This window comes from Balaenoptera borealis, assembly GCF_965194805.1.
Source record: "Balaenoptera borealis genome assembly, chromosome: 13".
Classification (NCBI taxonomy): domain Eukaryota; kingdom Metazoa; phylum Chordata; class Mammalia; order Artiodactyla; family Balaenopteridae; genus Balaenoptera; species Balaenoptera borealis.
Genome location: NC_138870.1, coordinates 97,373,503 through 97,517,681, shown reverse-complemented (window position 1 = coordinate 97,517,681; position 144,179 = coordinate 97,373,503). Strand labels below are relative to the sequence as shown.

General features: G+C 38.7%; 1 protein-coding gene across 2 annotated transcripts; it reads left to right on the top strand.

The window, feature by feature from the left end:
* Positions 1–73,641: 73,641 nt before the first annotated feature.
* On the top strand, positions 73,642–143,819 carry ENTHD1 (ENTH domain containing 1). 2 transcript variants are annotated; one of them, XM_082352780.1, is made up of 4 exons: positions 73,642–74,237; positions 92,889–93,012; positions 130,159–130,554; positions 142,539–143,819. In XM_082352780.1, the coding sequence occupies exons 1-4, from the start codon at positions 74,106–74,108 to the stop codon at positions 143,141–143,143; spliced, it is 1,257 nt and encodes a 418-aa protein (XP_082208906.1). In that variant the 5' UTR covers positions 73,642–74,105; the 3' UTR covers positions 143,144–143,819. The 2 variants fall into 2 exon arrangements, 1 of the variants encoding a protein (XP_082208906.1); XR_014233785.1 differs by lacking the exons at positions 73,642–74,237; positions 142,539–143,819 and having other exon boundaries at positions 79,525–93,021; positions 130,159–130,236.
* The last annotated feature ends 360 nt before the right edge of the window (positions 143,820–144,179 follow it).

Genomic DNA, 144,179 nt, shown 5'->3' with positions numbered 1-144,179 from the left:
GAGCTCACAGTTGAAGGGTGGGAGGCAGGCACATAAACAGGCAATTATAAGACATCTAAGAGACACAGGGATACAGCCTCGTGTAGGGTAGCGCAGAACTCCAAGGAGGGAGACCTGAGTCCATCTAGGGGAGGGGCTGAGGCCAAGGGGTCTCCTGAAGGTGGTGAGGCTTATGCTGGGACCATAAAGGGTTCTGGACAAAGAAGACAGCACAATCCATGGCAAGACCCAAGAAACAACAGGGTCTGAGCAGAGAACTGGAAGCCGGAAGATGCTGCGGGAAAGCACGGAGGCAGGGAGTTGGCAGCAATGAAGAGGGGGCTCAGGCAGGGACTGGATCTGGGGGAATGGATTCTGGGAGGAGTCAAGGAAAGTAGCTTCAACTATCTCAGTTAGGGATCGGAGTTTTCTGGATTCTGCCAGAATGTATATACACACACACCTGAAAGCAGAATTTGGACCGGCTTTGGAAGCTTTGCTGGGGTGCAGTAAGGAGATCTAGTCGCGCCCTGAGCCCGGCATTGACCAGCTGTGTGAACCTGAGAAAGGGCCGGCCTCTGGATCGGTAAACTGAGGGGGTGGACTTCGCGGGCTCTGAGATTCCTCCCAGCTTTTATCCTCTAAGTTGCCTAGATTCTCTGAGGTTTGCAGAGGGACCACACCTGGGCCTGTTGCATGTACACACTGTGGGGCTCTAAAGGAATGAGGTTACTTCCAAGCAGCACGCGGTATCACAAAGTCACTGTCTTACGGTGTGGAGCCAGTTAGGCATATTGAGTGCAGTTTCGTAGAAATCCCTAAGAAGCATTCACAGGAATGTACTGTATGATGGAGATATCCTACTGTCCCCAGCCTGGGTCATGATCTCATTATCTCAATTCTGAAGACCCCCGATTAAATTCATAGCATGGATCTCTGTTTGATTTAATTTCTGTAAAGCATTACTTAGCTCACATCCTTTCTGCTCCAAAATTCTCAATGATTCCACTTTACTTCTAGAATCAAGCCCCACAATCTTAGAGTGGCATTCAAGGCCACCCCCAATCTAGCCCCTACCTTAGCTGCTACAACCTTCACCTCAGCCGGTGGAACCCCTAGCAATGGCATCCAGGAATGTTCCTACCACTTTGCCCTTTCTCACTGCAGTCTCCCACTAAAGGTCCAAGTCAAATTTAAGTCAATCTCCTCTAGGAACACCGTCTGGTTACCACTGTCCTTTTCTGAATCCTGTGTAGCACTTACTGACCATGTAGTTCATTAGTAACTATTAATTTTACTTTGTGGTTTCTGTCTTACTGCCCCAGCTAATTTGTAAGCCCCGGGGGATAGGAACCTTGCCTCGCTCCTCTTTGTAGTGTCCGGACCTAGCACAGTATCCAGCTCATGGAAAATATTTGCTGCTGCTGCTGAGTTTCCTACATTGTAGCCTCTAGGAGACTATTGGGTAACATCCAAGGGAAGTGTGATTGCTATTACTGTTATCTTAGTGCTGTGCGTTGAAGTTTTTTTCCTTCTTCTTGGAAAATAAGGAACCTCGGAGAGAGTGGTTTGGAGCAACTGTGTTGGAGTGATGAGAATGTGAAACATTTCTCCCACGATTCATAAACAGTATTTTACATGCATCATTTGGGAGCTTAAAGTTTATCTGGGAATGAGCTATTTCACAGATCAAAAGGAGCATATGTGCAATTCACCAGGAGGAATAATCTCTCTGCTAAATTTAAAGGGGAAAACAATTGAACACCCTAGCCTGAAAGTAGAAATGGTTTAACATCACCTGACCAGAGAGGAACATGAGAGACTTAATTTCTGGCCCCAAAATGTTCGTGTTTTCTTGTACGTGTTCCGTTGGACAGCACACGGGAATTTTCACAAAAGAGGAACTGGCATGAAATCAGTAAGGAAAATCACCATTTCCTTACTGATCCAACAGCATTTAAGGAAGCTGAGCTCTGCCAATGTGTACAACTGTGCAGAATTTGTAACTGGGCAGTTAAAACCACCATCTAAGCTGGCAGCTGTGATTTTCCCAGAAGTAGAGCTTCAGGAAGAAAAATAGCTTTTAAACGTCAGTTCCATTTTTGCAAATTGGATCTGTTCATGAAAAATTGTTTTAAGTCCAGGTTTTTTTTCTTTTCTTTCCACATTAGTAAAGGATATGATGATTTCTTTTTACCCGTATGGAAATTCATTCATTTACTCAACAAATATTTATTGAACAACTACCGTGAGGCAAACACTGTTTTAGGGGCTGGGGATGCAGATGTGAACAAAAGAGGCAAAGTCCTTGACCTCATGGAACTTGTCTTAGTTGGGGGGAGACAGATTAATAAATAAGTAAACAGATAAGTAGATATCTTAGTGGTTATCAGGCACAGATAACTGAGATAATGCTAACATCTTACTGTATCTGGAAAATTAATTTCCAGAAAATTAAAAATTAACTTAATTTTAAATTAACTCCTACATGAATATTATCTTACCTCATGTAAGTCACATATATTAAGGGGTCTTTCGAAAAGAATAACTAGTAGGGAATATATATACTGCCCTCTGCATACAACATTGACATTCCCTACTGACCTTCAACAAGACTTATGTCTTTGAGGAGCATTTCTAGGAGAAGGATTTGTGCCAACTTGTATTCGCTCTATTATGGCACAATATGGCACCGAGGCCCTCACAGGGGTCCACACTGGAAACCTCGAATTCCTTCTGGGCTCCTCCTTCTCTTTTCCTCCTATTTCCCAACTCTGGCATCCCTCTCTACTGGGTCTTTAAACCCTGTCTTTTAAATATGCCTAAAATGACTCCCTTCTTTCCTTCACCCTCTCCTTAGTGAGGCTTTACAGTCTCTCTCCACAACCCCAGAATCCTGCTTTTCCTCTCTGACTCCAGACTCAAATGCCTCCAGTCTCCCCTCTTCACTGCTTCCAGAGTGATTTGTGTGAAACACACCCTCCCCACTCTCCCTGGACCTGCAGGACGGAGCTCAGGCTTCTTGGGCTGGTCACTGTGGGCCCAGCCCCAGCCAACCTGGGCAGTTCTGTGTCTCTGCATCCTCCCTAGATCCTGGCCCCAGACATACCAACACCCTGGAAGCTAATAGTTTCTTCTTCTTTGAATACTCTCCTCCTTTTCTCCCCTGCCTCTTTTTTTTTTTTTTTTTTTTGTCTGCGCCAGGTCTTAGTTGTGGCAGGAAGGATCTTCGTTGCGGCATGTGGGATCTAGTTCCCTGACCAGGGATCGAACCGGGGCCGCCTGCATCAGGAGCACGGAGTCTTAACCACTGGACCACCAGGGAAGTCCCTCCTTGCCATTTTTTAATATGGCTCAAAAGTCACCTTCTCTGTGTAGCCTTCCTAGACCCACCAAGCAGTGCTGAATTCTCCCTCCCTTCTGCCCCAAGTTTATCCTGCCACCTTCTCACTTCAAGTACAGCATCTAATGAAAGACTTTGACAATGCTTTGTTTACTTCCATGTCTTCCCTCCGAAGCTATAAGCTCCTCCAAGCAGGGCATGTCTCATTTGTAATCTTAGAGGCTAGCACAGTGCCTGGCACATCGTAGGCCCTCAACAAATATTTGGTGAATGAATGAATGACTTCTGGTCTTGTCTGGTTTGGCTTGTGCTGAATTATGCATTTGAGAATTAGTTGACTATGGCAATATGACAGAATAAAACCAACTGACAAATATGGTAAAGAACTTAACTTTGATCTTATGAACAATAGTTTTAAACATTTGAGCTAATGGACTGTAGATGATAAAGGATTCCAAAACCAAATTTTCCTAGACAATATTTCTGCGTGTACTAAATCTAGAGATGGTTGAGAAGTTCAAATACATGATTACAGCATGTAAAACAGAACGATTAAGTAATCTGGATCATTTACCGCAGAAAAGAAGCTTGAAGACACTTAATAATGGTTTTTAATGAAAGGAAAGATTGTACTCCAAGGATGGTTAAACACCTTCCTTCTGCACATACATAAAAGAAGAAGAAATAGGAAATTAAGTGCTACAAAGATTAAAGTGATGGGAATTCCCTGGCAGTCCAGTGGTTAGGACTCCACGCTTCCACTGCTGGGGGCCCAGATTCGATCCCCGGTCGGGGAACTAAGATCCTGCACGCCGCGTGGTGCAGCCAAAAAAAAAAAAACAAAAAGAAAAGAAAAAAGATTAAAGTTAAAAACAAAAGAGAACTCAAGAGTTTCCTGTTGGGATATGTGAGCCCATTTGAAGTTACTGTTCCAAATAACTCCCATATCTTGGGGGCTTGCTCTGAACCAGGCGTTGTTCTAAACACTTTACTGCTATTATTTCATCTGCTCTTCATAAAAAACCCACGGGGGTTAGTTTTAGTTATATTATTCCCATTTTACACGTGAGGAAATGGAGGCACAGGGTAGATAAGTACCTTACCTGGGTTGTACAGCTGGAAGACAGTAGAGCTGAAATTCCAGCCTGGGGTGTCTGGCTCCTGAGCCTTCGTTCTTACCTACTCTGCTTACTGCCTAAGGCTGAAATCTGTGCCAGCCTTCCATCTGAGGATGGAGGCCTAAAGCCAAGCTCACTAAGCTCATGGGAACAGTTTAAATTTAAACAGGAAAATCCTGGAAAACATTAATTTTCCTTCACTGCCTGGGCAACTGTCTTGTGGGCTGCATTACACAAATGTGTGGTGTGTGTGTGTGTGTGTGTGTGTGTAGAAGTTAGAGTCTCCATTTTTCTTTTCTTTATTCTGGTGAGTTGGCCTACCAGCTCTCGTCTTCTTAATGAGACAGTAAGTTTTTTGTTTTCGGCAGTCAGCGTACATGGTTTAAGCATCCATGCACCAATACGTACGTGGTGCGTGTATTTATCAGACTTGACATAAGTCGAATCAAATTTAGATATTATGGTTTTACTTTCAGAGTGATGGAATTTACTCTTGGGGCTCAAAAACCAGCATCTTCCTCCGTCTTATTTTTTTACAAGGCGACCTTGTTGAACTGGCCTCAGGGACATAAGCGGTGGGGTTACCGGCAACACAGAGCAGGGGCGGCTGGCTGAGCAGCCCTACCGTCTGTGCAGGAGGGAGTTAGCACTCATCTGGTCTGCAGAGGAGAGCGATCAAGCCCTGAGCTGTACTCAGGCTGCAGGAGCCTGGAGGCCAGTTCAGGAGAAGCCGGGCGGCCCGCAGGAGCCCTGTGAAAAGGGTGTGAATGAGTCACTGGACTTTTCAGGTTGACTGAGATGACTTCTGTTGATTTTCTTCGAATTTAGATGTGTTATCAGTGTTCACACATTGGGCATAACGGGAAGATGAGCGAACACTTTCTTGATAGAGACTGACGTTTGGCAGGGTTGTGATAAGATTTGGGGTAAGATGTGACTCTGCAAGAATGCCCCGGTCAGCACGTGTGGCATGTGTCCCCATGTTCACTGAGGCCTCATTGGGGCACGTCAGCGTGTTCTGAGCTGGGAGGAAACCCAGCGTGACAGGTGCGAACGTTTTCTGTCATTGTGCACAGGTCGGTCTGGGTTCATATTTACCATTTTAGGGCATCAGAAGGCACTGCTAATTTGTCCCACTTTAACTTCATGGTCTGGGAAAAGCACTTGCTTTCTAACCTCGGGTCCTCCACAATAACCAGAACAATGGTTGGTGCCTTGGTCAGGTGTTTGAGTTCTAGAAGCTCACTTGAGCTCTCTGGCCTCAGTTTCCTCATCTTTAAAATGGATATAACGATGTAACCTACCCCCCTCGGGTAGGGTTAAATAGACTAACGTGTCAGGTGCAAGAACAGTTCCTGGTACTTAGTTTGCACTAAATTCGTATGTATGTGAATGCGTGCATTGTGGCCATACGACTTCGTATTTGACAGAGGCTGTTCCACAGCTTGCACAAAATAGGCGCTTGGTAAATATTTGTTAAATGTTGAAGGGATTAGAGGAATGGATTTAGTGGAATACCTGTGTGGTAACCTGTTCTGACTGCTCAGTAATCTGTAATTCAGGGACAGACCGACAAAATTGGATGTTAAGATTTAATCTCCCATAGAGAAATAGATCAAAAAAAGCAGAGTGTTCAGCAATCAAACATCTCTGCAGAAAAGAAGAGAGACCGGACAGTTTTGCATGAAGATCACGAAGGAAATCGCCTGAAGAACTGAGTTGGGGAATATCACACTTGAAGAAGAGGTAGCAGGGTCCGTGACTGTAAATCAAATCAACAGAAGTCTCCAATATAGTAGAAAACAAACAAACGAAGAAACAAAAAAAACCCTTAAAAACTACAAAATATATGCTATTTTTTGAGCCTACAAAAATAAATAAATATGAAAAACAGGAGTCAAATCCCTGACCTATATTTACCTTCTACTGATTTTCTAATAATGACAGCTTCAACTTGAATCATTTCATTTAAAAAATAGAAAATGAACACTATAATATTTTAGGAACTGATACAGTATGATAAGAGTGCCTTAATTTTGGGTTGAATCATATGAAATTGCCACTTCTTTTGGTAAAAAATGGTCAGACATTGTCAATTTCATATGGTTCAATCTAATATACTTAAGCTAATTGACACTGAATTAAAACTCTTAATATTATCTTGCTCTTTATTGCCTTTTAACTATGACTATAAAACTAAATTGGCCAATTTCCCCCATCTCAGCCTCTGTTGCCTCTTAGAATTTGTGCACAGTAGGTGCTAAACAAATGCCTTGCTAATTGAGTAGTGTTTTCTGTTATCTTCTCTCAAAAATTAGGCCGAAATTTCGCTACACTACCTAATGCTGAGACTGCCCTTAAAATATAATTAACAAAGTGTTAGCTTTATTTCATGTTTCATGATTTAGATAAATCCTCTCTGTTCCTTGTTGGGACAGCACTGGGAAGCTAATTAATACATTATTGATATGCTGTAGAGGCAAACAAGACTCTGCTTGAACACCCAGCCATGACAAGAATAAATTCAGGTCAGAAATATTTTTGCAAATAAGGAAAAATGTTATTATAAAAATGAGAAATTACTGTTTATATGACACATCTCTGTGCGTTAAGACATATTATACACTTACAAATGAAGCGAATGGTAGAATCAGGCAGCCTTCTCCTGAAGGTACCAATCACTTAGGGCCCGACATGGGCATCCAAAGTGCCCTGCGATGAACTAGAAATGATCACCTTTGGGACCCCAGGATTGAAGAGCATCATTATTACTCATATAAGGTTTCATAACAGTTGGGATTGGTCCCAAACTTAGGAGCGTTTACTGAAATAATTGAGCAGCCAGCATGAAATGGTTTTCAATTCAGAAAGTGAAGAGCTCCTTCTATGGCAGAGGAGACGGGGAAGTTCAAGGAGTGTGAATTACCTGTGAGTTATTGCACCTCCTTGGGCCTCAGTTTCCCCATATTTGTTAACTACCTCCTAGAGGACGGTCATTCTTTATAGCATCTGTTGTTGCATGGGATCGTACCTTCAAATGCCACGCATTTCTTTGGGGGGAAAAGCTAGAGCTCTAAAATGTATTATTTTGGTTTTGGTTGACCCAGAGCTGTGAGAGCAGCCACATTGCACAAGCAGAGTTCTGAGAAAACAGAGTTGCTTTCATTTTTCAAACAGTAGAACCACAATCATCTCTATGTTTGGATCCTTATGCAACTTAAATATATGGGTAAGAGAAAGCTCACGAAATCAGCAATTTTAACCTTTCCCTCAATGCTGTGGATTTTTCTTAGAGATTTTTTTGGAGCATGGAGCGTGCACAGTTCTGCTCGATTTGTGCCGTCTAATGAGATCCCAGTCCTAGGTGATGTGCTCCTACAACAATGTCTTCGTGTTAATTACATTTTAGAATGGTTAGGGCAAGAATCGTTCCAAACATACTTGAGGTAATAACTAGTCATTTATCCAGAAGGTCAACAGTTCAATCAAAGAGAGAAAAAAAATTAGCATATCTTAAGAAAGAGTTCAAGTGGTTTTGTACAAGAACTCTCATTTAAGTCTTCAAGAATACTTAAAATACTGATAAGCTAGGTAATTCTACATTTCCTTTCTTAACTTGTTGAAAGCCCTCGATTTCAAGGTGCAACGTCTGAGAACAAGAAGCGTCTGGCAGGTGAAGGGGAGAAAGTGTGTAGTTAGGGAAATTGGCTGGAGTTTTAGGTTAGGGGTCTGTGCCAGGACTGCATCGCACAGAGTCTGAGAGCGGGGCGGGGGGGTGGGGGGGGGTGGGGGTGGGCAGCTGATGAAAGAACAGAGGCGATGCTAGAGAGTTTGGCATTGGATGAGGGCTCTGGGCCAATCTTTCATTATAGAAACAACACAGCTTTAATCCACAATAACAATAAATCCCTCAAATAATTGTATATCAAATCACTATAAACAAAATTACAATCTGCTCTCATCAATGCAGTTTCCATAACGGGTCTGATATTTCCCCCAAATTCCCATTTTTCTATGATTTCTAAAGAATACAAAAGAGCAGCAAATGGAAGCTATACCCATTGCTGTTTGTTTTAAGTGACTGAAGTTATCTTTCTTTTAGAAAGGCATAGTATTTTAATTTATTTTAAAAATATTTATTGAGCACCTATTATGTACTTGGCAATAGTTATATGGCTAATCATTTTAGAGATGATTCCTAAAAAAGACTTTCTGCCCTGGCAAAGGTAAAGTATTAAAATAGTAAAACAGCTCAAGGATTTTTTTTAAATGTGCTAAAAAGTGGTACTTTTTATTCTTCAAGAGCCCCACCCTTTGCACAAGGAGTTCCTTTCAATATGGATGCAATGCAAGGTGGAATTGTGTGGATCACAGTCTATGGACTATTGATTTCACTGGGTACCATATTCAGTAGATAAGATACAGCTAAGCTGTGGCGTTAAGGATGACTTTTCTAATTTAAACTACAGGAAAACTTTGAGACTGAAAATCAAGTTCGAATAAAAGTTACTCAACTCACTAACTTTTAAATAGGATGGGGTCTTTTATGTTCATTTAAACATATGAAATAATTGCAAATGAAAAGTACGAAGAAGAATAAGAACGCTCCGTGTACCCACCACTCACAGGGTTTTTATGAATCTATTTCATAGACCCTGTTCCATTTCATAGGGTCCAACAATTAGCTGTGCAAGTACATTATCATATCTGAGACCAGCCTCCAGGAATAGAGCCTTTTTGTAGGCCATTTTTGGTCTGTGGAATTCTCTCCTTTATCCTCTGGCCACTTTACTTTGACTTGTTATGTCCATTTGTGGCGGGGAAGAGGGCCTGGCAGATGCTAGGATGGCCCTGCCCTTCAGCAGGTCGCAGGGAGATTGATACCCACATAAATAATTCTAAGGCTGATATGAGTGCTGGGGAGAAAAAGATGAATTCTGTCTGGGTAAGAGCTGGGGATAGAGAGTGGATTTGGGGCTAACCCTTGAAGGTTGGCTGGGATTTCGGAAGGTGACTGTGGGGAATGGGGACACTCAGGTGAGAGTGAAGGCCTAGTTCCAGAATGGTGAGCAGACACAGTCCTTGGACCAGAGTGTATGTTCTCAACGGAATGGGTGTGCTTTGGCTGTAAAAAATGTTGAAGAGTTCTAGCTTATTGATGAAGGGGTCAATGCCCCAAATTCTCATTTCCAACTGGGTTACCAAGTCTTACTGAACTTTTATATATCATCCAGCTGCTTTTTAAACCCTAAAATCATGTAATACAGTAATAATTTACTTTGAGAAAGTGTGTTACCGTTTACAAATGGCTTTTTCAGTACACATTGTTACATTTGATCCATGTAACAGCCCTGTGACACCACAGCCTCATCTCCACAAGCTATTTCCTTTGAAAGTAACCACTAGTTATAGAAACTACTAGCTATGGAAATCAGAAATTTTTTTCCACTGGCAGCTTTATTGTGTTAGAAGCACAAGCCAGCATAAAGTCAGCAATCTGGGAGAAATGAAAGGAGGAGTCCCAAGACAGACAGAGATTGAGAGTCCCGGGAGAATGGTGAGATTGTGGTTTTGGAAATGGAGAGTGAAGCAGAGGAGACAAGTGCGCAGCAGAAATTAGAGGATGGAGTGAGGGGGTGGTGGTCCAGTACTGGGTGGGCCGTGGTCCTTAGCGCAACAATGAGCACACAGCAAGCGCATGGTCAATACCTGTTCACCCACGTATGGGCTTGTGTATATCTTGAGCAGTACCAGCGTGAAACACAATTCAAAGATCTACAATGGCGGCTTTTAGAACATGGATACAGAATGAAATTAATATTTTTTATAATATTTTCTCATTTTACATATCTGTGTTCTCTTTCATTCTACAACATTCCCATCTAATCGTAACTTTGATAAATTTTTTAATGCACATACTGAAATGGTGCACTTTTGCAACTACTTTACAGAAGCTAAAACAACCAGCGCACTGTGATTGTTGTAATCAAGCTGGAATAAATCTTACTGACGTAGGATGTATCAATATATCCTTTTAGCCTGCTGCAAATCAGTTTACTTTTCTACTTAGAGACATGATGTGAAATGAAATTAATCCAGTTGCAGCAAAGCGAGTGCATTCAGTTGAATAAATCCCTTTACGTGGAAAAGAACTTTGTTTTGCAGCTCATTTGAAAGAAAATCCACATGGCAGTATAATGCCTTCTCTGGAACTGAACAAATGCATTTATCCCACTTTTATTTACCGTTAAATTCACGTCAGAGATATTTTATATGACAGTACACTCTGTTGCCCTTAGGTGAAGGTCACAGTGAAAACATATATAGGACAACTAAAATTTTACAACGGAACTTAGCCTAAGGACTGTTGCTCCAACTAGACTATGAACTTGGCAAAGATTGACAACTCCTTGGAGAGAAAAGAGACTAATAAAAACCACCAAAACCATGTATATCCTTTTATATTCTTTCTTCTTTGCTTTCCATGGTCAAAAGGGCAATCTACACACAGTGTATATTTAATAAATACTTCTTGGTGGTGACTATCGTAAGCCGGCAACACTTGGAGAGGGTCCAGAGACAAACAAAGGGATGAAGAGGTTGGGTAGAGACTCTTAGGGTGACACGCTAATGGAACTGAGGTTCTTTAGTCCAGAGAAGAGAAGGCTGGGTTTGGCAGCTGTGAAGGTAGTTGGTGTTATTTATCATTACTGAATGTTAGAAAGCACATCATATGCAGGGTAGGATGAAAGAAAGTTGACTTACATCCGGTAAGGTGATTTAGGGTTAGGAATACGGAAGCAGTTTTGACTTAGATGGATTATAAGGCATCAACACAGGTCCTTAAGAAATCTTACTTTGGCAATTTTACAGTTGAAGAGTAGGTCATCTTTCTGAAATGAGTTAGGTGCCGTGCAGTAGGTAAATGACTCAGAGGACCTCTCAAGTTCTATTCCAGTTCTTATCCTGTGACTTTTAAGCAGCCAGTATCAGGATCTGACTTGCTTCTTGCCCAACTTTCTCTATAGCTGGAAGCCCTTGACCTCTTCCCGCAAGTCAACCATACGGTACACTCAACCCTAAGCCTTTCTTGGTTGGGAGGGATTTAAGAAGCTCACTCTAGCTGAACGCTCAGCTAACTGTCATCAGGTCACCCCCTGCTGCTGGCTTGGCTCTGAAGTGTCCCAGTTCTAGCAAGTGGGATTCTGCCTTGCACCTAAGTCCACTTCTTACTGGATCTACCTGAAATTCACCCGTGTCTTCCTATGCTAACACCCGAAATCCTTTCTCCCTTTCCAGGTCTAACATGATTTTGAGATCACACCTAACCTCCAGTCCAGGACTGAAGCTTTGTCTCTTTCCAGCCCCTCCCTCCCCTCCCCCGGCTCAGACATGGTGTCCAATCTCTGAACTCCGACCCTGTTACCTAAAGCTGGCAGTCTGTGCACAGAGCACTGGTTACAATCTCCCTGAGATCTCTCCTCTCCCCTGTGGCTGGATTCTCTACTCACTGACCCCCAGGCCCCCACCGTCATGACTCAGGCCACTGCCATTCCGTTTGCTCTTCGCCTGGCCACGTGATGACCTGCCCCATGGCTTCATTTTCCTGCATTCTGCTGTGAACCGTTGCACATCTGAGTCCCTCTCTACAAACCACATACCTCTACAACAGGCCTCCCCAACCTCGTTGCCATTGACACGTGGGACTGGTTCAGTCTTTATCCTGTATCGGGGCGGGAGGCGTCCTGTGCATTATAAGGCCCTTAGCAGCATTGCTGGCTTCCACCCACCAGATGCCAGGGGTAGCCCCTCTCCCCCACCTCCAAACTGTGACAACCAAATATGTCTCCAGGCATTGCCAAATGTCCCTGATGCAGAGGGGATTTCAAAATTATCCCCTGTTGAGAATTCTTGCCCTGCAAGAACCCAGAAAGGCAAGAGCATTTTAAAACCAGTTATAGATACTTGGAGAAATAGCTGGATGTATCTAGAATATTTAAATCCAGATAAAAAAATTTAACTAACAAATCTAAACTATTAATAAACACCAAATGGAGTTTTGTAAGTTTTGTATTACGACACAAGGGGTAAAGTGGGTAAAATGGGGTTATGGTGGGTAAAGTGGGGTGAAATCCCTTCACCCTAGATCTGTTCTCCTCACATCTTATTGTGCAGAAGAATCACAAGAGGACTTTTTTAAAAGTTCAGACTCTGATTCAGTAGGTTTTAGGCAGGGTCTGAGATATTCAGTCCTAACAGGCTCCCAGGTGATACCAATATCATTGCTCCCCGGACCTCACATTGAGTAGCAAGGCCCTAGATCAAAATCACTAGTGAAGGCCCGCGCACCGCGATGAAGAGTGGTCCCCGCTTGCCGCAACTGGAGAAAGCCCTCACACAGAAACGAAGACCCAACACGGCCAAAAAAAAAAAAAAAAAAAAAAATCACTAGTGAGAGGTGGGGGAGGGGCTATTTGAATCTTAATGATTACAAGGTCATAAAAGCAAGATTAAAATTTGCATTCGGAGGACAGACTATAAAAGTGTGACTGTTCCCTGCACTCTTCTATAATGAATAAAACTGTTCTCAGAGATGTGTTTTGAAATGTGACATTTCTACTAGCTTGAAATTATAAATATTATACAAGCTACCTGCAAAAACCTGTGAACTGCTAAATGAGCTTGGAAAGACTTTGAAAGGTTTCCCAAACTCTGAGGGAAATCTAGACTTCAAGGTCTTTGTAGTCCTTGTTTTAGGGAGGAAGAGACTAGGGGTGAGGATGGGTCTGGGGGAGGGGATGGAGAGAGGAGAATCATTTTAAACGGGGCCTTGCAAAGAAACAGATTCATAGACCTTCCTCAAATTACAAATAATCGTGTGCTGAAATTATACTGACATCACATGAAGTTACAGCAACCCCAAGTCAGATAACTCAATTATAGCTATAAAACAGTTGCAAAAATGAATGCTATTTACTGTAACGTATAGCGATCAGAGTAATCAAATCTTTTGAAAGCTGTCAAAAGCCTGATATAAAAACTTCCTCCTCTCATATAATACTGCCTCTGAGTAACTTTGACTTGGAGTTTTGCAGACATCTGACTCACTGTTGCATACCCTCGGGAAGGAAAGGGCTATTCACATTTGTTCCTAGTTTACAGTTAGAAAGATTGAGGCTCATTGGTTTCTCTAAAGATGTAGATAATAAAGTCCTGACCCTTTTGAGGTCTCTTCCAGGCCAGTGTTGAGACTAGCTATGCCCTCATGCCAGCAGATAAGTATTCACCTTGGGGAGGGAGAACTAATATCCTAGCTCTGAGATGTATTGATGGGTTGTTATCAATTTGATCAAGTGTAATAGAGTTAAATGTCTCTACATTTAAAACTCTGTGTTTGCTTTTCTTTCTTTCTTTCTTTTTATTTTTTTAAGAAAATCAATAGTGTAAGTACAGAATAAGGATGAACTGGCTTAATAGTAGTTCATGGGAACTCATGGGTATGAGTTGACCACAATTTCAGTATGTTCATAGTCAGCAGTGTGACTGACATGAGTGCCAAAAAGGCTAATGCAATCTCAGGCCATATTAATAGAAGTATAGGGCATAGATCAAGGGAGGCAACTACTCCATGGGATTTCGCATTTGTCAGACCACTCCTGGAGAGCTCTGTCCCATTCTGAGCACCATGGTTTAGGAGGGGCCTTACGCTGGAGTCCATTGGAGGTGAACACTTAAAATGATGAGAGCGTGTAAAACCACATCATAGGAGGAATAGTTAAAAGAACAAAGGATATTTATGCTTGAAAAAGAAGACTTAGGGGGACATGATAAGAAGTGAAGGAAAAACAGGTTATCTGGGAAAAGAGCTTGAGGTACAGTTTCCACTGGCACAAGTTTAATATCTGGATCCCCAAGGAAAAAAATTCACAAGAGCCTTCTCTACTCTTTGTCACTTGCAAAATAAACAGATCTTCAGCAAAGAAGACTCTATTCCTCCTATGATATCCTTGAAGTACGCAAATTTGTGGATAACTTTACGCCCTTTTGCCAAGCCATCTCCATCTGCCTGCAGACGCACCTCCTTCAGGAAGCCTTCCCTACAAAGCGTGGCCTTGGGCCACTTACCCTGTCTCCTGGGTGTTTGCCCTGCGGTGGCAGCGTTTGCTTTCGTTTGTCCTAGTTTCCCTAAGAGCTTGTTAGTTCCTTAGGGAAAAGGACCCTGTTTTCTTTTTGTTTTTATTACCCTAAATGTTCTCAGTACCTCTGGGTACTGTGAATTAGGACTGAGGGGATGTCTGCTGACAGTAGCCAAAAGATGGATTAAAGTCACCAGATAGGTAATTTTTTTTATAGTGTCTACATGACAAAGCATTACAGCATGCTCTCTTGATGATAAGAACACCTAATTGACCTTTCACTTTATGAAATAATATGAGCTGACAAAGTTGGCTGTGTAGTAAATCTTACTTTCCCCTACATCTTGCATTTTAAAATCAAAGTTGTGTGTCCATGCCACTATTTAAGAGCCCCATCTTCCTTGTGTCAGGTCTTGGGAATTACTCTCCAGCTAGGAGATTCTTTGACTTCACACATCCTCTTTCTTTGTTTATCTGGATATTTACAGGGTACCTGTGTCAAGCCACAGCATCGCACAGTATCTGGTTTGTAAAATGAATGAGTCGTCTATTTAACAATATTGGTCTAAGAAATAGAAATTCCACAAATGAGTTTAAATGAGAAAGCACCATGTAATGCATTCTAAAAATGCGAGATTGCACATTTATGTTATGTCAAAGATATAATAAACATGCTTTGGGAGTAGCAATGCACGACTCTTCTTAAGTCTCCTGTGTAGTGGGTTAAAGAATGGTATCGTTTCACTCAAGGACAGAAGCATGGATGGGGCGCTCTGAGTCATCCACGAAGCTGAGAGTAGAACGCAGAACACAGGAGCTAAGTTCATGCTCTGTCACTCTCATCACTGGACAGTATTACCTCCTAAAATCCAATGACCTGACACGGTACAGAGCAAATTATACACTTCACTCCAAGAAGTTGATAGAACTCCACTCGCCAGCCTAACGTTCAGTTAGAGAATGCAGTGAGCAAAAAGACAGGGCCCCCAATTTTCTATCATCGGCTGTTAATCATAAATAGACACCAACACCTTCCTGGTTACTGAGGGAGCTAACCTGTCTGTGCTAATAGCACTTGGCTCAGATGATTCAAAAGGCCAACAGCAGGGTGGTTCCTGTGATGGGTAGAACACTTTTGGTTCTAAGTTTCCACCGTTTGACAACTGATATTATAAAACCCTGGTTTACTGACATACGGGGCATGAGAACTTTCTGCTTGTTTTATCTTCCTGGAGAGACCCAAAATTAAACTGGGGCTATATCATGGATTTTGTATACTTGGCAACATGCACTGCGGACACTTTTTATAAATCTGAAACAGAGGCGAACATACAAATTTGTCCTAATTATACTGACCCAAAGATTCTACAAATACCCCCCAAAGGAAAGGGCTTGGTCATGTCCTTTCTTGTCTCAGGGCATCTGTGTTCAGCGCTGTTGGCTCTCTCACGACTCTTTGATTTCCAAGCACATTTCAGGGACATTAAAGGAAATAACTGCTAATGACGAAAAATCAGGTGGAAGATTTGCATCCTTCAAGAGAAATAACCTTTTTAGAAGGATAAGGTCTATCAGCCCCAAATAAGTCCATCAGCATTCTTTATTTCCATATTATATTCTGAACTACCCAAGAGGGATCATAAAATAGCATGGTACGTCTGTCGGGTGCAGAGCACAGAGTTAGAGCAAAATTGCTGTGAGACAGCCAGCCCTGCAGGAAAATTAGGCAACCAGCAGAATGACACACCAGCAGCCCACAAAAGCACTGTCCATGTTGATAGTTTCCAGCAGGATCTGGACATTGAAAAGGAACCCATCTAAAAGGGGATGCCAGCTCTAATGACCTACAGGGAAGGGTGAAAGGTCTTGCCATCTAGCACAGAGAAAAGTCATTTCCCTCTGCTCAGACCGTGGCGGGGATTAGGTAGTTTGCAACAGAGAATGGAAGGGGCTTCAGATAACATGTGATCTAACCTCTCACTCGACTGAGAAGGAAACTGAGGCCCAGAGAGGCTACAATGTCATGTTCAAGGTCACGCAGGTAGTTTCTAGTAGAGCCAGAATTCAGATTTCCAGAACCCCCATCAAGGGTTCCTGTGTCTCCAGAATGCTGTGCCTAGACCAGAGTAGTAGAAGGAGCCCTGGGCTACAATTTCACAGCCTAGGTACTAAGTGTTGGCAGATGTTAGCAAAATTACCTTGAGCAAGTCACTTAAACTCGCGAGCTTTGCTTTTCCCACTCTGCAACATGAGAGGCAAAATATGTGGTCTGTCTGCCTCAAAGATCATAGGCAGATCAAATAAGATAATGTGTGAAAATGCTTTTTAAAGCTTTATAAGGCTTAGGGTAAAAAAAAAAAACACTTCAGATAGAGGATGTTTTTCCTTCTGAGAATGTATGGATGGACTCTTGGAGGGGGAGGGGGGAGGTGGTCCACTGGAAATTCTGTGTAAATGTGTGTGTGGATGAATGCTGGACATATTTTTTACCCCTAGGGAGAGTTTCTGTAGCTTTCTTCAGCTTCCTAAATGTGTCTCTGAAACTCCTATTCACCTCTAGCTTCACCACCGCCAGTAAGAACCTCTGCGCTATGGATATCAACACATTTATGATCAACCTAAAAGGTTGATATAATGTATTAAAATATGATTTAATGTATAGCTGGGCTCTTCCTGCTGGCTTTACTAATTCAACAATTCACATTTTTAGACTATAAATCCATTTGGGGGAGGGGAGCTAATCTGACCTCACACCTTGCTCTGTAAACTGCTAAAAATCTATCACTTATAAAATGATGATGAAAATTCAAATTATAAATCAAACAGGTTTTTTTCTACTAGTGTACTTCCTTAGTAATATTTCCTACTTATTTAAAGATTTTTCTTTAAAATCATACTTAACAAGAGAAGTATCTACTTATTATTTACTGAGTTCCTACTGAGTTCCCAGCAGTTTGTTTCCAGTATTTTCCCATAAAGCACTGGACAATAGACACAAATCATAAACCATTTGCAGGCTGCCACATTAAGCTCGTGGTTCTGGAAGGCTAGGAGGTGAGGAGAAAAACAAATGAAAAAGTATTATTCATGACCAATTGATCAATTAGCCTGCTTTTCATTAGAAAACATAAAAAGGCAGAACCAATTTAGCAATGACTATGTTGGAAATGCATAAAAACATTATTAATGTTGGGCTTTTTTCTCATTTATTTTTAGTTCTCTTTAGAAAATTATGCTTGAGAGCTTTCTGTAACGGCAATAGAAAGAGTGAATAAGACAGCACTGGAACCATTTTTTAATGCTCATGAAGGGGTAGGGACCAATACCTGGTTTGTGAGGCCTTTTCTGTACACAGTTATGTGTTTCCAAAGCCATAGACTGACTTATGGAATATCTGAGTGAGTGAGATAACCAACCAGGAAAGTTACCTACTAACAAGACTCATCCATCGTCCCATAAAGAAATCCAATGTGGTCTTTTATAAATCTGACAATGGCTATACTCTTGTGTTTTAGTGGTAAATCTTACACAGTACAGTAATGTGAAAAATGAAAGGGTTTTTTTCCCCCCTTGACTGTATCAAAATATCACCTTCTGCCCCAAGGTTCTGAGATCTCATAACTCCCCTCTTGTATTATTCCTTTCAGTTTTTTTTCCTTCCTCTTCCTTTATAGTTTTATATTTTTCAGTCCTAGCATTATCTCTGATGTTTAAAGTTCTTACACATAACCTTGAACTATAGAAATGCAATAAGCATACTCACCTGTGCTTAATAGGGAGCTATTATCAGATGAACAAAACCTAAAATACATTTTGGTAGCAACGCTTCCAGATTTTCAGTAACTTAAAATAACTTAAAACTTGGGTGGTGGTAGGATGGGGTGGGGGTGGGAGGCTATAACTGATTTTCTTTCAGTCCCATTTGTGTTCCTTCTCATCCCATGTGCCAGGAGTCTTCAAGAGAATGCTCTGGAATCAGACCGCCTGGGTTCAAATCCAGGCTCTACCACACAGAAGTTAAGTGACCTTGTGCAATTTACTTAACCTCTCTGTACCTCAATTTCCTCACTTGTAAAAGAAGGGTGATCTTAGGCCTTGTTTCATTGTGCCGTTAGGAGAAGCAAATGAGTTAATACCTGTAAAGTGCTTGGCAAATAATAATAACAGACACTGTTTTAGAAAATTTACGTATAACAGAGAAAGACAAATATCATATGATATCACTCATATGTGGAATCTAATTTTAAAAAGTGATGCAAAGGAACTTATTTACAAAACAGAAACAGACTCACAGATTTCAAAAACAAACTTATGGTTACCCAAGGGGAAACATGGCAGGGGGGAGGAATAAATTAGGAGTTTGGGATTAACATACACACACTACTATATATAAAATAGATAACCGACAAGGACCTAATGTACAGCACAGGAAACTCTACTTAATATTCTGTAATAACCTATATGGGAAAAGAATTTGAAAAAAAATGAATATATGTATATGTATAACTGAATCACTTTGCTGTACCACTGAAACTAACACAACATTGTAAATCAACTATACTCCAATAAAATAAAATAAAAATAAAAAACAAGCAAAAGAAACCTTTACGTGTATAAATTATTTAACCTTCAACACAATATGATGAGATAGGTACCAATATCACTCTCATTTTATAGCTTAAGAAACTAAGGCACAGAAAGACTAAGTAACTTATCCCAATTGGCCTAGTTAGTAACGGAAGGATTGGCCTCAAACCTAGACCATCTGGCTCCACATCAACACTCAGTAAATGTTACTTATTACTGTCATCATCATCATCATCATCACCACCATCATCATCATCCTTGTTGTTACCTGGACTTAAACACTCAATAAACATCTGCTGTTGCTGCTGATAATGATGAATGCGTATGTCTAATCCTTCTTCAAAGTGTACTAAAATGTATATGACCCCCAACGGAATAGTTGATTTAGGCAAGGATTCTAAAGACTCACTAAAGCTAGTGAGTGAGGTTTGTTAGGAAATAGGATATTACCACAATGCCTAAGTGTGATCCTGTCAGATCACTTGTTAATTGCAAAGGGATCCCTGGAGTGAGGTGACGACCTTGAGCCACAATCAAACTGAGTGTCACAAATAGAGGGACAACGTGGCACTACGTGTCTCCTGATGAGATGCGATATGGAGCACCCTGTAAAATATGTTCATTTGAAATCGAATCAGCGCTTCAGTTCTAACTTGGAGTTTACAGGGAAATACAGGGGATAGAGGAACAAATTAAATGACACCAAGAGACAACAACAAATCCAGAATGTAGGACATTCTACAAGATAATGCCTAACCTTTTCAAAAAAATCCAATGTTGAATAAAAAGACATAAAACCCTAATGCAAAAATGTATTTTTCTTTTTAAAAATTAGATCCTAGTTTTTTTAAGGTACGGACAGCATTTGGGGGATAATGGTTAAGGTTAGATATGGGCTAGATATTAGATGATATTAATGAATTACTGTTCATCTTCTTAGGTATAATGATTGCATTGTGGTTATGTAGGAGAATGTTCTTATTCTTAGATGTTTACTGAATTATTTAAGGGTGAAGTATCATTTTGTCTGTAACTTACAAGTAGTTCAGAAAGAAATACATATAGATAGAACAAATATGCCAAAAAGTTAGCAATTGTTGAACCTAGGAGGTGAGTATAGAGGTATTCACTGTACAAATATTTCAACTTTTCTTTATGTTTGGACATTTTATTCACTTTCTTCGTAAGATGTATGTCTTATATCTTCTTTGGAGGGCATGTAAGACTTTAATCTTCACGTACTTAGTAATAGTTTCTTTTAATTCTCCAAAATGTTTGCTGTGAATGCATATTTTTTTTAAAAACCTGTTTTTTTAAAAAAATTATTTACTGAATTCCTATTGGCTCAAGCTTATTGAAACCTAATATAACATTAACATTGTTGAAGAGAACTCAGTGCCTAGCACAAAGCCTGACACATAGTAAATGCACAATAAGTGTTAATAAATGTTCATTTGTTAAATGAGGCTATATTTTCCTAAGAATTGTAAAGAGGCAAAAAAAAAAAAAAGACATGCACACACACACACACACACACACAGAGGGCTGTGTTGTTCCTTTACAAATCGAGATATGGTGGGCAAGTACTTGAGATGGACAAATGGGGGTCAGTCAACCCCATCCTTTGATTCAAATAGCTTAGGTCATAAAGATTCTTGACCAAGTTTTGAGTTTGTTTTATGAGGGCACAAAAATGAAGCCTGTCCCTAGGACTAATCCAGCAGCAACTCTTGCTTGTTTAAGAAATCCTGATGGAATCACACTTAATGACACATTTTTGAACAATTGTAGACTTTTCTTGAGCCAGGAAAAGAAGCAAGTTCTGCCAGAGTTCAGGCATGAGCCCTACAAATCACCAATACCCGCAGGTGTTATTCTCTGAGAATCAATAAGTATGTGGGAACTAGGCTCATTTTCAGCCCCTCCAGAAGGCAAGGGCTCTGAAAGAGATGGCTTCAGGCAGTAAGTGAGATATATTTCGTATAAGAGGTGGGAAGAAAATGATCAAGATTCAAAGAGATAACTAATACTGATATCACCCTGTATTTTCACAGCGCCTTTTTCCTAAGCCATTTCATATCTATGTTAACTCATTTATTCTTACAATATCCCTATGAGATAGACGTAGAACAGTTGAAATTTTAAAAAAAGATAAGGGATTTTCATCAGGGCCCAAGAAATAGAAGATATTCAAAAGGATATTATATTAGCAGTAGAGATGCTTCTTCATTTTGAACAAATCGATCACCTCCTTCCCCTCTGCTTCAGTAAAGTCATTTTAAAAGGATGAAATCTATTACAATGTAGGGAGAATCAGATTACAGTTTACTACATGGGAGACACTCCAAGTTCAATCTAAAAAGATAGTTTTATTCAATGATATAGGGCTGTCTCCCTTTACCAGAAAAATCCTTAAATTTCTCCAAAAGGGTGCAAATCAATTTTTAAAACTTGAAATTTAAATACACTTAGATGGTTCTCAATTTACACAGTGCCCTTTATTTAATAATGGATCCTTTTGTAAAGAGGATCACTTTAAAATTATTTTATAAATGTGAAGTTTTATAAACAATACTGGGTTGTTAAAGCAGGGTACACTTATACTAAATGTTCCTTCTGAAACCAAAAAGAAGGAAAAAAAAAAAAGAAAGAAAGAGGACCCACTAAAGAACAAGTAAGTCTATGATAAATGTAGTTGTAGAGGATGAAAGGTTTTTCACCCTGAGGTTTCCCACCCTCAGATGACAGGACATGAGCACATGTAATCTTTTCTATTGGAGTTTTAGATCCTAAACATTTTCCCTCCTCTTAATTCCCCTGGGGGTGTATATTTTCAGTAATGTGCAGATGAAGTTACATATACTTTATTAACAAGACCCAATTCCAGGTGTGTAAAAACGATATTTTTAAGTTGGCTCAAACTTTGGTGGGTGTATGCAATCCTCAGGTTCGGGGGCAGGTGGGGCAGAGAGTGTCAGAGAGCTGTGTACGGGCTCAGTGCCTGAACTGGAGACCGTCTTAGGGACACAGTGTTGACTGTTAATAAAGAGACAAAGACAGACAACACTATCTCAAAACCTATTTCAACGTAGTTTTCTTTTTGTAAAGGAACCCGAACTGGTGTGCTTTGTAAAGGCACCACAAATACTAACAGAAGTAGAAACGCAAGCCCCAAGAGAAATCCTGACCACGCAGTACTGGTGTTCATTCATTGCTGCTCCGCCCTTCATCTGCCACCCCCCCCACCCCAATTTGGAATAAATGCTGACACTGGTGAAGTGGAATTTCACCTCTGTAATCCCAGGATCCAAAGTCTTTCCCTGAGATGGCTCAGGAGCCAATTAGTGGAGTCTTTGTGTAACGGGCTGGGTAAGGAGCAGCCGAGTTCATTCGCTAGAAGTCGAATCCTATCACCACAAACACTGTTACAGAAAAAGATGTAGAGACCTTAGGTGATGAACCGAAAATTAAAACCAATATTTACAGAGCCCATGGGATTCATTTAATTAGATTGACTCCTAGAGAACATTCTGCAAATAATAAAGCTATCCAAGATCTCTAGAACGTGTGGACTGATGGTGTATAATAACATACCTTTCAGAAGAGAAGAGCTTGAGTCTATGCCTTTGACACGGAGTTATTAGAATCCTTTCTTGCGACAAGGAAGATGAATTCCAACATCAAAATGTCTGCATTTCAGAGTACAGATCCACCTTGTGCTGTCTTCCAAGTACCACACTAACCCAGGGCACAGGCTCGCAGATCCATTGAGTGCCTCCTCCTCCCCGACTTCTTCTTCCCTCCCTCAAACTACCCCCAGTCAGCCCTGCAGTCTGTGTGCAAACCACACAGGAACTAGCAGATACAGGGCTCCAGAGAGTTGGGCGTGAGCCTTAGGTTATGTGGTTTTGTCTTCTTGCTGCTGGAGTAGAATTAAAATGCAGGAGGTTCACTGAAACACTTTTGCTTCCTTATGCTTGGTTTCAGTTTTAACAAGTTCACCCCGAACGATTATGTTCACATAAGAAAATTTCTAATCCTAGAGATGGTCTGTCAGCAAGCTGCTGCTGGTCTTAAGGAAAATGCATTTTCTGTGTCTATCCAAGCATCCAGAGGAACATTAGGACTTCTTAGTGGAACTTTGTTAATACCACCCTGGATCACTCACAATGTTAAAATCCCAGAAAAAAAAAATGCTTTCTTAGTGGACTCAGCCCATACTATTACCCTTAGCCCATAATATTACCCTTAAGAAAAGACAGAAGAAAAACTTAAGCCAGGATGAGTTCTAACCCCAGCTTTGCCATAGTCAGGTGTGAGCTGGGGCTTGTTACTTAGATTTTGGGGATTTCATTTTCTCCTGAGTAGGTTGGACTAAAATATTTCTGGGATTTTAAGATTTTTCACGACCTAACGTTTTTGTCACCTTCAACTTCCTTAGCTCTTACCTTCAAATTTATAGCCAGCTCTCTTCTCTAAGCTCCTTCCTCCCATACCAAGTGTAACTTGCGAAGGCCTCTTCCTCTGTCTTTGCTCTTGCTAGAAAACGGATTGCCAACGTTGCATCTTTTGCACAAAATTAGAGACATTGCTACTTGCTAAGTGGCACCGTTCAGCGTTGGGTGACCAGACCCAAGATAAAGAGGGAAATACTGGCTGACAAGATGTTCCCAGTGCTAACCCCTTAAAGGCTAAGGAGGAGGGTATCAGATAAGACAATTTGGGAGTCTCAGATTTAAACTTACTCTCCATTGTGAAATGGTATCCTTTTCTATCTCTTTGCCCCTTTATACCTAAACCTTGCTCAAGATTTACTTTTTTGGGAGGGAATTTCTCCTTGGTTATGATCGCTCAACATTTTTATTGAAATAGAAAAGAAGAATCTGGTGTGGAGTCATTAGAGTACTTGGTCATAGTGGGTGTTCAGTAAATGATTGGTCAAATGACTTAAAGGAAGGAATTTGCTCCTCTTAAGTCTGTAATAAAGAACTTTCTTTGTATTAATGCAAGTTTGTCAAATGTTCTTAAATCCAAGTTGCGTCTGAACAGGGTCCCCACTACTTCCACATGTTATAAAGACAGACTTTTCAAGATAACAATGATTTTAAAACAACATCTCCATGTTGGCCTCAGTGTTCTTCAGTTTCCAGATTCTAAGGGCCTTCTTGGTGGGATCACCCGACAGCTCCATCGCTAGTTTTCAAACACTGAAATCCTCTGGCCACAGTCCTTATCCCGAGCCAGTGGCTTTGAAGTGGGAAGGAAGGGGACTGTTGACTAGGGCTGTACAGGAAGCGCCATGGTGTTCTGAGCACGGGCCCAGCGAGGAAGCTGCTTTCCCACAGGGCAATGCTCCCAGGGAGCAGAATACAACCCCTTCCCCTCCAAGTATGGCACCAAGGGCAGAACAGGAAGATCTCACAGAGAAGTTATTTTGGTAGTAATGATCTGCAGACATGTTACAGAGCATATTGGGTGGGAAGCAAGGCCCCTTTGGTGGTTAATTTCATAGCAGCTCTGTAACTGAACCGGTGCAAAGGCAGAAACTAAGAATAAAAACCCTCATGTGAGAATGCCAGCAACTCAGTCCTCACCATCACAGGACGCTCATAAAAATATCAGCAAAATCGGGAGAATTAAGACATATATGAAATCTGGACTTATCCACCATGGAGAAATTTTCATTTAAAACCATACTTGTTTAAAATTTTCCAGCAATTCCTTTTGACGGGTCATTGTTACTATCAGAACTTCTTATTTATAATTATGTTTAATTTAACTTCATGGTAAAATGTATACTTTTCATCCAATAGTATGGATTCAGACATTCTCTTTTTATTCATTCAATAGATAATGTTTGAGCACCTACTCCTCGTTAGGCCTGTTCCAGGTACTGGGAATGTATCAGTGAACAAAACATAGTCCCTGACCTTCTGGATCTCACACTCTGGTAGAGGAAGGAATAATACATACGTCAGATGGTTGTACTGCCACGGAGAATTATAAAATGGAGCAGGAGTCATAGACAGTGTGGCTGAAGCGGGGGTTGTGATTTCATTAGGAGATCAAAGGATATTTGAGCAAAGTCCAGAATAAAGTGAGGGATCCAGCCCGATGGTTCTTTGGGGAAATAGCTTTTGCAGGTACTGAGACTCGCAGGAGGAAAGCCTGAAGGTGGAAGCAAGCTTGATGCAGTGAGTGAGGTGGAGAGGAGTCGAGATGGAGGTCAGAGAGGGAGCAGGGGCCAGAACACGTAGGGCCTCACTGGCTGTTGCAAGGTCTTTGGATTTTATTCTTGAGTGAGATGGGAGCCAATGGAAGATTTTGAACTAGAGAATGATATGATCTGACTTGTGTTTTAAGTTTTTCAAGTCTCATGCTGATCACTATGTTGATAATAGATTGTACAGTAAGAAAGCAAGAGAAAAAGCAGAGAGAGCAGGTGGGAGGCTACTGCAACGATCCTGGCAAGAGATGACGGTGACTTAGGACAGATGTTGGGGAGTGACTGAATTCTGAATATACAGGGTGACCGTAAAGTCTGGAGCCATAGATACTATTATTATTTTATGTGTATTAGAAATGTGGCATTGATAAACCGTTTATTACCTGTGCAGCACACATAACCCAGGCTTGGTAGCCACCCTGTGGCACAGGTGCGCTCATGGACATGATGTGCAGTGTGAGAGACAAAGAGATACGTCAACGGTGACCCCAAGGTTCGTGGCCCGAGAAACTAGCAGCAAGGATGTGTCATTTCCTGACACAGGAGTGACTGTGGGGTAGCAGGTCTGGAAGACCAGATCAGGAGTTTGCTTTCAGACATATTAAATTTGAGATGTCTATGAGACCTGCCAGTGGGGCCGACAAGGGAGTTAGACATATGAGTCTGGAGGTCGAGAGAGGTTAGGGCTGGCGATGAAACCTTGACTGTCGTTGAGAGACGGAAGGGTGTTGAAAACTATGAGACTGGATAAAACCACCCCGGAAATGAATACAGACAGAAAGTCGACTCCTCCAAAGTCGAGAGGTCAGAGAAATAAGAGGAAAACCGCCAAGGAGATGAGAAGAAGCGATGTCCTGGAAACAAAGTGAAGAAAGCTTTGTTCACTTTTATAAAACTCTGAGTTCAGGAAAAAAAACAAAACAAACCCACACCAAGTTACTGTGGTAAAATGATGTCTGTATTCGGTGGATGCTACAGTATTGCAACTAAATTATGGTGCCCCCAAATGGAGGAAAGCAGACAAGAATAATCTCTTTACACAATGTTTCTTTAGCGGAGTTAAATCCATAGGTTGGTAGCACGTGAGCCTTTTGCCTGCCTGATCCACTCCGTCACTGTTACTGGCCTCTCCACCTGCACTGGGACCACCGTCTTTGAGTTTGCTCTGTTCTCTTTTTTCCATCTGCCCCTTCAATCACCTCCTATGTGCTGGCTACTCTCAAGTCTGTGAGCCCAGCCCAGAACCCTCTCCTTTATTCCAGTTATTTCTACTCAGCTGTCTCCTGGGCATCTTCCCATGGTCGCCCCCAGACACCTCGCATTCAAAATGTCCAAAGCAGAATTCATCATCTTTCCTGCCAAATCTGTTCCTCAGACCGTGTACATATCTAGGTGAACTAGCAACAGCCATTCACGCGGTCACCCAAAAGAGAAACTTGAGACTCACCGTAGACTCCTCCTTCTCCCTCACTCCCACATGTATTTGGAGCCAAGTCCAGTAACTACTATGCTTTAACATCATATGCAAAAGTCTGCGTGTCAGAGAAGAATGAGCAGAGTGGAGTATGGCACCAGGCCCATGACTTCTGCTTTGGTTACGGCTTTCATCACTTATTGCCAGAACTATTATAAAATTCTGTTCTATTTCCAATCCCTCTTTTCCTGCTTCCAATCTATTTTTCTGAACATACCGGGAAATTTGTTCTAAAAGGAGAAAATGAATGGGTTTAAAAAGAAAAAATTGGGGTCTCTGACCTTCTCAAAATATAACAGGTAGACTTGTGACTGAGAAGGTCAATGAAGCTCAACATCAAGGACAAAAGATTGGTGCTCAGCATGGGGGAAAGAGCATAGAAGTGCATGCAGGAGATCTGGGTTCAAGTTCCGGTTAAATCCTTGCTAGTTGAATATTTCTGGGGAAGTCATATAACCTGTTTGTTCCTGCAAACTCAGCTCAGGTTCACCTCCTCCAGAAAGCCTTCCCTGTGTGGTTTGGACAAATTCCTTTTTGACTCCCATAGCAATCTATACTTGCCTTTATCATGGTAATTTGTCACATTTACTGACGTATTCCTGTTTATTAGACTATTAGATTATAACTTCCTTATGTTCTCATGGCTCAGAATATACCTGGCTCTAATGTAGAATGATGGCATGTGCCTCAAACTTAGCATATTATCTGTAAAATGGGATATTAACACCTACATTTCAGACTTCCTTTGAAATTTACATAAGATATGCATATAAAAAGTCTTCATAAACTATAACTCTATGTAAAAAATACTTTTGGTTTATTCCTCACTACTTTATAAAGTCCAACACCTTACCATGGCATTCAAGGTCCTGAACCACCCATTTCCAGGCCATCTTTTCAATTTCCCTCTGGCTCCTACCCCCACTACTCTACATTACAGCCAGCTAAGTTGGTTATAATGTACCAACTTCTTTCATATCTCCTATCATTTTAAAATTTATTTATTTTATTTATTTATTTTTGGCTGCATTGGGTCTTCGTTGCTGTGCGCGGGCTTTCTCTAGTTGTGGCGAGTGGGGGCTACTCTTCGTTGCGGTGCACGGGCTTCTCATTGAGGTGGCTTCTCTTGTTGCAGAGCACTGGCTCTAGGTGTGTAGGCTTCAGTAGTTGCAGCACGTGGGCTCAGTAGTTGTGGCTCGTGGGCTCTAGAGCACAGCCTCAGTAGTTGTGGCGCACGGGCTTAGTTGCTCCGCAGCATGTGGGATCTTCCCAGACCAGGGTTCGAACCCGTATCCCCTGCATTGGCAGGCAGACTCCCAACCACTGCACCACCAGGGAAGCCCCATATCTCCTATCATTTTGTATTACACTTACCTATCTACATGTCAGTATCAATAATGCAGGCTGTTATTATAATAAATATGATTGAAGCAGTAGGAACCAAAAACAAAGGTAACTTTCATTTACTAAGCATTTTCCTATTCTCTAAATCTCTTTCCTTCCATTCCAGTCAGTATTCCACTCAGCCACCATAGTTCTTTAAAACATGGGTTTGATTACATTTTCAATGCCTACTGGATAAAATCACCTGGTTGTACAGACAAGGTTCTTCATGATCTGCATTTCCTCTGCCACTTCATCTCCCTGTGCTGTTTCACTAATAGTCTGCGACAGCCGTGGTAACTACAGTGCTTGTAGTTTTACCAAGATAATAGGCTCTCTCAGCTGTCAAGCCTTTACACATGTGCCCTTTGCCTCTAATGGCTTCCTCTACTTTGCCTATCCAGAGAACTCCTGTCATCCTTTAAGATTCAATTCAGATGTAAACTGTTCTCTGAAACCGGCCCTCAAATACTCCTTGGTAGAATTAGATGCTCTCTCCTCTCCCATCATGCTATACATATCTTGTTGCAATCTTCTGGGATGGTGCCTGTCACCTCCACTAGCCTGTAAACTCATCCAGCATTGAACTCTGTCCTACCTGAGTCCTTGCTGCTTTCGTGGGTGCCTGACACATCGTAGGTGCCCAGTGAAGGTCAGTCGAATATTTCAAGGACTACCCATCAGTGGTACCCAAGGCCCTCATTGGAGGCACTCCGTCACTGCCCATCACACACACTTTTCATCTCTAGTAATCTACTACTAGAGATTACATTCTTTGTCCTTTGAGATGAAAATCAGCTGCGGACGGCCAGTCAGTTAAAATTACACTAGTAACACAAATTGTAAAATTTATTATTTGAATGAAGGATTAGGGCAGTGCCACAGCCCAACAGATCGTGAAATGAAGACATTTGCCTTCAAGCCGCGGGATACTCTCAAGCGGGGCTTATTTTAACTCTCGGCATCCCTCTCCTTTGCATCCCTCTCCGTCCAGCGGCGGACTTTGGCTCTGGGAAAGGCCGGAAGTGAGGGGTCGGAAGTGAGGAAGCGGAAGTGGGAACGGGCGTGGGCGCTCTGGCCCGGTTGGAGGAGGCGGGGCTTGTGTTTGGGAGGGAAAAGCCCGGACGCTGGCGGCTGGATGTTCCCCTCAGGTAGGAGCCCCTCGCGTGGGGGTGGGGGTGCGGGTGGGGGTGGGGAGGGAGGGGGCCTGGAGGGCCCTGGAGGGGTGCTATCCCACTGCCCATCCCATGCTGGTCCCTGCTCCGGCGGGAGGCAGGCGGGAGGGCGACGAGGCTCGCAGGTCTGCGTGAGGGAAGGTCATTACTGTGTGACGCCATCACGTCACTCCCTCCTTCTAGAAGCTTCTCCAAGGCCCAGCCTCCCACTCGCAGTAAATTCTCTGAGGGCAGTCGCTGGGCTGAGTCGTCTGTGTGGCCCAGTGCCCTCCGCAGGGCCTGCCTGGAACACAGTGGTCATTCTGAAACGATTGTTGAAAGAATGAAGTGGATGCCAAGGAACGACCCTGGCTACAGGCAGTTGATTCTCCCTCCGCCCTTCACGTTAGAAGTCCTTTACAGAACATCTCATGTCTTCCCATCAACAGTCTTCCCTAGGTGGTGATTATTCCTTATGCTACAGATGGGGAAACTGAGGCTCAGAGAAGTCCTTAAGCCCTAATTAGGAAATGGCAGAGCAGGACCTCAAATCTGCGCCTCTGGAATCCTAATTAAAGTAATGAGATGAGGTACTGAATGCCTACGTGTGAACACGTTGTGAGCATTCAGTAAAGAGTAGCCATTTACTCCAGAGGGTGGGGACTGTGTCTTGTGCACCTGTTTCTCCATTTCTTGGAAATGGAGGCTGTCACATGGTAAATTCTGGAAAATTAATAGTTGAGTGATTTAATGAACACACAGGAGGGACTCAAGTTAGTTTCTCTGACTCTTACAGTGTTCTTTCCATCAAAACAGCAACACCTTCTAATGCTGAGGTATTTTCTGTAATCCTTCTTCTATAACGGTCTTGGCCAGAGCTTATTTTCTCCTGAGTTGATCTCATGTCTACAGGCAGAACCTATATAAACACAAGAGCTGTGCTGTCCTCATAGCACTACCCTAAATGTGTCTTTCCAGAGATGCGTCTTGGTACTCAGCCTCTTAGATGCTGTTGTCATTGTTGTCCTAAATCTTTGGACAACGTCAGTTTAGCTCCCCAATCTTTTTTTTTTTTTTTTTTTTGAAGGTTTGGAGTCATCTGAAATATATTTATTTCATAAAGGGATGTTTAATTTTCAAGGAAAGTGTTTTTAGTTGTTGCCTCTAATTTAATTAATGAATTGATCTTAAAAAAAAAGTATGGCCATCAACTATATGTTCTGCTTATCTCTTCAGAAACTTCTCTTTTAAGACATTCCCTCCTATTTATACATATTTGAATGCAAGTAAGTATATTCAAAACATGTATTTTTCTAAACCTGGCATAACCAAATATCAATCGGACCCTCTTTAACTTTTTCTAGATATAGTTGATAAATCTTTCTTAGAATTTACGCAGGAGGGGTATATTTGTTTTCTAGGGCTTCCATAATAAAGTACCACTGACTGGGTAGCCTAGACAATATAAATTTATTTTCTTACAGTTCTGGAAGCTAGAAGTCTGAGAGCAGGGTGTTTGCAGAGTTGATTTCTTCTAAGCCACCTCTCTTCGGCTTGTAGATATCCTTCTTCTCCCTGTTTCTTCGCATGGTCTTTCCTCTGTGTGTCTGTGTCCTAATCTCTTCTTACAGGAACATCAGTCATATTGGATTGGGGCCACCTTAACGACCTCATATAACTATAATCACCTATTTAATGTCCCCTATCTCCAGATCACATTCTGAGGTACTGGGGGTTGGGATTTCAACATATGAATTTTGGAGGACACAATTTGGCCCATGAAAGGGGATATATGAGACTAGTTCATTTTATAGTTTTAATCACTTAAATTCCTAAGATTGCGGGTTTGGAACTTACAACTTCAGTAGGGGAATTTGTGCTTATTCTTTTGGTAGAAATTGTTGCATCTGGTAGCTCCCCAATCTTTTATTCTCAATTCTGACATCCAAAAAGTTCTGAAAACCAATTTTTTCCCCTAACTTATCTGGCCACAAGATCTGAACTGAAACAGCCATTTGTCTTTATTTATTCCAAATATTTGCAAATTTTTGTTGCAGTCATGTTAATGTGTTTGATTGTTCAGACCTTGCTAAACTTACCCCAGATCTCACTGTGGGTATCATGTAATATATGGTGTAGGCATGGCATTACCCTTCAAAAGTTACCCCCCAAAAATTGAGTTTGAATTCCGTGACTCATTTGGCCTCGAAAGATTCAGATAAGAGATTGTGGACCCATAGTTTAATGTCACTTGGCAACTTAAATGCTCTCCTGTTATGATTCAGGTAAAGTTGGGGGAGAAAACAGCCTTTGCCAAAGAGTTGTGGAAGTGGGTAAATGTAATAAGAAAATTAAGAGATCTTTTATACCTCATCATTTGTTTATTTTGGAATCATTTAAGGGAGAAAGCTCCTTAACTAAATGATGTTTTTGAATGTAAGGAGCATGTTTTATATTTCTTATATCCTCCAGAAAGCCATATAAATGGTAGGTACTCAAGAAATACTTGTTGATTGGTTTGAAAATGTTTGCTCAAAACTCTAGAATTTTACTTGACAATTACAAGAGCTAGATTATATATTTTACGTGTCATGTTTATAATTAAAAGCTGTAGAATCAATTCAGGTTTATACCAAAGCAGTATCACTCCACCACTTGGTCATTCACTCAATGACCTGTTTCTTGAGTGCCTGCTATGTGCTAGGTACCTGTTTACACAGTAGGATTACACTGGTAAATAAGACAATCATGGTCCCTGCTCTCAAGGAATTTCCAGTTTGGTGGTGAAGAAAGCCAAGAGAAAATAACAAACACATAACTATGCATCCTGATTAGTGTCATGAAGGAAGTAAACTGGGTGCTGAAAAGAGCATGATGGGTAGACGTACGTAGTAAGTGTGGTGGGTGAAGGCCTGTCAGAGGAGGCAACCCAGGTTTATGATATGAAATATCTTACTTCTCTCCATTTCTAAATATTACAGGGATTTGGGTAGCCAGACAACCAAAACTCAGGTGTGAAAATTTACCCTCTTGGGCACTACTTTTGTCTTAGATGTCACATCACTGTATTTATTGATATAATCTCAAAATTTTGAAGGACTGAGTAAACTGAGCATTTGCATATAGTCAGGTATCTAAAACACAGTTAAACAACATATAATTTACAACTAACAGCAATTAATTGAACTCCTTGTTAGCTTGAAAAGATTTCATTAGTAGAATGGTGTCTTACATAGTCTGTGTTCATATCACAAAGTACTGTATGTTAGTAAATGATATTAATTCACTTATCCAGACATTTTTCCTTGTGGTTTTTCAAATGGTTAGGAATGTGTTTAATTTTGGTATGATGTCCAACACATCCATTTTAAACTACTCTATTGGATGGAAGGCTATTATGTAGATAGTTTTCTTGGGCAGAAAGTTCATTTATGAAAACATTTAAAAAAATTTTAAAATGCAGGTTAGAGAATAGAGGAAAACCTAAAAATTATTTTGTCCCTCCAAAATATACATAGGTAGTTATCCAAAAAAGAAAAAGAGGGTTTTAAAAACTGTTGTTTAATTCCAGCAAGTTATGATTCTAACAGGGTTTTGTTTTGTTTTGTTTTTTAATAGACTTGTGAAGAAACAGATCAATATTCGTTGCTCTAAGCCAATGTCACCGTGCATCTCTGCATTGAGTGAGCTTGGTAGAGGGGGAGAAAAGGACAATAGAAAAAGAAAACCCTCGTGATTGAAAATTTTAATAGCTTATTGAAACACATTATAAATCGAGTTTTTGCTGCAGGAGTGAGTCAGATAAAAATGTGTTTGATGTGCAAACAAGAGAGAAAATCAGAAAATTGTAAAAACACACAAGTTCTCTTTTTCTTCCTAAGGTTGATGATAGTCTCTTTTGGAGAAATCTTAATTAAACAGATAGATTTTCTATCTTGTTTATTTGAGGATGTGTTGGACTTTTACCAAAGAAGATTACTTATCCCCTTCTCTGATTTTTTAAAAAAGAAGTGATAGTTTATTTAGGATGCTTCTGAAAATTTATGTCTTCCTTAAATACACACACAGAAATTAATCAAGCCTGAGCTAGGAATTGAGAAGGTCAAGGAAGAGAAACAAAACTAAAAATAACAAACACATTTGTTATGGATTTTAACATCTTTCTTTTGTATGCGTGCAGTGTCTCTCGTAAAATCTGATGATAGATTGTTGAGGCTTCAGTGAGTCTGGATGCTCGTCAGGGCATCTTTTTCTAAAGCTGAGTAAAGAAAGTAATTTAACCTTTTCCTTAAACTTACCAGCCTTACGAGGACTGAAATATTGGTTTAGGGTGCCATGAGTTAGCTGTGGAGTCCACTAAGGACAATTAGTTGTCTTAATAGTTGATGACCCTCCCCTCTTTTAGATTAACAAGAAAACAGACCACATTTCGATCTGATTCTAATGACTTGTAGGTTCTAAAAAGGATACAACCATAGGGTCAGTTGATGATTCTAAGACTCAGTTTTCACTTAATTACTCTCAGGACATAACATTTTTATACATGACAACAAATCTTAAGCAAGAGATGTCACAGTGCAAGTTCCATTTTCTTATAGTAACTTGTCCACTGTCCATGTAATGCTTTATAATAATTTTATTTCTGGCCAAAGAGGTTCAGTGATACTTTCAATGGAAACTTTTAGGTCTAGAAAGACCACCTATATTTCTTTAAATAACATAGGCCAACCCCTTGTGGGAGATTTTCCCATATCAATCCTAGGAACATGTATATGGTACCCTCAATTCTGGCTGATGTAAGTGAGGCACTGATTTGGAAACTAAAGCTAGCTTTTTCAGACTGAATTGATCTTCTATAGACATTTAAAAAAATATTTAACTTACATATTTTTTGTGCCTTCCTTTGCAGGAAATTGATACCTTGTCAAGGTGGAGATTAATCATTTGTATTTGGGAGCAGCAGACCTGGGGACCAACTACCTCTCAAAGGTTTTATAAACCAATCACATAAACTCCTAGTCCATTGCTCTCAACCCCCATCTTACCTTCAAATTTGTCTTACCTATGGCATTCAGGAGGCAAGTGAAAAACTTTGTGAAAAATTACTCAAATGCGGAAATAAAAGTCAGGGAAGCAACTTCTAATGACCCTTGGGGTCCTTCTACTTCTCTGATGTTAGATATCAGTGACCTGACTTTCAACACAGTTTCTCTCTCAGAGATTATGAGTATGTTATGGCAGAGACTCAACGACCATGGGAAGAACTGGCGCCATGTTTATAAATCCCTTACCCTAATGGATTATCTCATCAAGAATGGATCAAAGAAAGTTATTCAGCATTGCAGAGAGGGGTTCCATAACCTTCAAACACTAAAAGATTTTCAACACATAGATGAAGCTGGAAAAGATCAAGGTACCAGTTGAAGAAGTTTATACATTGTGCCAGTAAAGATTAAGAGTTTGGGAGGGGATCATTTTAAAGCTGGAGCTGGGGGAATGTTGTTCTTAAATGTACTAGCTGCCTTTTCTCTGGGACAGTTATGGTTTTCAGTTTAATCCTTTGTGTTGACTCTTGAGTGCCTTAGAGAACAATATTTTCTTTTCCAAAAGGATGTGTGAAACTAACACACTTAGGTATCTGATAAAATGATGTCTCATAGACGATGACCATATAAGAGAGATCGTATGGTATTTGTCTTTCTCTGTCTGACTTATTTCACTTAGCATAATGCCCTCGAGGTCCATCCATGTTGTTGCACAAGGCAAGATTTCATTCTTTTGGACCTTGAGGGCATTATGCAAAGTGAAATAAGTCAGACAGAGAAAGGCAAATACTGTATGATTTCTCTTATATGTGGAGTTAAAAAAAAAAAAAGCTCATAGAGAGAACAGATTAGTCGTTGCCACGGGTGGAGGTTTGGGTGGGGAGAAATGGGTGAACTGATTTTGTTTTTGTTTTAGTCTAAATAAATTGAATTTAAAAATAAAGTGAAAAAAAAAATAAAACAAATACACCAAAAAAGTTAAAAAGTTGGACTTGATGTCCTACTTAATTTAAATATGACAAAATAGTAGTGAATAATTTTCCATGAACAAACTTCATGATTGAAGTCAAGGAACTATGTCCTTGGAGTTAATATGTTATTTGGGGGAGCTAATCCAACCTTTTACCCCCAGTACCATTTTGTGTAAAGATCAGTATATCATACTAAGATATATATCTCTTTTATAAGTTAAAAGCTTCGGAGTCTGTCATCAAATAGTGTTGTCATTCAACCTGGGGTTGAATCCTGACTCTGCTACTGCCTAGCTATGTATCCTCAGGCAATTTACTAGATTACTTGAGGCCTCAGTTTAGCTCTCTGTAAATTGGGATAATAACAGTATCTGTCTCATAGGATGGTTGTGTGGAGTACAAATATGTTTGCCTATTTTTCCCCAAAAGATGTCAGCTCCATGAGGGCAGGGACTTTGTCTACCTTGCCCATTGCTGGGTCTTGGAAGGAGAGAAGCCATCAACATTTGTTGAGTGAGAGAATAAATGAAAGACAGAGAGTGACTATACAAAATGGTCCAATTTTGTTTAAAAAATTATGTTTATGTATATAAGAGTTCACCAAGTGGTACTGGTAGGATTAGAGATGATTTTTATTTTGTTTTATATAAATTTGTATATTTTAAAACACATTTTATAATTAGACCAAATAAAACCAACGTGGCAATGTGAAAAAAAAAGAACAAAATGAATAAAATAGGAGGCATGGTAATTTGATATAATAATGTCACTGTAATTATAATTAGACTGGAATTTAGTTATAAATGTAAGAAAGTGTTTCCAAAGACTATGGAATCTTCAAAAACTACGAAGGAAGTAGTTTTATGAATACGGAAATTTAGGTCATAAAGTAATTCTGTCGGGGGTGGAAGAGGAGAAGTAGGGAAAGGCTGTACAGGATACTGAACTGAGGTGATTCAGTAGTGCCTGATATTCTGCAATGGTAAAAGAATCAGCACTTCCTCCCCATCTAATGTAAAATTATAATTTGTTAAAGTGAATAGTCTTATGAATCATGAGAAGAGGATAAAATTCAGTGCAATCTCTGTGTTAAGTATACATTTTAAAAATAGTCTTTTTTAGAGCAGTTTTAGGTTTACAGAAAAATTATGCAGAAAGTACAGAGTTCCTACATACCCTTCCCCACCCACACATGGTTTCTCCTGTTAACATCTTGCATTAGTGTGGTACATTTGTTACAATTAAACCAGTATTGATACATTATTATTAACTAACGTCCTTAGTTTACACAAAGGGTTCACGCTTTGTGTTCTGCAGTTCTATGGGTGTTGAAAAATGCAGTGTCCTGTGTCTACCATTCCAGTATCATGCAGAACAGTTTCACTGCCTTGAAAGTGCCCTGTGCCCCACCTATCCATCCTTTCTCCCCTGCCCTGAACCCTTGGCAACCACTGATCTTTTTATTGTTTTTATAGTTTTGCCTTTTCCAGACTGTTATATAGTTGGAATCATTCTGTACATAGCTTTTTCAGAACGGTTTCTTTCATTTAGCAATATGCATTTAAGATTCTTTCATAAGATTCGTTTTACAGCTCGAGAGCTCATTTCTTCTTTTTTTTTCCTTCACTTAAAAAAAAAAAAGCTTTATTGAGATGTAATTCATATATCATACAGTTCACCCATTTAAAGTGCACAATCCTATGGGTTTTGGTGTATTATTAATTTTAAAAATTATGATAAAATAAATATAGCATAAAATTTGCCATTTTAAGTGTACAGTTCAGTCACATTCATTACATTCACACTGTGGCACAGCCATTACCACTATTTATTTCCAAAACTTTTTCATCACCCCAAACAGGAGCTCTGTAACCATCAAGCAGTAACTCCATGGCTTGATCTAACCTACTTCCTGTCTCTATAAATTTGCCTGTTCTGGGTACCAGATATAAGTGGCATCATGTAGTATTTGTCCTTTTATATCTGACTTACTTAACTTACCATAAAGTCCTCTAGGTTCAGCCATGTTAGAGGATGTATCAGACCTTCATTCTTTTTATAGCTGAATAACATTCCTTTGTATGTACTTACAGCATTTAGTTTATCTATTCATCTGTTGATGGATTCTTGGGTTGGTTTCACCTTTTGGCTATTGTGAATAATGTTGCAGTGAACATTAGTGTACAAGTATCGGTCTGAGTCCCTGCTTTCAATTTCTTTGGGGGTATACTTAGGAGTGGAATTGCTGGGTCATATGTTAAGTCAATGTTTAGCTTTTTGAGGAACCACTAAACTGTTTTCCTTAGCAGCTGCACCATTTTACGTTCCTACCAGCAGTGTAGGAGGATTGCTCTTTCTCCACATCCTTGCTAATCCTGTTACTGTCCATCTTTTTTTTTTTATTGTAGCCATTTTACTAGATGTGAAGTAGTATCTTATTCTGGTTTTGATTTATGGTTCCCTGCAGACTAATTATGTTGAGCATCTTTTCATGACCTTGTTTGGCCATTTATATGTCTTCTTTGGAGAAATGTCTATTCAAATCCTTTGTCTGTTTTTAACTGTTTTGGTTTTTTTTTTTTAATTTTAAAGTTCTTTATATATTCTGGATACAAGACCCTTATCAGATAGGTGATTTGCAGTTATCTTCTCCCATTCTATATAGGTTGTCTTTTTACTTTCTTGATAAAATTTTGAAGAAGTCCATTTTATCTGTTTTTCCTTTGGTTGCTTGTGCTTTCGGTGTCATATGTAAGAACTCATTGCCTAGTCTAAAGTCACAAGGATTTACACCTATGTTTTCTTCTAAGAGTTTTGTAGTTTTAGCTATTACATTTATCTTGGGTCCATTTTGAATTAATTTTTACATATGGTGTAAGGTAGAGGTCCAACCTCATTCTTTTGCATGCAGATATCCAGTTGTTCCACTGCTATTTGTTGAAAAATCTGTTCTTTCCCCATTGAATTATATTGGCACCTTTACAGAAATCAACCATAGATATATGGGCTTATTTCTGTACTCTTAATTCGTTCCATTGATGTATATGTCTAGTCTTATGCCTGTGCCACACTATTTTTATTATTGTAGCTTTGTAGTAAGTTTTGAAATAGAGGAAAGTGACTTTATTTGCAACTTCAGCTTTGTTCTTTTTCAATATTGTTTTGGCTGTTCTGGGTGCCTTGCATTTTCATATCAAGTTTAGCATCAGCTTATCAATTTCTGCAAAAAAGGCAGCTAGAATTTTTTTGAGATTGCATTGAATCTGTAGATCAATGTCAGGAATATTGCCATGTAAATAATATTATTTCCTCAAATCTGTGAACATAAGAAATCTTTCCTTTTATTTAGGTCTTCTTTCATAAGTGTTTTGTAGTATTCATTGTACAAGTTTTATACTTCTTTTGTTAAATTTATTCCTAAGTTTTTTTTTCTTTTTTTGGTACTACTATAAATGAAATTGTTTTCTTAATTTCATTTTCATAGTTTTCATTGCTGATGTATAGAAATTCAACTGGTCATCTGATTTTTATATATTGATCTTGTATTCTACTACTTTGCTGTAATATTTTCTGTAATAATTATTAGCCATAATAGTTTTGTTTGTTTAGATTCCTTTGGATTTCCTACATACAAGATTATGTCATCTGCAAATAGAGATACTTTTACTTCTTCCTTTCCAATCTGGATGAATATTATTTCTTTCTCTTGCTTAATTGTCCTGGCTAAAACCTCCTGTACAATGTTGAATAGAAGTGGTTAGAACAGACATCCTTGTCTTGTTCCTGATCTTAAGAGCTTTCAGTCTTTCACCATTAAGTACAATGTTAGGGATGGGTTTTTCATAGATACCTTTTATCAGGTTCACAAAGTTCTCTCCTATTCCTGGTTTGCTGAGTGCCTTTATCACGATAGGGTGCTGACTTTTTGTCAGATACCTTTTCTGCATCTGTTGATGTTATGTGTTTTTCCCCATTTATTCTATTACTTGGTGTTATTACATTGATCTTCATAGGTGAACCAACCTTTCATTCTTAACATAAATCCCACTTGGCCATGGTGTATATCCTCTCTTTTTTTATGTGTTTATTTTAGGTCAGGTTTGAGGCTTAATGATGAAATTGGAGAATATCTTCTTGGGTTTTGAGCATGCTACGCTTCTTAATCCAGAAATTGTAAAGACATCAACTTCTGTTAGGGTTAAATTTATTATTAAAATTAAAATTAAATACTAATTAAAATTTTCCATGCCCAAGAGTTAGGTTTTAAAAAGGCATAAGTTTTTGGATAATAGTGAATGAAGTATAATCATTTTTGTACTTTACAGAACAGGTATTTTATCACTGTACTGAGCAGAGCACTATGATAATTTCTTTTTAAGTAGAAAGAAAGGGTCAGCCCCTGCTTTAAAGAGTTTACGAGCTATTTTGAGCATTAGAATAGATAAGCATGCAATTATAAATATACAGAAAAACCTATTTATTCATTTATACCTTTCATATGTACAGGTATGGTATATATGGGTATGTTTGAATACACTATCATAAAGGTCTTTCAGATTCCCTAATGGTTGAGTTTAGGATTAAAGAAGTACAACTATGCTGTGTTGGACTTTATAAATACTCTTGATGATTTGTTAGCATCAAGAGAGGAAAAAAAAATGCAAGTTAGAACTAAATTGTCAACAGAAGCATAGTACAGTTGACCTTTGAACAATGTCGGGATTAGGGGTACTGACACCGCCCCCTCCCCCACAACGCACAGTGGAAAATCTTCATATAACTTTACAGTCCACAGTTCCACATCCTCGGATTCACCCAGGCACAGATTGTGTAGTACCGTAGTACATATTTATTGAAAAAAAATCCACATATAAGTGAACCCGTGCAGTTCAAACCCATGTTGTTCAAGGGTCAACTGTATATTCATTTGTTGATTATGGAAGGTATATTAGTTATTGATTGATAACATTGGTGCACACTATTAATTTAATAAATATTAATTAATGAAAAATGATTCCATTGGGGAAAATATTACTCATTTTATTTTTATCTTTTATACACTTCTCTTTTTATGTTTGTTCCCTAATGAGTGTAACATATTAGAATAGTAGCTCTTGACATAATTTAATTTATACATAAATAAATGTATATATATATTTGGGGGTGGATGCATGCACAAAAATTTGTTACTGATGGTGTGTGCAGTTGAAATAGTTCAAAACCACTGGTTCTCAGGGCTTCCCTTGTGGCGCAGTGGTTAAGAATCCACCTGCCAATGCAGGGGGCACGGGTTCAATCCCTGGTTTGGGAAGATCCCACATGTCGCGGAGCAGCTAATCCTGTGTGCCACAACTACTGAGCCTGTGCTCTAGAGCCTGTGCTCCGCAACAAGAGAAGCCACCACTATGAGAAGCCTGCACAGCGCAAAGAGTAGCCCCCGCTCACCGCAACTAGAGAAAGCCCACGCACAGCAATGAAGACCCAAAGCAGCCAAAAAATAAATTAATTAAATTAAATTTTTAAAAATTGTATAAAAAAAAAACCCCATTGGTTCTCGTGATAGAGTCAAGACTCTTAGTGTGTTCCCAATCTACCTTTCTACTCTTATTTCCTTAGTCTTCAATCTGGCACATTGCATCACCAAGCATTCTTAATATATTATTTGCTTATACATCTCTGTGCTTGTATTTAAGATGTTTCTTCTTCACTGTAATATTCTTTCCTTGCTATCTGCTTTTTGAACTCCTATTTAGTCTTCAAATCCTAGCTCAGGGCTTCCCTGGTGGCGCAGTGGTTGAGAATCTGCCTGCTAATGCAGGGAACATGGGTTCGAGCCCTGGTCTGGGAAGATCCCACATGCCGCGGAGCAGCTGGGCCCGTGAGCCACAACTACTGAGCCTGCGTGTCTGGAGCCTGTGCCCCGCAACAGGAGGGGCCGCGATAGTGAGAGGCCCGCGCACCGCGATGAAGAGTGGCCCCCGCTTGCCGCAGCTAGAGAAAGCCCTCGCACGAACCGAAGACCCAACACAGCCAAAAATAATAAATAAATAAATAAATAAAGTAGCTATTAAAAATAAATAAATAAATAAAACTGGAAAGAAAAATAGACATTAAAAAAAAAAAAAATCCTAGCTCAGAGGCCTTTTCCTTTGTACCCCCAACTCTCTTCTTTTCTTCACTGGGCAGAATTAATTGCTGCAACACTTTATTCATAATATCAGAGTGGTATTTTTTACAGTGTATCTTATCTACTATATATATCTCTCCTTAGCTAAGTTCTGAGGGTATATACCATATGTTAATCATCTTTTTACCATCAGGCCTTGGCACATAATAGATAATCAGTAAATTTTTACTAAATGGAAGTCATAAAAATAATAAGAGACTTGAAGAAAGGAATGTGATCATTGAAAAACTACTCAGTAAGAATGATTTTGTTCAAAGAAGAAAAAAAGCAGAGAGTGAAGTCTGTAATGGGAAATTAATCAAAGAGAAATTGTAGTGATCCAAGTAATCTACAGCTGGATCCTAGCCTAGAAACAGGTTATCAAGAAGAGATACAGAAAAGATAAAAGTAGAAAATATTATAGAAAAAAGTCTTTTTTTTCTGCATTGGTCTTTACACTTGCTGTTCCCTTTGCCTGGAGTCCCCAGATACCTGCAGTGCTTTCTGCATCCTCCGGATCTCTGCTCAAAAAGTCATCTTATTAGTGCGGCCTTCTAGATGTACCTTATTTATAAAAAAGCAGCCCCACCTGTTCTTTGTACTGATATGCCCTAGCCACCTTCTCTGTTTTCTTTCTCTTCATAATATTTCTTATCTGACGTAGGGTATGATTTATCTTATTATTTGTTTATTGTCTATCTCCTCCTACCAGAAACTAGGTTTCATGAGGGCAGGAACATTTTCTGTCTGCTTCGTCCATGCTCCATCTCCAACATTATAACAGTGCCTATCATATAGAACATGGTCAGTAATTAATAATAGTGATACTACAGGGGAAAAAATTCAGAAAACAAGTCACAGTAGTTGGGAAACAGGAGAAATTTATTTTCAAATAGTACATTAGTTAACATTTTCAAATAATGTTCTCAATATGTTTTTCTTCAACTTCCGGACAACTTTTCAGGTGAAGTAAATTTAAAGCAATGAATCTAATCGTTAATCTCAAAAAATTTACAATAAATACATGATTTTCCCTATGTTTTCAGACTTTTGGGACACTGTATTATACTTATTGTAGTGGTTTTTTTAAAATTAATTAATTAATTTATTTATTTTTGGCTGTGTTGGGTCTTCGTTTCTGTGCGAGGGCTTTCTCTAGTTGTGGCAAGCGGGGGCCACTCTTCATCGCGGTGCACGGGCCTCTCACTATCGTGGCCTCTCTTGTTGCGGGGCACAGGCTCAGTAGTTGTGGCTCACGGGCCCAGTTGCTCCGCGGCATGTGGGATCTTCCCAGACCAGGGCTCGAACCCGTGTCCCCTGCATTGGCAGGCAGATTCTCAACCACTGCGCCACCAGGGAAGCCCTGTAGTTTTTTTTAAGGTTAACAGTTGGACACATTACTTTATATTTCGAGATATTTCACCTGAAATACTGGAGGTATATTGTGAGGTAAAGTTCTTTCTTTCCTGTATGGTATCTAGTTGTTTGAGCATTTTTAGATTTTAATAATAGAGCATTTCCATGTATGGTATCTCATTTGATCCTTACATCATCTTATGAGGAACGTAGGATATGTCTTATCTTTCTTACAGAGATGGTGAGTTAACACTCAGATTAAGTTTTTTAGGTAAGGTTGCACAGCTAATTAATGGCTGAACATGATTAAAACATATATATCCTAATACTGTTTAGTTCTATTCTATTATTATGCTACACAGCCTCTCTTAATTTTTAAGGAGTTCTTAAAAATATCCTAACAAAGTTTCATTGAACTACCAGAATGAACTTAATTAAAATTGTCTGAAAAATACCTGGTTGAATGTTTCATACTACTAAACAATTTATTTAAACAAATTATAGTATTCTTTTTATAAAACCAATTCAGATTCTCAGAAATGCATATTTATAACTTTATGTACTGTTTTATTCTCAGGTAAGTCATGAAATTGCGGTTAATTTCACTTAAATGGGCTATTTTACAATTATATAAAGTAAATATATATTATACACATATATTTAAACTAAAGGTAGATTTTTAAAAGGTACATTTTAAAAAACAAATTTTCAGTGTTAAAAAGTTACGTTAAGCTATTTTACTAGAAGTAGCATGCCTTGATGACATTACTGCCATTTTAGTTTTCTGCTGTCATTATCAGTCATCTAATTTAGGAAATTAGATAGTTCACATTTATGTTGATGGCTGATTTTGTATAGGCTGCTTCTCTGTGTGTCTTCCAAGACACGAGGATGAACCCTTACTATTCACCTACCCATTTGCTCACTGAAGTCGTAATGTCTTGGAGTAAGAATGAAGCCTTTTAAGCCATAGTTAAGAAATTAAAATGTGAAACGTAAATTTTCTGTAATATGTAATACATTTGTTTATATTTACACTAGCTTATAAATGATTAAAATCAACTTTTTTTGAGAGGGAGTTTGTTTTTTGAGTTCAGGTACTCTTAGAAGGAGAGAAAAACTCAGGTATTTAGGCTTAGAGAAAGCGGAAGCCTGGGCAAGTAGGAGAAAAAAGGAATGATAGGGATTTTCTTTTCAAGGCGACTGGAATAAATTGAAGAGAGACAAGATACCTGGAAAGAGAAAGTTCAAGAAAAAGAAAACATTTCAATTTAAAAACATTATTTTAGATCTTGGTTAGCTGTGTTAAGGCTCTAAAAGTCAAAAAACTAAAATTTGGAGGTCCTACTTCTCTTACAGAAGGGACTGGATGTGGGGAGTGGGAACCAACAGTTCCTAAGCAGTGTGATGTAGTGACTGAGCACTGTGGAAAAGACTAGCTTCAAAGGGCACAGACTTAATCTTTTTCTACAGCTGTCAGACAGCAGTAGTCAGAATTCTCTAACCATTGAACTCACCTGCTAGATGTTGGTGGCTTGACTAATTAATGCAATGTAGGTGTACTGATCTATTGAGAGGTGGGTTACTTAACACAGTGCTGCTGAGTTCATTTATAGCTTCCGTGAGCAAATGTGATTTCCTATAACAAACATTTTTATAATCTTGATGAACAGATGAATTTCATTTAACAACCATACTATAGACTTTGGGGTCATCATAAGCCTGTTCTGTTATTGTTAAAAGTTATATTACTGGGCTTCCCTGGTGGCGCAGTGGTTGAGAGTCTGCCTGCCAATGCAGGGGACACGGGTTCGGGCCCTGGTCTGGGAAGATCCCACGTGCCGCGGAGCGACTGGGCCCGTGAGCCACAATTACTGAGCCTGCGCGTCTGGAGCCTGTGCTCTGCAACAAGAGAGGCCGCGATGGTGAGAGGCCCGCGCACCACGATGAGGAGTGGCCCCTGCTTGCCACAGCTGGAGAGGGCCTTCGCGCAGAAACAAAGGCCCAATACAGCCATAAATAAATTTTTAAAAAAAAAGTTATATTACTGTGAGTTTAAACAAAACCTTTATACCTAGTTGAATATTTTGGATCGTCTTTTGCTCCTTTTCAACAAATCCAGTCATACTGATAATCATAGTAGCAGGAAGCAAATCATGAATTTATATAAAGTTAACTGTTCCCATCCAGCCAGTCTTCCCACAGTGCTCTTTGTTTATTGTACTCATATGGACAGCAGACTGTAAACACAGAAGGGCCAGTAACCAGGTTAGGACTTCAGTGCTGTGTCAGCAGAATCATTCTCTTCTCAGGTTCTCATCAAATAAAATAGCTTGCATTTGTATACTAAAGTCAGTCAAAGAAATTAAAGTCTATATTTTTATAGAGCCAATCTCTATTTTCTAGTTTATCAACTTTATGACTTTGGGAAAGTTTCTTAGCCACCCTGAACTTTCTTTTCTCATCTGTAAAATGGACTTCATAAACTCTGAGGGTGGTTGTGAGGATTAGAGATAATGTCTGAAAGTCAGGCACGTAATAAGTCATAAATCAATGTTAGCTAAAAATATTAGCCATTGACATATTTTTACTTTTATTATTTCCTGCAGCATATATTCACGTTCAAGTAAAGCTTCATGCAAAATGCACCAGAAATGCTTTCCCACTGCCTGTGGAGTTCACCCATCCGTAGCACCTTGTCCACATGTCCGTGGTAGCACACATGGCTCTGCTGTAATGACTTATTTTACCTCAGTCCCTTCACTGGACTGTGGACATTTGGAGGGCTGAGGTTACTTTAGTTGTATCTCTGTTTCTTCACCTAGTTTGTGGAGGTGTCGAATAAATATTTGCTGACTGAGTGGCCAGTGGGCTCTTGTAGGCCCAAAGAAGGGATTGGTAGCTTTGAGTTTCTCTTTATCTTAAATGTTCTTCTGGTTTTCTGCAGTGTTTCTAGGTATAGTTTTATTTTTATTTTTATTTATCGTGCTCGGTGTTTGGAGATCATTTTTGACCTGAGGATTCTATGGCTTTTCTATAAAATTCCCAGCTCTTTCTGAATATTGCTTTTTTTGTGTGTGTGATTACTGTATTCTTCTTTTGAAACTTCTTCTGAGTGACTATTGGGGTCTTGCAACCTGTCCCTTATGACTTTTAGTTAATCTTTTTAATCTTGTTGCCTCTCTGTGCTGTATTTTGGAAAAATTCCGTAGTACTATTCTTTGATTACCAATTCTCTCTTCAACTGTTAGATTTTGGAGTTTACCTTGGATATTGAGGGTTTTTTCTTTTTAATCCCAGTGACGATAGCTTTCATTTCTAGGATTTTAAGTTGGCTCTTTTCATATCTATCTGTTGTTTCATTTCTGCCTATTTTTGTTTTGTTTCATAATTTCATATTTCTTGTTGTGAATGTGATTCCTGTGTTAATCTTTATTTAGTATTTATTTAAGGTCTGTCTTAATACTTATTTAAAATCTTTATTATTAGATTTTTAAATCTTACAATAATATAGAATATTGATTTATAGAAGATCCTATAGAATCCTATAGAACATTGATTTCTTTTGGAGTGAATTTATGTTTTAATTGCTGCATTAATTGGCCATCTTAAGATTTTTAAAAATCTATTTTGGAATTTTAGTTTTCAGGCTTATTTTGGGTGAGAGGTTCTTCCCCAGCTAACCATGTTCACTTTTCCATTTATGCTGATTTTTCAGTTTCCACCTCCAGTACAGTGTTATAAAGGTAGCTCAGGGGTCATGCCCTGTGATGATATGAGGGTGCCACAGATTCAGTTGCTGAGCCAGGGGGTGGCTGAGCCAGTTGAGTTCCAGGCCTTAGGGCTGCATTGTGTCCTTCTATTCCCACAGCTACAAATATGTCACAGCCCAGGAAGCAATTAGTGGCTGTTTTTTTTTTTTTCCCTTTTCCTTTTTCTTGTCTTTCCAGCCTTCTCTCACAAGCATGGATACCCCCTAACATCAAAGAGTGAGACCACCTCTGGTTCCCTAACACCTGAGGGGCTGAACTCCTGGCCGCCAGATCAAGAGCCCAGCAGCCCTGTGGCTTGAGCCCTGTTCAGTGCTTTTTCATTTCTCCGATATTTCTGGTTCTTGGAGGTTTTTATCTTGTTTTTCAGAACTGGTGATGTCTATTATTGCTGTGCATTTGGAACAGAGCAGAAGGGTACTTTGAAGCATGAACTTACTGTGCCAACTTGACTGAAGGTTTTTTATGAAAATAACTTGATCAGCTATACTGTTTGGGATACTTCTCCTCTTCCTCCGCGCTCCACCCCATCCCCACCCCTGAAGGCACTGTGGAGGGTAGATCAGAAAGGAGACTGAAGATAAATAAATGATTTAGAACATCACAGGCCTGAACTAAGGGAAATGGAGAGGAAAGCATGGAATTAGAAGATGGTTAGTAGGTGCAGTCAACAGACATGGATTACTGAGTCTGGGGAGGTGAATGTTCATACTTCTGGCTTAGAATGGAAGTAATACTCACTGAGAAAGGAATATAGGAAGAAGAGCAGATCTTGGCAGGTCAGTGGGTCAGGAACGGAGAGAGGAGTATTATGATGTTTTATAACAAGAAGCCCAATGTGTGATTTTTGGTTTTAAGTCTGGCATGTGTCTTTCTTGCTGATGCATCTCAGTGCCCAGTATCTTTGAATTTACCATATTTCCAAATCTCGTTACATGACATTCAGTTGTGAATTTATATAGACTCCTCCCCTGCATTTAGGAAATTTTTCCTCAGCATATTATTTAACAAATGTTTCTTAAGTATCTCTTAAGTGAACAAGTACAGTTCTGGCATTCGTGGATGTTATACTCTAATGGAGGAAAAAGACATTTATCACATAGGCAGTTACAAACTGTGGAAGCACTCTGAAAGACAAGTGTAGGTGCTATGAGAGTGTGTGAAAGCAGGGCCTGACCATTGAGGCCCTGATGTACATGTAGGGCGAGGCGGAAGAGGGGTTGTTATCTCTCAGTAGAAGGCTTTCCTGAAGAAGTGGAATCTGGGCTGTACCCTCTGCCAGGTGCTCTCTGCCTGTATCTCTGCACAGCTGGCTTTTTCTTGCTATTTAAGACTCAGCTGATATGTTACTTCCTCAGTAAGACTTTCCTTGACTGCACCCTGAATTGATGTTTGCATGCCCCTCTGCTTTATTTCCTTTAGAGCATTAATTTTTATCTGAAATTATCTTCATTAGGAACCTTGTCTCTTTTTTCCTCACCTGTGCCCCCACTACTTAGAACGCTTCCTGAAACTTAAGTGTTCAGGAAATGATTAAATGACTGCAAAAGTTAACATCCTTGGGAACTGGTCTGTTGCATAGTTGATCTAGTGATTTGTATGTCCTTGTCCTTTCAGTTTGGGAGGATTGCTCAAATTGGCTTTTTCCTCATTCATTTTTCTATCTTGTTGATCCTCCCCTCACTCCATTGTGTCTTTCTAATGGGGGCTGCCAATGGTAGCATCCCACCCTCTGGCCACGGTGATGAGTATATGACTTTCAAGCTGGGCCACTCAGTGTCATTCTCCTGGATGTTTCAGATTTGAATAAATGAAGAGGAAGACTTCTCAGGTGGCAGCGTGTAAGGTATGAATCTGGAGCTGTCGGTGGTAATATCCACATCCAGATTGAAGAAGTCGGCCTGCGAAAGGAGAAAATAAAGGCATTACACAGGGGCAAGCAGAGGTGGGAGGCGGAGGGTCCTGGTAGTTTTCCAGTCTCTGCTTCACTTGTATCTGAGGCCCAATTGCAGCCCCTGGTTTTCCCACGGCCAGTTCAAATTGAGTTTCTGTCACTTACAACCAAAACATTCCCAATTAAACAGTATATAGCTTTATTTTTATTTTAACCTTCACCTGAACCAACAAGCTTTTCATCTTGATGTGTTTTACATGGTGTCTTTGGATATTGATCTCTTACATAGTTTAATTTCTTATTTCAGAGAATCTGTTTTCTCCCTCCCTCCCTCTCCTCTCTTTGTTTGTCTCCCTCTCCTTGCCTCCTTTTCTCCCTCTCCCCCTTCCCAGTTCCCTTCCCTAGCCCCCCTTTTTTCAAACACAAAGCAGTTGTTGCCTAAGTTTATTCTATTTTCCCTTCCCTAGCCCCCCTTTTTTCAAACACAAAGCAGTTGTTGCCTAAGTTTATTCTATTTTCTAGTATTTAGTACTATTCTCTTTTAGTACTATGTAGTGTTTCTTTTTTGCAACATATTGGTAACAAGTAAGTAGATGCCATCTTATTGCTATTGTTATTATATATGTCATCCTTGTTATTATTTATCTCAAGCAGGTTTATTGGGCTCTTGGATTTTTTTCACTTTCAACTTTGACGCTTTAAAACATCCAGGTTCCCGCTCTGCAGCATCTCGAGGGTGGGGGGAGGTAGCTAGGGCAGTGGGCAGCTTTGAATGGGAAGTTCACTTCTGGGTGATTTCTTCTCTGTTTTCTGTAAACTCCTGTGGCCCCACCGTCCTGATGCTGCAGGGAGGAGCCCTCCATTATTGACTGGCATTCTGCTTGACGTACCTGCTCGTCCCTTTGAACTACTGCAGCTGTCCTCAAATTCCACCAATCCATGCATACTCCAAGTAGAATATTCCACATCTGTCCCATAATTTCTAGTTGTAACCTTTTCTAATTAGGGGTGTTATAAGAAATTATTTCAGGCCCAGCAGCTTTCTCAGGCAGCTGTTATAAATTGTCAATTAGTATTTTTCATCTATCTGGCTCCATTTGTATTATGTCAAGGAGAAAACTGAGACTTTTTTGGTCATTTGCTCCTTTATTGATTCATTCACTCAGTAAATGTTTACTGAGCATTTACTATGTGCCAATCACTCTTCTAGACACTAAAGAGTCTCTGCCCTCATGGAGCTGTATTCTAGGCAAGAAAACAATAAGCAAGTAAACAGATAACTATATAAAACAGTGTTAGGTAGTGATCAATGCCAAGTTGAAGAGTAAAACAGGGTAAGGGAATAGAGAGTGATGGGGGTGGGGCTATTTTAGAGAAGATGGGCAGAAGGAAAGCTTCTCTGAGGAGGTGACATGTGAGTAGAGACCTGAATGAATCAGGGGTCTAGTCATGCCAAGAGTCCCTGGCAGAAGCAACGGCCAGCACACAGCTCTAAGGAGGTAAAGAGTGTGGCGAGACTGCAGAATAAGGTGGCCAAGGTGGCTGGAGTAGAGGGAGCGAGGGGGAAAGTGGAAGGAGATGAGTTCATGAAGCGAAGAATGGGAAGGCAAGTCCCCCGACCAAATCAAGCTATGTTAATTATCCGGGAGAAGGTAGAATCTGGTGTGTTGTCCCCAAAGACTGATAGTCACAGCAGGCTTCTATCGTGCAACAGAGTGGTAACCCAAAACACGTGGGATTTTTTGGTTATTGACTGCAAGCCAATCATAGGAAATTAAGAGTGCTGAGAATGGTGTGGTTTAAAGCAGTTATCAAAGAAGTTTGGAAGGAAGAAATGGCTAAGAAGTGAGATTAGATAAAATAATCTTGGAAAACATGGCAACTTGAGCAAAGGTTTTTGACATTGTCCATAACAATCTTAATGAAACGACTGGCGCTTAGAGAACATTGGTGGCCCCTGGCATCTAAATATACCCTGAATTTGACTATTTCTCATTACTTCCACTACTGGTAAATTATAGCTGGAAATATTAACACTTTAATTCATCACACTTGGAGCCCAAAATGAGCATAGTAGTGAAGCTTTAGGGACTTTCAGTTTACTTCTGGAAGACATGAGATGTTAATATGAGTTGGTCCCAAGATGTGGAGAGGTGTTTCCTTTATCATTTCTTACAGGAGATGGTTGAGAATAGTACTAGTAATACTATATATTTGAATGAGTATAATTTTATATCTGTGCATTAACCTGAACAGATATGCTTATACAGTTTTCAGATAGGAAACTCAGGCTTAGACAGACCACCTAACTGGCTCAGAGTCACTCCGATAGTTAAGGCCAGCAGCATTGTTAGAATTCTGGTCTTAGACTGTCCTCTGGCACTCTGTTAATGGCATCACGTTATTTTGATAGGATGTTATGTCAGAGACAAGCCAATTGCCTTCCCTTCTCTTGTCCTACCCTAATTGTATCCCTAAGTTATACACAATGTTGATTGTGTATATACACAATGTTGTGGGTACACCTGCCCATCCATCATCCATCCATCATCCATCCATCATCCATCCATCATCCATCCATCCATCTTCCATCCATCATCCATCCATCATCCATCCATCCATCCATCATCCATCCATCATCCATCCATCATCCATCCATCATCCATCCATCATCCATCCATCATCCATCCATCCATCCATCCATCATCCATCCATCATCCATCCATCATCCATCCATCATCCATCCATCCATCATCCATCCATCATCCATCCATCATCCATCCATCATCCATCCATCATCCATCCATCATCCATCCATCCATCATCCATCCATCATCCATCCATCATCCATCCATCATCCATCCATCCATCATCCATCCATCATCCATCCATCATCCATCCATCATCCATCCATCCATCCACCCATCTCTGTATTTCTCTATCTGCTTCTCTCTTCTATATACATATATAATGGTTTATTTTCCCCTATGCTTTACAAATTTGGATCATGCTATGCATATTACTGTAAATCTTTAGCCATATGTTGTGGTCATACATCTAGGTCAGTACATCTAGATCTGATTCATTCCTCTGTATGCCTGTATTGTTTGATTTATTGAAGACTATGTATTGCTTTCAAAAGGAAAATCCAATACCATATTTAAGGTGAAAAATGTAATGCCAGTGTATGATATGATTTCATCATATGTTTATTTACTTCTTAAAGCATAAGAAAAGGAGTACAGTTATTGACAATTCTAATGAAACTTAAATTTCCCTCTACATTTGCTAGAGGTTTATTTGCTTTGCTTACATTTTCATTTTTTCCTAATTTTCCTTAGAATAAAACTTAATTGTAGCCTTAATTAATATTTTCTTTTCTAACCCAATTAATGTATTTTCCAGGTTATTATATCCGGGAAAAGTCTAAGCAAGTTATAATGTTGCTGACGGATGAACTGTTGCTGCATAGAGAGAGGGAAGTAGCATGTCGGACTAGACGGCGTACCTCCTACTCTATGACATTTCCTAAGAGGTTACCTGGTACGGGTAACTCACGAACAGCATGTGCTTCTGCTCCCACACCAGAAATTCCTGCTTCAGAGAAGAAGCGTGAGCGTCTTAAGGTTGCAAGACTACATAATAAAAGTGCGTATAATGGGCATTGGCCTAAAGTGCAATAGGTATCATTTAAGAACAACTAAAACATATAAAACATTGGGTTTTAGTACTGAAGTATTAAAGCTGTATTAGTACTACTATTACTATATTAGACATTATACTATAGAGAACAATGATGAAAGATACTATTCAGTAGAAAATTTTATGACTATTTTCTGAATGTGGTTATCTGGGATTCAAATAAAATGTTTTTGAGCTTTAAAGGTATTAAACTAGTGACTACCCTATTTGGCATCGTGATTCAGTTTTAAGATGTTAATCATAACTGGAGAGTGAAGAACTGTTTTCTGAGACTAGGGGTCTGGGTGTGTGTGCATTTGCACTATTTGATCCTCCAAATGAAGAAACTGACATTTTAAAAAATGTGCCTCAAAATTCTGAAAGTGCTCTAAAACTCTTCTAGGACAATACCCTGTGTTATATAACCCTTTCCTTTGCCTAAAACTTTAAATCTGGACTACTGAACCTAAAAAAGAAGGCACTTATTTATAATGTTATAATAGAAATCAGCAGGAAAATGCAGTTATCTTTTCTACTGAATTTGCTAAAACATAAAGGAAAGTCATTTTGCTCTAACTTCTCTAGTATAAACCCTGTTATTAAATTGTGTGTAAAGAATGGACAGTTTGAGGAAGCAAAAACATTAATGAAATGCGACTTACGTAACTGTCCCTTGAAAGGAACTACACTTTGTGCCGTAAGTGAGGGGCATAGTAGGAGTAACATAGAGTTAAAAGCATTTTCAGAGGCCTGCCTCCCAGCTTTATCATGTAATTCTATTAAGCAAGATCTTGAAAGAGAGATATTCCAAGTGTCGGTTAAACACTGAAATTTAAAAATGTTAATAGTAATACCCACACAAACCCATCCTGCTAAAAATCATTAAAGTACTACTCTAAGTCAGGAGTTCTCAAATGTTCACTCAATTTGTACTTGTGTGGACTGGGGCAGTCGAAAGATAGTAAAAGAGGTGGGCATTGTAATTACAATAATAAATACCAACCAAATGCTTCTGAAAGTCGTGGAACCTCTTTCTTTAGGGTACCCAGTCCTTTGAAATAAATCTCAAAAGAGACAGACACATTCTGAAATTTTCTCATAGAAGCCTTAAATTCAAACTGATACTAGAAAAAAGTAACAGAGTAAAATAACCAATTATGACTCCTCTAGAGTTTCTTCACCCCTTTTCCTACTTCTCTGTTACCTTTCTTGTTCTTCCTTCCTCCATTTCTTTTCCTCTTCTTTTCTTTCATTATAAACATATTTATTAAATTTATAATTTGAAATTTGGATATCTAGCAGAAATTTAGAGCTATAGCAGTGAGTAAAACAAAGTCCCTTTCATCATGGAGCAAATATTCTAGTGACAGAGATGGATATTAAACACACATAAACAAAATAGATATAAAATATTATGTCAGATAGTGTCAAGTCCTATAAAGAAAAGGAAAGCAGTGACAGGACAGAGAGTGACAGAGATGCTTTATTTTAGGTCAGGTAGGGAGGGAAGGCCTTTTGGAGGAGGCAGATATTTAAACAGAGACTTGTATGAAGTGAGGGAACAATCCAGGTATATCTGGGGTGTTCCGGCAGAGGGAACAGCAGGTGCAGACGCTTTGAAACAGGAGCAAGCTTGGCTCACTTCACTGTAAGCTTAGGAAATGAGTCCCTAAATTGCTACAGAAGTAGCTCAACTCTGAGCCATTCTTATGATTCATATAAGAAAATCTAGCTTATTGCTTTATAGTCACTGCTTTTAAAAAGCCCAAAATGGTATTTCCCAGCTTGATAACAGCTTCTTATTCACTAGGCTGAGCTCTGAATATCTTTTGACTATTTTAAAAAAAATCAATCTACTTTCAAATGAAGAAGTTTTGCTACAATTAATTTTTTTTCATACCACAAACATGTACTGAGTACCTACTTACTATATGCCAGACACTGTTCTAGGCCTGGTAAGCAAACTGGGTGTATTTCTGCTCTCACAGAGGTTATATCTAGTGATGGGCTTTCAGTCTGTTTCAAAAACCAGTGTTCAGAAAGAGTTTTGGGGCGTGACAGCATCGTTGAAGTGCATCTGTAGTAAGATTTAAAGTGAGTAGTGAATGTTTGGATATAAAACTGTAGTAAGTTTGTTAAAAATCTGTTACATTATTTTAAAATTTCATTTATCCATTACTGTGTATAGTACACATACATAGTAGACATATAGATGTGTGTGTTTGTGTTCAAAAAAGAGAAATTAGAGTAAGTAAGCTTGGCAGTACCAGCCATATCCATGTAGGCATTTGAATCTGAAACTGTATTTTAAAAGAAGAAAGAAAACTGACAGTTTGGTTGGGTGGGGGGAAAATAAGAAAATTTACTAGGGGGGCATTATTAATGGGTTAGGAGAAGTAGCAAATGAAAATTTGGAGGTGGGTAGATCAGTTAAAATTAGGTGCACCCACAAGTGACAGTATTAGGCCACAAAATTGATAGTGGTGTAAACATAATAGGAATTTCGCTCTTCTAAAATAATCCAGAACTAGGTATTCTAGGATTGATATGGCTCTCCATGATGTTAGGGCTCTTTCTGTCTTGTTGCTCCACCAAACTCAGGATGTAACTTCCACTTTATGATCCAAGATGGCTGCTTGACTCCAGCCATCACATCTGCCTTCTAGCCAATAGGAAGGAGGAGGGGTTGAAAATATGAATGCCCCTTCCCTTTAAGGACATTTTTGGAAGTTGCCCGTGACATTTTGGCTCACATGCTACTGTTTAGCACTTAGTTACACGGACGCTCCTAGCTTTAAGAGAGGCTGAGAAATGTAGTCTTTATACGAACCGACATGTGCCCAGATGAAAGAAAATCTATTGTTAAGGAAGAAGGAGAGAATAAATATAGGAGACAACAAATAGTCCCTACCATAGTGGGAAAGAATACAAGAAATGAATTAATCGTGGTAATACATGGTTGTCAGATTAAAAGGCATAGAGAATATAAATTTTAATATGTAGAAAAATGTGGGCAGATAGTTGAGAGTACTCAGCACAGTTTATAAAGGACATAATGAACAGTATTTGGAAATTTCAATTTGATATGACTTGCAACTAGGATCCATTGTAGGCCTTGGAGAACAGAAGGGATGTTTAGCTTAGTCACAGAACTTAGCTTTCTTATTACTGAAAACAGCTGTTGGTGGGAGATAATTCTTACTGCTTTGTGTAGACATGAAGGAGATACAGATTGGAGGGAAGCTTTATAAGAGACAGTTATTTCAATCCAGGCATCCAGGACCTGATCTAGGGTTATGGAAATGAGGGAAAGGTAATGTTTAAAGACAATATAGAAAGGAAATGGGTAGGTAGATGATGTATTGGAGAAGAAAGGGAGAAATTGAAAATGACTCTAACATTTGAGTTAGAGAAAATGGAGGCAAGTGATGGTATCATACAGGTAAATTTCCATCAGAAGGAATTTAAAGACTCCTCTAAATAATTTAGTTATAATGAAATGGAAAATTGAATGCATTGCTAGAAATCTGATACCCTGGCTTTAGGATCCAGAGCTGAAACAGCTGTGCCTCACTTCTTTGTGGTGAATTAGCAAGGGGAAAAAAGGTACTTTAGAGAAGGTGTTTAACGCACATCACTGCTTCTTCTTTTTACCTGTTCCTGGATGTTTCCCCCATGTTAATTAATTCTGGTAGATAGCTTGGGTAGTTTTTGTTTAAATGATTTTGTTGTTCGAAGGAAGAGATGAGCTGAAGGATAATTGCAGCTTGATTGGTAAGGCAGAAAGCTATATAAAGCACAGTGGTAACTCAGCTTCTCTGAGCTGTAAGCATCAGAGTTAGGTCCTTTCCTTAGAGGTAATAATTATAAAAACTATCACCAGAGACATTGCTTACAACTAGACCAGCAAAGCATGACCTCTGTGGATCATCCAGTCTTCCATAAAGAGCTCTTTACTGGCATTATTCTTTGCAATGGGACTTTACCTGTACTAGAGAAGGATTACTCTGGCCTATGGTAAATGTAATAACGTTCTACATCATGGAAATATTTCCCTAAAAATGGTATATGATTCCTGTTGGACCAAAAGTTAAACTTCAAAGTAGTTGTCATACTTTTTAAAAAAAATTTTCATTGATTTTAATATCATACTAGTTGGAAAAGATACCTCACAGAGAACAACATACACAATAAACACATGGGAGAGGTTCAATAATGATATGAGATAGAAACCTGTATTTCAGTTAGTCTCTTTAATATTACTGATTGAGGGACAGGGCTGACCTCTTTTCATATTCGCTTAGCTTTCCCTTATTTTGAACCCCATGATGTGGCTGATCAACAGCTTCTACTGTGGCTATAAGTGTAGACTCTGCCATTTTCTTGTTCATTGGTGTTGCATTTTGGCATTATTTTCAGTCCGGCCTCATTTCACTATGTGAATCTCTAAACCACTTGTCCATCGGCGAAGATTATTTCAGCTAAAACTAGATCATATAATCCATAATGTCCTTTAATCAAGCACATGTATATGATCCTCCATCTTAAAACAAAACCTTCTTTTGACCCCATATTCCCCTCCAATTATTACCCCATTTCTCTGTGCCCCTTTACAACTCTGCTGTGCTCAATTTCTCTTCTTCTGTTCTTTCTTGAACCCAGTCAGGCTTGAGTTCTTACCATTCTACCAAAATAACATTTGTCAAGATCACCATCTTACTGGAGAAGTATCACACAGCTGCTAATCAGTTGTCATACTTTTATAAGCAAAACACCAATGTTGATATTACTTCCCACAGTGAACTTTGTACTTAGAGAGTTGATGTAGAGTCATACTTGGTTGCCTTATCACATACAGTCTCAATGGCAGGGCTTATGGTACAAATGGTGGTTGCTACTAAAACATTTACACTGGTGAATGTTCAAGCAGTGATTTTTTTTAATTTAAAAACAAATGTATAAAAAAGAAAATAATAATAACTTATACCCCTACCCACCCTAAACCAACTGCTGTTAACATCTTAGAATATTTGCTTCTGGTCTGCTTATTTTTCTTCTTTCGTTTTTGTTTCAGAAAAATCCCTCTATTCTTATAAAAAAAAAATACAGGCCCATTGTAAAGAATTAATCACTTCCAATCCCGTCACTCAGAAATAGCCATAATTAATATCAGATGAACATAAATTCTAGGCATCTTTCTATCCATCCATACATATATGTGTAAAGATGAATAACTAGAAAGAAATTGTTTTTATAAAAATGGAATTGTACTAGATGCTAAGTTTCACTAAAATATTTCAGGTCTACTTCTGGCAATAACACTTACTAGGAGCTCCAAGAAACTCATTTATTGCACAACAATCAAAGACTAGAAATGATACACTGAGACATTTCTGGCCTCACCAGAGGTATGGGAAGTCCCTAAGGATCTCTCCTTCTAAAATTTTAAATTAATTAATTAAATTAAATAAATGAAATAAGAACAGGACATGTGAGCTCAGGTGAAAGTGACTTGGAGCTGGTGCCTGTGGGACACTGCAGGTGACTGTAGAGGTTGAGTTGCTTAAGGGCAGTTATTAGTAGTTAAGAAAATGAATTTTGGGCCTGCCTTTAGCATTGGGAAGGAAAGCATGGGATTACTGTGCTGAACCCAGACCCTCAAGAGGGGGCTGAATTGATTCTAGGTAGTTCTCTCTGCAAGAAGAAAACCTGTTCAATTCACAAGTTAGGTCCATAGGATTCCCACCAATTAAAGTCAGGCAATGAGCTCCCAATCTGTTTCACCAAACACAGGAGAAAGTAATTAGCAAAAAACATATCTAGTCCCCCACAGACTGTAGATATTATAAAGGTTGAATACATATGTAGAAGAACTATGTATTTAAATATTTAAATAAATAAAGGATGTAATCACAGTGTTGATAATGGGGGAGGCTATGCATGTGTGGAGCAGGAAGTATATGGGAAATCTCTGTACCTCCCTCTCAATTTTATTCTAAACCTAAAAGTGTTCTAAAAAATAAAATCTTTAAAAAAGACATATACAAAAGCACAACTGTCAAAACCAGACTTGCACTTTTCTAAATTAATCCAGTTATTCAAATGTCAGTTATGTCTCTCACAGCCTGGGTCCTTGGGCTGAACTAAACTCTTAAGAATTAAAACTGTTTTACTTCAAAAAAAAAAAAAGATTATTAAGAATGAATGTATGAATTTGAAAAATGGGTACTTACAGAAATGAGAAATACCATCGAGATAAAAAACTTAATTTAGTGAACTAGAGGATATATCCAATGTAAATAGAAAATATGAAAGCAATGTTTAGACATAGAGGATACATCTACAGAGGAAAGACAGTTACCATGCCAGTAAAAGTAAACTCTTCTCATCCGTTACAATGGAGGCCAAATGACAGTGATACAATATATTCACAGTGCAGAGAGAAAATAACAGCCTATATTTGTGTACTCAGCAAAATTGTTATTCAAGGCTGAGGGTGAAATAGTCATTCTCAGATAAGTACAAAAACTGGGAGTTTACCACCATGAGACCTATAATTAAAGGATATACTTCAAGGAGAAGGAAAATTTTTCCAGAAGAATGGTTGGAGATGTAAGGGAGTGTGATTAACAAATAGTCAACATGTATATAAAATAAAATAAACACTTTCTGTGTAAAATAATGTCTAACTTTCGAGTTTAAAAAAAAGACAACTAAAATAGTGGATAACCATGGGAGTGGGTCTACAGAATTATAGTATTCTAAGTTCCTTGTATTTTTTGAGAGATAGGTAAGAATATTATTTGACTCTAAACATTTAAAGGTAAATGTGCATGATAAACTTTCAAGGGTAAATGCTAAAAGAAGAGAAGTAGAGTATATAAATTCCAAAGTAGCAAGAAAAAAATGGAATGAAAAATAGTTTTTTAATTTTATAAAGGGTAAGAAGCATAGATAAAGTGGGGCAAATGGAAATAAAAAAGTAAAATGGTAGAAATTAGTCCAAATATATTAATAATCACAACAAATATCAGTGGGTTAAATTCATCTGTTAAAAGGCAGAGATTATCAAATTGGGGAAAAATAAACCCAGATATATATATGCTGCAAGCATAAGTTCACATAAAGGTTGAAAGCAAATGGGTGGAAAAAGATAAAACAAGCATTATACTAAGGAAACTAGTATAGCTACATTAATATCAGACAAAGTAGAATTTAAAGCCAAGAACATTATTAACGAGAATGATAAAAGGTTTAATTCCCCAGGAAGACATAACATTTCTAAATGTGAATATAACCAATAAAATAACTTCAAAGTATATAAAGCAAAAATTGGTAGGACTACAGGAAGAAATGGAAACATCTACCATTATAGTAGATGATTTCAAAATCTCTCTCTCAATTATTGATAGGTCAAGTACATAAAACATTTTTTAAAGTATGGATTTTATAATTGATTATATGTTATAAAGAAAGTCTTAACATTTCAAAGAATCTGTATCACACAGAACACTTTTTCTAGCAAAAATGCAATTTAGTTTGAGTATTAAAAATGTAAATAAAAAATTTCCATACGTTTGAATGTGGAGGTATTCTATTTAGAATCAGGTAGAAGAAAAAGTTCCCATTCTCCTTCTATTCAGTTTTATACTAGAGGTTCTAGCCATGACAATAAAACAAGTAAGTGAAATTTAAAACATAAGTGTTGAAATGGAAGAAATAAATTTATTTGCAGATGAAAAGATTTTCATATAGAAAACTTGAAAAGATCTACAGACATATTAGAAATAATAAGAGAGTTTTAGCAAAATGGCTGGCTGTAAGATCAAAATAAATTGTTTATTGAAATACTCAAAAATATTAAGTATCAGTTGTCTCCAAATTGCATAAATTTAGTGGAGGGTTTCTCAAGCTTGGTACTATTGACATTTTAAGTCAGATAATTCTTTGATGTGGGGACTGTCCTGTGCTTTGTAGGATGTTCAGCATCATCTCTGGCCTCTACCCACTATGCTATTAGCACACATCCCTTCCTTTTGTGAGAACCAGAAGTGTCTGCAGACATTGTCAAATGTCCCCTGGGGGCCAAAATTGCCCCCAGTTGAGAATCACTGATTCAGTGCATTTACAGACGAAGTCCCAAAGGATTTAAAAATTGAATTTGATCAGCTGATTCCAAAAATTTATCTGAAAGGATCAGAAGCTCAAGCATATCCAAAATGTTCCTGAAGAAGAATAAGGTGGAGGGCTTGCCTTTCTAGATAACAAGAATAAAGCAACAGTAATCATGGTAGTGTGGTATTGATGCAGGGATGGGTGCATGGCCAATGCAACAAACTATAGAGCCCTGAAAACAGACCTGGGCAACTATGTTATCTTAGTGTATGACAGAGGTGGCGTTTCACATTGGTGGGGAAAGGATGAACTGCTTAATAAATAATACCAGGGAAATTATTTATCCATATTGAAAAAAATGAAATTAGGTCTCTACCTCATATCATCCACAAAGACAAATCCTGGAGGAATTAAGAACTTAAAAGTGAGAAAACAAAACTTCAAAATGTTAGAAGAAAATATAGGAGAATATCTTTTTCACATTGGGATAGGGAAGAATTTCTTAAACATAACCAAAAACAAGCAAACTATTTTTAAAAAAGTATTTATAACTTTGACTATTGTGGTAGGCAGAATTCTGTGAATAAACCCCAATGACCCTCACCTTTATATAATGCCTTCCCCTTTGAATGTGAGCATAACCGGTGAATTATGATGAATTATCACTCTCATGATTATGTTACATTATATGTCAAAAAGCGGGTATCCAGATGGACTTAATGTAATCACATGAACCCTTTAAAAGCAGAGTTTTCTCTAGCTGGTGTTAGAAGAAGAAGTCAGAGAGATTCCAAGAGTGAGAAGGATTTGATGCACCCTTACTGGCTTGAAGATGTAGTGATAAGGAATGTAAATGGTTTCTAGAAGCTGAGAGTGATCCCTGGTTGCCACCCAGCAAGGAAATGGGAACCTCAGTCCTACAACCATGAGAAACTGAATTCTGCCAACCACCTGAATGCTCCTGGAAGTGTTTTCTTCCCCTGAGTCTCCAGATGAAAGTCCAGCTTAGCTGACACATTGATTTTGGCTTTGTGAGACTCAAAGCAGAGAACCCAGTCAAGCCTGCCTGGGCTTCTGACCTACAGAACTGTGACATAATAAATGGTGTTGTTTTGAGCCACTAAGTTTGTGGTAATTTTTGGCAGCAATAGAAAACTAATAAAACTATATTAAATTTAAGAATTTTCTCCTCATCAAAAAACACCATATAAAAAAGTGAAAAAGATAGTCACAAACTAGGAGAAAATTTTCTGACATGTATAACTGACAAGGATTAATTTCCAGAATATATAAAGAATTCCTATAAAACAAGAACAGCCCATTTGAAAAATAGGAAGGAGATATGGAAAGCATTTCCTAAAAGAGAGGAGGAAATATGTAAGGCCAGGAAACATTTTTTTTAATGCTTAACCCTGTGATGTTATATAGTAGCAACAAACAATTATAAAATGAAATATATGAAAACATACAATTTACAATAATTTCAAAAACCATCTAATGCCATATTGTGAGGAATTTCCTTCTGTTCCTTGTGCTATATTTTCTTCTACATTTGGCATCTTTTTTTTTTTTTGGCATACTATCTCTCGCTCTCTTCCTCCTCGTCTGTTTTCTTTTTTTCTACTGGAATATATTTGTTTAGTTGCCAGGTCATTTCTTTACATCTTGCTGATGCTCAGGCAGCTCTGACTGGACACTGCTTTGAAAGCAATAGAGAATCCTGGTTAAGCACTCAGGTTCTGGAGCCATACTGCCTGTATTGGAATCCTGATTCAGATTGTGTGGATTGTATGACCTTGGACATGCTACTTAAAACTTCATGCTGCAATTTCATCTTCTGTAAAATGGGGATAATACAGCTCCTATTACAGAGTTCTTGTATGAAGTAAATGGGTTAATAGAGGTACTGTATAGCACAATAGACTTTGGTGGTTATTTGCTCAGATGTGATTTCTTGACTCTTTGTACCATATCTGAGACCAGTTTGTTTTCTCCACCAAGTTGCGGTTTGTGAGCTACTTATTTTATCCACTTTTCTGGAGCAAAGAGGAATGGGGGACTTCATTAGGCCATATGCAATCTTCTTTAGAATAGGGGACTTCCGAGTCTTTTGTACAAGATCCTGCTCATTCTATCAAGTTGGGAAATGTGCCCCATTCCCATCAGGTGGGGAGATACCCTCAGCTTCAGATCCTTCACCCAATTCAATGTGAAACTATGGCTTTCACTTTCATTTAAGTGTCAGCATCTTTATTTACTAACTCTGTTACACCTATTATTTTTTTCTTTGGCTGTTTCCACCTCTTTTCAGTCATAAAGAGGGAAAATAGCATTGTCCATTCAGTTCCCTTTTTTCCAGATATGAGAATATTGATGAGAAATCTCAGAATCTTGTCAACTCATCGGTATCACCTTTGGGAGAGAGGGGATGTCCTAGATTTGGCTTCTTTTCTTGGCCACCAGTTATTTATTTTTTTCTTTTAAAATTACCTTTAGGTACATCTGTTTCCATGTCAGATTGCTGTTGTAAATTTTTTGGATTAGCTTTTTTTTTTTTTCTTTTTTCATCTTTATTGGAGTATAATTGCTTTACAATGTTGTGTTAGTTTCTGCTGTACAACAAAGTGAATCAGTTATATGTATACATATATCCCAATATCCCCTCCCTCCCACCCTCCCTATCCCACTGAGAGTAGTTGTACACGAAGACTCTTAAAAAGAGAGGGCAAAATCCCTTGATAAAGCAGTTTTGATGGTTTCTAATATATTTTTTAAATAGATCTTTATTGGAGTATAATTGCTTCACAATACTGTGTTAGTTTCTGTTGCACAACAAAGCAAATCAGCCATATGCATACACATGTCCCTATGTCCCCTCCCTCTTGAGCCTCCCTCTCATCCTCCCTATCCCACCCCTCTAGGTCATCTCAGAGCACCAAGCTGATCTCCCTGTGCTATGCAGCTGATTCCTCCAACTCCATTTTTCTCTCTCAACATTGCTTTGGCTATTCAGGGTCTTTTGTGTTTCCATACGAATTGTAAAATTTTTTGTTCTAATTCTGTGAAGAATGCCATTGGTAGCTTGATAGGGATTGCACTGAATCTGTAGATTGCTTTGGGTAGTATAGTCATTTTCACAATATTAATTCTTCCAGCCCAAGAACATGGTATATTTCTCCAACTGTTTATGTCATTTTTGATTTCTTTCATCAGTGTTTTATAGTTTTCTGAGTACAAGTCTTTCACCTCCTTAGGCAGGTTTATTCCTAGGTATTTTATTCTTTTTGTTGCAATGGTAAATGGGAGTGTTTCCTTAATTTCTCTTTCTGATTTTTTGTTGTTGGTGTATAGGAATGCCAGAGATTTCTGTGCATTAATTTTGTATCCTGCAACCTAACCAAATTCATTGATTAGTTCTAGTAGTTTTCTGGTGGCATCTTTAGGATTTTCTATGTATAGTATCATGTCATTGGCAAACAGTGACAGTTTTACTTCTTTTCCAATTTGTAGTCCTTTTATTTCTTTTTCTTCTCTGATTGCTGTGGCTAGGACTTCCAAACTACGTTGAATAAGAGTGGCGAGAGTGGACATCGTTGTATTGTTTCTGATCTTAGTGGAAATGCTTTCAGTTTTTCACCATTGAGTATGATGCTTGCTGTGGGTTTGTCATATATGACCTTTATTATGTTGAGGTAGGTTCCCTCTATGCCCATTTTCTGGAGAGTTTTTATCATAAATGGGTGTTGAATTTTGTCAAAAGCTTTTTCTGCATCTATTGAGATGATCATATGGTTTTTATTCTTTAATATGTTAATGTGGTGTACCACATTGATTGATTTGCATATATTGAAGAGTCCTTGCACCCCTGGGATAAATCCCAGTTGATCATGGTGTATGATCCTTTTAATGTGCTGTTGGATTCTGTTTGCTAGTATTTTGTTCAGGATTTTTGCATCTGTGTTCATCAGTAACGTCGGCCTATAGTTTTCTTTTTTTGTGATATCTTTTTCTGGTTTTGGTATCAGGGTGATAGTGGCTTCGTAGAATGAATTTGTGAGTGTTTCTCCCTCTGCAATTTTTTGGAAGAGTTTGAGAAGGATCAGTGTTAGCTTTTCTCTAAATGTTTGATAGAATTTGTCTGTGAAGCCATCTGGTTCTGGACTTTAGTTTGTTGGAAGATTTTTAATTATGATTTCAATTTCATTACTTGTGATATGTCTGTTTATATTTTCTAATTCTTCCTGGTTCAGTCTTGGAAAATTGTACCTTTCCAAGAATTTGTCCATTTCTTCGTGGTTGTCTGTTTTATTGGCATATAGTTATTTGTAGTAGTCTGTTATAATCCTTTGTATTTCTGCAGTGTCAGTTGTGGTTTCTCCTTTTTCATTTCTAGTTTTATTGATTTGTGTCCTCTCCCTTTTTTTCTTGATGAGTCTGGCTAAGGGTTTATCAATTTTGTTTATCTTCTCAAAGAACCAGCTTTTAGTTGTATTGATCTTTGCTATTGTTTTCTTCATTTCTATTTCATTTATTTCTGCTCTGATCTTTATGATTTCTTTCCTTCTACTGACTTTGGGTTTTCTTTGTTCTTCTTTCTCCAGTTGCTTTAAGTGTAGGGTTAGATTGTTTATTTGAGATTTTTCTTGTTTCTTGAGGTGAGATTGAATTGCTATAAAGTCCTCTCTTAGAACTGCTTTTGCTGCACCCCATAGGTTTTGGGCCGTCGTGTTTTTGTTGTCATGTGTTTCTAGGTATTTTTAAATTTCTTCTTTGATTTCTTCAGTGATCTCTTGGTTATTTAGTAGCGCACTGTTTAGCCTCCATGTATTTGTGTTTTTTACAGTTTTTTTCCTGTAACCGATTTCCAATCTCATAGCACTGTGGTCAGAAAAGATGCTTGATACGATTTCAATTTTCTTAAATTTTCCGAGGCTTGATTTGTGACCCAAGATGTGATCTATCCTGGAGAATGTTCTGTGTGCACTTGAGAAGAAAGTGTATTCTGCCAGTTTTGGGTGGAATGTTCTGTAAACATCAATTAAATCTATCTGGTCTATTGTGTCATTTAAAGCTTGTGTTTCCTTATTTATTTTCTGTTTGGATGATCTGTCCATTGGTGTAAGTGGGGTGTTAAAGTCCCCTACTATTATTGTGTTACTGTTGATTTCTCCTTTCATGGTTGTTAGCATTTGCCTTATGTATTGAGGTGCTCCTGTATTGGGTACATAAACATTTATAATTGTTATATCTTCTTCTTGGATTGATCATTTGATCGTTATGTAGTGTCCCTCCTTATCTCTCATAACAGTCTTTATTTTAAAGTCTATTTTATCCGATACGAGTATTGCTACTCCAGCTTTCTTTTGATTTCCATTTGCATGCAATATCTTTTTCCATCCCTTCACTTTTAGTCTGTATGTGTCCCTAGGTCTGAAATGGGTGTCTTGTAGACAGCATATATATGGGTCTTGTTTTTGTATCCATTCAGTCAGTCTGTGTCTTTTGGTTGAGGCATTTAACCCATTTACATTCAAGGTTATTATCGATATGTATGTTCCTATTACCATTTTCTTAATTGTTTTGGGTTTGTTTTTGTGGGTCTTTTTCTCTTGTGTTTCCTGCCTAGAGAAGTTTCTTTAGCATTTGTTGTAAAGCTGGTTTGGTGGTGCTGAATTCTCTTAGCTTCTGCTTGTGTCAGAAGCTTTTGACTTCTCCATCGAATCTGAATGAGATCCTTGCTAGGTAGAGTAATTTTGGTTGTAGGTTTTTCTCTTTCATCACTTTAAGTATATCCTGCCCCTCCCTTCTGGCCTGCAGAGTTTCCACTGAAAAATCAGCTGATAACCTTACGGGGACTACTTTATATGTTATTTTTGGTTTTTCCCTTGATGCTTTTAATATTTTTTCTTTGAATTTAATTTTTGTTAGTTTGATTAACATGTGTCTTGGTGTGTTTTTCCTAGGGTTTATCCTGTATGGGACTCTCTGTGCTTCCTGGACTTGGGTGACTATTTCCTTTCCCATGTTAAGGAAGTTTTCGACTGTGATCTCTTCAAATATTTTCTCAGACCCTTTCTTTTTCTCTTCTTCTTCTGGGACCCCTGTAATTCGAATGTTGGTGCATTTAGTGTTGTCCCAGAGGTCTCTGAGATTGTCTTCAATTCTCTTCATTCTTTATTCTGCTCCTTGGCAGTTATTTCCACCATTTTGTCTTCCAGCTCACTTATTCGTTCTTCTACCTCTGTTATTCTATTATTGATTCCTTCTAGTGTATTTTTCATTTCAGTTATGGTGTTGTTCATCTCTGTTTGTTCTTTAGTTCTTCTAGATCTTTGTTAAACATTTCTTGTATTCTCTCAATCCATGCCTCCATTCTGTTTCCGAGATTCTGGATCATCTTAACTATCATTACTCTGAATTCTTTTTCAGGTAGATTGCCTATTTCCTCTTCATTTATTTGGTCTTATAGGTTTTTACCTTGCTCCTTCATCTGTGACATATTTTTTTGCCATCTAATTTTTTTTTTTTTATGAGTGGGATTGTGTTCCTGTCTTACTGGTTGTTTGACTCAAGGCTTCCAACACTGGAGTTTGTACGCTATTGGGTAGAGCTGGGTCTTGGTGCTGAGAGGAGGAACTTTGTGAGACCTCACTCCAATGAATATTCCCTGGGGTCTGAGGTTCTCTGTTAGTCCAGTGGTTCAGATTCAGAGCTCCCACCACAGCAGCTTTGGCCCACCCCCCAGCTCATGAACCAAGATCCCGCAAGCCGTGTGGGGTGGCAAAAAAAAAAAAAAAAAGAGCAATAACAAAGTAAAAAATAAAATTAGACTAGGAAACTAACAGATATGTTAGAAAGAATATAAAAATAAAAATATAGATGAATCAACACCTGGAAGGTACATCAGTACCACAACAGTAAAAAAGAGGAGGAGGGAAAAGAAAAAAAAGGGGGGGGGAGGCCTTGGCTGTGGAGGGCGGGGCCTAAGCAAGGGTGAGATTTGGTTGGTGGGCGGGGCCTATGCTTAGGACCCACAGTGCTGGAAAAGGCCTTAAGGGCTGTGGGAGGTGGGGCTTAGGCTCAAGGAACAGAAGGGGCCCAGGCGTGCCCCTCACCCCTAGTCTCAGAGGGCAGGGGACCTCACCTGGGAGCCCAGCAGGCTTCCTGGACTCGAGTGGGCAGGGCAATCGCCCTCCACTTCTCTCCCGTTCCTCCCTGAGGGCCCTCCCGCCTGCCTCTCCTGATCTCCCCGGCCTCCCTCCTATGCCCCCAGGACCCACGTGGCCTGGAGGGGGCGAACCGGCTTGGGAGCTCAGCAGGCTCCCTGGCCCAAGTGGGCCAGGCGACTGCTCTACGCTCCTCTCCCACTCTTCCCAGAGAGTCCCTCCCGCCTGCCTCTCCTGATCTCCACGTCCTCAGGGGTGCCGACCCTGTCTGGCCTCCACTTCTCCTCCCCCCTCAGTCCCCCCACGTCCTGCCGGTTCACCCTGGGGTTCCTCCCGTCTCCTTGGGTGTCAGAGTTCCCCACCAGCGGCCACAGTCGCCCTAGTTGTGGGGAGGTGCTAACTCTGCGTCTTCCCACGCTGCCATCTTGACTCTGCCTCTGGATTAGTTTTGACTTTTAAGAAAAACATCTCATTAAGTATTCAATATTTTGTGATGGAAACTCTGTATTGCAGCTTTACTCTGTTACCTTAACCCAAGAGTCAGCTACTGAATATTTAGACTTGCTTTTGTAGGGACTGTTTATTTCTTCTTGTCCCTGTAGCTGAGTATACAATACAGTTTTGGGTTTTCCTGTTTACCATTATTATTGAGTAAGAACTACTGGCAGTGGCTCAAATTTTGTATGCTATTGTTAGCAAAATGCTGAAATAAAATTGCCTCAACTCCCTTTTTAAGATCTCCTGAAACAAAAGTTTGTCCTTTCTCATTATTTATTAGCTACCTATTTCCAACTTAATTAAAAAAAATCTACTTAAACATCTCTGCTTTCTTATTCTTTATCCTTCCTCTGTTTTCATTTTTTTAAAAAAACATGCTTTTCCCTACTAATCTCAAAATTCACCTTTCAAAAAAGATTTACCGGGCTTCCCTGGTGGCGCAGTGGTTGAGAATCTGCCTGCCAATGCAGGGGACACGGGTTCGAGCCCTGGTCTGGGAAGATCCCACATGCCGCGGAGCAACTGGGCCCGTGAGCCACAATTACTGAGCCTGCGCGTCTGGAGCCTGTGCTCCGCAACAAGAGAGGCCACAATAGTGAGAGGCCCGCGCACCATGATGAAGAGTGGCCCCCGCTTGCCGCAACTAGAGAAAGCCCTTGCACAGAAACGAAGACCCAACACAGCCATAAATAAATAAAAATAAAATAAATTTAAAGCTGCAGTCTCTATAAAAAAAAAAAAATTAAAAAAAAAAAGATTTACCATACTCACATTCTATCTCCTGTGCCTCTGAAGTATTTGTCATGAGTAAATAGGAGCAGAGTAATAAAGTGGAATAATAGAGGTGCTGTATGTAGTGGATGCTGTGGTGTTTCCCGTATTCCCGCTTCAAGATCAAGGCACTTATTCCCTCTGCAGCTGGGAGACTTGGTGCCCGAGGGGTCTCAGCTGAGTTCTTCTCTTCAAATTCCCAACAGCTAAAGAAAGCCTCTTTACCTAAGATCATGCCCCCTCCCTGAGAGAACCTACTTTCAGTGACTTATGGAAGTGGGCCATCCCCTTTGCTTCAAGGCAGGACAACTATGAAGAGCCATTCCAGCCCCAGAGCTCCTAGTAGCATTGGCTGAGGCCTCTGCTGCAAACGCATCACAGTGTAATTTCTCCCTTGGCCCAGTCCTGCCTCCCTCGCTACTCCCAGATGTGGTTTCTGAGAGTACTCCCTAATGAATCCCCTCGTACAAATCTGGGTCTCGGAGTCTGTTTCCTGGGGAATCCAACCTACAACAATGGCTTTGCCTCAAGATTTACGATATAGGACAAAGATACGTACATAAATGAGGAAAGAATTATAAAGCAAATGGGACAAAATGTTAACAATTGGTGGATCTGGATGAGAATTCTTTGTGCTATTCTTGCATCTTTTCTGTAAGTTTGCTCCAAGATAGTGAAATTGTTAAGGTTCCAAACTCATGGTTCTGCAAAAGTTAAATATAAACTTAATCACTATGAGGCTTTGAAATCTTATTAGTTCTTCATTAGCCCACTGAATATTTTCTATGGTAGATATACTTGTTCATTTTTAAAAGTTAATTTTGTTAGGTAAATGACTTAGTTTACTTCAATTACACCTAAAAGGACGCTGTCAATACATAGCAACAATGTCTATTAGATGCTAAATAATACATAGAACAGTTTGGGTATTGATGAAGGGTTTCAACTCCAAAATGTGCTGTCACGTTGTTAATGTCTGATAGTTTGAACGTCAGTTTGATATCTCATCTGAGAAATATCAAAGGGTTCACCAGTTCTGCTTTGTGGTATTATCTCGTGATACAGGCTCAATGAGATCTATAGCTTCTCTCCAGATAGCTTCTGCCAAGTACCTACAGCCGTGGTATCTAAGCACTCATCTTTGAATGACTCAATACCATCGTTTCCTGAAGCATCTGCGCTTTTTCCTTTGAGGTTTCTCATTCACATACTGGTCCTCCTTGACTGTGACTTCACAGTCTTGATTGATAAATAGCTTGTGATATACAAGGTACTTCATTTCCATTAAGGAACTAAATGTGTGAAGTGTGTTCTCCCCCTCCACTTGCTTGTGAAAACCCAGAAAGCAATGTTGTGTAATCACCTAATTTAATTAAGCACACCTCACTTCCAGTGTTGTGCTGATGCTAAAAAAAAATTTCTAAATGAATTTCTGTAGACTCACTATATTCTAACTGCCTTCCTTCTTGCTCCATAAGATAATTTATTATAGGCTTATAATGTTTTAGCTATTCTAGGCTAAAATGCATCTCCAAATATGCGAGATATTTTTTTCTTTCACAATCCTTAGTATTCTTCAGTTTTCCTCACACTTTACTTCACGATTGACTTCCTGAAATTTGTATTAATCTACTTCTGTGATGTGTAAAACTTAAGTCCATATCATTTCAAGGATAATTTGTTGCTGAATGCTCAAAGAGTGATAATAAAGATAGTTCCTCATTAAATCACTTGAAAGTACATAGATGATCTAAGCCTCAAACTACTGCTGTTTGCCGGTATTACTTATAAAATCTCCAAGTCCAAAATAAGCTCATTTTAATTATTCATTTTCATGTGAAGTTACAAGAAAATGAAAAGTTAGAGCCATAAATGCCAAGTTCTTATTCTTCAGCATCTTTGTCTTATATCATACTTGCTCCTTTTGCCCATGTAGTTCCTTCTGCTTGGAATAATTTCTCCCTCTGTATTTATCAGGATCCTAGCCATCCTTCAAAGCCTTCTTCACATTTTACTTCCTGTTTGAGGCTCTTTCTGATTACTCTGGTACACATTGATTTTTTTTCCTCCTTAGAATTTCTATTCCTAAAGTTAGTTCTTTTAAGAAAGTTTGGCCTGTAATTGTTCTCCTTTAATTTTTTCCTATAAGTCTGTACGTTAGACTTATCTCACTAGTCAGGCTATAAACTTTTTGAAGGCAAGGACCAGGCTATTTTTCTTATATAATTCCTCAAATGACTTTGAAAAATTATATGCCTCCTGACACATTTTTAACTGACATGTGAAATTTTGTCTTAAGTATAGTAAATGCAAAGGATATAATTCAAAATATTGACATTAAAGACAAAAGAAAAGAAAACAAGCAAAACTGTTTCATGAGTCTTTTAAGAGCATCTAAAGGAATATAAATACTATTGTGATTCATATCTGTAGTCATTCATTTGAAACAATACGTGGTCTTCTTTAATTATTGGACATTGTACATCATTCCCTTTTCTCCTTGAAGTCATATTTCTATTCCACATCCCTCACAGAATTTTATCCTGTTAGAAAGTATGTTTATGCTTGAAAGTTGTCTCTACATAAAATATGTATATAAATTGAAATTATTTTTCTAAATTGTCTGTGACCAGAGGCTTTAAGTGGTAAAGTAGTTCTTCTAGATTGACTTACCGTTACAGTTATTTTTAGTACACAGTCGAATCAAAACCACATAAATGGGGGCTTCCCTTGTGGCGCAGTGGTTAAGAATCCGCCTGCCAATGCAGGGTATACGGGTTCGAGCCCTGGTCCGGGAAGATCCCACATGCCACGGAGCAACTAAGCCCATGCGCCACAACTACTGAGCCTGTGCTCTAGAGCCCGCATGCCACAACTACTGAGCCCACGTGCCACAACTATTGAAGCCTGTGCGCCTAGAGCCCGTGCTCTGCAACAAGAGAAGCCACCTCAGTGAGGTGCCCGTGCACTGCAACAAAGAGTAGTCCCCGCTTGACGCAACTAAAGAAAGCCCATGCGCAGCAACAAAGACCCAATGCAGCCAAAAATAAATAAATAAATAAATTTTAAAAGAAAAAACAACCACATAAATGTGGTTAAGTACTTATTAAACATAAAGATACAATTTTATTGGAAAGACATATTTTTTATGAGCTACATGGAACTGTTCATTTACCCATATATGAATATTACTTATTGCTTGAAATAAACAGGGTTTGTAAATTCTGTTTCTGTTTTACATTTTTAGAGATGTAAATGCTGAGACGATTTGTTCACCTAAAATTGGGTGGGAATAGAAGGTGTTTTATTATAGCAATGTCAAGCAATTTTATGAACTCTTTCCAAATAATATGCCGAAAATTATATAGTGATTTATTATAAAAATGTTTTTCATCTCTTGTCAACTGTTAACTTGATTAGATCTTTCTTTAATGTTGTTGAAAGCAAAGGATTGGAAACACCCCACTTAGAAAAAGATTTGTTAAACAGTCATTGGGAGCAATTTACGTTCTCGATTTCTGGAAATAATACCAAAAACCTTTTGCTAAAATTTATCGAATGACTATTAATTATTCTGGTTACATTTTAATTTAACCCAATATACTCAGAATGTGTGGGAAAAATAAAATGTGTGGGAAAAATAAAAACTCTAATTGCAGTGTACCCGTCAATACAAAAGTTTTTGAGAAAATGGTTTTATTGTGTCATATGCTTTAAATGAATTTTCATCAAGTCTTCAGAACTGCAGGTTTGTTTCATTCAATTATTGGAGAATATTTGCCATATTTACCTAGTTGTCAAAGTCGGCCCTCATTGTGAAAACAACCAGTAGAATCAGATTTAAAGTTTCTTTCAGAAAACATCTAACTTTATTTAAATAAACATGTAACCAGACATCACTCTGGTTGTATTTGACACTCCTCAGTTTTCTTAAGATAAATAGCTAAGGCATGAAGCCTTGCCCTAAGTACGTTGCGTTGGTGAAATAAGGTGCCCCTGCCTCTGGTGCTTTCTCTGCTCTTCTCTCATGGGACTCTTCCTCAGGAATGATGCATTCTTCGACAGTACTGGGGGATGGAAAGCACAAGGACATTAGATGAAACTTATCAACTGTCCTGCTCCTCCACACTGTGATATATCTGAATACCACACATCCTGGTGTGGACCAAAAGAACTGTTGCTTGTGCCATGCTTTGCGATTAAAAGAAATAGGTATAAGACAGGACAAACTTTGAAGCTCTACTTTCGATTTTTCGTGCCTTGATTAAAGGAAGCTTCCCTATACCGGTCTTTTTTACTATTGTTTGGTGCCTTAGAGACAATTATGCTTGTATCTTAAGGGAAGATGCACCATAATAAGATGGGTAAAGAAAATGTCTTTCTTTGTAAAGTGGGAGAAAATTGATTATGAAAGGGAAAGGGGAAAGAACCAGCCAGATACTTCTGCACAGTTGCATTCTCAGGCAGATCAGTTTTTGGTAAGAATATATACAGAACTTGTGCATCTGCAAATTGAGTCCTTTAAAGCTATCTATGCCCATAAAGCTATCTATGTACTTAGACTTGGGAAGTCTTCAAGTACCCCCAGAGGTGTGCATATACCAGTTTGAAGATAGATTTCTTATGCTTTTTGTTGTCCCCAATAATATGCTGAAATATAGTTGCTGCTAATACTTTTGTTTACATAGTAATTAACATAGGAAGGAAAGTGATATTAAGACTACAAGAACATTAAATTCAGCAAAAATATATAAACAGATATATCAGCTTATCTTCACTGGCATTTCTTTTTTGTTTAAATTTTTAAATTTTGTTTAAAAGTTTCTTTTTATAAAATAATCTATACATTTCTGACTAATTTTGCCTAGAACACATGAAATTCACACTGCAGTAATAAAGTTCTTTTAAATATTATTAGAATAATTATAATTGTCATTCCTGCTTTGCTAAAATTTCATTTGAGTAATTTTCATTTTCAAACTCTATTTTCTACACTATATTATACTTTATTTTTAAAAATGTTTCAAATAATAAAACTTAAAATTGAATCATTGATGGGAGAAAGGGCTAGAATTGAATTTGTATTTTTAAAATTTGTCTGAACTTGTCAATTATGATAAAGGGATATATTAAATGATTAATATTCATAGGTAACCATTGGCACATGATGTATATTTTGTAGACAAAATGGATCTTCAGAAGTGATTAACTTAAAAATTGTGAGCTAATGTGAAAACATTACTCTTTTCTGTCAAAGTAAAATCTTAGCTTTATGTTGTTGACAGAAAACACTTCCAAGGCAGGATTGAAACAAGAGCAGTGTCAAGACATTCAGTTGCCTAGCAGAACTGTGTTGTCCCAGGAAACCCTACCCGTCAAGATTAATGCTTGGAAATCAACAGAGGTAAGTCATTATAGTAGTTTCCTATTGCTGCTCTAACAAATTACCACAAACTTTGTGCCTTAAATCAACACAAATGTAGTATTTTAGAGTTCTATGTGTTAGAAGTCTGACCCAGGTCTCACTGTCCCAGAATCAAGGTGTCTGCAGGGCTGTATTCCTTTCTGGAGGCCCTATGGGAGAATTTGTTTTCTTGCTTTTTCCAGCTTCGTGTGTTCTAAGAGAAACTGTGCTTGTCTTTTAACTTTGTTTTTGATGTCTTCTGTTATACAGAAATTTAAATAAGAATAAGGTTAAATTAAAGTTTTCCTTTATAGTTCGTGCTTTTTTTTTTTTTTTAAGTATTTATTTATTTATTTATGGCTGTGTTGGGTCTTCGTTTCTGTGCGAGGGCTTTCTCTAGTTGTGGCAAGCGGGGGCCACTCTTCATCGCGGTGCGCGGGCCTCTCACTGTCGCGCCCTCTCTTGTTGCGGAGCACAGGCTCCAGACGCGCAGGCTCAGTACTTGTGGCTCACGGGCCCAGTTGCTCCGCGGCATGTGGGATCTTCCCAGACCAGGGCTGGAACCCGTGTCCCCTGCGTTGACAGGCAGATTCTCAACCACTGCGCCACCAGGGAAGCCCTATAGTTCGTGCTTTTTAAAATCTTATTTAAGAAATTCTTTTTTTAATCCTAATATAATAAAGGTGTCTTATTTTTTTCTTCCAATGTTCAAATTTTATGCCCTCTAGAATTTTACTATATAGTGTAAGATAGGGGTCTTATTTTATTTGTCCCCCTGTGGATAAGCAATATTTAATTTTTTGAACAGTCCATCTTTCTCTATGCATTAAAAAAAGTTTTTATTGCAAGATAATTATAGACTTATAGGATGTTGCAGAAACAGTACAGAGTCCCATGTACCCTTCACCCAGCTTTCGCCTGTGTTGACTTCTATATAGCTGTAGTACAATATCAAAATCAGGAAATAAACGTTGGCATGTTATGCTAACTAGACTACAGACCTTATTCAGTTTTCAAATTTTCAGTTCAGTATTCATTTTTTCAACCTGCATCGTGTGTGTATGTGTGTGGGTTCTATGTAATTTCATCCTAAGTATAGATTCCTATAACCAGCACCAAAATCAAGATACAGAACTGTTCTATCACCACAAAAGAAGTTCCTCATGCTATTCACCCCATCCCACTCCTCCCAACCCCGTATATGGGCAACCACTAATCTTTTCTCCATCTCTGTTGTTTTGTTACTTCTAGAATGTTGTGTAAATGGACTCAGACTGTACATAACTTTTTGAGATAGATTTTTTTTTTCACTCAGCATAATGCTCTTGAGAGCCACTCAGGTTGTTGCATGAATCAATAATTCATGCCTTTTTATGGATAAGTAGCATCCCATAGTATAGATGTACCAGAGTTTATTCAACCATTCACCCACTGAAGGATAGTTGAGTGTTTCCAGTTGGGGGCTGTTTATGAATAAAGCTGCTGTGAACATTTGTGTACAGGTTTTTGTATGTGAAGTTTTCATATATCTGTGATAAATGTCCAAGAGTGTGCTTGCTGGATTGCATGGTAAGTGCATATTAAGTTTTTTAAGAAACTGTCAGACGGTTTTCCAGTGTGGCTGTACCGTCTTACATCCACCAGCAGTGTATGAGAGATCCAGTTTCTCTGCATCCTCACCAACTTTTGGTATTACCACTATTTTTATTTTAGTTATTCTACTCGGTTTCTTGTGAGATCTCATTGTGGTTTTAATTCGTGTTTCCCAAATGGCTAATGATATTGAACATCTTTTTATGTGCTTATTTGTACCATCATAACTTCTCTTTGGTTAAATATATATATTCATATTTTTTGCCCATTTTCTAATCAGGTTGTTTTTTACCATTGAGTTTTGAGAATTCTTCATTTATTCTGGATTCAAGTCCTTTGTCAGAGAGGTGACCTGCATATATTTTCTTCCAGTCTGTGGCTTGTCTTTTCTTTTTAACAATATCTTAACAGAGCAACAGTTTTAAATTTTGGTGAAGTCCAATTTATCAATTTTTTATTTTGTGGATCGTGCTTTTGGTGTCTTATCTAAGAACTCTTTGTCTAACCCAAGGTTGTATAGATTTTCTCCTAAAAGCTTTATAGTTTCATGCTTTACATTTAGGTCTGTGATCTATTTTGATTTAATTTTTGTATAAGGTGTGAAGTATAGGTTGAGGTTTAAAAAAAAAAATTTCTTTTCCCTACAGATATCCAGTTGTTTCAACACCATTGTTGAAAAGACTTAAATTTTACTCTAATATGCTTAAGTGTGATTTTCTTTCTCTCTCTTCTTTGTCAATCAATGAGACTTTCCAGTGGGAGGTCTTTCATCTTTATTTAATTCTGAGACAGTTACCTCTGGTTCAAATATTTCTTACTGTTTATTTTCATTTTCTCTCTTTCTTATCTGGGCTCTTCTTATCTGGATATTAGTAATTCTCTTTCTATCTTCATATCTCTTAACTTTTCTTTACAGTTCCTATTTATTGTTTTCTTTTTTCTTCTTCTAGAGTTTCTCAAGCTGATCTTCCAGTTTAATAATTTGTTCTCAGCTATGTTCATTCCACTGTTTATTCCATCTGTGTTCTCTATTTCAACATTGTTTTTACATTTGATATTTAATATTTCTATTTCATTCTTTTTATTGTGTTTTTTCCTGTTTCATATTGCTTATCCCTTTCCTTATTTATTTTAGTATGTGTATTAAGTTTATTTTAACTTCTTGGTCCATCTTTTCTAATATCTGCGCTTCTGAAGAAACCTGTAATTCAGTTTTTTTTTTAAAAGTTTTGATCCTCAAATGACTGGTTACCCCTCGGGGTTACGGCTGCTCTGTCTAGGATTGCTAGAGGTCGGACCTTAGTCTGTGTCAGCCCTATCAGCTTAAGTGGAATGTAGGGGAAGTGGACTCTACGGTGGAGAGCACCTCTGTCCCCTCCCCGCTCCCTCCAAGAATACCAGAGTTAATCATTCCTCACTCTGAGGATCAATGCCTCAAATTAGATCTTTATCCTTAGCACCCCAAGAAGAAGCAGCTTTAGAGGGAGGCACTCCTTAAATTGTAAACCATCTGCCCTGGGGGATTGGAAAAGGAAGTGTGAAGAAACATCTTCTCAAGCCTACCTAGTCAGTCCCCACTGAGTGTTCTTACCTCCTCGGGGCTTCTGCACTCACCGGAAGCACTCCCTCCCGAGTTTAGCTCTCTGACTCACAGCAGGTGTGCAGGCAGGTTCCAAGGCAGTGAGTGGGCAGTAATTCCACCAACTCCTTCCTTATTTTATTCAACCATTGCACAGGCCACCTTCTGCCCCAGGCTGAAGCCAACTAGACACCCTCACCCCCCTCACACACAAACATACCAGTTCAGAATAGCCACGCCATCTCCTCTGCAGCCCCTCATGGTTTTTTTCTCATTTTTAAAAAAATTTTTATTGGGGTATAGTTGATTTACAGCGTTGTATTAGTTTCAGGTGTACAGCAAAGTGAATCTGTTATACATATACATGTATCCAACTATTTTTTAGACTCTTTTCCCATATAGGCCATTACAGAGTATTGAGTAGAGCTCCCTGTGCCATACAGTAGGTCCTTATTCATCATCTATTTTATATATAGTAGTGTGTGTGTGTGTGTGTGTCAATCCCAGTCTTCCAATTTACCCTTCTCCCCCTTACCCCCCAGTTAACCATAAGTTTATTTTCTACATCTGTAACTCTATTTCTGTTTTGTAGATAAGTTCATTTGTAGCCTTTTTTTTAGATTCCACATATAAGCAATATCATATGATATTTGCCTTCCTCTGTCTGACTTCACTCAGTATGACAATGTTTAGGTCCATCCATGTTGCTGCAAATGGCATTATTTTGTTCTTTTTTATGGCTGAGTAATATTCCATTGTACTGTATATACGTACCACATCTTCTTTATCCATTCCTCTGTTGATGGATATTTAGGTTGCTTCCATGTCCTGGCTATTGTAAATAGTGCTGCAATGAACATTGGGGTACATGTATCTTTTCAAATTATGGTTTTCTCTGGATAAATGCCCAGGAGTGGGATTGCAGGATCATATGGTTTTAGTTTCAGTTTTTTAAGGAAACTCCATACTGTTCTCCCTAGTGACTGTACCAGTGTAGGAGTACACTGTAGTGTAGGAGGGTTCCCTTTTCTCCACACCCTCTCCAGCATTTATTGTTTGTAGATTTTTTGATGATTGTCATTCTGACCAGTGTGAGGTGATACCTCATTGTAGTTTTGATTTGCATTTCTCTAATAATTAGTGATGTTGAGCATCTTTTCATGTGCTTTTTAACCATCTGTATGTCTTCTTTGGAGAAATGTCTATTTAGATCTTCATCCCATATACCTAGGAATAAACCTACCTAAGGAGGCAAAAGACCTATACTCAGAAAACTATAAGATACTGATGAAAGAAATAAAAGATGACACAAACAGATGGAGAGATATACCATGTTCTTGGATTGGAAGAATCAATATTGTTAAAATGACTATACTACCCAAAGCAATTTACAGATTCAATGCAATCCTTATCAAATTACCAATGGCATTTTTCACAGAATTAGAACAAAAAATTCTTCTCATTTTGATGTCGTCCCTTTATAGTATCTCCAAGCTTGATCCTGAGGGAGGGGGCCACTGAATCAGAACTGGAACCTGCTCTGTTCTTCAGTGTTCTCTGACCTTCCCAGGCATGTACCTGCTTACTTCTATTTGTACTTTCACATAAGAACACACATCTTTAATTCTGGCATATATAGCTCCTCAAATAATATTTTTTTCTCTATTTCCTTGAAATTTTTTTTTTCTGCTTAATTTCTTTTAGGTATATATTGGGCCATTTAATGTCTCATTTTCTATGTCTTTCAACTGCTTTATTTTATTAAAATTTTTATTGAAATATAGTTGATGTGCAATATTATGTTAGTTTCAGGTATACTACCTAGTGATTTGACATTTGCATACATTATGAAATAATCACCATGTTAAGTCTAGTAACCATCTGTCCCCAACAACTGCTTTTAAAAGTAGTTTTTTGTAAAAAAAAAAAAAAAAGGTCATGAAGAACCTAGGGGCAGGACGGGAATAAAGATGCAGACCTACTAGAGAATGGACTTGAGGACAGAGGGAGGGGGAAGGGTAAGCTGGGACAAAGTGAGAGAGTGGCATGTACATATATACACTACCAAATGTAAAACCGATAGCTAATGGGAAGCAGCTGCAGAGCACAGGGAGATCAGCTCGGTGCTTTGTGACCACCTAGAGGGGTGGGATAGGGAGGGTGGGAGGGAGGGAGATGCAAGAGGGAAGAGATATGGGGATACATGTATATGTATAGCTGATTCACTTTGTTATAAAGCAGAAACTAACACACCATTGTAAAGCAATTATATTCCAATAAAGATGTTAAAAAAAAAAACTTAAAAAAATAAAAGTAGTTTTTTGTTTCATTATGTCTCCATGCTGCATTTTAGGTAATTAATCAGAACCATCTTCCAGTTCATTTTCTTCTCCTTTCACCTCTGTCCACTCTAGAATTTTCCCTGTCCATTAAGTGTTTTATTTCGATAGCTATTGCATTGCTTTTTTACAGGATATTCATTTGTACTTATTTCATCTCTGCCTGTCTTGGCTTCTTGTTTTTTTATTCCTTTAAATTAATGCTAACCTTTCCATTTTCTTTTTGAGAACTAAATATACTTAGTTTTATATGCTTTTTAGATTTCTTAGTTTCATTTTGTCAGGAGTGGGTTCAGTTTTCTTTCTGTGTTTTGGAATACTGGTTTGTAAGCTCTCCTTGAGTGGCTCAAGTTTTTTATCTTTCTTTTTCTCTGAGTGTCCTTAACCTTTCCTGCCTAACAGTTCTTCATTTGCCTCCTCCTGACACCTGGGACTACGTAGCACATTCAGAACCTACCCGGGCAGCTTGGGGCTCCTTTCTTTTGCTCGTGTCAGAGATATTGCAGATCCGGCCCCCAGACCAAAGGATGCTGTGGCTCAGTTGCTAGTGAAGTTTAGTTTGTGTCTTCTCGCCTGCTTGTGTACTACTTCCAGAAGCCATAGTCCCGGGCTGTGACTGATGCCAGGTTATTTCAGCTTCCTTTGTAAGTAGTGGAGCCCAAGGCCTGGCATAGTTTCAAGCAGTGAGCCCATATTTAGCACTCCTATCTTGGATGGTCACTTTAAATCTGTGTTTACCACTCTGGAATTAAGCTCCTGGTTTTCTCTGCCTTTTTCTGGACCCAAAATCCCAAAGGTCCACAGCTTCAACCTCCTTACCATCATGTGTTTTGTGTTCGTGCTCTCATCCATGAAGATGTTCATGTTGTCTTTTAGCATGACTGTACCTTTAATTCTCACCTTTGTATTTTCTCTTTCATTACTATGTGTTTGGAGAACACATATCCCTGAAATATGAACACATAGAACCATCTTGACTGGAAACCTGTTCCACTCAAGACTGTATGAAATTATCTCTTTGATTCATTTTTCTGTTTTATGTGTGTTTCTCCTACTAAAAGGAAAGCTCCTTTTCAGGTGCTTTGGAGACCTTTCTAGTCTTATTCATTATTGAATCTTCAGTTGCCAGATTCTTGTTAATGAAAAGTGAAATGAATGGATGAGTAGACACTCAGTGTTAGCTCCCTTCCCCTCTTTTCCTGTGATAGAGGCTTGTTTGGCCTCCTGCTCAGAGTGCTTTGTTTAGTGTTCTGCCACAGTTCCTATGAGGGAGGGTTGAAATTATTTCTTGGCCTTCTGTTCCCAGCCCTTTTCCCCAACCAACTAAGTATTGGATTTACAAGATTTTCTAGCAGCTCAGAAAAGTACATAAAATTAAAATTTCACTGTTTCTTAATTGCATAATAGTCCACAGATTGAAAATACATAGGTTATTTTCAAAGGTATGACATTAAGGCAAAATGATTTTAAAATCTGAGATCAGTTTATTTGCTCCTGATGGCTTTTAAAGAAGAGAATAGACTTGAATAATCTTATATGCTTTAGAGGGTAACAGACATAAAATATCACCTAGTGGTTTTTTTTTTTTAAATCAGTCTTTAAATTCTCATTTTTATTGTTTTTTCTTACTTTAGAAGAACCCACCATAATTGATTTACATCATTTCACATCTTATATCTGTGAGCAGAAAATGATACCCTTATCTCAAAAGATGTTTAAAGCTAGATTTTCCTTTTTCAAAGCATTACTATATCAGGACACTATTCCATCGTCCTACTGACAAGCATTACTGTTATTACTGTCATGAACATTTGATGCAATCCAATATGTCCTCTTCAGTAATCTGCTTTTGTAGCGGAAGACAAAACCTACCACGTTGAATAGTAAATCTAATTGTTGTTGCCAAATGTACTGCATCTACATTAAAATTCTCATGTTTTTAATACAGAGTGAGAAAGAAATGATATCGTTGATTGCTTAGGCAAAATGAGGAGTGCTTAAAAAATCTTTTAAAAACTTTAAATGGAAACTTCTTTAACTACTCTCTTTCTACAAATGTGAAAATGATCTAAAAGCAGTAAATAAAATTCTTAACAGAATAGGGCTTTCAAAAGCAGAATAGTACTTGCCTCTGATACAGTCAAAACTAAGGAAAACCTTTAAATTTATGACACTTGGATGAGTTTTCTCTCTGTGTACTGTCCAGAATTTTTATTATTAAATTTGCTAATTAATAAGACTATTTGTAGCTTTTCACCAGCTCAAAAGACCTTCCTCTTTTCTTGCTTGAGGAGATTCAACAATGAGGTTATGATTTTTTTGGTCTCAGTTGTTTCCATAGCAACAGTTAGGGATGCTATAAATTGGTTCACACAAAAGTAAATCTGACCAAAGCCTTCAGTGTAGTTGTGCGTTACTAAATCGCTAGTGACAGAAGATAACTGTTTACTTCTTACTGCCTCTGTTTATTGTTTGTTAGGTGAAGAGTAAACAGTTTTTATCCTTGGATCAATTAGCATATCATTTATTATATTTGCAAAAATTTGAACTCATCAAAGCTGTTAGAGAAATGGAAATTATACTTATTCTAATTATGTTAATTCACCATCCTTTTGCCTCTTTTCTGCATCATTGCTTTGTGCTTAAAAGTCCTTTATTTTCATGTTTGGGCTTTTATTCTTTTTAAGTTAGAAAATACTTGTTGAAAAAAGTTTAAACAATATAAAAGGGTAAAGAGTGAAAAACAAAGTTTCTTCTTACTTCTCTATACTCTTTCAGTTCCCTTCGTCAGAGGCAATTATTACAAAGTTTTTATGAATTTTGGGGGAGAAATTTTCTGTGTCCATACATTTTTTACCTAAATGGATTCATTCAAGATATACTGCTCATTCATTCAAGATATACATGCTTCTAACTAAATAATATATCTTCATCTTTCTATATAATAAATGCAATCATTTGATGTAAATTGTTCCAAAATACGCTTTTTTCACTAAACTATATATTATGGACATATTTCTATATTAGTACATATAGATGTGCTGTATTCTTTTTTCATTATCACCATTATTATTAATTTTTCAAAAAAGATCTAAACACAAGGAGAGAAAGAACAGGGGACTAATTCACACACTTAATAGAAGTATCAATAATCAACCTCTGTTCACAAATATTACAACTTTCCTAAGGTAGCTACTATACACATGTGACTATTTAAATTTAAATTAATAAAATGAAATGAAAACTTTAGTTTCTCAGGCACACTAGCCACATTTCAAATGCTCAACAGTCACGTGTGGCTGGAGGCTACCATGTTGGATGGTGCAGACTAGAACATTTCTAGTATTGAAGAAAACTCTGTTGGACAGTGAGGGTACCACCCTTGCCGCTTTAAGGCCTGGAGGTAGAGAACTTAAAGAGACAGAGGCCAAGAGTCAAGGGTATGTGGTTTTCCTTTAAAATTGTAAGGAATTTCCAATGCTGCATCGAAAAATGGACATTTAAAAAAAATCTCTTTATCAGCAGTAAACATAAAAATTAGTTCTTATCACAACTTCAAATAGAATGCATAGCTGCCAAGAATTTTTCTTTTTGTTTTCTTTTTTTTTACATCATGAATTGATTACCACAATTAAGTTTAGTAAACATCCGTCATTTCATATAGATGCAAAATAAAAGAAAAAGAAAATAATGTTTTTCCTTGTGATGAGAACTTAGGATTTACTTTCTTAACAACTTTCATATATAATATACAGCAGTGTTAATTATATTTATCATGTTATACATTACATCCCTAGTACTTATTTATCTTGTGCTGTATTCTTGATGTATAAATGAATCTTAATTTATTTAACCAATCCCTGTTGGTAATCATCTTGGGATTTTTTATGTTTTTGTCTCTTAAAAGCAATGTTGCGATAACAACCTTATACATACGTTTTTATGATGCTGTCCCAGAAGTGGAATTGCTGAAAGGTCATGTTTATTTTTAGTTTTGAAAAGTACTGCCAAATTGTCCTCCCAAAAGTTGTACCAATTTATATTCACCAAATGTGTATCCCCTCATCTTTGCAAATACTGAGTATTATCAAATGTTTACCTATTTGTCAGTCTGAGGTAGAAAAATTTTGTTTTAATTTGTTTTATCTTAATTGTATATAAGATTGAACTACTTTTCATGTGTTTATTGGGCATTTGGGTTTCTTTTTATTTATTAACTCTATTCGTGTCCTTTGTTCATTTTTCTGTTTGGTTTCTCACCTTTTTCTTTATCAGTTTCTAGAGCTATTTGTTAAATATTTAGCCTATTATCTGGTCCTTTATCTATTCATTTTTAGTTTTTCGTTTGATTTTTCACTTTATTTATGGGCTTTTTTTTTTTTTTTTGCCTTTGTAAAGGAAAAACACATTATTCCTCCTGTGTTTCTTCTTTACTGTCGTACTGCTACCACATTTCACTTCTAACACCAGAGACATGGGTTTTCCACACCTCAAGCAATTTTCTGACACCAGCTGGGTGTCCTACAATTTAATTTGTTTCTGACACTGTCTACCTGGAGACAGTGTCAGATCCCACAGGTTAAGGCCTCAGTCCACAAGACTTCCCTCTCCCTGCCTGTTTCAGATACCAATTGCAAGTCCCAGGTTGTCACCTGTACTTCTGGCTGACCACTGTAAATCGGTGTTCCAATGACCCCTTCCTTAGGTTCGATCATTTGCTAGAATAGCTTACAGTGCTCAGGGAAACATTTACATTTACTGGTTTATTATATAATAAAGGATACGATAAAGGACACAGATGAACAGCCAGATGAAGAAATACATAGGGTGAGATCCAAAAATGCATCCAAAATGGTTTTGAGTGCAGGAGCTTCTGTGCCCGTGGAGTTGGGGTGTACCAACCTCCTGGCATGTAGATGTGTTCACCAACCCAGAAGTTCTTTGTACCCTGTAGTCTGGGGATTTTTTATGGAGGCTTCATCATGTAGGCATGATTGATCATTAACTCAATCTCTAACCCCTCTCCCTTCTTGGAGGGTGAGGGTTAGGGGCTGAAAGTTTCAAGTTTCTAATCATGGCTTGATCTTTCTTGTGACCAGTCCCCGTCTTGAAGCTATCCAGGAGCCCACCAAGAGTCACCTCATTAGAACAAAAGACATTCCTATCGCCCAGGAAATTCCAAGGGATTTAGGAGCTCTGTGTCAGGAACCAGGATCAAAGACCAAATGTTAGAACACAAGATGCTCCTAGTACTCTTACCATTTAGGAAATTATAAGCGTTTTAGGAGTTCTGTGCCAGGAACCACGGACAAAGACCAAATATATATTTCTTACTATGATCACAGTATCACAGCCTTATAGAAATTTAATTTTAATGTAGTCAAATGTGCCTTTTTTTTTTAACAGCTTCTAGATATTAAGTCATTTCTAAAAAGACTTTCTCTAGTCTAAGACTTTATAAAATGTCACCTTGGCTTTTTATTTTAACAGACTATTATTTAGATCAGTTTTAGGTTCAGCAAAATTGAGAAGAAGGTACAGAGATTTCCCTATATACCCCCATCCCCACCCCACACCCCACTATCAGTATCCCTCATCAGAGTGGTACATTTGTTATCATCAATGAACCTAAATTAACACTTCAATATCACCCAAAGGCCATAGTTTACATTAGGGTTCACTCCTGGTGTTGTATATTCTAAAGATTTTGACAAATGTATAATGTTATGTATCTGCCATTATAATATAGCGAATAGTTTCATTGCACTAAAAACCCTCTGTGCTCCACCTATTCATTCCTTCCTCCCCACTAACCCCTGGCAACCAATTATTCTTTTACACTCTCCATAATTTTATCTTTTCCAGGAAGTCATATACTTGGAATTATACAGTGTGAAGTCTTTTCAGGTTGACTTCTTTTACTTAGTAATATGCATTTAAGATTCCTCCATGTCTTTTCATGACTTGATAGCTCATTTCTTTTTAGTGCTGAATAATATGCCATTGTTTCGATATACCACAGTTTATTAATCCATTCAGCTACTGAAGGACATCTTGCTTGCTTCCAACCTTTGGCAGTTATGAATAAAGCTACTATAAACAATGATGTGTAGGTTTTTGTGTGGACATAAATTTTTAACTCCTTTGGGTATGTACCAAGGAGCGCAATTGCTGAGCTGTGTGGTAATAGTATGTTTATTTTTGTAAGAAACTATCCCAGTCTTTTTATGCTTTAATTTTAAAAATGTATTTAAATGCTATCTATCAAGAATTTGTTTTGATAGATGGAGAGTGTTAGAGATCCACTTTTTAAAAAAAAAAAATTTTATTCATTTGGTTGTTCCGGGTCTTAGTTGAGGCACGTGGGCTCCTTATGTGTGGCATGTGAACTCTTAGTTGTGGCATGCCTGTGGGATCTAGTTCCCTGACCAGGGATCAAACCCAGGCTCTCTGCATTGGGAGCATGGAGCCTTATCCACTGTGCCACCAGGGAAGTCCCTAGAGATCCACTTTTAAAATTTTATTTTTACAAATGATAATCAGTTGTCTCAACATCGTTTGTTGAATAATCTATCTTTTCCCCATTGATTTGAACTGTGACTTCAATCACATAATAAATTCCCATTTATATTTGGCCCCATTCCTGGATTTTCCATTTGTTTATATTAAAGAAGTAACATGTAAAGATAAACCATAACATTAAAAAAGAAAGAAATACAGAAAAAGAAAGAAAAAAGAAAAGAAGGAAAGAAGGTAGGTTGCTCATAAGGGGACAGAGAGAATAAGGTGGAGAGGGGAAATAGAAGCTAGATTTCTTTGATTATACCTTGTTTTTAGATTTGTCACTGGAACCCTGGAAATATTTTGCATAATTATAAGACAAAAGTGAACTAAAGAAAATGATCCCTAAAAATGTAAAATAAAATTTACCTTTCATTCAGTCGGTGTTTTTATTCTGAGATGTTGGTATTTTTTATCTGAGATTATGTGAGTATAATGTGGTGTGAATCAAATAATAATCATGTGGTACTTTATTTTCTTCATCTTTGGTGTCCTTGAGACCTGGGATTCTGAGAGTCAGAGAAAGAAGATAGGGATGTAAGCAAGAAGAGATTGCCAGAACCCAATAGATCGGAATTGAATTGGGTGAATTTTACCTTAAAATTTTTTTGGTAATTAAAAAACTTCTAAATTATCCATAGGTCAAAGAGGAAGCTCAGAAGAAATTTTAAAATACATAGAGCTAAACGAGAAGGCAACACAACATATCAAAATATATGAGACACAGCTAAAGTAGAGGTGAGAAGGAAGTTTATAGCCCTAAATGCTTAAATTAGAAAAGAGGAATATAATTTTAAAAGAAGAGAGAAAAGGTCTAAAATCAATAATCTAAGTTTCTTCTTCAAAAAATCTAAGAAAAGCAAAATAAACCTATAGGAAACAGAAGAAAGGAAATAGTAAAGAGCAGAAATCAATGAAATTGAGAACAGGAAAGCTGTTAACAGAGAAAATGAATGATACAAAAAGCCAGTTCTTTGAAAAATATGTAATTGATGAACCTGTAGTAACACTGACAAAGATAAAGAGAAAAGATACAAATCACCAATATCAGGATGGAATGGGGTATCACTGCAGTTCCTGTAGCCATAAAAGGACAATAAAATATTACTACCAATTTTATGCTCATAAAGTTGACAACTTAGAAGAAATAGAACAATTTCTAAGAAAGTACAAACTACTAAAACTCAAACAAGATGAACTACAACCTGCAACTGTTACAAAAATTGAATTTATAGTATAAGTGTCCTGAAAAAAAAAATCTCTGGACCCAGATGGTTTTACTGGAGAATTATACCAAACCTTTTTTTTTTTTTTTTTTGGCCACACTGCGAGGCTTGCAGGATCTTAGTTCCCTGACCAGGGATTGAACCCATGCCCCCTGCAGTGGAAGCTCAGTGTCCTAACCACTGGACTGCCAGGGAATTCCCTACCAAACTTTTAAAGAAGAATTAGCATGAGTTTTACACAGTGTCTTCCAGAAAATAGGAGGGAACACTTCCCAATTCATTTTAGGAGGCGAGTATTACCCTGATACCAACACCAGACAAAAACAATATGAAAAAAGAAAATACAGACTATTATCTCTCATGAAATTATACAGAAATCCTCAAAAAGACTTATCCAGTTGAATCCAACAATGTATAAAAAGAATTATATACCATGACCAAGTGGGATTTGATCTAGGTATGGAAGCCTGGTTCAACATTTGAAAATCAGTCAGTGTAATTCATCATACCTACAGATTAAAGAAGAAAAAATCATAGGATTATGTCAAGTGATGCAGAAAAGCATTTGACATAATTCAATACCCATTTAAGATAAAAACTCTTAGCAAATTATAACTAGAAGGGAATTTCCTTAAATTGATAAAGATCATCTATACAAAACCTACAGCTAGTATAATGGAGCAGGACCCTATGGTCTATGTCCCCCATGTCCTCAGCCTGCCTTTTGTCTGTGGGAAAGCTTTAGCCAAAGAATAAGTTTAATCAGAGAAGTGAGAAAATGCAGAAACAAAGGAAAACAGTCAAAGAAGACCAAATAATAATAGTTTAGTCATTGAGCATAGTCAAGGACCTTTAGCTCCTTCTCAAGGGCTATAGATAATATTCTGAGCCATATCCTGTGACGTGTCTTATAGATACTGAAACCCCCACCAGGTGGAAGAAGTTAACTACATGATGACCAGACTGTAGCCATGACATAAGCTGATACAACTCCGAGAATTGGCCCCAAGGAAATGGGAACAAACTGATCCTGGAACTGAAGATTAGCTGTACTTCAATCAAGATGACGCTGATCAGACAACCAATGACCAATTTCAAGATGACTGTCAGAGTTGACTGTGCTGTTTCTGCACGTACCCCCTTCCCTCAGCCTATAAAAGCTCCTGCTCACGGATTGTCAGTGGGGGGGAGTCGGCCTTTGGACAGACGTCCGCCCTCCCCTCCCCAGTTGCTGGCATCTGAAATAAAGCAAACTTTCCTTTCCACCAGTCTGGCCTCTTTATTGGCTTTTGAGCGGCGAGCAGCCGGACCCCACTTTTGGTTACACTGGCATCATAAATAAGGGTGAATGCTTTCCCTCTAAGATAAGAAACAAGGCAAGGACTCTTACTCAACATAGTATAGGAAGTTCTAGCCACTGTAATAAGGCAAGAAAAAGAAAGGAAAAGCATGCAAAATTTAAAGGAAGAAATAAAACTGTCCTTATTTACAGGTGACATGATTGTTTGCATAGAAAATCTCAAGGAAATGATACAACAAACCTCATAGAACCAGTAAGTGAATTCAACAAGGTTGTAGGGTATAAGATCAACATACATAAATCAACTGCATTTTTATATACTAACAGTGAACATGTGGTAACTGAAATTAAGACATATGCCACTTATAATCACTTCCCTGGAATGAAATCCTTAGGTATAATTATATCAAAACCTGTACAGGATCAGTATACTGAAAATTATAAAATACTGATGAAAGAAATTAAAACCACCCAATTAAACACCTACCATGTTCATGGATTGGAAGACTCCACATAGTAAAGATGTCATAGTAAAAATGCCCCTAATTACTCTATAGGTTTGATGCACTTCCTATTAAAATTTCAGCAAAGTTTTTGTAGACATAGATAATAAGCTTATTCTAAAATTTATATGGAGGGACTTCCCTGGCGGTCCAGTGGTTAAGACTGTGCTTCCAATGCAGGGGGCATGGGTTTGGTCCCTGGTTGGGAACTAAGATCCCACATGCTGCGCAGCATGGCCAAAAGATTTTTAAAAATAAATAAATAAATAAAATTTATATGTAAAGGCACAGGCCCTAGAATAGCTTAAACCGTCTTGGAAAAAAAAAAAAGAATAAAGTGGGAGTAATCACTCTGCCTGATATTAAAACCTACTGCATAGCTACTGTAATCAAGGGAGTGTGGTATTGATAGAGAGACACTTAGGTCAGCGGAACAGAATGGAGAACCAAGAAATAGACCCACACAAATATAGCCAACTGATTTTTGACAAAGTGCAAAAGAAATTCAAAGGAGAAGGATAACTTTTTCATCAAATGATATTGGAGCAGCTGGACATTCATAGGCAAAACCATGAACCTCAACTTAAACCTTATACAGAAATTCACTCCAAATGGATCACAGATTTAAATGTAAAATGAAAAGCTATAAAACTTTAAGAAAAATATTTGAGAAAAGTCTTGGGGTCTAGGGCTGGCCAAAAGCACGATCCGTAAAAGAAAACAAAAATGATGTCAGACCTCATCACAATCTGAAAACTTTTGCTCTGTGAAAGACCCTGTTAAGAGGATGTAAAGGCAAAGCACAAACTGGGAGAAAACATTTGCAAACCACATAACCAGCAAAGAACTAATATCTGGAGTATATAAAGAACTCTCTAGACCCAACAGTTAAAAACCAAACAATCCAATTAGAAAATGGGCAAATGATATAAACAGTCATTTCAGCAAATACAGGTAACAGATAAACAGATGAAAAGATCAACATCATTAGCCTTTAGGAATATATAATTTTGAAATATGAAATATCAAAATAGCTAAAATAAAAAACAGTGACAACACCAAATGCTGGTGATCATGCAGAGATACTGGATCACTCGTGTATCACTGGTGGGAATGTAAAATTGTACAGCTACTCTGGAAAACGATTTGACAGTTTCTTATAAAACTAAATATGTAGCTACCATATGACCCAGCAGTTTCACTGTTAGGCATTTATCTCAGAGATATGAAAACTTATTTTCATACACTGTACACTGTGTTCACAGCAGCTTTATTATAGCACAATTCTGGAAACAATCTAGATGGCCTATAACAGGTTAAACAAACTGTGATACATCTATACCATGGATACTACTTGACAATAAAAAGGAACAAGTTACTGATACACGCAACAACTTGGATGAATCTCCGGGAATTATGCCAGGTGAAAAAATCCAATTCCAAAAGGTTACATCCTGTATGATTCCATTTATGTAACATTCTTCAAATGTTGAAATTACAGAAATGAAGAATAAATTAGTAGTTGTGGGGAGCAGAGCATGGTAATAAAAAGGCATTAGGAAGGAGCCTTATGGTGATAGAAATGTTCTGTATTTCGATCATGTCAATGTCAATATCCTAGGTATGATATTGTACTATAATTTTGCAAGATGTTGCCTTTAGGGGAAACTGGATAAAGGATACACAGGATCTCTCTGTATTATTTCTTACAACTGGATATGAATCTACAATGACTTCAGAATAAAAGCTGAATTATGAAAAGTGGCAAATCACTTGGAAAGTGGTTTGACAGTTTCTAATGAAGTTAAAAATAAACCTATCCTATGACCTAGCCATCCTACTCCTATGTAAATATCCAGTAGTAATGAGTGCATTTGTCCACAAAAAGATTTGTGCAAGAATATTCATAGTAGCTTTATTCATAATAGCTGAAATATGGAAACACCCCAAATGTCCATATGCAGGAGAATGGATAAACAAATTGAGATATTTTCATGCAATGGAATACTTCTTATAGAAAAACAAACAAACAAACTACCGATACACACAAAATATGGATGAATCTCACAAATATTATGTTAAGCAGTGGGAATAAGATACAAAAGAATAAATAGGGTATGGTTACATTTATATGAAGTTCAAAAACAGGCAAACTTATTGATGGTGATAGAAGGTAGAATACTGTTTACTGGTGGCGGGAGTATGGTATCAACTGGAAAGGAGCTTGAGGGAACTTTCTGGAGTCAAGGAAATGTGGTTATGTAAGTATACACATAATGCTAAAAGTTACTGAGCTTTACACTTAAGGTTTTGCATTTTATTATATGTTAATTATACCTCAATAAAGTACGGCAAAAAAAATTATCTCCCATTCATGGGGGAAGAAAGACAGGTCAACCAATCCCACTGTGTAGACTTTGTTTGGATCCTTTTCCAGACTAGCTGTAGAAAAACCTATTTATGATACTTATGTTAAATTGAAAATCTGAACAGTTTATAATTGATGACATCAAGGAATTATTGTAAAGTTTACAGGTGTAAAATAATTATTATTGTTAAAGAGTTCTTATCGTTTAGAGATACATGTTGAAATAAGTGATATATCTAAGATTTGCTTCAAAATAAAACACATGAGGAGTGGTAAAGATACAAATAAAACAAGACTGGCTGTGAGTTGATTGTTGTTTAACCTATATGATTGGATTATTGTCTACTTTATACTCCATGATAAAAAGTTTAAAATTTTAAATATGGAAAAAAGATACACACAGGTAGCTTTGTTATTACCAATAAAACAGAATAATTGGCCTCTGAGATAGTATGTTCTAAGGATGCTCAAGGAGTGGTAGGGAAAGTTAATGCCCCAAACAAAATCATTGCTTGTCTGCACTAGGTGTCTTTAGCAAGGAGTGAGAATCTTTTTTTATAGTTGGAAGTTATAGTTCTTTATTATTTATTTATTTATTTTAATTGAAGTATATAGTTGATTTACAATATTATGTTAATTTCAGGTGTTCGGCATAGTGATTCAGTATTTTTACAGATACACTCCATTAAAAGTTATTACAAGATAATGACTATAATTCCCTGTCCTTGTTGTTTATCCTTGTTGTTTATCTATTTTATACATGGTGGTTTGTATCTCTTAATCCCATACCCCTAATTTGCCCCTCCCCCTTGCCTCTCCCCTTTGGTAACCACTAGTTTGTTTTCTATATATATGTCTGTTTCTGTTTTGAATATACGTTCATTTGCATTATTTTTTAGATTCCATATATAAGTGATTTCACTAAGCATAATATTCTCTAGGTCCATCCACGTTGCTGCAAAGGGAGTGGGGATTCTTAAGGGCAGAATACCACCCAACACTAAGTGGACACCCACGTGTAGATAACTTACGTGCAAGTTCTTTTCAGTCAAAATGTATTTATGATGATGTTAGCACATAGAGGCACATTGTATCTCCATAAGTTGTCCATTCGTTGTAGCATATTGAAGCAGTGGGATTAATTTTTTTTCTACTTTCATGTGCTCTCTTGTTTTCCATAAGGACCTGATGTTATTTTATGAGGATGATCCAAAGCCAGTTTTGCCGACAATTCCTACTTCCATTATCTCGTCAACTACATGGTTGTCAGAAGGGCAAACAGATGTCTGTAACCTCTGGGATGCAGGTAAATTAGGTAAAGAATAAAATTTTTACTCAGAAACATGAATAAGAAACAATGGACAGGAATTGTTTTTCATCAGATTTTATTTTGTGAAATATAGCAACAGTGGCTTTAATTTAACTTTGGTCATTAGGGACAGGGTTAGCATGGATAAATTCAACCCACACAGGATCCTGTAACCTTATTTTACCATTTGTTTCAATGATTTTTTTCTCTTTCATTGTTTTATTGAAAAAATTATTAACTACAAGCCTTAAATCTTTTATAAATTTTTTAAAGCAGAAAAATTCATTTTAGTTCCTTCTCTTGTTTGTATTAATCTTCTCTTTGATGAAGAGTTTAAATTATGATATTTTTCAGAAGCAAGCATTAGATGAAAATATGAAAAAGCATGATGCATGGTATACCACAAATTGGTTAATCATCTCTTGAGTAATTAACATTAGAGAGTGGCACAGTATAAAATTATCCAAAACTGGCCTCCAATAAATTACGCTATCAAATTCCAACTGGGCTCTACTGCTGCTCAAGATCTGATTGATCCACTGTCGAGCCACTCCATCCCGTCTATTCTCCATGAACTCTCAGTTTTCAATACATTCTTCCTCTTGATTTTCTCAGAAAATAGGATGAAAGATCTGCCAAGATGAGAACAAAATGTTCTCAGTAGCTTTTATTCCCTTGTATATCTTTGCTTTTATATTCATCCAGTCATCCTTTTCCTTTTCACAGAGTTGGCTCCTTATGTTCTGAGTTACATCTTCTCCCTCATCTTTGGACCATGCACCTCAATTTTCCCCTTATATTGCACCCTGATATCCAAAATATTAAAACTTAAGTTTATTAGTATAGGTTTATGTTACAAGTTCATATGTATATAGTTTTCTTATAAAGCCAGTTGTGAGAGTGATGAGGATATTTTAATAGACCCAAAAACAAGAAATTGTGGGTTATGGTGATATCTGTAGTACAAGTTTGGCATTATTCACATGAATAATTGGTTATAAGTGGTTACAATTTTTTAGACAGCTTGCTTTGTATTCTTAGAATACACTTTATGTAAACTGATCCAGATCCAGAAGTTTGAAAGAAGAACAGTAAGGAAAATGTTGTTGTATTTTAATATCTCCTAACATTTCCACCCCCTAATTTTTTTTTTTTTAAATCTTGCAGATACATTGGTTCCTACTCTTTTTTTTTTTTTTAATTTATTTATTTATGGCTGTGTTGGGTCTTCGTTTCTGTGCAAGGGCTTTCTCTAGTTGTGACAAGCAGGGGCAGCTCTTCATCGCGGTGCGCGGGCCTCTCACTATCGCGGCCTCTCTTGTTGCGGAGCACAGGCTCCAGACGCGCAGGCTCAGTAGTTGTGGCTCACGGGCCTAGTTGCTCCGCGGCATGTGGGATCTTCCCAGACCAGGGCTTGAACCCGTGTCCCCTGCATTGGCAGGCAGACTCTCAACCACTGCGCCACCAGGGAAGCCCCCACCCCCTAATATTTTTGAACAGACTTTATTTTTTAGAGCAGTTTTAGGTTCACAGCAAAATTGAAGGAAGGTACCAAGATTTCCCCATATAACCCTTGTCCCCAAACGAGCACAGCTCCCCCACTATCAGCATCCCACACCAGAGTGGTACGTTTGCTGCAATCAGTGAACCTACTTTAACACTATTTTTAATCACGCAAAGACCATACTTTTCACTGTGGTTCATTCTCAGTGGTGTACATTTTATGGGTTTTGACAAATGTATAAGACATGTATCCACCATTATAGTATTGTACAGAGTATTTCTCTGCCCTAAAAATCCTCTGTGTTCTGACTATTCATTCCTCCCTCCCCTCTAACCCCTGGAAACCACTGATATTTTAACTGTCTTCATAGTTTTGCCTTTTCCAGAAAGTCATATAGTTAGAATCATGCAGTATGTAAATTTTTCCGATTGGCTTCTTTCACTTAGTAGTGTGCATTTAAGGTACCTCCTTGTCTTTTCATGGCTTAATAGCTCATTTCTTTTTAGTGCTGAATAAGATATACTAGAGTACTTATCTATTCACCTACTGAAGAACATCTTGGTTGTGTCCAAGTTTTGGCAATTATAAATAAAGCTGCTGTAAATATCCTTGTGCAGGTTTTTGTGTTACATGTTTCTCGCTGCCAGCATTTTAATACAAGTGAATTTGAGTATAAATGAGCATCAGAGGCAACCCTTAAGAGGAAGAAGGTCACAAAACATGTCACTTGAGGGATGATTCCACCATTTTACTTGTTTAGGACTCATCTTAACTGGAGGAGGTTTTCCTATTTTTGAGTCTTTCCTTCACACTGATCTCAGAGATATCTTGCAAACGTAGATCTTAGCATTTCATTTTCCAGCTAAAAAACTTTCAACAATTCTCCACTGCCCATAAGTCTAATTTTTTTTTACTGTCATATAAGACTTTTCATAGTCTGGTTCCAGCCCGCCTTTTTTGGCCTCATCACCCAATACTGCCAGTATTCACAATACTTTATGACATTCTGTTACTTTCTCTTTAGAATGTGTTTGTTCCAGTTACTTCAGCTGTGTAACACATTGCTCTAAAGCTTTTATGGTGCAAAATAACCATTTATTCTGCTCATGGATTCTCTGGGTCAAGAATTAGGACAGGGCACAGTGGGGATGACTTGTCTCCGTTCCGTGACGTTATTTTATGTCTGGGCTTCAGCCCGAGAACACAGATGCTGGGGACAGGAATCATCTGAAGCCTCATTCACTTATGTGTCTGGTAGTTGATGCTTGCTATGTCAGCTGGGGGCCTCAGTTTCTCTCCACATGAACCTCTTTATGTACTCTCTCCACATGGGTTAGTTTGGGCTTCCTCATAGCATGGTGGCTGGGTTCCAAGGTTGAACATCCTGTGAAAGAAAGGACCAGGCAGAAGCTGAATAATCTCAAAGTCATGCTGTGAACTTCCTCCCCATTCAGTTTATCAAGGCAATAGAAAAGACTTGCCAAAGTTCAAAGGGAGGGTACGTAGATGCCTACCTCTCCATGGACAACTGTCAATGGCATATTGAAAGAAAAGCATATGGGATGGGATGTGTATTAGCACAGTCATCTTTGGAATGTACAGTCTGCCACAGTTCTCCATCAAATAATGAATGCTTAACAAAATCCTATTCAAACAGCAAGGCCCAGCTCAAATGTCACTATTGCTATAAAATCTTTCTGCACACTAAACTAGTTTCTCCTTTCAATGTGTTCCTGCAGGACTTTGCCCATTCCCCAAAAATAGAATTTCTAGTTTTGTATTGTAATGATTTAATACGTTTTATTTATTTTTAAATTATGTAAATAAGTGAGTATATTCTGACTTTTAACATCCGAATTCTGTAGATGGAACTAAAATCCCTCTTGACTGTCCCTTACCCCAACACACTCCCCTGTCCAGAGTTAACTGTTGTTTTCAATTGGTTGGTTACTCTCCAGACCTTTCTTTGTGTGTTTACATACATACATGTACCTTTAGAAGTATGTAGAATTGACTTTATTTTGTTTTAGAACATTGTTCTGTATTTTTTGGAAACTTTTTCTAAGCAGTATCACTTGTCAATCCTTCAGTGTATGTCAACATTTAGAGATTTACTATGTGTTTCTTAAACTCTTGCAATGCCTGGATTTTATAGTTTATTTCCATGCTGATAGACGTTTTGGTGTTTTATATTTTTCACTATTGCAAATAATGTTTCAGTCAATAGCTTCCTGCACATATGTGAGTGTTTCTTGAGGGCAAATTCCTGGGAATGGAATCCCTGGGTCATAATGTATGCCCATTTTCATTTTAGTTAATAGTGCCAATTAGCCCTCAAAATATCAATACCAATTTACACTGGCTTGCAGTATACAAGAGTACCTATTCACTCACACCCTCACCAGCACTTGATATTTTTCAAGTCTTATATTTTTATCACTTGGATAAAGGTTGCATTGCATAGTAGGTATAATCTGCACATTTCCACGTATTAGTTGTATATTTCTATTTCCTCTTCTATTGGATAAGCAGGATTGCCTGCTTATATCCTTAACCTATTTTTCTTTTGGATTGTATGTTGTTGTTAATATAAATTGATTTTGTCGGGACTTCCCTGGCAGTCCAGTAGTTGAGACTTCGCCTTCCAATGCAGAGGGTGCGGGTTCAGTCCCTGGTCGGGGAGCTGGGATCCCACATGCCTCACAGCCAAAAAACCAAAACATAAAACAGAAGCAGTATTGTAACAAATTCAATAAAGACTTTAAAAATGGTCCACATCAAAAAAAAAATCTTTTAAAAAAAAATTGATTTTGTAGCATTTTTACATAGATGTTACTAATCCTTTCTATTACATATGTTGCAAATATCACCTTCCAGGCTGTGAATTGTCTCTAAACTTTCTTTATAGAAGTTTTTTGTTTTGTTGGTGTCTTTATGGAAGTTTTGTATTTCGTGTAGTCATTTATTACTCTTTTCCTTCAGAGCTTTTGTTTTTTGTGTTTTTAAGAAGACTTATCCTACACCAAGTTCATAGTATGTATTTACCCATATTTTATTTTAATTGTTTTGGTTCTTTAATCCTTTGGGATTTAAAGTCTTTGTGAATGGTTTTAGATAGTGTCAGTGGGCAGCCGGTCGTCTCAGTTCATTTTTCTGTACTGTTTTGAAATGACTCTTTAACCTGTACTTAACAGTACCTGTTTTACGACTCTATTCTGTTTCACTGATCCATTTTTAAATTTCCTTTTTTTTGGAACTATTATAATAATTTGCCATAGTGTGAATGTATCTTATTTTATTTAACCAGTATTATGTTAATGGTCACTTAAGTTATTTCCATATTTTTACTGTTAAAAATAATGATGAAGTGACATTATTCTCCTCTCTCAAAAAAGTAGGCTTTTTATTGATATTTTTCCTCAATTTGAAGCAGATTCTAAAGTGCATTATTCTGAACTTCTGTTGGTAAATTCTGTCCAGTTCACAAACTTATCCCATCAACAGATGGTTCTAATTTCCATGTTACGATTTTGGCACCTTCAGCCCAAGGCAAAAGTGAAGTGGGAAAGTGATTCTGGTACAGCATCCTCAGTTCTTCTTTTCTTCCTTGCCCTTCCTCTCCCGAGGCGCACAGTGATGAGCTGTTTACACTCTGGCCTGCAGTGGATGGGAGCACTCACCACACCCTCACCGACACTCCTTCTCTGCCTCACTGGCCTCATCCCTTTCCTTCACTCTTGGAGGGACCACTCTTGAATTTTGTGCTCATCATTTCTTGCTTTTCTTTTGAGTTTTACTACCTATGTTTATACTCTAAACAATATATTATTTAGTTTTCACAGGCTTCTAAGCTTTATCTAAATGGAGTCATTCAGAATTTATTTTTCTGTGACTTCCTCTGTCACTCAATAGTATGTTCTTAGGATTCATCTATGTGTGTATATTGTTGTCATTTATTTTCACTGCTGTATAGTGTTTCACTGTATGCATATATTAGGATGTATTTATTCCATTCTAGAATACTATCATCAGTACTGTGTGTCAGGTTTTTTGTATTGCAAACAATGCTGTTTATGAACATACTTTTACAAGATTCCTGGTTCTCATGGACAAGTTTCTCTAGGGCATATATTTGGGAGTGCAATTGCTGATGGTTCAATATGAGCGTCTTCAGATTTACTAGATAAAGCCAAACTGTATTCCAAAGTTCACGTTGCTCTGTGTCCTCACCAACACTTGACATTGTCATTTTTGAAAAAAATTGCCGATCAGTTGGATGAGAATTGGCATCTCGTTGTTCTAAAGTGTATTTTTTTTAGTAATGAAATTGAGCCTATTTTCATATGTGTATGGCTCATTCATATTTCCTCAGCTGTGAAATGTCCATTCATGCTGCTGCAAATGGCATTATTTCACTCTTTTTTATGGCTGAGTAATATTCCATTATATATATATATATACCACATCTTCTTTATCCATTCATCTGTCGGTGGACGTTTAGGTTGCTTGCATGTCTTGGCTGTTGTAAATAGTGCTGCTATGAACATTGGGCTGCATGTACCTTTTCGAACTATAGTTTTCTCTGAATATATACACAGGAGTGGGATTGCAGGATCGTATGGTAAAACTATTTTTAGTTTTTTAAGGAATCTCCGTACTGTTCTCCATAGTGGCTGCAGCAATTTACATTCCCACCAACAGTGCAGGAGGGTTCCGTTTTCTCCACACCCTCTCCAGCATTTATTATTTGTAGACTTTTTAATGGTGGCCAGTCTAACTGGTGTGAGGTGATATTCATTACAGTTTTGATTAGCATTTCTCTAATAATTAACAATATTGAGCATCTTTTCATGTGCCTGTTGGCCATCTGTATGTCTTCTTTGGAGAAATGTCTGTTTAGGTCTTCTGCCCATTTTTTGAGTGGGTTGTTTGTTTTTTTTTGATATTAAGCTATATGAGCTGTTTATATATTTTGGAAATTAATCCCTTATCAGTAGCATTGTTTGCAAATATTTTCTCCCAATCCATAGGTTGTCTTTTCGTTTTGTTTATGGTTTCCTTTGCTGTGCAAAAGATTTTAAGATTAATTAGGTCCCATTTGTTTATCTTTGTTTTTATTTCCATTACTACAGGAGACAGATCCAAAAAAATATTGCTGCGATTTATGTCAAAGAGTGTTCCGCCTATGTTTTCCTCTAGGAGTTTTATAGTACCCAGTCTTACATGTAGGCCTTTAATCCATTTTGAGTTTATTTTTGTATATGGTGTTAGAGAATGTTCTAATTTCATTCTTTTACATGTAGCTGTCCAGCTTTCCCAGCACCACTTATTGAAGAGACTGTCGTTTCTCCATTGTATATTCTTGCTTCCTTTGTCATAGATTAATTGACCATAAGTGCATGGGTTTATTTCTGGGCTTTCTCTCCTGTTCCATTGATCTATAGGCCTGTTTTGGGGCCAGTACCATACTGTTTTGATTACTGTAGCTTTGTAGTATAGTCTGAAGTCAGAGAGTGTGATTCCTCTAGCTCCCTCCTTCTTTCTCAAGATTGTTTTGGCTATTCGGCATCTTTTGTGTCTTCAAACAAATTTTAAGATATTTTGTTCTAGTTCTGTGAAAAATGCCATCAGTAATTTGATAGGGATTGCATTGAATCTGTAGATTGCCTTGGGTAGTATGGTCATTTTAACAATATTGATTCTTCCAATCCAAGAACACAGTATATCTTTCCATTTGTTTGTGTCATCTTCAGTTTCTTTCATCAATGTCTTATAGTTTTCGGAGTACAGGTCTTTTGCCTCCTTAGGTAGGTTTATGTATCTTGTGATTTTTAAAAATTCTTTCTTATCTCAAGATCATAAGATATTTATATGTAGGCTAAAATTTTTATAGTTTTGCTTTCCACTACTCTTAATGCAGCTGGAGTTGGGTTTTGTGTATGATTGAAGCAGGAGTTCATTTTTACTTCTAGATGGATAACCAGCTGTCCCAGCATCATTTATTGAAAAGTCTGCCCTTTCCCCTGATGAACTGAAATATACCATCTATAGCCTAAAGCAAGTTTACACATATGCATGGATTTGCTTCTGGGCCCTCTATTCTGTTCCATAAGTTATTTGGTTATCCCTGCACCAACAGATAGTTTTAATTACTCTACCTTTGTAATAATTCTTGATGACTTTTCACTTATTAGTGTTTTGTCTTTTTTTTACCCTTTGCTTTCCCACAAAAAACTTCTCAAGTTCCTCGAAAAAAACCTGTTAGAGTTTTTATTGGCGCTACCAATCTTTAAATCAATTTGGAGAAGTGACCTCTTTACGATATCAAATTATTCTGTTGATTTAAGTCTTCTTCGATGTATTATATTTTATAGTTTTTTTCCCATACAACTCTTATATAGCTTTTGTTAAACTTAGCCCTCAGTACTTGATATATTTTTTGTTGCTACTGTAAAAGATATAATTTTATGAACTGTGTTTTCTAGCAGTTTGCTGATTGTGAAAATGAGTGGAACTAATTTTTGTATATTGATTTTATAACCAGTAACCTTGCTTAACTAACTCTTATCAATTTTCCTAATTTATTTGTAGATTCTTCTAGATTTCTTATGTGGAAAATCATATCATCTGTGAATGATGGCAGATTTGTTTCACATTTGTAAACCATACTTTGTATTTCGTTTTCTTACCTTGCCATGCCAGGCAACACCACTCAGGCAGTGCTGAACAGAAAGTGTGATTGTGGCCTTCCTAGATTTGGTCTGAATCTTAAAGAAGAATGCGTTCAACATTTGCCATTAAGACGGGTTTACTGTATGTTTTTTGCAGATCTCAATTCCTAATTTGTTAACAGTCTTATCATGAATACATCAATATGTTGAATTTTATCCATTTTTAATATCTATATTGATGGTTATAGGTTTTTCTCCCTTAAGCTGTTAATTTTGTAAGTTAGTTGATTTCCAAATATTAAAACAACCTTGAATTTCTGGAATAAACTCAATTTGGTGATGATATATTATCTTTTATATATATTGCTGGGTTTGATTTGCTAATGTTATATTTAGGAGTTTTGCATCTGTATCTACGAGTGAAATTAACCACAACTGACTTTTCTCATATTTTCTTTGTTACGTTTTGATACTGAGATGTTGCCAGACTCATAAAAAGATTTGGAAAGTGTTTGCTCTTTTTTTATACTCTGGAATAGTTTGTGTAGGGTTGTTTGTGAGATGATGTGAAAATAGATAAGGTATTCTGTATGTTCACTAATGGTGCTGGCAGAAGGGCTGCAGGCAGGGAAGACAAATCTGCACCCAGAATATGTGTGTCTCCTTATGAAGACAAAGTACTACTCCCTTTGTAATGGAGGGGTCCAAAATAATCAACCTGACACCAGGTAATTAATTTGCTGTTTTCCCTGGAAAATGGTGCCATGCTAGGGATGTAGCATTAACCTCTACTCTTAGCAGGTTGGGCATTTCAGAAGTTGTGGTAGCCAGGTCACCTTGGTGAGAGAAAGCTCATGTTGTTGAGCCCCTGCACAGTCTCCACCCCTGCCACACTGCGAAAGCCCATTGTATAACCACTAGAGTGACTAAGGAAAGAGGATGGTTGACATCCATTAAACAGAGCATCTTGCCCATCTGAATTTTGAGAACCTCTTCTGCAGTGAAATGTCTTCTGGCAAGCATTTATATGGGACATGAACATCTTCACACAGTGTGTACATACATCCTGAAGGTTCATCCACGTATTTCTTTGTCACCAGTGTTCCAATCTTATTCTTTCCAAGTCCCTGATAGCACCCATCAGCCATGAATTGCATCTTGCCCTCCATGTGAAGTGTGTGTCTGTTTGTAATTCTGTCTACTAGGAAGATTTTCCTACTGTCTTTTAGGGCACTTCTGAGTGAGGCTCTGATTTAGCAGTTAACCACTTCTGGCTAGTGCCAGCATTCCTTGCAGATATATCTGTAAATCAGTCCTATACTTTTCTCTCTTAACTGGCAGTTCTCCATGGAGCTATAGGTGTAAGTTGAAGGGGAAGCAGTAAAAGAATGGGAGCAGGTTCCATGGAGTCTGAGACATCTGCTTGAATAGTTTACATGGGCCTTCTGGCTTGTTCTGGTCTCATCTATTCCGTTTGATTTTACAATAGAATGCTGCTGTGTGTTCTGTGGACCAGATAACACCCATTACACGATGGGCACATAGTCATTTGGTGTCCTGTGGTGTAGGCAAAAGAAGACATGGCTTTACTCCAAAGCCCTAGAGGTCAGCTTTGTGATTTTCCTATTGGGGCTCATGAGAGACTCTGCTTAACATCCTTCTCTGCCTTGGGCACTAGCACTGGTTCTAGGTTATAAGGTCCACCTGGCAGGGCAGCTTATACAGTGGCCTGGGCCTGTTGCAGAACCTTTTCTTGCTTTGATCCCCACTAAAAAACGGCAGGAAATGGTCAGAGCATCACACCCAAATGTGGTATACGTTGCCTCCAAAATTCCAAGACACCCATATTACTGTGTTTTTTTTTCTTTGTGTTGGACAGTTCAAGGGGCAACAGCTTGTCTCTCACTTCCAAGGGGGTATCCTGACACACTCCAGACCTTTGAATACTCTAAAAACTCCACAGATGTGGCAGCCCTAGAACTTTCCTAGGGTTTATCTCCCACCTTCTGCATGCATGTAGCACCAAGAGGGTTTGTTACTTCCTGCTTAATAAGTCCAGTTAGCATTGTGTCATCAATGTAATGGACCAGTGTGATGTTCTATGGGATATCAAGAAAATCCAGGTCTACCTGGTCTCTGTTAAAAGACACTGTGAGGCAAGACAGTAGAGGTTTACTGTGTCCCTGCCACACGAAGGCTGATTCTAATTATCTTTATTGATAGAGATTTTTAAAGGAACATATCTAGACCAATAACTGGACATTAGATGCCAGGGGCTATGTTGATTTGCTCTAGTAAAGATACCACAGCTGGAATTGCAGCTGTGATTGGCATCACCACCTGATTATATTTGCAATAATCTCTGGTCATTCTCCACAAACCATCTGGCTTTTCAGAAAAACAAGTATCACCACCCCTACAACTTTCAAGTCTTTGATGGTAGCGCTAATGTCTGCAGTTTGTGCAAAAACATTTTTTGGAGTGAGGAGGTGTAATTAATTCTAGGGGTTTCTACCTAGTCCCTCTAAACGTAATAGCCTGAACTCCATGGGTTATGGAACTAATGTGGGGATTCTGCTAGTTACTAAGTGTATCTATTCCCATTATACATTCTGAGACCATGGAAATAACTAGAGGTGGGTCTGCGGTTTTACCGGACCCATTGTGAGTTGGAGCCTAGGCAGAGACTTCATGTGCCACCTGATTTCCATAAATCCCCACTTAGTAGAGGATAATGGCATTGTTGGATCTCCAGAGATTAGTGTCAGTTAAGAGCCAGTATCTAACAAGACCAGGAAATTCTGTGTATTTCCCTTTTCAAGGACAGTCATTGTTGTAAATGGCTTCAGGTCCTCTAGGGAAGGCTTAGGGGAAGATTTACCATATATACCTATGGTGGGCATTTCAGGATTCTTTCTCAAAGGGATCTGACCTTCCCCTCAATCAGGAGGTTCTGGCTCTGTGAACTGGCTTCAGTTTAGGAATTAAGAGGCCATGACTCCTCCCATGATGACACTAATTAAGTTTTCCACCTGTATATGTCAAGCAGCACTTAGTAGGCTGCCCACCTATTTTCTATCCATCTTGTGATTCGTTAACCATTACTATACATTCCTGAAAGTAAAAAAAAAAGCAAACAAACAAACAAACAAAAAACTGATGTCATTGCATCCCTGTGTCTACTGTGGTTGTTGTGTCTAGCTTGTCTCTACGAGTTAAGTGGTAGCATCTGGCTATTACCACTCCGGGATGCCATTATTCCCACTGAGATCAGAGAACCCAATCCCACTGCATCATCCCTATGGTCATCTCTAGCCCACAGACGACAAGCACTACAGGCTCTTCAATAATGCTTGTGCCCCATCACAATACATTTTCTAATGCGTTGGTGAAGAGAGTATATTCCAAGGCAATTAGAAGGTATCTGAGCATGTTGTACATAATAATAGATCGTTCCAATGGTCCCGTCTCCTGGAGCCTTTAAGCTTCCTTTTACAGCATGCCAAGGAAGTGCCTTTTTTCTGAAGGCCACTCCTGAGTCCCACACACATGGTGTTCTCTCAGTCACTCTCTGGCTCTCACTGTCACTCTTTTCAGGTCCTGCTGAAATGTTACAGCCTAGGGAGGCTTTCCTGAACACAGTCTTAAAAATTGACACTTCACCACCTCCACTGGCGCTCCCTCTCTCTCTTCCCTGCTTTATTTTCCCTGTAACACTTATCATCTGATGTGCTATATTACTTATGTGTCTATTTGATTTAGTAAGAGGATCGTTTGATCCGGGGGTTCTGCAGACCACCCACAGGTCTCATAGTGACTCTGCCATTACCTTAGCTCTGACTCTGAGCTCTGCTCTTTGCCACTTCTAGGTGTGTATGATGCTGTTCAAGCAGTTGCTCATGAGTTGGGTGCATTACGTTAACGGCTTCCATTTTGAGGGAAGTTGCTATATGCTTTCACATTTCCCTGAAAGTATCTTTCTGTCAATCATCAGAGCATTGCAAAGCATGCTTTTAATTAGAGAACTGACTACAGAAATTTGAGAGGTTATCAGCATAGTAACTGTGTATTATATGGTTGGTGAAGAAATCCAATTAAAACCTTTTCTTAAATTTAATTGTTCCCACTTTTTTACTTCAAAAATATGGAAAACATGATTTGTGCATGAAAAACAGACATAAATGAAACTGTTAAATGGGTTTTTCTTGAAATGAATAGGGCAAAGCCACAATCATTTGCAGAAGTCAATTAAATAATTAAAAGACTGGAAGGATGGTAACTACATTTAAAGATGCCACCTTTTATTTGCCATGCAGTAGCCACCTTTTTTCATCATTTTGATGATTAAAAGAGACACTGACTTTTGAATTATTTATGCGTTTTAGGTCAAGAAGCCATCCCACCTAAATCTTTTTCTATATTACTAATGAGTGTGTGTATTATAAAAGATATCGTATAACCCTTAGACATTTCAAATTAGGAGAATCAAGCTTAATGTAAACTAAGGTGACAAGTTCTTCATCAAATGACTGTGACATCTCAGGTGTATAAGTCCCAATTTGACTTTATTTGAGTGAAACAAATGGCTATATATCTATTTCCAAGAGTGAGTAAATTATGCATCCTACAGCTATTTACTGAATACCTACTATGTGCCAGGCACTGTGCTAACTGCTGGATATCCAATGATGACAAGATCCCTGCCTTTATGTAGGATGGGGTAAGAGGAAGCTGGGCAGGTTTAAAGAACTGAAATAAATTTAGTAGGGCCTTAGGATTAAGTGGATGGTAGGAGAGGTACCAGACGAAACCAGAGAGGTAAGCAGAGTCTTATCAATAAAGGTGACCATATAATTTTTTTTTTGTCCAAACCAGGATACTTTTGAGAGTGGAAAGAGGCACAACTAATAATTATGCCAGAATAATAGATGTAAATCCTGGGCAAGGTGGCATTGCTATGGTCTGAATGTTTGTGTCCATCCCCAGTTCATATGTTGAAAACCTAATGTCCAAGTTGATGGTATTAGGAGTGTTAACCTAAAGCAGTAAAACAGCCGGTTATTTTATGGGCAAAGCAAGTTTATTCAAGAAAGCAAAGAATTGCAATTTGGACATGCAACTATGGCAATCCACATGCAAATCCAGTAAAGCAAAGCAGAGGAGACTCTTTTATAGAGGAGAAGGGGAAGTTGGGAGGGACTGTTATAAACAAAAAGTCCATTGGAGGAAACTGGAAGTTCAAAGTGTAGTGGCTTTTCATTGGCTGAGTTGTGACAGTCTCTCACTGGCTGAGCTGCTGCCAGGCAAGGAGGAATTCTTTCTTCCTCCTACTGGCTCTAGTAAAATAGTGTCACTTCCTAGGGAAGATTCAAGGTGTGTTTCTTCCTGTTGGGATCTGTGTTGATGTTGAGTGGTATGTGCCTGAGAGCTCTTCCTTCTGGTCTCCCGACTTTATTTTAGTCATTTCCTCTAAAACGACTTTGGCCTTTGGGAGGTAATTATGTCATGAGGATGGAGCCCTCGTGAATGGAATTGGTGATCTTATACAATACAAGAGACCTCACAGAGCTCCCCAGCCCCTTCCACCAGCTGAGTACACAGTGAGAAGTCAGCAGCCTGTTACCAGGAAGAGCACCTTCACCAGAACCCGACTATGCTGGCACCTTGATCTCAGACTTCAGCCTCCAGAACAGTGAGAGAGAAATTTCTGTTGTTTATAATCTCCCCAGTCTGTGGTACTTTGTTACAGCAGCCCTAACAGACTAAGACAGCCATGTGTGCCCGGTCTCCTTATAAGCCATGCTGAGGAGTTTCAGTTGTGTCTGGAGAATGATGGGAAGCCTTTGAAGTGTTTTAAGCAAGGACATGATATAACCAGATCCTTGCTTTAGGAAGACAACTGCAGGTGCGGTGTAAAGAAAGAATTGGAGGAGGGCAAGTTAGGAAGAGCAGTCAGGGGTCAAAACAGAACTAGAGACTAAGAACATTTCTAAAATGCAACTCTGAGCCGGTCAGAATGCTGAGGAGCTCCCCTTAGGATGAAGTCTAACGCCTTAGCCTGGCAGATAAGCTCCTTCTGGCATTGGCCTCTGCTTTCCTCTCCAGTCTACCTTTCACCTCCTTCCTCCTCCACCACACGCAAGGGTCTAGCTATAGATGCTGAACCACTTGCCGTAAAGGCCGTGCTCTCTCACACTTTTCATATGCTCATTCCTCTGTTCTCCATTCCTATTCATTTGAATCCTTAGGGTTCAGCTAAGATGTGGCTTCTCCCAGGAGGCCTTTCCTGACATGCTGGAGTCAGGGTTGTTGCTCCTCCTCTGGGATCTCATGGCACTCTGTGTGGGCTCCAGATCTGCGCCGATTCTGCTGTATTGTCATTACCCATTATTTCCTCTGTCATCAGACCAACTAGACTATGATTTTTTTTTTTTTGCGAGAAGGTCTGTGTCTTGTTCATCATTGTGTTCTCTGCCTCTAATCCAGTGCTTAGTCCATAGTAAGTGCTCCACTAAATAATTGTTGGCTAAAAAAGTATCGTTTGAAATGCCCCTAAATTGAGTATAGTCGTCCTCTTGCTCTTTCTGTATTTTCTGCATATACTTTTAAAAGTGTCTTCAGAGAAGATTCATCACAGTTTTTTTTAAACGTCTTTATCGGAGTATAATTGCTTTACAATAGTGTGTTAGTTTCTGCTGTATAACAAAATGAATCAGCTATACATATATATATATATCCCCATATCTCCTCCCTCTTGCGTCTCCCTCCCACCCTCCCTATCCCACTCCTCTAGGTGGTCACAGAGCACCGAGCTGATCTCCCTGCATCACAGTTTTTTAAAAGAAGAGCAGCATAACGGGTGTACTCCAAGTTCACCAGCGAGGTTCACTACCAGCAGAGTTACCTTCTGAAATTTTGTGGGATTTTCCTCATCCCTAATTGACACTTGATTGTTATATTAGCTTTAAAAAAGTCTATTTAAAAGGAGGAAACACATACAATTTAAAATAATGTTCACGGGCTTAGAGAGGGAATGCATGTGGGCATTGGTGTTGGGCCAGATATTATTTATGTAGCTTTTCCTTTCATATCATTTCAAATCTGGTCTGAAACCAGGATCTGTCTCTGGTGTGGCAGGTGCCCAGAGACACAGCATGGATGATCCTCCTCCCCCGGTTTCTAGATGTTGTTACTCAAGTTAGTGAGTTTTAGAGGGAGGACGGTCTGGAGGGCAGAGAGAGAGCTGAGGGGCTATCTTAGCGGTGAAGAAAGACAAGGGGCTGTCAGAGAGATGGAAGAGCCCTCAAAGGCAGAGGTGACGTCTTAACTCGTGCTTGAGTCGCCGGCATATTTTCAAGCCATGACCTCAAGTGTGCCAAAAGGAGTAGCTGTATTTTTAAAATTTTTTTTTATAATTCAAGATAATCTTAAATTTCCCGATGGCAGAGAATATAACCTCTTTCACGTAGTGGGAGATTCTGAGTGGCTGACTCAGATGCCCTCTTCCCAGACCCCCTACTTGCATTTCTCTTCTTCTGCTTCCATTCTCTTCTGCTGGTGTGAGGTGAAGAGGGGTGGGCATTCCAAAAGGTTGCTTACTTTTCCAGGCTCCACCTGGGAAACAAGCAGAAATCCTCTTCACCCTCAGAGTGAAAGCAGCATGAGGGAAAGAATTTTTCTCTGTTTTGTTCATTGCTGAATGCTCAGTTCCAAAAAGAGCTAGCTAATGGTAAGTGCTTGTTGGATAGATGGATGATTGGCCCTTCCTTGGTTTCCCCAACTCCCAAGACTCGGCCCTGGACAGGCTCAGGATACAAGAGCTCCCTCTCCAGTACCTAACTCTTGCTTCCTCTGTTTATCTTCCCTCTCAGAAGATATTTAGTCTCAGGTAGATGCTTGGGGGGAGGGGGGAAAACAAGCTAAACCAATATTCTCCCCAGATTCCCTCTGTTACAAGTTAATCTGGCTTTTGTTTGTTTTCAATTCAAGCCTTTCATCTCCAGACCCACCATGAAACTTCCTGCTGGGCAATGGCAGCTTCATATTTAGGTGACTGTGCTTGGGGAAAGGGCCTTTTGGGACTCAGTATGTGTGGGACTTGTGGGGAGGGAGACTATGTCTGTTAACACTTCACTCATCATCCTTTCACCCTTGTAACCCCAGTTTCTAGCACAATGCCCAGCACATAGTAAGCTCTCAATTAATCTTTATTGAATTGAATAATGGATGAGTCAGAATTGGTAAGATATTGAAGAGAAAAGAGCAGAAGCTTGGGGATGTGCTCAGGGTAAATGTGGAATGAAATAGATATAGAGGGAGGAATACTCAATATTGTTGATTCTTTATTGAAACAGAATTCTATTCAATAGAGCCACATATTTTGTTAATTTTGATACTAATAAGGAGTGTTGCTGTTATTTTTATTGTTTGTAATGGTATGTGCTCTCTAGACCCCAACTTAGTAACTAATTCTCTAAATTAGAGTCAAAACTCAGAGACTGTCCAACTTTTCATAAGCATAAACTGAAATAGCTATTAATGAGTAGATACTAATTGCTAAGTAATAGTAAAATTCTAGAAGGGAGGCTTAAGAAATTTGGTTTAAATCCAACAGATACTTACTGGGTTTCCACTGTGTGTCAGGCGCTGTGGTAGGCATGGAGATTTGGCAGTGAGCCAGGCAGGCCCTGTCTGCCCTCAGAGAGCTTCTTTTCTGGTGAAGGTGATCGGCAATGAACAAATAAGATAATTATAGAGTGTAAAACGCGCTGTGAAGGAAATAAACAGGCAGCTTCAGTAAAGTGAATGAGAGTCTTAACTTTAGTTAGGGGTCATCGGAGAAAGCCTCTATGAAGAGATGATAGGGTGTAAGATGAGGATGAAAAAGCCTAGAAAGGAACATTCCAAGCAGAGGGAATAGCAATTTCAAAGGCCCAGTGTCGGGAAAAACTGGTTAGCTTGCTCCTAGAATTGTGAGGAGGCCAGTGAGGCTAGGAGGAGCAAATGAGGGGAGGTTGGTATGAAAGGAAGTCAGAGAAATGTGGGCAGGAGCCGCGTCACGCAGGACTGCGTAAGTCACGGGGAGTTTTGGATTGAATTCTGAGTACAAAGGGAACATTTGAAGCAGACGAATGGTATCATCTGATTTATAGTTACTTAAATATAAACGGGGGGGAAATGCATTATGGGAGAAAGCAGAAGCAGAAAGACCAGTGATGAGGCTTTGTAGACTGTCCAGGTGACCATGGCTGAGGGTGGAGGTAGTGGCTGTGGAGAAAAGTGGGCAGGTTTGGCACATATTTTAGAGTTCAGCCCTCAGGATCTCCTGATGGTTGGTTGTCAGCATGAGGAAAAGGATGGAAACGAAGATGATTCCTAGTTTTCTGCCTTTGGGAAGTGAATATGTGATGGTGCCATTTACTGAGAAGGGCAGGACTGGAGAGAACAGGTTTGAGGCTATATTAAGAGTTGCATTTTGGATATGTTACACTTGAGGTGCCTATGAGACATCCATTGAAAGTTCTGTATTTGTTCTGGAAATATTGAATAGCAGTACGCTAAAATAACTGAATTCGAACTTAGACGATTGTTTTTCCTGTCTCTTTAATCAGTCTCTCTTTCCTTGAGACACCTAATTAAAGATTCTAACTGTGCTTTCTGGATGGTGGTTATGTCTGCTGTGCATTTCAGAGATCTGAGAATTTTATTACTATTTCAAAAAAGCGCAACAAACCTCGAATGTAGGTCATCGTCAAACACGCCTGATCCCTTAGTAAAACTCAGAGAGAAATCTAGTGGTTCATCTTTCTGCCATTCTAGTTGATCACAGTCCAACATGTCCAACATGTTCGAGCTACAGTTTCGTTTCCCTGAAGTTAGCAATTTTAACAAAACGGAAATAGTGGTGCTTGATTTTCCCTCTTCATGTTACCACCTTCTGTAAACAGGGTATGGGCACTTTAGAGGACTGGATGAAGTAGATAGTGAATGACCTCGTGTGTAATATGATAGCACTATTGTAATGCAAAGGTACTCTGAAAGTGCCTTAGAGTTCTGTAGCAGGTGTTCCTTTTGGACCAGCATGCAGTGTGGCCTTGAGACAAGATAAGCAAAGGGCTACAGCAGTTACAAATCTTGATAGCTCAGTTGTGGCTCATGCCAAGATCAAATGTTTTGAATAAATATGGATTTAAAAAGGTGTTTTGCTTCCTGGAGGTATTTGACTCAATTAATTTAGAAAAGAAAAACCCAGAAAGGAGCACTTAATACTTTGATACTAATAGTTACCAATCCTTTGCTACCCATAAACTTGGGAAAAGATTGATTATTCAGAAATATTCAATCACTAAATTGCGTCAGTTCTATGATAATCTTAGGAAAACTTGCGAAAAGATTGATTATTCAGAAATATTCAATCACTAAATTGTGACAGTTCTATGATAATCATATTTTAACTGTTATCTCTGCCCCTACTATGTGGGCTTTTGTCATCTGTTACCTGCACTGTTAAAACACCTTTGTCAGTGATCTCTTTGCCTAAATCTCACTCCTGTCTATCTTCCACATAGTCTCCACAGCCATCTGTGTAACACACAAATCCTCAAAACAGCCTTTAATGGCTTTTCATTATCTACAGGGTAAAAACTATACTCCTGACTTACTTCATTTTCAGCAATGTGGTGGACTAGACACTCTGAAGGTCCTCTTGCAACAAACAAACAAACAAAACCTCTAGATTCTGGAATAAAAGATACTTTTTAATGCACTGTTGGGTTCATGGGAGCTAAAGGAAATCTCTAAGGGCAAAACAGAACAAAAATGCAAAAACCAAATAAACCCAAGAACTGAAACCTGATTAGAGTGGGGAGCTAAGAGTTTAAAGGAATCAAAGGCAGTTTTCCCTGAAGGCAAATGCTGATATCAGCATCCACAATCAGAAAACTAAGGACTGACTGAGTCTGTGGCAAGGGAGGGAGCGGAGCGGAACCTCAGACTTCTGCATTAGCTGGGGGGCTAAAGTGCTTGAGGTCTGTTGTCCCAGCTCCCGACAAAAACACAGATCCTTTCTGGAGGAAAGCAGACCCAGTTTAGACCCCACTCTTACAGATTAACCTTGGCCAAACGTGATGTCAACATCAGTGACCACCAAAACACAAGGAATAAGCCTGCATGACTGAGAGTCAGCAAAGTCACGAACAGCAGATTTAGCTTCCAAGGATTTCAGACATGAGCTGAGTATGAAATGTTTAAGAAAAAAAATGAAATCAATAAGGGACAGATGACTAGACAGATTTGGGAAATAACCAAATAAAACTTTCAGAAAGGAAAAATAAAATTATTTCAGAGTAAAAACCCAGTGGATGTGGATAGATTAAACAATAGATCAGATAAAACTGACATGAGAATTACTGAATTGGAGTGTGTATTAGAAGATATTCCCTAGAATGCAGCAAGGAGGCAAAGAAGATGGAAAATATTAAAGAAAACTTGAGACACAAATGATAAATGAAATTTAAGGTAGCCAATTACAGTCCCAGAGGGAGAGAATATATATGTAGAAAGAGAGACAAAGTTTGATAAGATCATGGGAGATAATTTTTCCAGAACTGATGAAAGACATGAAGCCAAAGATACAGGAAGCATAATATATACCAAATAGGATAAGTAATTTAAAAAATTTTCAAACTCTCATATCATAGTGAACCTGTGGAACACCAAAGAAAGAAAGAAAGACAAATTATTTATGAAAGAATAACAAAGCAGACTTTTTAACAGCAACATTAGAAGCCAGAAGACAGGGAATAATACTGTCTCTATTCTCTGAGAAAATATCTGTCAACCTAAAGTGTGTAATCATTTAAGAACAAGAGTGAAATAAAGTCCTTTTCAAAAAAAAAAAAAAAGACACTTCAAATAAACAAAAACTGAGTTTACCACCACAGACCCTCAGTAAAGGAACTTATAAACATATATTTCAGGAAGAAGGAAATGATTCCAAAAGGAAAGTCTGAGGTTTAAGAAGGAATGGTGAGCAAAGACATTGGTAAACATATAGGTCAATCTTGGGCTTCCCTGGTGGCGCAGTGGTTGAGAATCTGCCTGCTAATGCAGGGGACACGGGTTCGAGCCCTGGTCCGGGAAGATCCCACATGCCGTGGGGCAGCTAGGCCCGTGAGCCACAACTGCTGAGCCTGCGCATCTGGAGCCTGTGCTCCGCAGCAAGAGAGGCCGCCATAGTGGGAGGTCCGCACACCGCGATGAGGAGTGGCCCCCGCTTGCCACAACTAGAGAAAGCCCTCGCACAGAAATGAAGACCCAACACAGCCAAAAATAAATAAATAAATAAATAAACAAACAAATAAATAAACTCCAATCTCTTTAAAAAAAAAAACATATAGGTCAATCTAAACAAATACCGTTTTTAAAAAATAATTATAACATTTAATTTGTGGTGTTAGAAGAAGAACTGAAATGCTAGTTGTAACAACAGCATATAACTGAGGAGAGGGGCAAGTTAGAGTTACAGGGTTCTAAAGTCTCTTAATAATGATTCAGAAGGTGGGTTAATATATTAACTTTGGACTCTGCCAGGCTACGTATGTGTATTCGGATGTTAAAATGGACTCTTTCTGACTCTCTTTTGCCTTAGGAGCTAATAATAAAATAGATATCATATACCAAATCCATATGTGGAAGTATTTACTTATTTACTTATTTATTTATTTATTTAATTTATTTTTGGCTGCGTTGGGTCTTCATTGCTGTGCGTGGGCTTTCTCTAGTTGCAGCGAGCGGGGGCTACTTTTCGTTGCAGTGCACGGGCTTCTCATTGCAGTGGCTTCTCTTGTTGCGGAGCACGGGCTCTAGGCACATGGGCTTCAGTAGTTGTGGCTCATGGGCTCAGTAGTTGTGGCACGTGGGCTCAGTAGTTGTGGTTCGTGGGCTCTAGAGCGCAGGCTCAGTAGCTGTGGCGCACGGGCTTAGTTGCTCCACGGCATGTGGGATTTTCCCAGACCAGGGCTCGAACCCGTGTCGCCTGCATTGGCAGGCGGATTCTTAACCACTGCACCACCAGGGAAGTCCATATGTGGAAATTTTTAAAAGGAAATGGAGGAAAACCTACTCTGTGACTCTTGAGCCCCACCCTCACCACACATACACACACACAAACACACACACACACAGTTTGGAATGTTATAAGGGGACAGTGTGGTGGAAGAGTCTGGTGAAGAAATGTCTTGGGAGGGAGCTATTGCCATATGCCATGAGTCTCCATGCAACCCCCTTTTGGGGGAGCAGTGAAGAGACTGCTACTTGCTAACCCCAACCCCAGTGAGAGAGGCTCTGAAATACGTCCTCTGGAATTGGAGAACCAGTGCCGGGCTCATACCTGGCATTATAGTCAGGATCTGACTCTGGCCTGGAGAGAGAGACGCTGACCAGTAGCGTTGGTAGTAAAGCCACTGAGGCCTGGTGAATTGGTTTTGGCCTGTGCCCCGTAGCTGATCAGAACAAGGGCTTCCCAGATGTGGGTTTTGCAGGACAGAGAGCCATCGTGGTCATCTTGGGCCCTGTCCAGTAGCGGTGCCTGGAGGGCCGAAAGACCTCAGCGGAAAGAGGCTGGAAGTCTGTGAGGAGCCTCCCGAACGGCAGCTGGAATAGAGATGCATCCAACCCAGGCCTTAGAGTCATGCCTGGCTTATTTCTTCCTCTCATTGCCGCTCTACCTTCAAAATATATCCAGCATCAGGTCACCTCCGTGGCTTGTCCTGGTCCTGCCTGTTACCGCTAACGTGGTTTATTGCAGGAGTCTCCTAATTTGTGGCCCTGCTCCTCTCCTTGCCCCCATAGCCTTTCTTCACAAAAAAAGCCAAAGTGATTTTATAAAAAAGAATTCATAGCATATCATTCCTTTGCTTCAGGACCCTCCAGGGACTTCTCATCTCCTCCAAGGACACCTCTGATTGCCTTCGTCTCCCGCCCTTTCCCCGTTGCTCGCTCTGCACCGCCACCTGAGATCCCTTGGTGTTCCTGGGGCCTGTCAAGCAGCCTCCTGCCTCTGGGTCTCTACAGGGATGCTTCGCTCCGACTGGAACACTCTGCCCTCCACTAATCCACGTGCTTTTCTCTCTCACCTCCTTCAGCTTTCTGCTCAAATATCACCTTAACAGTGAGGCCTGTCCCCCTCCCTCTGCCCACCGGCCTGCTCATTCCTGGCTTTCCCGGTACCCCTTAACCGCTTCATTGTCTGCCGCAGAACTTACCACCATCTGACTTACTATATATAAGTACTTGATTGTTCATTTCTTCTTCCCTCACTATAGTGTGAGCTCCGAGAGGACAAAGACTTTGTGTTTCTGTTCACTGTTGTATTTTTAGTACCTAGAATAGTGTGTGACACATTGCCTAATAAATATCTTCAGAATGAATGAAGGTGTGAAATGAAGGACGCAGAGGGAGGAGAGACTAATCAATCTTAAACGCCACAGAGAAGTCGTGTGATGTAAGGACTGAAAAATGTCCATTGGATTCAGCAATTAAGAGGCCAGCGCTAGCCTCTCAGAGGGCCGCTTCGTTGTGAGAGAGGGGTAGGAATGGAAGCCAGAGTATAGCGTTTTGAGGAACGAAGTGAACAGGAAAGAAGGAAGTGAATTCACTGGTGGGGGAAAAAGGAATCATTTTTCGTTGTGTTTGGGTGAGGGGAGCAGGAGAAAGATTCAACAACAACCAGAGGAGCTCAGAGAAGAAGTATGTACAGTAGAAGAGACTGGGCTCCTCTGAGCTGAGAGGAGACAGCTAATAAAAAAGAAGTTTCAACTAGAAAGAGAGGAAGTGACTTGCGTGGGTGTCTCAGGGACACGGATGGCAGAACAGGCCAAGTGAGCATGGGAGGGAAGGGCTGAGGGAAGGTGTAGGACTGGTGGTGGCCGCAGGTCAGCAGGTGAGCAGGAGGGTGAGAGGCTGAAGCGGATCAGCTTCAAGTCTCTCTTTTGTTGATGAGTAAGGGAGAAGCTCATCTTCTAAAGTGAGAGAGAGAAGGTCAAGTTGACAGGAGTGCTTGAGGAGAGCAGTGATGGTTTGGAATTGTCTTTGAGGGAAGCAGGAGCGCTGAGGACAAGCACAAGGGTCTGTGAGCACTCCTGAGGACCCAGGCGGCTTGGAGAGCATAGGTTTACAGTGTGACTTTTCTCTCCATCGCCTGGGAGAGGAGAGGAGGAGAGGATTCTAACGCATGTCAGACCTGAGGTGCTAGATTGAAAGTCTGTGGGGTTGCAGGGGGGAGCAGCAGGGACGTGGTTGGAATCAGCCGAACCAGACCTGGATGGCCCACATTCGGGAGTGGGAGCCCCCCAGGGTACACTCATACTCACCCCACAGGAGAGCCAGCGTTGGGGTGCCTGCCATACAGAGGGCGCGGATGACCATCCTAGCCAGAGAAACAACAACCACCAACAGATATGTGACCACAACAGGGGCCAGATGAGGAAGAGAGACACTTGCCCCTTACCCCCTGCCTCTGTTCCGACACCTGTGAGAAGCTGAGCTCAGAGGCGGGAGCTGTGTTCCTTAAGTCGACCTCCAGAAGACGGAAGGGAAAGAAAAGTAAAAAAGCAGCCAGAGCAAAAGCACAGAGGTGGGACAGCACCTGGTGTGCTGGGGAATCTTTCACGTACTTAAGAATGACTGGCACAGAATGGGGCAGGTGACTGGAGACTGGAAGGAGAGTTGAAATTCTGGTTGGATGGGGTGTAGACCCTCTCACTCCTCACATCCATATTGTCTTTCCCTCTGATCTCTGTGCTGTATTTTTGAATGATTTCTTTGTACCTGTCTTCCAGTTCCCAATTTTCTCTTCAACTGGAGTTAATCTGCTTCTTAAATCAACCAATTATTTTTTAAATTTCAGTTATTTTGTTTTTCATTTTTAGAAGTCTACTTGGATCTTTGTCAGATCTACTTGGTTTTATTTTTATAATCTCTCCTTTCTTGCTCATCTTTTCAAGCTTTTATTTCTTTAAACAAATTAAATATATCTGTGGTTATTTTATCTTCTGTGTTTTGTAATTCCAATGAATTAACAATGTCTAAAGGCTTTGCTGGTCTAATTCTGCTGGCTTTTGTATTTTCAGGCACAGTGCGTAGTACATGATCCATCCTCAATATATTTGTTACATAAATGAATGAATGAAAATATATGGAAGGTGCTGGAATAAAAAGAGCAAATGAAACATTAATAGATAAATTACAATATGGTGCTGTAAGTCATATTATTAAAATATAAGCTACGGGTGAAATAGGTGAAGGCGATTAAGAGGTACAAACCTCTAGTTATAAAGTAAATAAGCTATGGGGAGGTAATATACAGCATAAGGAATATGTCAATAATATTGTAATAACATCTAGACAGATGGTTACTAGACTTGTCATGGTGATCATTTCATAATGTATGCAAATGTCAAATCACTATGTAGTACACTTGAAACTCACATAATGTTGTACATCAATTATATTTCAATTTTATATATATATATATATATGCAGAGAGCTATAAGAACAAGGACCGGGCTTCCCTGGTGGCGCAGTGGTTGAGAATCAGCCTGCCAAGGCAGGGAACACGGGTTCGAGCCCTGGTCCGGGAAGATCCCACATGCCGCGGAGCAACTAATCCGTGCGCCACAACTACTGAGCCCGTGCTCCACAACAAGAGAAGCCACTGCTCGCTGCAACTAGAGAAAGCCCACGCACAGCAATGAAGACCCAATGCAGCCAAAGATAAATAAATAAATAAATATTTAAAAAAAAAAAAAAAGAATAAGGGCCATCCCCCTTTGCTGGGGGAAGAGAAAAGGTACCTGTCATCAGGTATTCAGTAAGGTGTTTTCCAAAGGGACATAGATTATATAATACTTGAAGTTTTAATAGGTCAGGGTTTTGTGTGTATGCTTATTTTGAGTAATACAGCACTCATGCTTCATGAGAAATACCACTTCATTTGAATTCACAATTTAAATGATATTTAAAGGTTTGTTGCGGTATTGCAGACTTAGACATGATTTTTACTCAGTACTGAGGTAATAAAGTTTATTATTGGTCTGTACATCTAATGGGGAAAATGTTTGAGAACTGTAGTTCCTCATCTCATCGTCATCTTTCCACGGCACCCCAGGTCTCTTGGTCTCAAATACCAAGAACCGGTGGGTACAAAGAGCATGCATCGTGCTTGGGGTCTGTGAATACAGAAGGTTCTGGGGAGAAGGGAGCGTACTGGCGTGTTCAGATTCCAATCTGCCTCCAGGCAGGGCCATGGTGGGGACTCCCTCGTAATGCCACCTCTTTAGACTGTCCCAAAATACAGTATCTGTTTATTCGTTTACTGTGGGCTGGGTACCACTTCAAACATCTCATATATTTAATTCATGTCAGAATTAAACCTCTGACCCAGTTTAGCTTAATATTTTACTCTCCTGGAGTCACCTGTAGGGTTTTATTGTCATTACAAGGTTTGGTTGGATGGTCACAAACACTTGTGCCTTCAGGCACCTGCCCATCTCGGTCAGCCTGGAGTATGCCCTGGGGCACGTGGAGACCTTAGCGTGCCAGAGACCAGATCCACTTACACTCTAGCCTAAAAAACAGAAAAACGGACATAGGGAATGATCACCAGCTTCCCGAAGACATTTCCAGCTTCAGTTTTGATAACGATAATCTGTTGAGGGAAATTATAGTTTTTATTATTGTTGGAACCATAACTATGGTGTAAGATTTAATAGTGAGCATCCTGTATCTACCTATTTTATAATCCATTCATTGTGATCCATTTTCATGGCCTGAAAGTCTTCAGCCGTCCCGCTTGAAGATTTTTAAAGAAAAGCACCTTAATTTTAAATGTGTCCATATCTCTGTTTTTCTGTGAGACGCTAAACCATTATCTCAAATTTATATCGAAAGAAGTACTAAATATACTTAGCATATTTCATAGCTGTATTTTCCAAATATGTTTTCTTATGTTAATACTTGGATATAATATATACTACAGTTAAATATAATGATATACGATAAAAAATTCTCAGAACCTACAACTGTGTGTATATACACCCACACATACACATATGCATACACACACTTATCATAGATCATATGGAGAGTATAGCTATTCTAACTTATTACGATTATTTGGGGCTTTATATATATATTGTAAGGTAAATATATTAAGATTTTCATGTCAAACATGTTATTTAACTTTCACATTAAATATCCATTTTAAATTAATGGTCTGTCTACTTTAAACCAATATATTAATGAGCAATTCAAATCATCCCTCCATGTTAATAATTTATAACTCTGGCCTCTTAGCAAAATGGCCGTACTATCTTTTTTTTTTTAACATCTTTATTGGAGTATAATTGCTTTACAATGGTGTGTTAGTTTCTGCTTTATAACAAAGTGAATCAGCTATACATATACATATATCCCAATATCTCCTCCCTCTTGCGTCTCCCTCCCACCCTCCCTATCCCACCCCTCTAGGTGGTCACAAAGCACCAGCTGATCTCCCTGTGCTATGCGGCTGCTTCCCACTAGTTATCTGTTTTACATTTGGTAGTGTATATATGTCCATGCCACTCTCTCACTTTGTCCCAGCTTACCCTTCCCCCTCCCCGTGTCCTCAAGTCCGTTCTCTACATCTGCGTCTTTATTCCTGTCCTGCCCCTAGGTTCTTCAGAACCATTTTTTCTTTCTTTTTTTTTTAGATTCCATATATATGTGTTAGCATACGGTATTTGTTTTTCTCTTTCTGACTTACTTCACTCTGTATAACAGACTCTAGGTCCATCCACCTCACTACAAATAACTCAATTTTGTTTCTTTTTATGGCTGAGTAATATTCCATTGTATATATGCCTTATTATCTTCAGGTCCTATTTCCTTTGATTAACATAATTACTAAAGTAGAAGCTCCTTCAGTTACACAGTTTTAAACTACAGAAAGACATATTTTGGCATCCGTCTTTTGTCATGCATGCCAGCTCTCTGCTTTGTAGCTGTAATTGGATACTATGTATCAGACTAACAGGAGAACTGATCACAGCAATAGCTCTGTTGGAATATAACACCCATTATTAGAGTCACAATATAATAGAATATAAAATAATTTGCAGTGATTATAGTACCTGAAACAAGGCAGTGGAATTATTGAAAAATGAAAAAGTGTTACCAGTATGGGAATGTTCCTATCTGTAGGCAAAGTCTCTCAACTCAGAATTAAATCTGATGTTCTCTTTTAAAAATGATTTCATCATCGTCTCCAAACTAGCAAAAATATTTTCAGTACCTTCGACAACATAGCTATTTCTCTTTTGTCCTTAGGCTCAAAGCGTGGAGGTGTGTTGTTGGTGGTTTTTTTTTTTCCTTGCTTCAGGCATTTTGGTGATAGTCTGCATTTAAATATGCTGTCTGATGTCTTACGTAGGGAATAAGCTTCTTCCTAAAGATAACTGTCAAGAATATCCAAACCAGCTTTAATATGACTGACATTTCAAGGTCCTATTTTGCATTAATCAAGTATATTAGCAGGTGTAAATCACTGTACAATGAAGAGACTGGGTACAGTCTCATAATTTAATACTGGGCTTCCCATCCAGGAGTCTGCTGGATATATACTTGAGAATAAAGCTTTTTGACATTCAGGTTTAAATTGAAAGAAAATGAGAAACCAGATAAAGCAAGCCAACCAAATTAATTCACTCTGTACTCCTCTCTGCCTTTTCAGTGGAATCCAGAGAAATTCTCTCCCAGAGAAAGTTGGGAAGCCCTCACGAAACAAACCCTTTAGTGTTTACAGAGTATTCATTTATGTGCTTTGTGTTCAAACATAAAAAGACAAACCTTTTGCTGTTCTCCATCAAATCCCCGCAGGTTCTCCTGGGCTTCAGAAAATTTTCCATAAATGCTGTTCATTCTTTATATGAATCCAAGAAAAAATCTACCCCACACCCCTTCCTGGGAGAAGACAAACAGGCACAGATACACAGGCCAACTTAACTCTGTCCCCCACTACAAGGCCCCACATCCCTAAAGGCAGTCCCAGGGACAAATGGCCTGAACCCAGTCACTTCACAGTTATGCACCACTACAACAACTGTGGTAAAGAAGTACTTGGTGCAGCTGGTTCTACCACACTCTTTAGTCCTTCTTTGACTCCCCTAAAAAGAGCATTGGTTTAGAATTCAGGAATCTGGAGTTTAGTCCTACTTCTGCCCTTTAATCATTATGTGATCCTGGCAAGTCACCTAATCTCTGGAAGTCTCAGGTTCTCCTGTATATCACGAAGGGACTGAATTAGAATGTCCTCTAAGACTTCTCCTGTCCTATAGTCAAGTTTCTTTTAATGACTAGATCATCCAGATAATGATTCCTTGAACAAACACTTATCAAGTGACTGTTTAGGTACTCCAACGGTCAGTTACAGGTTGAACAAGTTGAACAGGATGTGTGCCCTGAGCGGGTGTTCAGCCTCCAGGGGTGCCAGAGCTGTCAACAAGCTCTAACAGGTCGTCAACCACAGATTTGTTTATTGCTGATACCAGAGCTTAGCGCCTGCCACATACTAATATATAATAAATATTTGACAAATGAATGAATAATATTTGAAATAATAAGTGAAAATAAGAATATTCACATTGTATTATGCAAAAGCAAAGAAAAGAGGGATTCATTTTAACTTTTGAGGATATAGAAAAGACTTTACAAAGGAGGTAGTATTTGAATTGAGTTTAGAAGAGTGAAATAGTTTTTGACAGAGAAGGGTAAGGATGAGGATATTCTAGACTGAGGGAAGAACATGAGCAAAACCAGAGAGACATGAAAGTGTATGTCTGCCTAATGACCATCACCCTGGAAGCTGGAATCAGGTATAAAGAGGGAGAAGAGCATTTCAGGCAGGAGGAACAGTGTGGGTGAAGACTTGGTGCCTGGAAGGAGCATGGTAAATGTGAAGAACTGGGAGAAGTTAAGCATAGCAGAATCATACGGTTTTAGAAAAAGTAGTACAAAACGAGACAAGAGAAGTAAATGGGGACTGATTTATGAAGAGCCTTGTAAACCATATTAAGTAGTTTGAAGAAGTATTGGAAAGAAAATGATCAGATGTTCAGTTTGGAAAGGTCACTCTGGCTGTGCTATGCAGATTGAACTGAGGCGACAGGGCGAGGAGACCTTTTAGAGGCTGTGGGAGCAGCTATGCTCCAAAATAACCTGCGTGACTGGGAGGTTCATGGTCATATTAATAGAGGTAGAACAAACACCCAAGGATGAGGAGGCTGGAGGGTAGTGAGACTGCCCTGTGCAGAGGGATGAGTAGGTATTTAGGGCTAAAACTCAGCAGAAGTCAGAGCTGAGAATTAAAATGTGCGAATTACTTGCTTACAGGTGATAGATCTCATCCTCCTTTAAGTATGGTAATAGGTGACGTGGCCCTGGGGTATTGCAGAGGCAGAAAAGAAAGGGGCCAAGGATAGACTGTCTACATTTTAGAGGAAACAGAGCCAGGGAAGAATATTGAAAAGATTGCTTAGTGAGATGGAGGAGCGCCAGCAGAGTTCAGCTGAAGCAACCACAGAGAAATGAGTTTCAAGGAGTGTCTTGAGATTTCTATTTCCGTCTTCCTCATCACTCCTGCCTGTCAGTCATGAGGTCCCCTGGCCCTGGCTCATTCCTTTCTCTGCAGATTTCACTCCACCCCTCTGCCACACACTTTGCTCTAGGACCACCGAATGGTTTGTATCTACCCTGCTTTCCCCCGCCCCACGCTGTCTGTAACCTTCATTGCTTTGCTGAGGTTGTCCCACCTACTTGGACACCCTTCCCATCTTTCTCATCTTGGTTGACTTCTCCTCCTTTCAGCTCGGCTCAAACACTACCTCTTTCAGAAGACTTCCTTGAACCTCTTTGACATCTTTGTACCTCTAAACCTCACACAGTGCCTGAATGTGTAGTTTCTTGGTACTTGTTTTGGTATTAAATTAACCTTAGAATCTGAATCTCTCTGGTCTCCTGGTTGCTTTTCCTTATTTCTATTCTCTCCCAGCCCTAGAGCATTTAATTTAAAGATATAGCAATAATTTACCTAAAGTACTGTATCAGCCAGAATCCAGTAAAGAGACAAAACTGTACCAGTTATGGTTCTGGCAGCTTTATTGAGGTATAATTATCATACAATCAATGTAAATATTCAAAGTGTATAACTTGATAAGTTTTGACATATGTATATACCCGTGAAATGACAACCACAATCAAGATAATACTCATCATCCCCCAAAGTTTCCTTGTGCCCTTGGTAATCCTTACACCTGCCCTTCCCTGCCTTGCCCCTTCCCTGTTCCTATGTAACCACTAATCTACTTCCTGTCATTATAGATTTTATGAATTTTCTAGAATTTATATAAATGGATTCATACAGTAGGTGCTTTTTTGTCTGGCTTATTTCACTGTCTGGCCTAATTATTTTGAAGTTGTGTGTGTCAATAGTTCACTCATTTTTTTTTTTTTATTGGAGTATAATTGCTTTACAATGGTGTGTTAGTTTCTGCTTTATAACAAAGTGAATCAGTTATACATATACACATGTTCCCATATCTCTTCCCTCTTGCATCTCCCTCCCTCCCACCCTCCCTATCCCACCCCTCTAGGTGGTCACAAAGCACAGAGCTGATCTCCCTGTGCTATGCGGTTGCTTCCCACCAGCTATCTATTTTACGTTTGGTAGTGTATATATGTCCATGCCACTCTCTCACTTTGTCACATCTTACCCTTACCCCTCCCCATATCCTCAAGTCCATTCTCTAGTAGGTCTGTGTCTTTATTCCCGTCTTGCCACTAGGTTCTTTTCATTGTATGGGTATACCATAATTTGTTTATCCGCTCACCTATTGAGGGACATTTGGGTTGTTTTCAGATTTTGTCTGTCACAAATAAATCCGCTATAAACATTCATGAAGAAGTCTTGGGAATTCCCTGGTGGTCCAGTGGTTAAGAATCCACGCTTCCAATGCAGAGGGTGCGGGTTTGATCCCTGGTCGGGGAACTAAGATCCCACGTGCCGCGTGGCTCAGCCACAAAATTTTTTAAAAAACAACAAAAAACCAACCAAACAAACAAAAAGACATTCATGAAGAAGTCTTTGTGAGGACTTAAATTTTGTTTTCTATTGGCAAATACCTAGGAGTGGAATGCTGTGTCAGCCAAACTGTTTCCCAAAGTAATTGCACCCTCTTACATTCCCACCAGCAATGTGTGTTACTCTAACCAGCGTCCTGTGAATGATGAGGTCTCCCACTGGCTAGTGGATGCATGAACTCCCCACCCGTGTGAGCTCTGAAGATCACACCTACTGTTCCTTTCGGGAGGTGCATGCCCCGGCTTCAGGTAGTTTCCTCACCTGCCTACACTGATCAGCAGATCTCCAGAGGTTTCTCTGGTACCGTGCCCTACACACTCCTATCATCTTGGCCTCCGCAGATGCCCAGCTCCATCTCCTCAACTCGGATACTACTGCACTCCCCCTGGGTTCCCACTTCCTTCTCTGTGGCCTGGAAACTCTCTCCGGGCAGTACACTGGGAAAATCCTTAGGGCTCACCTTCTTTATTTCCTTCTTTCAGGATTCACTGTCCTGTATTGCCTGAAGTTCACAGTCTGGAAACACTGTTTCATTAATTTTGTCCAGTTTCTCAGTTGTTTTAAGCAGTAGGTTAAATCCAGTCTCTGTTCCATCTTAGCCAGAAGAGGAAGTCTAATCAGCACCAGTTATTTTAACAGAGTTTCTTCTTTGACCTATGGGCATTTGAAGTGTGCTTTTATTTATTTATTTATTTTGGCTGTGCCGCACGGCTTGTGGGATCTTAGTTCCTTGACCAGGGATTGAACTCGCACCCTTGGCAGTGAAAGCGCGGAGTCCTAACCACTGGACCACCAGGGAATTCCCTGAAGTGTGTTTTTAAATCTCCAAATATTGGGGAGTTTTTTCTGGGTATATTATTATTTATTTCTAATTCAATTCCACTGGCCAGAGAAGTTAATATAAGATTTCAAGCTTTTGAAGTCTATTGAGGTTTGTTTCATGGCTCAGCATATAGTTTATCTTGGTAAACATACCATGTATACTTGCAAATTTGCAAAAAATGTGTATTCCACAGTGGTTAGGTGTGGTGCTTTATAGATGTTGATTAAGTCATGATAGTTGATAGTGTTATTTATGTCTTCTGTATCCTGATATTTTGTGTATTCTGTCACTTGCTGAGAGAGGGGTATCAAAATTGCCAACTGTGATTTGGTTGGATTTGTCTAATTCTCTCTTTAATTTTATCAGTTTTTGCTTCATTTAGTTTGAAACTCTGTTATACATCTACATACACATATTATGTTTATATCTTCCAGATGATTGACTCTTTTGTCATTATGAACTGTCCCTTTTATTCTCTAATAATACCCTTTGTCTTGAAGCCTATTTTATCTGATCTTAATATAGCCACTCAGCTTTTTAATGCTTATTGTTGCATGGTATGTCTTTTAAAATCCTTTTACTTTCAATTTATTTGTGACTTTGTTTTTAAACTGTGTCTCTTGTATACGGCATATAATTGGATCTTGTTTTTTATCCAGTCTGGAAAATGTGACTGAAAAAAACACTGATATGGTTGGATTTAGGTCTACTATTTTATTTTCTGCTTGTCCCATCTGTGTTTTGTTCCTCTGTTCTTTCCTTACTGCCTTCTTTTGGGCTAATTCAATATTTTTTAGAATTCCATTTTAATTTATCAACTGGATTTTTAGTTATAACTCTTTGTATTAATTTTAGTGGTTTCTCTAGGGATTAATTTATATATCCTGAACTTTGTGCAGTCCCATTGCATCACTACTTCGCATAAAATGTAAGAATCTTGCAACAGTATAGGTCTAATTTACTACCCCATCATTTATGCCATAATTGTAGTATAAATTATATTTACATTTGTTGTAATACTTCACACACAGTGTTATAATTTTTTAAACAGTCACATATATTTTAAAGAAATTAAGAGAAAAAATAATATTCTATATTTACCTTAATATTTCCCATTTCTAGCACTCCTTATCCTTCCCAAAGATCCAACTTCCCATCTGGTATAATAATTTTTCTTCAACCTGAAGTACTTCCTTTAGCATTTCTTGTTATAAAGGCCTGCTAGCCATTAATTCTCTTAGTTTTTGTTCATCTGAATATGTTTTTATTTTGCCTTCAGTTTTAAAGGACATTATTGCAGAATATAGAATTCTGCATTGACAGTCTTCTTTTCCTTTCAGCACAATATATATGTGTGTATGTGTATATATATATATATATATATATATATACATATTATAATCTGGTAATTAATACAGTTTATTGGCTTTTGCCCCTTTTTTGCTTTACCTTTCTACTCCCTCACTTGTGCTCTTGAGATCACCAGCCAAATCAACTACCTGCATCTAAGTTTTTTTTTCAGAGTCTGCTTTTGGGGGAACCCAAACTGAAACATGTTCAGTTTACGTTATATAAATCTGTATACGAATATACAAATACTTTCTTTTTTTCCCATGAAAAAGACCATTTGCTAAACAAATGTATTCTTTATATTCACTCATTTATTGAGAAGCTGCAGTCTCCTATACATTGTGAAATTGAACTGGTAACTTGTATTATTAGTTATTTTTATGTCTTTGGCACTTTGTGTGTATATACATGCAAGTATGTATGTATATTCTTTCCTTCTACCTATCTACTTATCTATCTCAATAAAATACACACTTGCTCTTAAGTTCATTGACAATTAGAACTCTGACTTCCTCTTAAGTATGTCTCTAAAATCTAATACAGTTCAGTGCAAACAGTAGGTGCTCAACAAGCGTTTCTTGATTGATCATTGATTGATCATTCTTATTTTTAGGCTTCACATACCCTATACATTGTTATACACAAAGTCAACATATAAAATTGATATTAGATAATTTACAAATTAAGGAGTTATTAAATTTAACAAATATTTACACACCTCCTATAGGCAAAAGCATGGTGGAGACTATGAAGTCAGAATGCAGGAACATAATATGGTGTGTGATAGGCTCTATACAGCAAATAATTCAGTGAAAAAACGAGTTTACAGAAATAAATACTATTTCATAGAAGGGAAGGATTAGGATTGAGCGATAGACATGACTGGAAATAGCTTCCAGAAGTAGTAATTATTTGAGAAGGGCCTTGAGGAATTGGTAGGATTTAAATAGACAGAGAACGGGGAGGGGGCTCCAGTGTTGGAGTGCAGGGTGAGAAATCAATGGTAATAAAGCTAAAGAAAGATGGAATAACACGGAGAATGAGGGTAAAGGGACCTGAATGAACATGGGGTGTGTGAGTAACCAAGAGAATGGCCTGACTGAGGGTTAGTTTCCTATTGAGTAACGATAGAAAATAAGCAATGAAGGGCCTTTAAACCCAAGGCATGTAGACTTTGTCACTGAAACAAGAGGGAATTTTTGCAGGATTTTTTTTAACGTGAACTATAAATCACTAAAGTAGAGATTGAATTGAAGAGGATCAGTTTGCCATGTTGCACAGAAAGAGCAGGGATGAAACACGGCTGATGGCATAGAAACCCAGTACAACTTGCTGTCTAGAATCTTCAGGCCTCTTTAGCTTTCCCTTTAAGTGAAGATTCTTCTCTTTTAGGTAATCTGTGCATTTAAAATCATTATTTTCGATTTGTCATCGTGCTTTCTCTTTTAGATCATAGTACTTTATTCATTTTAAAAGGTTATCAGTTTTTTAAAAAGTCTAAGCAACGAGAAGATTGCATTCTGTTCTTTCTGGACTATTGAGAAAGAGGGCTGATAGAAACATAATGACTCCAGTCTGGTTTTTTTCGTTGAATTTTAAGATTTTTTTTTTGTTCTTTTGTAATTTTAAACTTTTGTACTAAACTTTAAAATTATGGTTATACAGATGACTTTATACATCCCAATTCTGAGATTTAGATGGAGTGTTATTATGAATATTGTCATCAGAAAGTCACTGTCACTCTGAATTATCTTAGTTTACATATTGCTAAATTTCAAGATGATTTCATTACTTACAGAAAGACTTTCCTCCTAAGAAAAATGAAAGTCAGTGGAAAAATATTTAACTAAAATTCACTTTTTAGGAATGCTTTTATGTCAATCTGGTGATGTACACATGCACTTTGGGATACCATTGATCTCGTATTCTACTAAGAATATATTAATTTTTTAAAGAACCTTTATCAGCTAGGTATAACTTGATCATATGCACATCAGGAATGTTTTAGAAGTTATTTTCATCTACCAATTTTCCATTTCCTTTAATCATTATTAAGTAGTTGAACTATATTCAGTTTAAAAAACAAAGGCATTACCTTTTTTTATTCTTGTGCTTCAGTTTGGCTTTTCACTCAACAAGCACTTATCAATCGCATCCTATGGGAATGGCACTGTTGTGTGCTGCGGTATAAAGAAAACTCCTAGTAAGGTTTCCTCAAGGAGCCTGTTTTCAGGTAGGCAGCCAGACTTGTAGTTAACAAGATGAAGTGTTTCAACTGCTCACAGGGCTCCAAACAGGATACGGTAAGATAAACAATAATAGGATAAAGCGAGGAAAAAAAATCAGGGCAAGCTTTATAGAGAAGGTGAGAGTTGAATTGAGTTTTAAAAGATGAAAAAGTTTGGAGATGAGAGGGCTGGGGAAAAATGGAATTCCTGGTAGAGGTAATGATTTAGGTTTCTTGAACTGTCTGATTCTGTGGTAAACCAGCAGCACTTTTGCCCAGGTTAGCCTCCAACTGTGGATGAAAATGGAAAGGAAGGTTAGAGTCAAAGAAAATTTGTTTTTCTTTATAATAACTCAGAGCCTGCAAGTGATGATAATAAGCATCTCAGTGCACACTATGAGGTATGTTGTGATGTACATTGTGATATGTAAACACTTGATAGCAACTTATGTAATTCCTGAAGCCTCTTCTCTTTTGGGAGCTCAAATGAGACAGTCTTCCTCTTGCCCTGTCTCAGTTTTCTTTCTTTCCACATCCAACTTCAGATGAAACTATTTGAGAGCAAGTCCCTAGCACTGACAGTGTTGATAACAATTTGCATCTAGAAACTTGGACCAGGCTCATAATTCATATTCAATAATATTTCCATATCAGACACACCCTAAATTTCAGATCCTCTCCATTCTTTCAATTCCTTCAATTTGTAATAAATACTATTTGTCTGTTGTATTCCAGGTACTTTGCCTGTTATATTCTAGGTACTTTGGTAATATTAATGAATAAAAGGGACAAAGATCCCTGACCTGATGGAACTTACATTTTAGTAATCATCACAACTGCTCTGGAAAATTGCTTTTTTTCTCCCACAGAGATTTATTATTAAAATTAGGTTGCTATCTAAGAAAATGATTTTCTTTTACGGGCTTTGTATAGACACTGGGGTGGGAAGACATTTTTTTATTTCTGGGGAAAAAGGCTTTTTTGTAGCTGGGGGTTCTGTAAGGCTAGACCAGTATGATGTGGCATATTTTCTCTAGTTTATCTTGTAAGAGATGAAAGTTTGAAGGCACTAAAAATATAGTGGTTTCAGAGACAGATAAGTGGGTGAAGGGAGAAATATTTAAAGACAAGTTATTTGAAGCTTTCCTTGCCTTGGCTTTAGTGAGGAGAGAGAGAGAGAAGACAGCCACCAAATGACTAGTGCATCAATTATAGCTTGGGTATACTTTATATAGACAGAAGAGAAATATAGTAAGAAAGTAGAAACGACTAAATAGGAGAGAATTCTGTTATGGCATAAAAAAAAATCCAATTATTAAAAATGCAGTAAATTTGAAATGGAGTATTTTCAGTTTTACTTTTTGTTTACAGCTCTTATTTGTTACTTCACAGATGCTGTGCCTGTTCCCTCAGAAAAAAGCCCATCTCTGCAGACAAATGTGAGTTTCGACAAGAAATCAGACAGTACCATTACAAATACCGTAATAGAAAACCCTTTGCAAACGTCTCTAGAAAAGCAGCCAGCTGCAAAAAGTTTTGAAACATTGACAACTTTACCAGCATTTTGGCCATCTAGTAAAGAAGAGTTCATCAACCCTAATTTAAGGATATCAAAGTCGGATTCTACTTTCTATAACCAGAGCTCTGTGGAGACACTCTATGTCTCTCCCTCATTCAAAACATTTGACCCAGTGAAAGAGACTGTAATCAGTAAGGACCATCAGAAACCAACAGAATCCGGCCTGGTTCAGACGGAGGGTGAAAACCTCAAGACCTTAACCACATGGGGTGAGTCTACAAAAAACAAGCAGAAAACCTCTTTTGAAGTACTCTTCTTTTACTTTTCTCTGCTTTCTGCCTCCTGTTTTTGTTCCCTCCTTTTACTCTCCATCCATTGGTATTAAGAGAGGTACTTGAGCTGGGAAAGTCCCTGTTTATTAAAGGGCTAATAGCAGTTCATCTTTGTGGGTTACAAGTGCTTGATTGAAGCACACGTTCTGAACAGTTTTGATGCAGAACAAATTAGAAAGAACTAGCATTAAAGAAGAGCTTCCTGTTAAACATTTAGGCTAATTATTTAAAAACTATATGAAAAAAATTGGTTAGTATGTATATCGGAATGTATACACACACACACACCCATATATATATATATGGGAACACATGAATATGTGTGTGTGTGTTTTCCCTTTTTTAAAAGAGCTGTGTACTGATTCCAAAAACAGGTGGAGAATCTCTTCCCTTTTCTGTCTTACAAAACATTAAGAGGGTTGCAGTATTCTTTAGACTGGATAATAAAGGATAAAGCCAGTTGAGATTCCAGGTCGTTGGCCATCAGATATTAAATCCTACATTTTTATAATTACACTTTCTTCTGTAAAGTTAATTAGTAAAAGAATAACTTGTTTGCTGGTGCATTTTTCAAAGACTAAGTAGTTTATTGATTCTTATATATGATAATGCTAACTAACTCATATAAAGTTTTTAATATAAATCTTTTAAACTGCCTCAAATTCAGGTCAGAAGTACAATATAAATACAAACAATGGAAGCCAAAATGTTGAGGTTAAAGAAATTTATCTTGGTGCTAGTAAGGCCAGTGAATAACAAAAGACTCTTCTTACTGCTCTTTCCAGAATTTTTTTGAATTGAGTAGCCTAAAAATAAGACTAATTCTTAGTTTTGTCACCAGATCAACTTTTCTGCTGAGACTGCTGATGGAGAACCCAATTAGTACTGGTTATGACGGCCATGTTAGTTTATGTGCATGGCTATCCCCTGGGATGTTGTTATTTTGATTCATTTCTTTCACAAATACCACAAAAAGAAAATTGAAAATAAATTTTGGTCACTGCTTGTGTACCAAGTACATTTAATTATAAAAATTAGCAAGAAGTTCCTCTAAAACCAGTTAACAAGGAAGACTTCTTCTCCTACTTAAAATGAAGTAGGTAGCATTAGTCTAATCCTCCACCAAAAATACTGGTTAAAGCTGGAAAACTATTAGAAGTCATCGTAAAACAACCAAGGTAGAAAACACATGATGGGTCAGGATCCTAGGAAAAAGGATTGTGATATTGTGATATAATAAGAAATATATATTTGGTCTTCATCACTGATTCCTGGCACAGAGCTCCTGAAACCCTTGTAATTTCCTGAGTAATAGGAGAGAGAGGAGCATCTTTTGTTATTCATAATAAGCCCTTTCAAGCCCACCCCTGACCTGTGGGGAGAGGAGACGGGGTGGATGCTGAGTTAATCATCAGGGGCCAATGATTTGGTCAATCATGGCTACGTATTGGAACCTCTGTAAAAACCCTAAACAACGGGGTTTAGAGTGCTTCCTGGTTGGGGAACACATAAAGGTTCTGGGAGGATGGCACACCTGGAGAAGTCATGGCAGCTCTGTGCCCCTATCCCATACCTTGCCCTATGCATTTCTTCCATTTGGCTGTTCCTTTATAAACCAGTAATAGTAAGTAAAGCATGTTCCTGAGTTTTGCGAGCCATTCTAGCAAATTATCAAACCCAAGGAGGGGACCATGGGATCCTTCAATTTATAGTCAACAGATCAGAAATAGAGGAGGCCTGAACTTGCAATTGGCATCTGAAATGGGGGGCAGTCTTGAGGGTTTAAACCCTTAATCTCTGGGGTCTGCACTAACTCTGGGTAGTGTCAGAATTGAATTAAATTGTAGGACACCCAATTGGGTGTCCACAGAGCACAGGAGAAATCCTTCATGTGGAAACCCCACACGTTTGGTGTCAGAAGTGATGTGAGAAGAGTAGGAAACTAGTTCACATTTAGTTGGTCCCACATTCACCTCAGTTTTCCCCGCTTGCATCGTTTGCTTATTAGCAGAGCAGGATGATAGAAGCTGAGGGAAAATTAGAGGCCTGGGCTTTCCACAGTCTCACTGAGCTTGGGAGGTAGGGTTGGAGTTTGGGACTTCCAAGGTGTCAGGGACTCAAGGGGCCAATATTCCAGAGGGAAGGGAATCACAGAGAAAAAGTCCATAAGTCTTTGTATAATTTCTTACTGTTACATTTGCCTGCTGCTAAACTCATGTTCTGGATAAGATGCCGAGAATCGAAATGGGAAGCAGCCAACCGGTTTAGCCATCCTAAATGGGAAGAGGCTGACGAGCTAATCAGAGATTCTCATAATCTTGTGGCACTAAGAGACAGAGGTTGGAGTTCAGGATATGCCAAATTGTAGGGGCTCTGGTAAATACTCTGTGCTTTCAGCTGGGCTCTCTAACAGGCTACACCCTAAGCATCAGAAGTACACTCTAGGAGTAAGGACAAGCCAGAAATAGATCAGCCCTCCCAAATGCTGAAACCGAACTTCAACTAGAACAAAGTGTCTGGAAGACAATGAAATCCTTTCTTGAGAGCTGCTGCAATTTTTCATGCATAATGTTTGGCATTCAACAAAAAATTACCAGGCATACCAGGAAATGAACAAATGACCAGAAATACAGGAGAAAACAGACAACAGAAAGAGAGTCACAAATAATCGAGATACTGAAGTTTCAAGGTAGGTACTTTAAAATAATTATGATTAATATAATCAAGAAAACAGAAGAAAAGATGGGGAATTTCATCAGAATAGAATACTACTATCTATAACAAAAGAATCAAATGAATTCATGAATTCCAAAGCTGAAAAATATAGTAACTAAAATTAATACCTTGAGGGTGCTGTTCAGTTCACATGGCCTGAGACGTCAAAAGAGAGAGTTCAGCACTGGCAGAGAAGCTGAAAATTTATGAGCGAAACCCTGAAAGCGAGGGAGACTCAGATGGAGTCTCAGATTCCATTTATAAACTCTGCCCAAATCCTTGACTGACTGCTAAACTGTATGTGTAAGGGAAGACCCCAGTGACTCGTGGAAAAATAAAAGAACACTGGAAATTATAAATATGTGGGTAAATATAAAATACTATATATTTTATTTTTAATTCTAATTTGAAAAGTAACACAACTGTTTAAAGCAAAAAATTTTAATACTGTATTTTGGGTTTTAAAACTTATGTAAATGTAATTACATCACAACATAGCACAAAGAATGGCTGAATTGCATAGTTGTTAATGGCACAGGTTCTGGAGTCAGACTGCCTGGGTTCATAATCTCAGCTCAACCACTAATTGTGTGACCTTAGGCAAGGCCCTTGACCTCTCTGCATGTCAGTATCTCCATCTATAGGACAGAAGTCATGATGGCACTGCCACATGGAACACAGAGGCTGTTATAGGAAAGGATTCGACGTGAGAGAAAGGAGACAAGAGCCGGTGGGTGAGGTAGGGGGAGAGATCCCAAGATGAAGCATGATGTGGGGAAGGCAGACTAGAATCCAGACCAGAAAGAGAGTCACCTCATGCTGCGGGCCCGTAAGGAGAGAGGAGAAAGGCTGTACCAGATGTGAGGGAAGGGTTCTGTTGTTTTTAATAATTTAAATGCGTTGAGCCTTCGTGGGCCACACTCTATGTGTCATGGCCTCAGGATCTTATTGTCTGAGGTCACCTACCAAGCCTGAGGGTTTGGAGTGGTAAAAGGGCTGTGAAGAGACTGGAGATTTAGAACAGCCAATCTAGAGAATGGAAGAGGGAGCTGATAAGACACTGAGAAGACGGAGGAGTAGTAATTTGTAATCCAGATTTGCAGCCGCCTGTGCTTTTCTCCTGTAGCGCTGAGCATCCCAGGGATAGGAATGAAAAGGGTAGATATTTAAATTGAAATAGGATTAGGACAGGGATTGGGGAACTGCAGCCTTTTGGTCCACAGCCTGTTTTTGTAAATAAAGTTTTATTGGAAAACAGCCACACTACTCAGCTTGCATATTGTCTTTGGCTGCTTTTGTGCTACATCAGCAGAGCTGAGTAGTTCAAACAGAGACTGTATGTACCACAAAGCCTAAAAGATTTACTCTCTGGTCCTTTATATAAAAGGTTTGCTGACTCCTGAACTAGGAATTAGTAGCAGGTAAGGCAGAAGACGTGTTGGCAAGGGGGTAGCTAGAAAATGGCTGAAGTGATGGATCCTGGGATTCTAGACTGGACAAGAAAGGAGCCAGAACCGGGAGGCACTGCTAGAGAGGAAATAGAAGGATCGTTGCATCTATTGTCTCAATGAGGCCAAAGTGTAGGTGTATTAAAAGGAATGTAAAAGGAATCTAAAAGGCTGGAAGTAATTGAGAAGAAAAGTAATCTTGGAAAACAAGATTTCAGAGTAGGGCAGTTGTGAGTGATGACATATTCTAGGGAATACTCAGAGGAATGGCTGAAGGTCATTGTGGTTGAGGAATTCAAGAAATGATGAGGTCAGGATGGATGGCTAGTCTCAGATGACGGAGGATAAAGAAGATAGTACCTATTTCCTGGTTTTCTTTTAAGAAATATTTGTTTACAGGAAGGCTCCAGGTCTGATGTTATAAACTGTTTGGAGATAATGAGCTGGGCAAATTAAAAAATACTTGCACACTCATATTTTAGCAGTTTGCAAATATCAGGGAGGCTGTCTGAGGCAGCCACCTAATACACTTTAGTATCTTTACTGAATGAGAGGGATGGATTTGCTGCAGCGACCTCCTTTGACCCTTTGATGGTAAATAACTCTGTTCCTAGAACAGCCCATTCCTTCTGCTTCTCTGTTTATTTAGAGCTCAAACTATTGTTTTAGGTCGTTAGTCGTTTAGTTTATCATGCATGCTAAAAAGGAAGAAGGAGCTAGTAAGTACTTAGAAGCCAGATCTGGTGGCAGGCAGCTTTCATTATAGTCTCATAAGCCACAGTTAGGGTAAGTGTGTTAGACGCACTGGATTTTACTTTCTAATTTGGGGGAGGAAAAAAAATCTATACATTCTCATGTTGCGATAGTTGTGAGCATTCTCACTGGCTTCGTCCTTTCTTTCTGTCTCATCGGTTCCATTTTCTTACTCTGAATTTCAGCAGTAGTTGTTCTTTGTAGCTGTTTTTCAGTTCACCTTTGCTGGGGAAAGAAACCAAACATGACACACACACAAAGGACTCATTAACCATACCTTTTTCTTTTGGGCTATAAAAGCCTTCAGAGCTAGAACAATTAACAATTTCCCTAAGAAATGGGGAAAGTGATAGAAAACAGTTCTGCAGACCATCTCAGCTAACTCTGAGCTACTTGTCAGGCTGATTCAGAAGCACCGCGCAGAGCAGAGCATTGAAGGGAGAGGGGAGTCTTATCACCCGCCGGGGAAGTCACAGCACAGGTGCTCCCTGTCCCCCAGACACGGCCCCGACAGCTCTTCCAGCTGCGCAGCCCCTGCCTGCTTTTGTACAGACAAAAAGACACACTGATTTGATTTTTTTAATTTAGTGAACCAAACTTATACTTCATAGGTAAGTGAGTAAACTCATCTTTAATCCAGTAATCCAATTTTCCTAATACAAATGTAGCATAAGTGATTTATAATCACTTATAATGAGGCAGACTTATTAGCATTTCTCTGTGTTACTCCTAAATCAGGTTCTTTTGTGTAGCTTATTTATAATAATGGCATTAAAAGTAAAATTTCAAATATTACATTAAAAAAATTGAGATCTAATTCATGTACCATAAAATGCACCGTTTTAAAATGGACAATTTAGTGGTTTTTAGTATATTCTTAGAGTTGTACAGCCATCACTACTGATTCCAGAACGTTTCCATGACCCTCAAAAGTCCTGTACAGGGACTTCCCTGGTGGCTCAGTGGTTAAGAATCACCTGCCAAGGCAGGGCACACGGGTTTGAGCCCTGGTCCGGGAATATTCCACATGCCACAGAGCAACTAAGCCCGTGTGCCACAACTCCTGAGCCTGTGCTCTAGCACCAGCGAGCCACATCTACTGAGCCCTCATGCCACAACTACTGAAGCCCACGCACCACGAGCCCATGCTCCACAACAAAAGAAGCCACTGTGATGAGAAACCTGCACACCGCAACAAAGAGTAGCCCCCGCTCGCTGCAACTAGAGAAAGCCCGCGTGCAGCAACGAAGACCCAACACAGCCAAAAAATCAATCAATTAATTAATTAATTAATTAATTTTAAAAAGTCCTGTACACATGAGCAGTCACTCCCAGTCCCCCTCACCCCAGCCCCTGGCACCACTATCTACTTTCTGTCTCTCTGGATTTGTCTATTCTGGACATTTCATATGATGGAGTCATGCAATATGTGGCCTTCTGTGACTGATTTCTTTCACTGAGCATCATGTTTTCAAGGTTTATCCATGTTGTAACATAAATCAGTACTTCATTCCTTTTTATGGCTGAATAATATTCCAATGTATAGATAAACACATTTTATTTATCCCTTCATCAGTTGATGGACATTTGAGTTGTTTCCACTTTTTGGCTGTTATGAATAATTCTGTTATGAAGATTTTTGTAAATGTCTCATTTTTTTAACCATAGAACAAAATCACAATAGTTTAATTCATGTGTGTAGGTAACTTGACAGCCATTATATATCAGTGAGGAAGACTGAAAGAGATGAATTGGAGAATGAAAAAAAAAAAATCCCTCTGTTGTACAGTGAACTGTTTAGTTGACCAAAGACCTGCTGCTAGCAGAAAAATTTCCATTTACTGCTAAAGAGAGTTTTTAAATATTTCCAGAAGTGTATTTGTCATCTTATTTTTGCAGCCCAGTACTTCCAAATGCTTTTTAAGTTTAAAATTGTAATATGATAATTAACAGACCCAATGTTATTCGTGAGTATAAAAAGTTAGAGATAACACATCAGCATTTGGAATAATTTTGTCAGTGCTATATATATTCAAGTGAGTGCAACATTCATTAGCGTGCATGTATCACACAGTGAGATTTTTACAACCAGCCATTTACTGCAGCTTATTTGCAATATTCTCTGCATTTCAGCTCTGGGGGGTGGACTGTATGAAGAGGATGCTTGTTAACAAATAACCTCCTTAATGAGCCAGAGAAGGGTCACTAAACAGGCAGGGAGATGCACCCTGAAGTGCAGTGTGCAGCGTCTGGCACAGCTGCAGCGTGTTTGGAAACAAAAGTAAATTGGCCTGCAGCAATTAGAGATGAAGTGGCTTTTTATGAGCAAAAGCATCCTGTAGCCTATGAATCAAAGCTGCAGAACTGTAAATAGTGAGAAGCTATTTACTCAGCAGTTGTAGCTACAAAGCAGAAGGAGGGTGGGCATACAGTAAAAAGCAGTGCTTCTCAAACCTGAGCATGCAACAGAAACGCAGGTTTGTTAAAAATCCGTTTCCTGAGCCCAAGCCATCCCCGCAAGTGTCTGATTCAGTTGGTCCGGGGTGGGGCCCAAGAAGTTCATCTCTAACAAATAACCAGGTGCTGCTGCTGCTGGTTCAGGAACCACACTCTGAGAAACACTACACATGAAGTGGAATACCAGATATTCATCCCGTCACACGTGTGTGACTGTCATAACTGTGTTATCTTTACATGGATAACATGATATTAATATTTGACTCAAATATTATTTTCCTCCCAGCCTTCTTAAATGTTCCTTATGAAATCATTCTTCCTGACCAGAGTGAATTATTTCTAGAATAGTTTCTTAGTACTCTTAACATATGTGTTTTGGGTCCTAGAATCTTAGAATCTCACCAAGGATATATAGTTCTGTCACATGATGCGTTGATCTGGCCTGAAACATTCCTGCCAAACGGTCATTCAGGCTGTGCATGAGCTCCATGAGTATCAAGAAACTCACCACTTCCCAAAGCAGCTCATTTCATGTGTGGAAAACCATGACTATTAGAAAGTTTTCTTTTTTAAATTGGGCTGAAATCTCTTTTCCTATTACTTTTCACCTGTTAACCCCAGTTCCAACTTGTGCACAATATGAGAAAAGGGAGATAAATATTACTAAGATTTTGTGACTATTTTCCAATAACCAAATATAGCCTCTTACCCTTTGTCTTCCTATCCCTTTTTGAATAAAGATTTGCATATCCATCAACCATTCCTTATATATCTTTATGTAAGGAATGGTTGTCATATTCCCTCACCATCCTGGTTGCCTGCCTTCTCAATTTTATATCCAGAATTTAACATAATTCTCTAATACTGTAAAAATAATTATAATATAGTAGAATGGTGTGGACTTAGAGCTTAGTGGGTTAGATTATATGGTTTAACATCAGAGACTAGAATTTGAGTCTCATCTCTGCCCCTTTTTAGTCCTGTGATCTTGGGAAAGTTTCTTTGCCTCTTTGAGATTCCTTTGCCTCATGTTTTAAATGGGGTTATAGGGACTTCGCTGGTGGTGCAGTGGTTAAACATCCACCTGCCAATGCAGGGGACACAGGTTTGAGCCCTGGTCCGGGAAGATCCCACGTGCCATGGAGCAGCTGAGCCCGTGTGCCACAACTGCCGAGCCTGTGCTCTGGAGTCCGAGAGCCACTACTACTGAGCCCACGTGCCACAATTCCTGAAGCCTGCACGCCTGGAGCCCATGCTCCGCAACAAGAGAAACCACCGCAATGAGAAGCCCGCACACCGCGGCGAGGCGTGGCCCCAGCTCACCGCAACTAGAGAAAGCCCGCGTGCAGCGTGCAGCAACGAAGACCCAACACGCCAAAAATAGATTAAAAATAAATAAATAAATTTATTTTAAAATAAAATAAAATAAATGGGGTTATAAAGCCTACTCCACATGTTGTTATTGGAGTGTGGTGCTAAATAAAGAGAATTAGAAAATAGCTATTTGAAAAGCAATTTAAATCCTTAGACTTTTCCTCCTTGCCAAATAGATAAACAATTGCCCTGAATATTCACCCACTCTTACAACCTCTGGCAGAAGTCTGGAGATTTGTTTTCTGGAGAAGGTAGGTGGAGGGTCTCTGAAATGAGAGATGCTAGGTAGAGTTGAGTGTGCAGGTCCTATAACAAACACTACAGGATTAAGTGACCATATGCAAACCAAATGCTGAATGCTGAGAACCCTGTCCCCTTTCCCTGCTAGACTCCCAGCACACCGGGAGCCAGATCTTTACCTTCTAGGCAGGAGAGAGAAACTGTTCTCACAAGAACCTATAACCCTCAGAGGAAAGAACCAAAGATACTGACATTAGTGGTTCCCCAACAGATGACCCACTCAGATGACTATACACTGAAGCTCAGTGTTGACAAGTCTCACACTTACACTCAGAGCTTCCAATCAACTTTGTAATTTTTCATTCTTAATCATAAGCAGACAGCAAGGTGTTCCAGACATCTGAAAGAAACTTCTAATGTGGAACATTGAAACAAGGGATAAGAGAATATGTTGCACCCATGAAACAAAAACAGGGTGTTACAAAAAGAATTTCTGAGAACCCCCAAAAAATAGCTCTTGGAAGTTAAAAATATAAGAGCAGAAATTAGCAACTCAGTGGTAGGACTGAAAGCTAAAGTTGACAAAACTCTCTGAGGAAGTAGAGCACAAAGACAAAGGTAGGGAAGATGGGAGAGAAAATGAAGATTAGAGGACTATTCCAGGAGGTCTAACACCTGGACTAGTTAGAGTTTCGGAAAAAGAATATAGAGAAAACAGGAGAAAATAAATTATTAAAGCAGTAAAGAAAATTTTCTAAAGCTGAAGGAAATGAGTTCCTGATTAAAAGTCAGTTGACTTTCAGTTGACCTCAATGAATAAAAAAAGTCACCCTTGGGGCACACAGAGAAGCCTCCAAACACGGCAGACCAAGAGGAAATTCTATGAAACTTCAGAGATAAAACCGTTACCTACAGTTATATACGATGAATGGAATGGCTCCCACTCCAGAGCAGCAAGAAGCAAGAAGACAGTGGGATTTTGCCTTCACAAGTCTGAAAGAAAGGATTTCTGACCCAGAATTCTTTACCTAACCAAATATCATTAAGCCTAAAAGTAGAACATGGACATTTTCAGACATGCGAGTTCTCAAAATTTTACTTCTCGTGCATCCTTTTTCAGTGAACTACTGGAGAACACGCTGCTCCAGCACGAGGGTAGACCAAGAAAGAGAAAGACCTGGGATATAGAAAACAGGAGGATGGCAAAAGGACATGTCAGATGACAGCTGTGAGTGGAGCTCAGAGTGTCGCTGTGTGACTCAGAACACAAATATGCGGAGGCTTTCGTCATTGGCATGCCCATTACCACGTACCCTCTTTTTAATCCAAGGATAGAATATCTGGATAGGGCTGACCTAGATTCTTAAGTGTGCTTGTCCTGTCTTGACCGTGTGTTAATGAAGTTCCTACTTTCCTTTTTGTGTCCTGCTGCTGCATCAGCTGAGAATACTCATTTCACCCCCCAAAAGGTTTGTGATTGGAATTCTTTCCTGAGAACTGGAGATAGGCCTCAGAGAGCTTTGAAGCAGAAAATAGAAGCTGCCTGCCCTGGCCACATTTTTTTACAGGAGGTCCAATTTAGTTTAGAAGGACATGAATATGTAAAATAAATAAAATTAATATAGAAAGATAAGTGCTAAATGGTAAGCATTAATTCCCCTCTTCTATGACTTATAGTCAATAAGTTTGTTTTGTTTTGTTTTGTTTTTTTAAGTAACAAGCCCAGAGTTAGTTACAAAGACTTTAGCACTGGAATTTGCCAATTTTTACCACCTAAGACATAAGTGAACGTAAATAGACATTCCAAGGAGACAAGAAAAAGTTCTGTGCCCAAGAAAGTTTGGAAAACACTTGAATAAATTACAGGTGGCCCTTGAACAACATGGGTTTGAACTGCATGGGTCTACTTATACATGATTTTTTTCAATAAACACGTAGTACAGGATCGGAGGTTGATTGAATCTGCTGATTCAGAACCTCGGATATGGAGGGCCAACTGTAAGGTTATACAGGGATTTTCAAATGTGCAGAGGGCCAGCGCCCCTAACCCCCATGTTCAAGGATCAGCTGTACTGTCGATTTCTCAGAACCTTAAATCTGCTAACGGACATTGTTAATCTCCTAATGGGAGGCACAGTATGCAATTGGCTAGTCTTGACTTTGAAGCCCTGTTCTCACAAAACGTCTTTTTACATCTTAAGGAACACAGTGTTCCCCAGAACAGTTCGGGAAATAATGATTTAGAATACAGTGTGAAAGAAGAGATTTAATATGATTTTGCCTGAAGGGAAGTTTAAAACGTTATCAAATTTTTAATTTTATGGAAAATAAGCTTAGAATGCTTTTTATTTTACTTACAGTTTCTTGGTGGGAAAAAAAAAATTATATACATGTGCTGAAGTGTCCTGGATCTCAGATGGCTTGGACTCAGTCTTGACTATATTTGACCATTAAGAGAAAAAGACTAGTTCTATAACTGTGGGGTACTTGTAGTTGGTTGTTCATTTTGCCATAATATTTTCTGTCAAAAAAAAAAAATGAAGGAATCTAAGTTACAGGTTTCTCACACTTTCTACTTTAAATGTCAACTTAAAATGCTGGCAGTGAGTAGAATACCATGTAATACTTTACTTTTCTGCTCTCTCTGGTAAGTGTAGTGTAAAAATATATTGGGCAAGGTTTGAGAGTCAAGATGAATATTGATATTTCTATTTTAGTTTCATTTCCATGGTATTATTGATATATAACACATCTTTAGATTCTCTCTATTTCCTGCTTTGGGTTTATTTGGGCTTATTATGACGAGTTAACATATCAAATTCTAAGTAATTTATTTAAGTTGAGACCAGATAGGATTTTACACTGTAAAATGATTTTAGCTATTACTGTCATTTGTATGTTGCCTAATCTTTGTCTGTCATTTATACATTTTAGTTTCAACTGCCTCTGAGGGAGCCTCCTCCTTTTCTACTTTATCCGTGTCATCTCCTGATTCAGCCTCTCCAGAGAAGTCTGTTCATCTCTCACCCCCAATTTTGGCCGGACCTTCCTTCTGGACTTTGTCCCATCGACAATCTTCTTCTGCCTCTGTTAAAGATAAAGATAAGACAGCCAGGATTCATCACCCTTTTGCTCCTAGGGGCCCACTGTCCTCTGATGAAGAGGAAAATGACCACCTCAACCTACTGGAAATTCTTCCAGACAACTCTGATTCTGCCAAAAAGAAGACAAGTCCTATTTCTAGCAGTAATTGGGTAGCATTTTCCACCCAAAATGTAGACCATTTCACCTCTATGTCCTGTTCTAGTTTTCAGGCAACCAAAGACCTGCCTAGGGAGCCTGAAACAAACGAATCCACTAACGTTCTTCTAGGGGAGGTGAAAAACGCAATAGTTAAATTACATGAAGATCTGAGCATGGTGATACAAGAACTTAATGTCATCAATAGCCATCTGGTAAGCATGAGTGGGAATAGTCCACAAATAAACAAGTCTCTGCAGTTTCCCCAGTATTCTGAGGGGGGCTCACATCGAGTCTAACAATCTCAATAGCCATTTTTTTATAGAACTCATGTGGTGTCACTTCCCAAGGACTAAGAAGTTAACCTTTTATAGATTCTCATTACTATGGCAAAAATAGGGTTGTTGGTTTGATTTTTCCTTGTCAGGTTTATTAAACAAGTATATTTCAAACCAATAAATTCATTTGGGTGGTTTATTCTTTACAGAAACAAAGAATCACCTTTGATAATATTTTCAGGTTTAGATATTAGTTCATTTGAAACTGAGGAGAATTTCATTCTTCCATGCTCTGTACTTTACCTCAAAATACATTGAGCACTAGTGAAAGTTGTGGTCAGACTTCAAACTGCAAATGACTATTCTAGAGCTTTTGGATAAATTGGTAGTAAGAAGCCCTTCATTTTCCATCTGTATGGAGATTCATTGTTAACAAACCTTTGCCTTGATTTAGGAGAACTGAGTCTGGAGTATACATTTCACATGTTCTCATGTCAAGTTTCAGGTTCTGCAAACCAAGGGCCAGAAATCTTTCCCTTCTTGCAAATGCCACCGTTGGTTGAGAGTTAAGTTGAGACAAGTAGGACATGGAACAGGTGGTTTGTTGTTGTTGTTGTTAATGTATATTGCAAAGTGAATTTAAATGTGTACTCTTTTTCTTGTATTTTGGAAAATAAATTTGGTGTTTTTCATCTTACATGTATCTTTTTAATTCTTTAAGACTGCCTTTCAAGTAGAAATGTCTCAATTATTTATAGGGAAAATGCTCTGGTTTTGGGATTACAGACCATTGTTTTTCAATCCTGCTGCAGATTAGAGTCACCAGAGGACTTCCCTGGCAGTCCAGTGGTTAAGACTGCATGCTTCCACTGCAGGGGAAGTGGCCAGGGAACTAAGATTCCTCATGCCAAGCAGTGCAGCCAAAAAAAAAAAAAAAAAGGTGGTAGAGTCACCAGAGAAGCTTTTGTTTTATTTCATATTTATTTGAAAGAATAGTGTAAAGGGCTCCATGTACCTGTCACTCAGTTTCAACAATTACTAACTAAAGGATAAAATA

What these genes read in the sequence shown, in the direction of transcription:
- ENTHD1 (XM_082352780.1), top strand. Translation starts at nt 74,106, where the DNA reads ATGTTGTTGACAGAAAACACTTCCAAGGCAGGATTGAAACAAGAGCAG. An exon ending in ATGCTTGGAAATCAACAGAG is followed by an intron (nt 74,238 to 92,888) that starts GTAAGTCATTAT and finishes GTTTTCCATAAG; the next exon opens with GACCTGATGTTATTTTATGA. An exon ending in CAAGACCTTAACCACATGGG is followed by an intron (nt 130,555 to 142,538) that starts GTGAGTCTACAA and finishes TATACATTTTAG; the next exon opens with TTTCAACTGCCTCTGAGGGA.